The sequence below is a fragment of the Ochotona curzoniae genome, unplaced genomic scaffold (assembly GCF_017591425.1).
Source record: "Ochotona curzoniae isolate NIBS_2020 unplaced genomic scaffold, NIBS_Ocur_1.0 contig_1274, whole genome shotgun sequence".
Classification (NCBI taxonomy): Eukaryota; Metazoa; Chordata; class Mammalia; order Lagomorpha; family Ochotonidae; genus Ochotona; species Ochotona curzoniae.
In genome coordinates, this window is record NW_024465023.1 from 7,799,903 (window position 1) to 7,923,625 (window position 123,723).

General features: G+C 41.5%; 1 protein-coding gene across 1 annotated transcript; it reads left to right on the forward strand.

The window, feature by feature from the left end:
* Positions 1–11,302: 11,302 nt before the first annotated feature.
* On the forward strand, positions 11,303–109,354 carry DGKK (diacylglycerol kinase kappa). Its single transcript, XM_041001563.1, has 29 exons — positions 11,303–11,587; positions 11,660–12,019; positions 55,715–55,825; positions 56,959–57,039; positions 58,669–58,773; positions 73,453–73,588; positions 74,050–74,156; positions 74,473–74,595; positions 76,059–76,161; positions 82,407–82,590; positions 83,283–83,391; positions 84,157–84,296; positions 85,154–85,235; positions 86,945–87,036; positions 87,918–88,017; positions 88,922–89,150; positions 90,918–91,028; positions 91,446–91,545; positions 93,169–93,276; positions 98,417–98,513; positions 99,146–99,253; positions 100,181–100,294; positions 100,624–100,758; positions 102,013–102,173; positions 103,020–103,161; positions 104,139–104,225; positions 107,255–107,365; positions 108,254–108,377; positions 109,234–109,354. The coding sequence occupies exons 1-29, from the start codon at positions 11,303–11,305 to the stop codon at positions 109,311–109,313; spliced, it is 3,825 nt and encodes a 1,274-aa protein (XP_040857497.1). The 3' UTR covers positions 109,314–109,354.
* The last annotated feature ends 14,369 nt before the right edge of the window (positions 109,355–123,723 follow it).

Sequence of the window (123,723 nt, forward strand, 5' to 3'; positions counted from 1 at the left end):
TAGCCAGTGAAACTCTTTGTAATAGGCACTCTAAGACAACCACTAGTATCTCCCAACTCATAATGTTCACAGTTTGTGTATTTCTCTCCATTTTTTTTTTCTTGACAGACTGAAATTGGAGTTTCTCTCCTTTGCACTCAATGAAACAAGAGACTATGTTGAAGAATCCCATGTTACCTTAGACAACTGTGGATGGCCCCAGAACCTGCAGGTGCCCTCAGCAAAATCTCAAAATTCTCAGGCATATTCACAGCACAATAAAATTTGCCAACAAGCAGGGAGCTGGATGGGAAGTGGAGCGGCCAGGATAGAAACCAGCACTCACATGGGATCCCGACACATACAAGTATTTATTGTTAAATATTTGTTTTATGGTTGAGGGGATTACAGAGACAAGTCTCTGAGTAGGATGGGAAGGGATGGGGGAGTAAGGTGAGTGAGAAAAAATACCCCTTCCTCTGGCCACTTGTAACCACTGGTTACAAGGGAGATGGGGTTGGGGGCAGAGGAAGGCGGGTATGTTGCACTGATCCTTGCAGCCAGATCATGTGGGCTGCTCCACTCCTGATTCAGCCCCCTGCTCATGGCCTGGGAAAGCAGTAGAGGATGGCCCAAGTGTTTGGGGCCCTACTGCCAATGTGAAAGACCAGGAAGAAGGTCCTGGCTCCTGACTTTGGCCTGGTCCAGCCCTGGCTGTTGTGATCATTTTAGGGAGTGAACCAGCATGCGGAAGGTCTCTCTGCATGTCTCTCTCTCTCTCCCCCTCTCTCTTGTTTTCAAATAAATAAATCTTAAAAAGAATGCTCAGAGAATAAAAGCTTATTATTCAAATTCCAGCTCCTTAAATTCCTGTTATAGTATGCTTTATAGAGAAAAGGAAAAAAAAATGTATTTGGCTTTTGCTCCAGGTTCCAGGGCCACAGTGTCTAAACCATTGAAATTTCTTGAGTGACAGGAGTATTTTCTTATTCATGGAGAGCCTCTGAGACCATGCCTGAACTTATGCTAATGAGGTGACTCATGGTGGACCACTGCATAGTTTCACGATGGAGTCTGGCCATGTGGCAAAAAAAAAAAAACAACCACGTTCTTAAAGAATTAGAGTTTTGAGCTCAGCTCAATTTCTCAATGGTTAAATCCTCACCTTGCCAGGATCCCATATGGGTACTGCTTCATGTCCCAGCTGCTCCACATCCCATCCAGCTCCCTGCCTGTGACCTGGGAAAGCAGTTGAGGACAGCCCAAGGCCTTGGGACCCTGCACCCACGTGGGAGATCTGGAAGAATCTCCTGGCTCTTGGCTTCAGATGGGCTCAGCTCTGACCTTTGCAGCTGCTTGGGGAATGATCTTTCTCTCTGTCTCTCCTTCTCTCTGTATATCTGCCTTTCCAATAAAAGTAAGTTAATCTTAAAAAAAAAAAAGAATCGGGTTTTGTGAGAGATTATATCAGACTAAATTAATCTTTGGAGAGAGATTGGCATATCAGAGATTGAGTACAATCATAGTCAATGATTCAGTCATCTTTATATAGTGAAAAGTGTGGACACCCAGCCCCAAGTGAGCAAATCTGGCCTGTGAACACAATGATGTGCCAGAGGGGTGATGTATCCTGAGGCTGTGGGGAGAAGACACAAAAGCTTCATGATCGGGACCCTCCCAGACTTTGCCCAATAGGTCTCTTCATTTTGTTAGTACTGTTGTACAACCTTTATAATAAAACTGTGATGTTAAGATAGAACTTTCCTGAAATCTGTGAGTTGAATTATCAAACACGAGGGGTTCATTGAAACTCCTGAATTTGAAACTAAAAGTGGTCAAGAGTGTGGATAGCTCAGGAACTTGTGGCTGGCATCTGAAGTCAGGATACTCTTGTTGAGGACTATGCCCTTACTTCTGGTTAGTGCTGGCAATGCATTGTGGTGTTGTTAAAAGATTGGAAGACAAAGCTGAGGAAATCTCACCAAGGTAGAGCACATAGACCAATCAAGGAATAGATGGAAAACAGAAGATAGAATATAACAAGCTACAGAATCAGTTCCAGAAGTCCAACATAAGACCGATGTAAATTCTAAAGAAGGAAGTCTGAAAAACAGAATAGAAAAAATAAATAAATAATTCAAGAAAACTTCCCCAAATTGTGAATTTTAAGACTGAAATGGGTCACAGAATGCTGAGTACAATGGAGGAAAAACAGACATGTACCAGTCAATACCAATGTTACATTATTATACAGAACAAAGATCCTAATGACTTCCGGAGAGGAAAAGTTACAATGAATGAAGAATTGGAATAGTTTCAGATTTTTCAGAAGTTAGAACACAGAGAGGAAATACCTTCAAAATTATTAGCAATAGCACAGGATGAGAGCAAATCCAGAGAGCAGTTAGACCAGACTATAGAAATTCAAAAGGATGTCTTCCAGAAGGTGAGATTGGTAAAAGATATCACTTATTTGAACATATTTTGAGAAGATTTAATCAACTGCAAAACAGGTTGTAGATTTAAGTATATTCAAAAACAAAGCAAGTGAATAAATAAGACAATTATCAACTCCATTAAAAGCAAGCAGGTGTGTTAGGAAGGAAAAACAATTATAATGTGCTGTATAACTTAGCTGTGAATTGAATTTTCAGAGCGATAAAAATGTAAACATCAAATATTGATTTGATTAAAATGATGCACAACGTGTGCAGAAGGAGTGGTGGAATGGAAAGTCTGTGCTTATGTTTGTGTTTGTGCATATATGAGTGCTGATATTGATAGTGGCCTAAACTCTTCTCTTGTATACAATATTCTCATCTGAAAAACCATGAACTGGCTTTACAAGTATTATTTATGTAAAGGAATTGAAAGTAGTTCCCTCCGGAAAGGAAATGCAGGGACTAAAGGCTGTGACAACTATTTGTGCTTATGAAAATGAATAAAAAGGGAATTTTTAGGACATAAAAATTAATTTCAATACCTCCAATGTCAGGATACACTTGAATAGCAGATTTATGGACTTGTGACTTGTTGAAGGACTATACTATTGTTATAACATAGGGGAAATCAGTGGGGTGGAGGGGAAGTGGGGAAAGTGGAAGGGGAATCTATGAGCCTATGGAACTGTATCATGAAAAACTTAATATAAATAAATAAAATTCAGGTCAGATTATGTTACCAAATTACTTCAAACCCTCAATGAATACTATAGCATCTGCAGCAAAAGTCTAACTCTTTCCTGTGTCTTATGTAGGTCTTTATGATCTGAATCTTGTCTAATCTTCCTTCATCTCATGCTACCCTCCACCTTGATTTGTAAGTGCCAATCATTCTTGCCTGCTTTTTCTTCCACAAACACAGTAAGCTTGTTCCCTTCCCAACATCTTTGTATTTGTTTTTCCCTCTGTCTGAAATCATTTCCCCCAGATCTTTTCTTTTCATAACTCCACCCTTCCTTTCATTGATCTCTCCTGAAAATCATCATCAGGGGGATGATGCCATGGTGTATTGTGTAAGCTTCCAACTGGGATGCCAGCATCACTTCTGGGTGCTAGTTCTAGTCCTGGTTACTCCACTTTCAATCCAGTTCCCTGCTATGGCTTAGGAAAACAGCAGAGAACAGCTCATGTCTTCGGGAGGCTACTGGCTCCTTCCTGACTTCAGACCAGGCCAACTCTGGCTGTTATGCAGCCATTTGAGGAGTGGATCAGCGAGCGAAAGATCAATCTCTCACACACTTTGAGTGTTTATGTAAGTTTCCTTTCAAATAAAAACAGTAACTTTAAAAAAAATGAAAATTGCTTCTTCAGAGATTTCTATGACTATTTAAAGCCAAATAACCTCAAACATTTAGAGAATCCTAAATTGAAGTCCAGTCTACAAGTCAGTGTCATGAAAGACACGGTGCTATGGCTCAGTAGCTAAATCCTCATCTTGCAACTGCCAGGATCCCATATGAGCACTGATTCATATCCCAGCTGTTCCACTTCCCATCCAGCACCCTGCTTGTGGACTGGAAAAGTGGTAGAGGATAGCCCAAAGCCTTGGAACCCTGCAACAGCATGGGAGACCAGAAAGAAGCTGTTGACTCCTGGCTTTAGATAGACTCAGCCGCAGCCATTGCAGATACCTGGGGAGTGAACCAATAGATGGAAGATCTTTCTCTCTGTTTCTCTTCTCTGTAAATTCTTTCAAAAAAAATTAAAAGTCTTTAAAAAAAATGAGTAGAAGATGGCCCAAAGCCTTCTGATGCCACACCATGTAGGAGACCTGGAAAGAAGCTTGTGACTCCTAGCTTCGGATCAGTCAGTCCAGCCTCAGTTGAAAGAACTCTCCTCTCCTCTCTCTCTCTCCTGTAAACCTACATTTCAAATAAAAATAAATATTTTTTGAAAGTTTCAGAAAATTATAAATATAAGAAAGAAACAAAAAAGGATGCTGTGACAGAAAGCGACTTGCAGGGCTATTCTGCTCAGTGTATTTCCTCATTTGACTACTACTATACCAAGGAGTAGGTACTTTGGGATTATTTTAGAATATGACTACTGACAAGAAAACTACTAAATGAAGATCAAGATGTCTTCCATTAACTTTCATTCAGAAAAAAATTAATCAAACAGAAAAGTTGTAAGAATAATATAGTGAGCAGTAATAGAGTCTCCAATATTCACCGATTATTAACATTCTTCCACATTTATTTGATACCTCCCCATAGCTGTTTCTCTCTGTTTCTATCCTCCATTTGAACACAGGCATGATGACTCTCCAGCCCCAGGTGTTTCAGAATGTATCTCATAAAGAGCAAGGATGCTGTAATATACATGCAGTTCAATTTTGGCACTCAGAAAACTTGATACTAACACATTGATATTATCTAATATGCAATGCATACTTTTATTTCTATAATTCTCCAATAATGCTCTGTATAGATTTTTAATACATGTAAGATCAAATCATACATTGCCTTTAGTTGTTTTCTCTCCTTAGCCTCCTTCAACCCAGAAGAGTCCCTCACACTTACTGTCTTTCATTTTTTTTAAAGACTTTTAATTTTTTTTGAAAGCGGCATCTCAGGGAAGTCTTGTATATGTTTAAATTGACTTCCAAGGATAGGTTGTAATATAACTCAGTTAGTTGTCTTGGGTGAATTTGCAGAATGCAAACAAGTGTCTAGCACACATTTAATAATCAACAATTAGTTGTGCAATGAGTGAAGTAATCCCCAAATATCCTGTGCTTCAGTTTTGTTCCTAGGAACATGTTAAGGCCCTTGGTCTTAGTTTGGAAAGGGTCTTATATTATGAAGTTAGGAGGCACTCTGCTTAGTTTTTGAATGTGGAATGTGGTTGACGAGAATAAGCATCACCAGAAGTGGCAGTGACCACAAACTACAAAGGTCACAACTAGAAGATAATGACTTAAAAAAAAAAGGTGAATGATAACAGAAAAGTCCCAGGGATGACTGTTTTACACTTTGACCTCCACCCAAGACAACTAACTGAGTCAGATTCTGCAAAGTTTCACTTTTTCCCCGTCCTTTTTCAATCTATTCTCTATCTCTTAATAGGCTTTCAGGTTCACAACCATGCTAACTCCTGCCTAACTACAAAGACCTTTCTCTCATCCCCTGGTCATCCATCATCAGTTAGAGTTTCAAATTAGGAATTCCATTAGCATGTTGAGTCCACGGAAGCCAAATGACCCATTATGGACTGAATCCAAATGTACAGGCAGGTGGTTAAGCAGGTTGGGCCAATGGCCTTGGCAAAAATCTTGGCAATGCAACTTGAGACTTGAGTTTGCAGCAAAAATCAAGAACCATGATTTCACAAGTGACCTCGAATTCCTCAAAGGGAACATAATAGGTTTGTAAACTCTTCCAAACTCTTCTATCAAGAATCCATTAGTAGAAGTACACTGTCAAAGATAATTTTTTCACCAATTGGTTTTGTATTGTCACCCTTATACTCAAACAAGTTTCATCAGTTTCCAATTACCTAAAAACCAAATTTTCAAATTCTTCAATGTGTCACTCAAAATCTTTCACATTCCAGCTTTTATCCTTTTCATTTACTTTACTCTAACCTTCTCTCTCATCAATCCTTAATACATCAACCAATCTAGCTCATTGTCACCACCAAGTTTTTCTTCTTGTCCCTCTCCTTGCATATAGTGTCTTTGTACTTCCTCCTTGTTGATCTATATCAAGTGCATCATTCAAAACCCACTTCAAGATAGCACCCATCCAGGGCCAGCATCATTCTACATGAGCATCATCCTTTCATGTCCCAACTGCTCCACTGTCAATCTAAGCCCCCTCCAATGTTCCTGTGAAAACAGCAAAAGGTAGCCCCAGTCCTTGGATTCCTGCCACCCACATGGGAGACACAGATGGAATTCCAGGTTCCTGACTTTGCCTTGCCAAGGAGCTGACCAGTGTGACTATTTGGGGACTCATCCAGGATAGAAGATCCGTTCCCCTTCTCTCCCCACCCTGGTATAAATTGGCCTTTCAAATAAAATATAAAGTGTTTACCAAAAAAAAAAAAAAGTCTGTATGGTTTCTTCAAGACGCTATCCCTGATTTCACTGAGAAAAATCACTGATAGTGTGTGCTAGAACGGACTTTAGAGCTAACTGGTCACATTGAACTTTCTGCCTACCCCTGCTTTTCAGATGAGGAAACTTGAAGACCAAACATGTTAAGCGGTTTGCCATGCTGTGAGTTGAGTGGTAGAACCTTAATCTCAGGCCAGCTTTCATGACTTCCTTTGCAAAGTCATGTTCCACTTTGTCCTTGAATCCTAACCACATCGCCCCCACCCCGCCACCCCCACCAAAAGGATAAAGTGTGGCATCCTAATCATAAACTGACATCTGTGTTTAGAATAATTTTCTCCTGCACTTATTTTACTTCAACATCCATGTCCTAATGGTTCTTGTGGAAAGAGTCATTTCTAATATTTCTGCCCCCTTTCCTTGCTTCTTTAGGACACCTAACAGGGATACTTGCAACCCACACTGGCAGTTGATGCATCTTATCTGTGGAGTTCTTTACTCCCCGCCCACAAATATAAAAATAGAACCAGTGAAACAAATGCAGTTGGGTGGAGTGTAGCATATACATATTCAAAAATGCTCTTCTAAGTAGGTAGCTCCTATAGTGAGCTTGGTTGCAGACAGCTAACCATTAGGTGGGAGAGAAAAAGAGGAGGGGAGGGGGAGAAAAAGAGAGAGAGAGAATGAATGAATCTGTAAAATTGCTGGAGTCTTCTCTGCTCCTCTTACAAATGCATGAAAGAAAAGGCCATTAAAGCAGGCTTCCTACTGTGCTACAGAGAGGATTTCACAGCCCCTGTCTGACAACACCCCCAGCCCTGGTACAGTGCTGTGCTCTGCCTCCCTCAGCTGGGAGTTGAATGCCACAAGTTCTAAATGTCTGTTCCACCACTAATTATCTCTGTGACCTAAGACTTGACACTTAATCTCACTGGACTGGTGTGTTCTCTTCTATAAATGGTTAGGGGGGAGGGAGTGTGCAATGGAAGACCAGACTTGCTCACCTCACACATTTGTTGTGAGGCTCAAGTGAGATAATATATGTGAAAGTACTTCAAAAATCCGAAGACATGATATGAATGCAAGATATTAACTTTTAAACTCCCCAATCCCTTATCAAGTAAATCCTAGGAGACCTGAGTGAGTGAAGGCTAATGGGTTTGCATTTTAATCCCATCTAAATTAATTACATCCTCTTCCTTCTTCCTATATGCTGTTCATCACATCTCCCCATTTTGTTTAGCAGATTGTTACATGGGTTGATGCATTGGCTTTGTACCTTACTGAAGTGAGAGATAAGGGGTGGTTTGATGACTGCTGAGACTTTGGAGAGGCACTTCTCAAATTTGTCTAAAATGGAGGACTTTAGGAATTTAATTTATTGGTCAAAGAGGATAGGATTTCCATTCTAGTATCACAGTCTCTCTCTCTCTCTCTGTCTTCCCTTTTTTCTCTCATTCTTTAAAGAAAAGGAACCAAAAAAAGAAAAAAGAAAGAAAGTAGAAAAGACATTTAGTTTTGCTATATGTCTCTACTTTTTTGGAAGTCCCAGTAAGTCAGAAATTAAAAAATCTCCATGATGACTTGAATGTATTTGTGTGTGTGTGGGGGGGTGTCATCAGGGTAAATGCTGGCAAAATGGTAATGCATCTCACTCTCAAAAGATATGAACTCACTGTACTGATGCACCCTTCACCCAGCCCCAGGTAACTTACATAACATATTCTAAAGCCCCAGGCGAAGGACCATGTTTGCCACGTGATATCGAGACTCGTGTCCACTCAAGCCTCTGTGGAGATGCTTACCATTTCTCATAAAACTAGTTGAAGAAATTCTTACGTAGCTCCTGACCTTTTTATCAGCATTGTTCAATTAGAAAAGAGCCTCTTAGGAGATCATTAATCATATGAAATATAAAATGCTGCTAATAGCAATGCAAAATGAAAAAAGAAAAAGACACTCTAACCAGTAACCTGCAATGAATCATCCATTTAACAACATTTTTTGAATACTTACTGTGGTCTCAGCCCTGTGGTTTAAGGTTTTGACGAAAAGACACAAGAATCTATGTAAAGTGTTTTCTGTTAAACCAATAGGTTAAGGGAGAGAGAGAGGTATTAATTAGTTATTGCAAAGTGGTCTTGCTGGAGTAAGCACCAATTGGCCAGTCTCATCAATCTTCCACCACTAGCACCCACCATGAATGAAAGCATGATATTTCAATACTGAACTGAGAAGACAGTGAAAGGGGGAAAAAAAATCTTTTACCGTGGCATAAAGTAACAAAACAGCTTGCAATGTGTTGAGAAATAATTTAAACCTCCCCAAACTAATTATAATTAAGCTCAAGCAGTGTATCTGTAGCAATCCACAAAAGCCACACATAAGCAACTTCAGACTGACCTGGAAGTAAGGGCTTATCTCATAGATTTTGCACATACTGTGATCGAGCATAGAATTACAGACATGAGTTTTGATGTAAATCAATAGTTCCAATTTGTCCCCTGGTGGTGTCCTTTTCGGCAACCCAATGTCTATGCTCAGCTTCCAGCCCTTCTAACTATATGTCAGGGTTTAGTGCAAAGTAAGATTTTAACATGGGATATTGACACCCCACCCCTCTTTTTGGGACAATTTCTCCAAAATGAGAAAGTCTGAGAAGTGAGCTCCAAGTCTGCACTTACTGGTTGATCAGATCTGGCACCTGTATTCCTTAGTCCTGAACTCTTAGGGTTAAAAGCCAATTGGGTGTTTGAGTGTGCAATAGGAGAAAGGAGAAACTGTCTACTGGAGGCTCCAACCTTTTAATACTCCTAAAGCTTTTTTTCCAGGTCAGCAAGGTAAGGCTCACCACCTCTCGGGCTTCCTCATGTCCATTGTGTAAGACTGGTCCCTGTACTAGTTTAGTAGCTGCCACGCCTGTGAACACATTTCAGAAAGGGTGGGCTTGGGTTTCAATGCTACAGCAAGGATCTGTGATTTGTAGATGCCATCAGAGATTCTGATCTTTGGCAGAGGGTAGGAGTGAGATGGTGATACTAGGAGGGAGAAGGTGTTCTATGGTGTTTTTATTTTTGTTGTTGTTTTCTTTTCCTGCTGGGATGTAGGGTAGGAAGAGGGAAATGCCTAGGTCTCTAAAACATCATGGACAGGCCACTGTAAGTTGGCAAAAGGAGAGGAACTAGTAGGGCATAATGGTCTGGGAAGAGAGATGGGGGGTTGGCACTGCAGAAAGCAGGCTGACATACACAACTGCAGCACGGTGTGTGGGAGATAAATTCACTTGTGATCTTTCAAATCAGGCCGGCCAGTGTGCCTCCAGACTGGCCACCTGCGCCTTCCCTCTCCCCAGCAGTGGCTTAGTGGCTTAATGGGTGGGCTCCTCAAATTTGCATTGCAATGGGCACTAAATGAGCTCCTAAAAGTCTTAGTTAGAGCAGACTTTTTTTTTTTCTGTGTGTTTGAAATCTCCCAGTCGCTGTTGAATTTTTTCCCAAAGCATCATATCACAAATTTTGAGGGGGTGGGGGGGTGAGGGGAAAATTGCATGTGGCGGTGATTTTTCGCTAACCCAACCACCCCGTGTCCGACCCCACCCGCCCCCGAAACAACCAGTCCCCCAACAAGTTCAGCAAAAAAGTCCTGCCAATGCCTGGGAAGTAGAGCTAAACTGAAAAAAAGAAGGGGGAAAAAAAAGGCCAGCTTTCCCTGGCCAAGGCGAGCTGGACTGACGCGCAGAGAGCCGCAGTTCCCGGAGCAGCTTCAGCTTGCTGGCGCGCAGTCCAGCTGCCACTGCCCCGGCTCTCTCGCTTTGCTCTCCCGCCACATCTGCAGGCTGCGCAAAGCCGGACTCCGGTAATCTCCAGTCATAAACCTTTGCCCAAGCAGACATCCCAACCCCATACCCAATGGCCAAATCGTCAGATTTGGCTAAGCACAGAAATGAGAAAACAAAACTGAGGGGGTGGGAGCGCATTTTAAAAATTTTAATTCAATCCAAAGGCGATTTCAGCAACCACCCCCTCCCCATGCAGGTTGTTTTCCCAAGGCAGAAAACTGGAGGACTTGACAGTTGAGACCTGCAAAGCGAGGTGGGGGTGGGGGAATAGAAAGAAAGGGGGTGACAAGAATTTGTCCCGAGGTTGGGCTCACCTGCTGCTGAGGTGAGGTGACAGAATAGACACAAGAAGGAGGCTGTTCTGAGTTGTAGCTCATGGCTCGGTATTCAGGAACCTTGCAAAGATCCTCAACTTCGCCTCGGGAATTTTTTGTTAGGTTTATTATTATTATTATTATTATTATTATTAGGCTTTTTGCCCATTCTTGTCACCAAAGGGTTAAACGCAGCCGGGCTCCAATCCCTCCCCCCCTTCTCACCGCTACCCCACCCCCAGCCATTAGTTTCCATTCCCCCTACCCGGTTTGTCTTCCCCCTCCCTCTTCCCCCCACCTCCCCGCGTCGCTAGGAGGTCATCAAGCGCTCTGCCCAGTCCGCTTTCCGCAAGCCCCCTCTGCTTCCCGCCCATTCGGGCTCGTGGCTGCTTACGAAGAGGTGCGCGCTCACCGAGGGGCGTGTTCCAGCGCTCTGAGATGCTGAGCGCCCCCCACTAGTCCTCAGAGCCGAGCGAACCATGGAGCCAGCTGGGGCAAAGTTTGGCAGTCTGCAAGGGGCTGCCAGGCGGCAGTGGGCGGGGCCCCCGAAGGCTTTTTAGCGCTCCCAGCTCAGGGGCTCCAGTTGCCCGGACCCGAGGGGCCGGCGGTCATGCACCGCCCGGCTACCGCGGCCCCGGGCAGTGGCCCGCCGCAGGATGGAGAGCAGCCCGAGGAGTCTCCAGAGCCTCCGCCGCCGTGGCCGCCGCCACCGCCGGCTCCTCCGCCACCCCATGCACCTTCGCCAGAACCTGCCGCAGAGTCCTGTCCAGAGCCTGCTCCAGGACCCTGCCCGGACACGACTCCCCAATCTGCCACCCAGCTGGCCTCAGAGCTGGCCCCAGAACCTGACACCCAGCTGACCCCAGAGCTGGCCCCAGAACTTGCCACCCAGCTGGTCCCAGAGCTGGCCCCAGAATCTGCCACCCATCTGGTCCCAGAGCTGACTCCAGAACCTGTCACCCAGCAGGTCCCAGAGCTGGCCCCAGAATCTGTCACCCAGCCGGCCCCAGACCCCGTCTCCAAGCCGGCATCTGAACTGACCCCAGAACCTGCCATAGAACCTGCCTGGGACCTGGCTTCAGAACAAATCCTAAAGCCAATCCCAGCACTGGCTCCAGAGCGGGTCCCAGAACCTGCCACGCAGGGGGCCCCAGAGTCGACCCCAGCACCTGCCGTGGAGTCAGCCCCAGAGTCCTGTCCGAAGCCGAGTCCAGCACCAACACCAGCACCATGCTCGTTGCAGTGTCCGGTGGCTGTTCCAGAGAGAGGTCCAAGGACCTCGCCATTACCATCGCCCCGGACGCCAGTGTCATGGTCCCGAATAAAGGTAAGGAAAAATCCTCCTAGGGCAGGGAGAAGGAGCAAGGGGAGGCTGGATGGCTCTGGAGCTCACGAGCCTCAGGGTGTTCCTTGCATGCCCTTTGGGTACCACTAGCTGTTGAAGATGCTCAGAAAGATGCGGGAAGAAGATCTGGGGGAGTGGGAAGCGGTTGGGAGGCGGGAAGCAACATGTGGTAAGCGAGAGTTTGGGGCTAGAAACCGGGTAAAGGCAAGGGTGGGAGTCGGGGCAGATTTCCCCCACGAGCAGAAGTGGACAGTGCGGCAAGAGCCAAAATCTTGAAAAAGATGAGGAAGACACCTACGGGAAGCGCAAAAGACTCGGAGAAGTGACTGAGGCTGGCCGGACGGGGGAGGGGGTGTGGAGGAACACATTTGGATGGAACTGAGTGCGGGCGGTGGGACACATTCTTGGTCACTGCCGCAGAGGCCCGAGCCGCGGAGCCGCAGCCTGCTTGGCCCCCTCCTTGCGGCTGGGGAGGGGGCGCCTCAGCTTGGGGCAAAATTGGCGGCGCTCCAGGGAGGTGCCCGGTGCCCTCAACCCTGCTGCCTGGCTCTGGTACCAGCGGTGAGGATGAAGGGATGGGCAACGCCCGCGCGCACTGCAGGGGAAGGGCAAGGTCCGCCCGAGAGGAGGGGGAGAGCTTGTGTGTGTGGAAGCCACCATTCCATTTGTCTGCAGGATTTCCCAGCAGGTAGGTGCAACACAGAGATACTGTGAAGTGCCGCGTCACCAGCGGACAGCGCGCATCCCGCCCCGGGGCTAGTTGGAATAGTACACGAGCCCTAGCTTAGAGAAAAGAAAATAGGAGTCTGGATTTAAGAGCAGCATGTGAATGGGAATCCGGTCTAATAGCCCACAGGGAAACCGCCCAAGACATCGCACTCAGTCGGGGAAAAGGGGTGGCGGGGGGGTGGGTAATGAGTAGAGAATCTTCAGGAACCACGGGGAGGAGGGAGGAAGGTTTTCGGTATTTTCCTTGACACCCCGTTTGCTCTTCAGCTGGAGTGTCTCTCTTTCTTGCTTTCTCTGAGTTCCCCTTGCTTTTCCTTTCCCTTAAACTTTTCCCTAAACCGAACCGTGAAAGTCGTGATAATGCACCCATACACCTGCACATAGCTTCCTCTGCAGGAGCACACACACAGATATTACACCCAGAAGCAAATGACACAGAACACCAAAGACGCCTGCCCACCTACTGCCTGTCAGGGTGCAGGGATATGACTCCGAAACGCTGGCGTTGTGGTCCTCACACTTGTAGCATACAGAACGGGCAGGGTGGGGAGGGGCGGGGGTACCCATAGAGGTTGACAACACCAAATGGCAGGGCTGGTGGCTTCCTGAGCTCTGAATAGGGAGGTTTGAGTTTGCACAACATTTGAAATGGTGAATGACTACTAAAAAAGAAGCTAATAAGTTGCATGGGGTGGGGGAGGAGATGCTACAAGGGGGTGGGGTGGGTACAAGGAGAGAGGCTTCTAAATGAATAAATAGGATAAGGCACCTAGGAATGCAGCTAAACCTTTTTTTTTTTTTTAATCCAACACTGCTCTGAGACCGGTGGATCGTTCCCCTTCATGCAGGTGTCCTTCCCTGCAATAACCTCAAGAAGGAAAGGTTGGTGCCATTAGATGTAGGTGCCCATCCTAGGCACTAGAGTGTGGGTTCCAGTCTTTCTGAAAGAGTTCACATGAAGCCACTAAGAGGGAGATGAGCAGGAATCATCTGACCTGTGGCCATCTTGTGTGAAATTATGGGAACATGGCTGGGAAACTAACACCTGGGGGGCTTAATAACCAGAAAGTCATCTCCTTTGGCCTCTGGAAGGTTGACTGGAGGCAAAGATCCCCACCCCACAGCCAAATTAAACAAACAAACGAACAAAACCTACTAGTTTGATTAGAAAATGTCTGTAGCCAGATACATGAGAATCAAGGTGCCGGAAATCAGCTCACCCTTTTCCACGAAGTGTCCATTCAGACGTACTGGCTAGCTGAGCCACAGACATTTGACAAATGACATTTGCCTTAGGTAGAGCCAGCTAGACACTGTAGAATCCCTTATGTACAGAAAGAGATTAAGACCATTGACCCTTCCTCAAGAAGACCACTGCCCCTCCCTCAAGAAGGCTATGTAAATGAACTCACCCAGTGACTCTAAAGGATTTGGAAAGATGCAAATGCTCTGAAAGCTTGACCATTCTCCACCAGCTACAATGTCACCACTCAGCTGGTCTCTAGTGCAGTTGGGAACATCTGATCTTAAGTGATAAGACCATACTCTCCTGCTTCCCCTAGTCAAAAGCACCTGCAACCTGCTGACTAGCACTGTAACATTCAAGGAAAACTGATTGCCATCTTAGCTGAATGGCATTGTTCTCAAACACTGCCTCCTTGAGGCAGACATGGGGAAAAGCAACTACCTTCCTTCCCCATCACCCCCTCCGCCATCCACACACATGCACACACGTGTGCACACACACAACAAAGAGAACAAAATGCACATGTCATCATACAACAAAATCCTTCATAGCAAGTATGGATCTTACCCGCTAATTCAAAGGATTAAAGAAGCAAAACTGAGTGCCTAACTGTGAGTGCAAGTTTTTCCTGGATAATTTTGCAGTTAAAAAAAAAAAAAAAGAATCAGCATCTCCAACCTGTTGTCTGTTTGCTTTTTGGGTTTTACTAGCATTTCAGAAACCACTGGTTACAATTCTATGTCAAGAATGAGAAAAGGGGTTCATGTTTTCTTTCCAAATAGCCACAAGCAAGGGTAGCACGGTGTGTGAAGCAAACCTATTGCCTTCCTTTCTAAAATGTTTTGATTCCAGGAAATGAGCCACGGTCTCCCATCTAGTAGCAGCAAGCGTAAGTAAAGATGTGTGAATTGGTTCTTTAACAATGCTGTAACTCTCTTGGGGGGCATGGGGTTTACATAAAATGAATCACATTTCTTTCTCTCTCTGTTCTACTCAAAGAGAGGTAGTTTGTGTTTTTTCATTAGGTATTGATCAACTATGAAATTACAATCACAACGTACAAATGATTGATGCAAATCTGGGGAGAAACACAGCTTTATGTCTTTTATTTGAAAGATGGAAGCATTTGGGTATCCCTGCTGATAATTACACAGTAATGGCCATTATCCCTAAGCCATAACAGAACAGCTATTGTACACAAAGCTGATCATCTTTTTCTTACAAAAGAGCAAGCATTTATGCACCTTATGTCTGGTCAGTATTGCCTGAATAACTGTTAACTATTTCTGAGCATCTCAAAAAATGAAAGCTGTCTTTTTTGGTGCCTAACACAATGCATACTTCCTTTCCTGTGTTCAAAGAATACTTGCTAAAGACTGAACTGTATCAATTTCATTTTTTTTTAACAACATAGAGGCTACCACTATGAATGAACAAGCGTGTGCTCTCATTGGTTTCAGAGTGAGAAATAAATGCTTATTTAAGTAGCCTGGAATATATAGTCCTCAAGGAAGTCAATCTTTCCAGTTTCAGAATGGACATTTAGAACCACAATTAAAAAGCAAATTACTAACAAATTTTTTTTTAAATGGCTTGGAAAGTGTCCTTACCTCATGCAGTGCCTGCAGCAGCCATGTAATGATGATGTGGGTTGCTTTCAGAGGTAATAAATTGTTTTCCTAAGTGAGCAGAATATCTGCAGTGACTGTAAGCAGCTCTGGGAATATAGATTCTAACGTTTAACCTGTTGAAGGTCAGAAGGAAATTACTTTCTTTGCTCTTGGGTTCTTTGCCTGCTTCTTGCCAGCTTTTGATGATACTATCTGATTTATTTCGTATAGTCTGAGACCATTTGTTACCGGATGTTCCAGAAAAAATAATGAGGCATTTACTTGGTGATCTTTCCTTTTTGAGCGCATAGTCCTGATGTGTTTATTAAACCCTCTGAGTGGGGCTTTTGAAGAATTTCAGCCCAAAAGGAAAGAATGAGACATGATCCAAAGAGCTTCCAAGGAAAGTGGAAAGAATCCACAGAGGCCAGAAAGCATTCAGGGGGAGTTGCAGTAGGTATTCTAGAATTCCTTGTGCTCATATGGCACTTTATTATAGTGTACACAACACTGTCCCCTGCATTATTAACCCTTTTATTGCCTCAAGGAAGCAGAAGGAGAGGGGAGGGCAAATCCAAAACCTGGCAGCTAATTGTATCTGATATAAGGGTTAACTTATCTATTGTGGACTTTTAAAATATCAGCTTTCTGTGACACACGGGATTCTCATTTGTCTAAGAACAGTCTTTTAGCTGACATTTCATGAGCTCTGATTTTTTTTTTCAAAGCCCTGACTGATGTTCCACTTCTGATGCTCCCAGAGGGGAACAGCATTAGAATAGGAGCCTGAGACAGAAAGAGAAGAAGCAATGGGAGATCCTGAGCCTGAATGGATCACTCACAAAGGCTTTATTTTTTAAGGAAATAAATAGAAATATTACTAAGGATAGGGTGCCCTACCTTCTCAAGGCCACTGACTATAATTCCCTCAGCGGAACAAAAAAAAAAAATAGTTTTAAGGATTACAAAAAAGGAAGAAGGCAGCCATTCCTAAAAGCAAATGTCCCATTCTCACTAAAGCAAATAAACCTTACTCTCAAAATAGAAAACCAAGTTTACAAATTTTTAAGAAAAGGGAACAAGGGAGAGTTGCTGCAGATAATAAAGTATATTCCTCCTCTGAAAATCATTTTAAGGAAAAAAAATCGAAAGGAAAGTATTCCCTATCTTCATCAAATCCCAAAATTTAAGGAATGAAAAAAGAGAAATCATATTAACCAAATGGTATTTCTAACTTTAAACATTTCATGGAATTTATAGACTTCACTCATACTGTATGGCCCAAGCCCAATCCTGAAAATTATGGGAGCAAAAATAAATTATCCAAATAACGCACCAAAGTTCCCTAATCTTGTGAGGATACTTTTAAAAATTCATGGAAAATAGAATAGAATTAAAAGTTAAGGGTTTTTTTTTTTTTCACTCTGATGCAAAATTGAAATCCATGCCCAATTTTTTTTTTCGTATTATACATTTCCATGAACTTTCTGAAAGCCTCCAATGTTGATGGACATATGCATGGATTTTCCAGGAATTTTGCAAGAATCCTTTTATTTTTTAGAATTCTAGAAAATGTCTAGAAGATATAAATTTGTAGAATATGAGTGGCTGCCAGGGCTTGGGGGACTATGAGAACAGAATGATAGATGAAGGGCACAGGTTTCTTTTGGCTATGATAAAGATGTTCTAGGGCCAGTACTAAAAGTTGCACAATGTTAGGTATACACTAAAACCCACAGAACTGTACGTATTAAAGCAATGCATTTTATGGCATATGAATTAAGCTTTAATTTTAAAAACTAAAGAATAAGTGTACTCCAATGTTAACATAACAGACCTACTATTTCCCCCAAAATAAAGCAAAAAAAAATCATAAAAGGAACTTAAAGGAGATCTTCTTAAGGATGTCTCCAAAGTTTCCAATGTAACAAGTTTTGCTTAACAAAATAAACAAAAATGCAATCTTTTTAAACATTTATTTATTTTTATTGGAAAGGCAAATTTACGAAGAAAGACAGAAAGAAAAATCTTCTGTCTGCTGGTTAACTCCCCAGCTGACTGCAACCACCAGAGTTGAGCTGATCTGAAGCCAGGAGCCAGGAGCTTCTTCTGGGTCTCCCGCACAGGAGCAGGGTCCCAAAACTTTGGGTCACCTCGACTGCTTTCCCAGGCCACAATCAGGGAGCTGGATGGGAAGTGGAGCAGCTGGGACATGAAACAGCACCCATATGGGATCCAGGCACATACAAGGTGAGAACTTTAGTCACTAGGCTACCATGCCAGGCCCCAAAATGGTATCTTTTTGGGGAGCAGATACTCTCAAAATTAATAAAGGCAATAAATTTGCTATTCCTTCCTCCTCCACGATACACACATTAAGCTTAAAAAAGAAATATTAAAGGGCAGTATTTTGATCTTATCAAATCTCTTTTTTTATTTTTATTGGAAAGGCAGATTTACAGAGAGACAGACAAAGATCTTCCACTGACTGGTTCACTCCAGAAATGGCAAAAATGGCTGGAGCTGAGCCAATCCTAAACCAGGGGCCAGGAGCAGACTATGGGTCTCCCACACAGCCACCAACCACAAGTTGGGAGCTGCATGGGAAGTGGGGCAACCAGGACACAAACCAGTTCCGATATGGGGTATTTCACCTGCAGGTGAAATATTAGCCAATTCAGCAATTGAGCACCAGCCCTTCAAATATCTTGAGTTTTTAATTCTCATAATGGAGAGAGAGAAAAAGGAAACAAAAGAAATACCTCTTTAGATGACCAAGGCACATGAACCTTATTCTCAAATATAAATGTTAGGACTTTTAAAAATATTAGTAATGGAGAAGTGTATGTGTCATTGAAAACACCCTTTCCACTGACACACACCATACCATTATTAATTAATTTCCTGTCAAATCATAAATAAATAAATATCCTTCTGATGGGAATTGGCTCAATTTTAACAAAGCCCAAAATATTTATTGCTTTTTAAAATTATAGCTTGTTGTTTAATTTACTTGGAAAATAGAGAGAGGAAGGGAAGAGAGAGAAAGAGAAAGATGAGAGAGTGATTTTCTATGTACTGTTTTTTCCCCAATGGTCAAAAACAGCTGCAGCTGGGACTGAGCCAGGCTGGAGCTAGGATCCCAGAATTCCACCTGTGTGGAGCTCCTATGTGGGTGGCAGGAAGCCAAGTACTTGGACTGTGTTCTACCGCCTTTTCGGGCATGTTAGCTGAGATCTGGATCAAGAACTGAGCAAACAGTGATGCCAATGTGGGATGCCTACTTGGTAAGAGGCAACTTAACCTGCTGTGTCAATGCCAAGCCCCCAAAACCTTATTTTTAATATGGGGTTTTTTAAGTTGGGGATAAACAGAAAAGATGAGGAAGGGGACAGAAACAAGGCCAAAAAAAGTCCTCTTAAGGATAAGCGTACTCAGCCATAACAAAGTCACAAATGCCCTATCCCCTTTTTTCTCTGAAAACAAGTAAATGCATTTAGAATTTAGTGAGTGGAAAGAGAAAAACATGAGTTCAATATTCTTGAAGAGATATTTCCTTTTAAAGGAACAAAGATACCAAGATACCCACAAAAAAGTTCTCGAAGTCCCAAAACATTTATCTCAAAAAAAGAAAAACAAGGCCAAAGAAAGGGAGAAGACAGGACTAGGGGCATAGACACGGAGAGCGGGGGGGGGGCGGGCAGAGAATCAGATACTGTGACAGGAGAGAGGAAGAGAAAGGGAGATAGAAAAGGAAGGGAGGAAAATAGAAGAGGAAGGGAGAAGGAAGGGAAGGAAAGAAAAAAGGGAAAACAAGGAGGGAGGCAGCAAGGGGCAGAAGGAAAGAAGAGAGATAGGAGACTGGAGTGGAGGCAAGAACAAGAGAAAAGGAAAGAAAAGAAAGGGAAGGGAGAGAAGGAATAGAAAGGGAGGAAGGGAAGGAGAAGGTGTGACGGAAGGAGAAAAATCAAGGAAGAGGAAAATAAAGGATCATTTATTAAAGGCTAAAATGAAGAAATTCTTTTCAGGGAGCACACCCCAACAGCTCCTGGAAGATAATGCATATGCATTATTCCTGATCAGCCCACCCCACCCCCGCAGCAAGGTAATCCTCCTCCCCAAGATTCTGTTCCTATAGCTTCTATATCCACCCAATCTCAGACACCTTATTTCTTTCCCAAGCTTCACTGTATTTTTTTTCTTTCCTTCTTTATTTGGAAGGAAAAAAAAATTTTTAAGGAGAGATGTCTCCATAATTTCTTCCAAATAAATGATTTCTTTTGAGATACAAAACAAAATCCTGCTAGGGAAAGCTCCCTAGTCCCACTAAAACCAGTAGTCCCTGAGCTTCAATCTCCTAAACCTAGTGTTAAAAAATCCTCTAAGCCTAAACCCCGGAAAAAAGTTTTAAGAAAAATTCTTCCATTGTAAGAGGAGATACCTTCAACTTTTCAAAGGTCATTTATGATTCTTCTTCATATCCAACAGGAGAAAAAACAAAAACAGGGGATTTTTTATTATTGTTTTGTTTGTTTGTTTGTTCGTTTGTTTGTTTTGGAGGAAAGAAAGTCAGATCCTCCCAATCTATTAGTGACCATAATCTCACAACATTGAACTGGCTTGTCTTAAAGAGATTTTTCAAAAGAAAGAACAAAGAAAGGGGAAAAAAAGCCTGCCTTCTAAAGATAAGAACACTCTCCATCTCTTCCCTCTAGAGACTCAAAGTATTGTATAAAGAAAATGTAATATCCCTCCTGGACAGTGCCATTGAACCTGAAACCTAGGACCTAAGGCTGAGGGGTGCTGTAGGTTTCATCCCAGGCCCACTTCCCTCTGACCCAGCCAATTTCTGGTTACCTTTCCCATCCACCTCGCAGGCTGTGCACTTATGAGAGAAAGAAAAAAATAATTAGGAAGGCAAATCTGCTGGAAGAAAAAAAAAGTCATAGAACACCATCCCAAGCCAAATAGAAATGATTTGGACATTAACTGCAGCATTATTTCTAATAGTATAAAAATCAAGAACTGGCAATAAATTAAAACAGCAATACCCTGGCTATTAAGTTTCAATTAGACACAAGTTCCTACCTCGCCTAGTCCATCTTGCAGTGGCTGTTTCAGCATGCGCTGGCTTCAGAGTCTTTTCTAGGGATGATAAAAGACTTGATTTCCACAATTCCGTGAAATTTGCAAGCCACATTTATAGGCAAAGAATACACTCAATTAATGCTTTTCTAAATTTCTAATTCCTTGTTTCTTTGAAAATTAGACTGAGTAGCTGCTCTAATTGGTATGTGCTTAATGTTATCCTTAGCACTGAGGATTTGAACAAAATCATTTGGACATAAGTTTGCTTAACCAAAACTACTAAATCAAACACCCAACTATTAAAACAGATATACGGGTAGTGACTATTTCCTTTAGCAGACACAATGCTGAGGTATTCACTATTAATAGCCAATTTCCTCCGTAAATATCTTTTTATTGACACATGTTTTATTTTTATTATTTATTTTATCTTACTTGATAAACAGAGAAACAGAGATCTTTCATCTGCCAGTTCACACTCTAAATACCCTCAGTAGCTGGACTGGGCCAAGCTGAAGCTAGGAATCAGGAAATCCCAAGTGCTTAAGTCATCATTTGCTACCTTCCCAGGATGCACTTTAACAGGTAGCTGAAATAAGAAGTTGAGCCACTAGTGGAACTAGGCATTCCTATAGAGCTTGCGGGCATCCCAAGCAGCATTTTAATCCCTGAGCCATATGCCCACCCCAGTATATCTCTTGTTAACCATACCTCTTGTCCAATGCAATTCATATTTAAGTACTAGGAAACGCTTAATTTTTTCTTAAAATTTATCTAGTCAAGAGTCCAGCATTGCGGCAGAGCAAATTTAACAGCTGCTTTGCCATACTAATATCCTAAAATAAGCTCCTATTTGGATTTTGGCTGCTCCACTTCCCATCTGGCACCCCTGCTAATGCATGTGGGAAGGCAACAGAAGATGGTCCAAGTGCTTGGGCCCCTGTCAACTTTGTGGGAGACCCAGATGGAGTTCATGGCTCCTGGTTTCAGCCTGGTCCAGCTTTGGCTGCAGGGACTAATTCAGAAGTGATTAAAAAGACTGGAGATCTCTTGCCCCACCCCCTTCCATCTCTATTACTCTATTTTTCAAATGAATCAAAATAAATCTTTCAAAAAAAAGTCAACCTTCTCACCCCCTATTATATTCCCCAAGAGAAAATCTTGATTTATGAGACTGATTGGGTGATTTTAAACCATATGCAAATAACTGACGCTTGTCTCTTAACACAAAGGTAGGTGCAATGCTCACCTGAGTACCTCCTACCTAGAAGGGAAATAAGTGTATGAGAGGACATCACCAGCAATCGTGAGGATAGTTATTCAGTTTGTTCAGCTTTCATTAAGCAAGTGTGGTAGAAAATGGAAAGTCACTAATCTATTCAATCGAACCAAGGTTGAATCAGTAATTTAAAAGGCAAGTGAAATGCATTATTAAAATGAGAATTTTCAGTCTTGTCTGTTGCACTTACATCTTCCAGAGCATTATAGGCATTTACTGCTTAACTGTCTTGATTTAAAAAGCCTGTAAAAGAAATATTGGTCCCCAAGGATGGAAATTCCCATCCCTATTTCCCTCAAGCACAAAACTAGGGGCAGGAGGCTCAGAACTGATACTGTGCGGCTTTGAGATGGACTTGAAGCTTTTTCACCAAGGGATTTGTAGAATTCTTCTGAATCAAGAGGCAGTAGAGCCCAGGAACTGAGTATGGACCTGGTCTTCAGGAGTAGGAGGAAGGTGGAAATATCTTTGCAGAGTGCACTGGGGATTCACAATCCTGGGCACTCATTCATTTCACTTTTTCTGCAATTAATGCCTCTACCTGTTCTCTTTTGGGATTTTGCAGTGTGAGACAAGAAATAAAATGGATCCACTAAGCAAAATTGTTAAGCTTCTTGGCTGTGAGTAAAGAGACTTGAGATTGGGGAAATGTTCATTAACTCTGGGCTCTGTCATTTGAGTCTCCACTATTCTGAAGTTGAGTCGGGGCCTATAGCAGCATCCCCTGAATCCCAACTCTAAGAGTTATCTCTGGATTTCATTTACTAATGAATTATTTCAATATTTTTGACATCAAAATAACTTATCTTTTAATTCCATTTTCCATGAACTTTCTAAAGTTCCCTCAAATTATTTCTTGGCTTATTTAACTCAGTGTGCTTATCCCTTGCAGCACAAAAGAAAATGTGGTATAGTGTTATTAAAACAACTAAGTATAAACAGTAAAGAGGAAGGTAAATGAAACTACAGAACAAGTCTTGATTTCAGAAAATTAGCAAAGTTGGCACCCTCCTCAATAACCTTAATTGATGTTTACTGTGACAATTTCCTCCTTGTCAGGCTTGAGTAAAAAAGCCTAGCTTTTTTGTTGTCCCTTTCTTTTCACTAGCAGCAAGCTACTTACTCTGCTTGCTGAGAGTAATTAAAATAATCATTTTGACATTGCTTTGGTCTCTTCTGCTTTAATTTATTCAACTTGGTGACATCTCCAGAACTTTTTATTTGGGCTTCACATTGAATCAATGCACTCATTTAGTGGCTCTCTTAATGGTTTTTAAAATCATATTGTTTTTCAATAGTGAGTCCTCTTTCTAAAAATTCCCGATAGAAAGTTTACTTTGCCATAAGGTGATTCTTCATTAGCACTCGGTTTTATATGTGTGTGTGTATGTATATATTTATTACTCGAGAATCAAAGCAAGAAGCAAGAGCAAGCAAACAAGGGGGTTCTGTCTCCTGGTTCACTCCACAAACAGCCACAATGACTGGGGCTGCACCTGGTCAAAGGCAGGAGCTAGAAATTTCATCCAGTTCTCCCACATGGTACCAGGGACTCTGACCACCCTCCATTGCCTTCCCATAGGTACAAGCAGGAAACTGGACCAGAAGCAGAGCAGCTGGGATTCTAATTGGCACTCAAATCCTGGATGCAGATAAATCTGCTAACCCACAACAGCTTTCCCTAAAGATTTTAACAGTTCTTCTATCTTGTCTCCTAATAACATAAAGAAAAAAAAAAGACATTTCTAAGCAACTTGAAAAATTGCTTTTTATTTATTTCTTGGTATCTGGTGTATTGAGGCATCATTGTGAACTGTATGCATGCATATATGCTGATTGGTTCATTAAGTACTCAACAGTGAGATAATTGATGTTTTCCTATTTCTTAAATTTTTATTTATATAAAGGGGACATTTTTCATATATATAGCGTTAAAAACCCGCTCTGTGCTACCTCCCTCTCTTACTCTCACCTTACTATTTAAATTATAATGGCATAGTTTCAACTTTATAATCACAAGCTTAACCCCACACTTCATAAAAAAATCAACAAGTAGAAAGTAGAAAAACTACTGCTGCTCAGGAGTATAGACAAATGTTATATAGTGTGATAGATATTTGAAGGATTGCTACATGTGTATTTAAGAGTGTTCTGTTGGTATTTGTAGAAAATAGCTGGATTTTTAAGAGGAAATGGGAATGTATTATTACGTTTTTAAGTTAAATTATAGACTTCTGTCATCCAGAATTCACTAGCAAGTTTTCAAAATGGATATAGGTCAAATATGGAGGATTGCCTGATAAAGAAGCACTCTTCTTTGATCTACAAAGTTTAGGGGAACAATGAAATAAGTTGTTTGAAGTGGGTAGCATGTATCCCCCTGGAACCTAGACAGAAAGTCAGTATTAAACGATGTAGTGCTACTGAAGATATAAGTAGAAGTGAGACTATGCTTAAACTGGACAAGGTAAGACCAGAGCCTGGAGACACAGAGTGAGGTAGTGGTATACGGGGTTATTAAAAGCAACATTTTGATGTGACCAGAAGGTGTAAATTGAAATCTTGTTGAAAATCAAATAGGTGGCACAAGTTCTACTTGGAACTCTGAAGGTGAGTGACAAAACCTAGCATTTCATCTGACTGATGAGTTGCAACCACTACAGGGATTTTGATTAGTATTAGAAATAACTGGTGTGCTAATGAGCTATCACTCTCTTGATACATACTTTTTTTATCACACTGGATAAAAAAGTAAGTAATATATATAATAAAAATATATTTATAGATTATATTTAATTACATATTTATATAGTTATGTAATTTATATAATTATTATATGGTATAAATATTGTCATATAATTTTATATAAATAAATAGAAAATAAAATTAAATGTACTATAAAATATAATATTGTCTTATTTTGGACCCAGTTGATTGCAACCACTGGGATCCCATTTGGGCCTCAGTTGTGTCCCTTCTGTTCTGCTTCCCTTCCAGCTCCCTGCTTGTGGCCTGGGAAAGCAGTCGAGGGCGGCCCAAAGCCTTGGGACTCTGCACTCTCATGGGAGACCCAGAGGAAGCTCCTGGCTCCTGGCTTCAGATTGGTTCTACTCTGGCCATTGTGGTCACTTGAAGAGTGACCCGGAGGATGGAAGATCTTTCCTTCTCTCTGTAAATCTGCCTTCCAATAAAAAAAAAGTAAATCTTTAAAAGCTCATTTTATTTTTACTTGAAAGTCAGAGCGAAAGACAGATATAGAGAAATCTTCCATCCACTGGCTCACTCACCAAATGGCCACTATAGCCTGAGCTGAACCAAAGCCAGAAACAAGGAGCTTTTTCTGGATCTCCCACGTGGGTACAGAGTCCCAAGGCTTTGGGCCATTCTCCACTGCTTTCTCAGGCCACAAGCGGGAGCTGGATGGGAAGTGGAGCAGCTGGGACTAGAACCAGCACCCATAAGGGATGCTGGTGCTATAGGCAGAGGCTTAGCCTACAGTGTCACAGCACCGGCACTGAAGGGGTATATGTGTGTGTGTAAGATTTATTCTTATTGGAAAGACAGACAGAAGAGAGACAGAGAGAAAGATCTCCCAAATGGCCCAAATGGTCACAAGTGCTGGAGTTGAACCCATTAAAGCCAGGAGCTTGGAGCTTTTTCCAGGTCTCTCACTTGGGTCCAGGTTCCCAAGGACTTGGGACATTCTCTACTGCTTTCTCAGAGCACAGGCAGGACATGAACTGACACCCATAAGGGATCCTAATGCTTTGAAGTGGAGAATTAGCCAGTCTAGTCATTGCACCAGCTCCATTTGTCTCTGCTAAAATAATTCTGCAACTAAGTTACTTTTCCAATTATTTCATATAAGCTAATTGGAACTTGTATTTGTATTCCTTATTGATCACATGGTGCTTAGCAAGGAGGCCAGTGATGCAGGAGGACATTAGACAAGGAGAAGAAGCAAATCAGAGTTTATAATACGGCTTGTGATCATTCCAGAGAATCAGCAATATTCTCTTGGAACTATAGCCATTCTTAAGGGTACCTCTCTCCCCTCCTCCCACTTTTGCAAGAGGTGTTTTAAGTGTCTGACAGAGTAGGTTGTTCAATGTCTTTATTTGTAGGGATAATTTTATTACTGATGATTGTATTTCTAACCAAGAACGTCACTTCCAAAATATGAAGGGAACGCTAATACATAACTGTAAGCCACTGTAATCACTTAAAGTAGCAAAATTGTTCCAAGTTTTAGAAATGTGGCATAAGTGTACCATACACATTGCTTTTGTAAAGGACCTCAGTGTATTATAAACCAAACATGAGGCAAATAAAAGCCAATTCTACATGCATTTATTCTGTTGTTTTATTATTTATTTATAATTTACACCCTGCTTGCATCCAGAAAATATAGAAAGAGTCTCATAAAATTAAACTCACATAAAATAGGACAATCACACACAAATAAAAACAGGACAAAACTCATTTAAAGCAATGGTGTATGAAACCTAAAATTTTTTGCTAGTGAAAATAATAAACCCTAATTCCATATTTAATTAGCACATATTTTTATTTGGCTGCATTTGGTGGTTGAAGGACTTCAGGGAACGATTTGAATGACTCGAGCCTCTTCAAGTTGGTTTCTGAGGAAGTTTGAGCTGATTCCTCATTTTCATGCAACACATCTCCCTGTAACAAGCTGTAGCAACCACAAAATTAAGAACCACAGGTTGGCAGGATTGTGGTATAGGTGTTAATTAGCTAACCTAAAGGCTTCAGACTTGGGTTATTTTGGTGTGCCTACATTTTTATAATATTCTAATGGATGTGTCTGAAAGTATATCAGTATGGAACATTCCCACGTACATCTTTACCCCATGGTACCTTGCAGCCAGAGGTTAAAGAGTTTAGGCTGTCACTTCACTGTCATGGTATCTCTTTAGATGGTGTGCCATATGGAGTTACTTGCTTAATCATTCTATAGCTTAGTTTTGTGTCTCTTAAATGATGGTAATAATATGCCACTGACTCAGCTCTGCAGTTTTCTCCAGTAAGCTTTCACTAGTATTCCATCTGGGCAAGATGCACTTCCTGTGGGCTCCCAGAGCACATGAGGCAAACATTCACTTATTTGCCACACACTGAGATCATCGGCTTGTGTATCCCACTAAGTTGTAAAAACAAGGCCTTTAGTACCTAGCATACTGCTGGTCACTAGCATAGTAATGATAGTAGAATAACTCTGGAAGAATATTGCCAGTAAAGTCTGATTTTAAAAACAAGAACTATACAAATGCTCTTATTTCAGTGCCATGTGTACTTGTATCATTATATTTGCTGTCATCATTTTCTATGTTTATGTATGCTGATACATCTTCATATATTCATCCATGGAAAATTGGACTGAGGCCTTCAGGTACATAGCTTGTAGATTAGAAAAAGATGCCACTAGACCCTTCTGAAACTCTCCCTTTTTGATGAGGACTGAGAAGCGACAGTTAAGCGTTGATGTCCCTTTGGCAGTCTATGTTTTGTTCAAAATAGCTTTCTGTTAATTACAGGGAAAACCTAAACTTATTTCACCAATGCCTCTGACAAGATTAATACCCAGGGCTTGAAACCAGCCTGATCAGAAAAGATAAAATGAGGTCTTTACTTAGACAGCAGGAAATCCTAACAGCCATGCTGCTGGCACATAGAAGGAGCAAGTTTTTCCTTAAATGAGGTTTTTTTAAGTGCCCATTCTTTCTAGAATAGCTACAAGGTCGAATCATCACACAAACGAGCACAGGCTATTCAGTAAATGACAATGCTGTGTCTAGAGGGAAAATTTTCACATTGTAGACAGCGTAGTATGTTGTATATTGACTCAGTATATTTCTGGGAGATGGCAGTCAAATTTTGTGCTTTATTACAATTAATATATTATGATAATTTTCTAACAAGTGGAAGCAAAAGTATCATTAGGAAAAGATACTCTTTCCTGATATCCCCAAATATATCTTATGGGCTGAGTTTCATGCTCACTTGTTACATTAAGTAAAATGGCTCCCTTAGCAAGTCCCTGAAACCTATAAATCAAATGCTCAGAACTGATTCCTAGAAATACTTATTCTAGCTCATATCACAATTTTCTCTGAGCAGTTTAAGATATAGATCTGAAACAGGAATTTAAAGGGATTTAGGCATAGGTAGGCATACAAGCATAGGTACACACTAGCATATTCACTCTCAGGAACACACCTAAGTAAATAAACTCCAGCTTCTGAACAAACTTATAGGTAGGTGTGTGCATACACATTAGTACATAGACACTGAGTCAGGCATTGAATGAAGTAATGAAGAGACTTCTGCCTCCAACCTCTTTCCTGGATCTCCTGGTTGACCTATTTTTACTCTCACTGCCACAGGCAATGAGTTCCCTAAAGTTTACGTTCTATTATATGGATCCAATGCAACAAAATTGCGTTAAGTACCTACTAGTGATGAACAGTGCGTGCTGTGTAGATATGGAAGTCATTTAATACTGGAAAGTTGTTTGACAAGATCAGAACTGTCTGAATATTAAGTAGGATTTTGTTGGAAAAGAGACAAGAGAGACATGGGCCATGTAACATGTATACATGGAAGAGATAGAAAGGCGATGCTTTGTCCTATTCACAAGAGGTGGAGAATGTCAAAAGTTTTTGATTAGGGGACACCAAAATTAAGTTTAGATTTAAGAAATTGTTGCCTATATATGGGATGGTTCAGAGAGTCTGGAGAAGGAAACATCAGTCTAGGCAACAGATACTGGGGACCCGACACTAAGGTAGTAGATACAGGAAGATAGTTGTAAGAGATGTTGACAAGATTTGATTTAGAGCTAATTTTTTAAAAGGGTATTTATTTATTTGAAGTCAGATTTACACACACACACACACAGAGCTAGAGAGAGAAAGAGAGAGAGAGAGAGAGAGAGATGTTCCATTTACTGATTTCACTTCCCAATTGGGTGCAATGGCCACAGCTGGGTCAGTCCTAAGCCAGGAGACATAAGCTTCTTCCAGGTATACCGCATGAGAGCCAGGGGCCAAACACTTGAGCTGTTTTCTGCTTCTCTTCCAAGTGCATTAACAGGGAGCTGGACTGGAATTAGAGCAGCCAGGACTCAAATCTGTGCCAATATGGGATGTCAGCATCACAGGCAGCAGCTTTTCGTGCTATGTCACAGCACTGGCCCCTTGTATCTGGTTGTGATGTAGATAATGATGGAGAAAGAACAGAATGTGACTAACCTTTCTAGTGTGAAGTTAAGAAAATTATAGAAAACACAGGGTCAAGAGCAGGTATAGGTAGTGTCTACAGGAAGTTTGAGAGTTTGAGTTTGAGGTGCTGGTGTGGCCAGAGCACAAAACGGTGATGAGAAAGGCCAGACTCAAAGGTGCATGTTTCACAATGAAAGGTAGGCAAGGGGAACAATGTGTGTCCCTCCTATTTTTGAAGACAAAATATGTATACTGGAGACTGGTGCAAAGCAATACAGTGTAAATATTTGATAACAGAAGTATATTACAGAGTGTAATGCTGTGCAATTATAAAGGGGACCAAAAAAGGGTGGAGTAGTTAAGAAAAGGCTTCGTAATGTGGGTGAGATCAATTGAACTTAGATATGCAGAGTGAAGAAACACACACAGAGACCTGGAAGCAGCAACCAATACAGAAGAGCTTTTAGAGAAAGGCAGATTCGCACCTTATTCTGTACCCCAGACAATTACTTAAGGTTCTTAAGTAGGAGAGTAGAATAATGAAAGTATCATAAGATACATGTTGTGACAGTGAAAGGGATACATTAAGGATGAGCAAGATAGGAGGCAGGGATATTGCAAGTGTTGCAGAGAAATCAGTGGATGATCGGCTGAGTCCTTGGGCCCCTGCCTCCGATGTGGGAACCTGGATGCAGCTACTGCTTACTGGCTTCAGCCTATCAAGCCCTGGCCATTGTTGCCATTTTGGGAGTGGACCAGTAGATGGGAGAATCTTTCTCTCTGCCTTTCAAACAAATAGAAAAAAAATAATAAAATTCAGGTGAATACCAAGCATCTTTGAGGCAATGATGATCTAAACTCATTTTCTGAATCCTCTTTGTGCTAGAATCTCCAGTCACTTAAATTATAGCAACATAAGTAAGATCAAGTATACAGAAAGCTATAATTTCTTAAGTAGAAAACGCAAATGGCCAGAAGAGAAATTTTGAGTTTAAGGGATGTAAGAATTGAACAGCAGGATCGGGAAAACTTGGGCTCAGAAGTGACTAAAAGGGCATTTCCTATTTTTTTTTCTTATTTGAGGAGAAAAGCCTAGAGAAAGGGGATAATGAGAAGAGGATTCTTGACATGTAAAGTGGAGCAAAGGAACCAAGATGAGAAAACACATAGTTTGGGGACAGGGACCAGAAGCTTTGAAGTGTTGAGGATCTGGAAAGAAATTCAGAACTAGGACAAGGGGGTATAGAGTGGGCAAGTGAATGGGGGAATAAGAAGGAGAGAATTAGTCACAGAGAATGAGTAAGCATAGGATATGGAGAATTTCCCATACATCACAACTCACCCTTGTCTCAGACTCTGTCAGGTTTTTTTCTTGGTGCCATCTTAACCTCTGGGATTCTTTGATACTGTTTTTGGACTGCCCATCTCTTTGGACCGTCTTTCTCTGATGTAAGAGTGTTAGATCCCAACTGAGTTTCAGAGATGCTCTGGTCTGAGTCCACCTTGTAGTTCACACAGGATCACTTTCTGTGGGAAGTAACATCTGTACTCAAATTTTGATATTCACAAGACTTTTTCAAGTCTTGGTTTTTGCTGTTGTGTAAGACTGCTTGCCATACCTTTTAAAGGTTTTGTTGCATGTGTAAGGAACATGACTTTATATTTGAGATATTGAAATTACAGATTGAGCCTTCAGAGTCCCTTCTCTTTGAGATATAATACAGTCATAGAATGCAGTAGCTTAAACTATCACTGGATTTTTCTATAACATTCTATTTACAGCCTTGCAAAATGTTCCTACATTTCTTATGTCCTGGAAGCTAGAATCCTTTACCCAATTGTGGTCAGCCATATTAATTTCATCCCCATGGTGAAAATGAGAAGGCTAAGGCTCATGGACATCTAATTACTAGAGTCAAGTATCAAAATTTAAGCCCAAGAGGCCAGCATTTTTGTGCAGAGTGTTAAGTTACTGCCTGCAACCCCATTCTCACATATGAGAGCAGCAATTTGAGTCCCAGCTGCTCTGCTTCCAGTGCAGCTCCCTGCTAATGCACCCAGGAAAGCAATGGATCACGGGGCAAGAGCTTGGACTCCTGCTACCCAGATGGGAGGCCTTGATAAAGTTCCAGTTTCCTAGTTTCAGCTGTCCAGCCTCAACTGTGCAACCATTTGGAGAATAAACCAGCAGATCCAGCAGGTGGAAGATTCTCTCTCTCTCTCTCTCTCTCTCTCTCTCTCTCTCTCTCTCTCTCTCTCTCTCCCCCTCCCTTTCTCTTCTCTCTTCCCCTGCCTTAAAAAATTTTTTTTTAAATGCCATCTCCTGACTGCAACAACAAAAAATCCCAAGCCATCTGAGGCTAGTCAGCACAAGTTCTTCAAAGAGCCTCGTTGAGCTAAGAAATTATCTAGATTATCCTAAAACTAAATGGGATAATGAGAGTCACCTACCTTCATTTTAGGGAAAATAATGCCTTCTTAAGATTTATTTTATTTGTATTGGAAAGTCAGTTATACAGAGAGGAGGAGAGATGGAGAGGATGATCTTTCATCTGATGATTCACTCCCCAAGTGGCTACAACAGCCAGAACTATGCCGATCTGAAGCCAGGAGCCAGGAACTTCTTCTGGGTCTCCCATGTAGGTGCAGGGTACCAAGGCTTTGGGCCGTCCTCGACTGCTTTCCCAGGCCACAAGCAGGGAGCTGGATGGGAAGCGGGGCTGCTGGGACACTAACCAATGCCCACATGGGATCCTGGAGTGTGCAAGGTGAGCATTTTATCCACTAGGTTACTGCACTGGGCCTCAATTGCCTTCTTTAGTATTAACTAAATCCATAGATTTTAGGGGAAACATAGTTTTAAAGTGGTTGTAGTGATTTTTTTTTAAAGCTATTGGCCACCTTAAAATGCTTATGATGAATTATCATTTAGATGATTGAGAATTCCTGAGATTAGGGTTCTCTAAAGTTCCTACGCTTCTTTTCTGAGATTGCTGAAATTGCTGTTTTATTTTTATTTGTGTGAGAGAGAGAGAAGGCGAGCGAGAGAGTGTGCTGTGCGAGAAACATAGTAGCCAGGACTCCAGCATCGTGGTAATGAATGTGTTTTCTATCATTGGATATCTTGGAAGAACTTTAAAATTCTAGGCTCAAAAGTATTTTCGAGCCTTACAGATTCTATAAAGACTTTGCATCGCTTCAGAATGAACATGACAGCCACACAAAATGGAAATCGCTCGTTACAAAGTGTGTGGAGACAGGATGAGAGCACGGATTTTTGCCTGCCTACCAGCACTTTTAATAGATGCAGCTCAGGACCGTGCTTCACAGTAAATTGGGTCAGCTCGTGTACTACCTTTTCAAGATTCTATGTTACTAAGGCTGAGGATTCTGAATGGAAGCTTGCCTAAGGCAGAAGTTTGCTGAAGAAGGCTAATTATTTCATTTTTCTCTTCTGAAGCCTGGATTACATGGAATGAAAAAAAAAATGGACACTTTGATATAATAGTTGTATTCTATGCCTTGATGTCTTAGGCTATAAAATGGAGATATCAAGGACTTCTGTCTGTAGGGCTGTCAGAGTGAGGAAACTACGAGTTGCTGTTTAACAGTTGGGCTTCAGAGCCAGACACATTGGACTTGAAATCTCAGCTCTCTCATGACCTACCCTTGTGATCTGGAGCAAAAGCCCTTACCCCACTGAATGACATTTTTCCAGATTTATCATATGAGACTAGTATTTCCCACAATGTAATGTTGTTCTAAGCATCACATGACATATGAAGGGGTAGGTTTGGCATAGTGGTTAAGGTGATGCTTGGGACAGCCATGTCCTATAGAAGAGTGCATTGGTTTGAGTCCCAGCTCTGCTTTACACCCAGAGTCCTGCACATATGTACGGTGGGAGGCAGCCGGGGATGGCTCAAGTACTCGAGTCCCCGCCTCCCATTTGGGAAATCCTGAGTATATTCTGGGCTCCTGACTTTGGACTGGCCAGCTCTGATTGTTGTGGACATTTGAGAAATCAGCCAGAAGATGGAGGATCAATTTTTCCCTTTCTCTCTCTATTATTTAAATAAATGAAAGTAAATTAAAAAATGAATGAGACATCAATTGTCTGATTCAATGCCTTGTATATAACTGGCTCTTTAAAATGAATGTTGGTCCCAGTGCAGTAGCGTAGTGGCTAAAGTCCTTGCCTTACACACACTAGGATCCCTTATTGGCGCCGGTTCTAATCCCGGCGACCCCGTTTCCCATCCAGCTCCCTGCTTGTGGTGTGGGAAAGCAGTCAAAGACAGCCCAAAGCCTTGGGACCCTGCACCTGTGTGGGAGACCCAGAAGAAAAGAAGTTCCTGGCTCCTGGCTTCAGATTGGCATAGCTCTGGCCATTTTCAGCCACCTGGGGAGAGACTCAGCAAACAGAAAATCTTCACGCTCCTCCTCTCTGTATATCTGACTTTCCAATAAAAATAAAATAAATCTTCTAAAAAAATTGAAAATCATGTCACTTCTACAATGTGGAAGACATTACTTCCGTTTCAGAGAAATCCTACATCTGCTGTTGCCTCTGCTTCCCTTTGTAAAGGGCTCAGTGCCCTATGCAGATTTAGCCTAACAGTTAAGATGGGATGACACTCTGTTGGTTCTACCTTCAGACCAGAGATGGTCTCCACAAGAAGCCGTTAAACTTATCTAGACAATAAGATGCTGGACTCTATGCTTGGTATATGCTTGGAATTTAAGAACCCCAACTGAACTTGAACTGTGGCAACGCAGCAAGGTGGGGGAATCCACCATAGGCGGAGGGTTAGGGAAGGGAGAGGGGGATCCCAGTGCCTAAAACTGTGTCACATAACGCAATGTAATAATAATAATAAAAAGATGCTGGTTAGGATTCCAGATTCCCATAGCAGAATGCCTTGGTTTCATATCTGCCTCCTGTCCTGATTGCAGTTTAATAAATAAAAGGAAAAGTTGGAACAGCAAATGTGATTATCATCACATCTTGATAATGTATCTTTGTATCAAAATCATATATCTCCTTCCTTTATTGATGTTTTCCTCTTCTGTTTAAAGAGGCATGCCAAAGGAAAAATTCGCAATTCAATTCAACAAGTACTTTTGAACACTTAGTATGTGTCTCAATGGCTTCTCTTGTAGTAAATTCCCTTTTCTTGCCACAATTCATTGGAAAGGCACATATTCCAGTGATATTAACAACAGTAGGATTGCCTAAACTTTAAGTCAATATTATTTCATTTTTTCTTGACATCTGAGCTACCAATTTCTCTAATTAATAACTATTATAAACACAAACACACACGAGTATGCCAAGTAGTTCAAATAAAACAGAATTTAAAATGTGAGCTTATTTTGGTTCATTTTTCCATAATGCATAGAAAATGTATATTATGAAATACTGTGCATTAATATCAACTTTTTTGCACCAAAATAAACAAGTTTCAACCACATTTTCCACAAACTCTTCGAAAAGATTTCTTCGAAAAGCATAGAGACAGAGAAAGGGAGAGTACGAGAGGGATGGAGGGAAAGAGCTGTTCCATACTCTGACTTACTCCCCAAATAATTACAACAGCCAGGGCTAGGTCAGGATGAAACTAGGAGCCAGGAACTCCAACTGGGTCTCCCATGTAGATCGCAGGGTTCCAAGTACTTATGCCATCCTCCAACTGCCTTCTGAGGTGCTGGATTGCAATAGAGAAGCAGGGAGCTGGATTGCAATAGAGAAGCACTCTCCAGCATGAGGCTTCTTTCTAACTGAACATAGGGAGAAAAGTTGCAGTTGAAGTCATTGGTCTTCTATTTCCTCAGTGTCATCTTCCCCCATCAATATTGAACTGTCATGATCACATTGTTCAAGGCTTGCCGCCACAGCAGACACTTCTTTATGGGTTGAGGCATTTGATCATTCCACCACTTTTGAGTAACTCTTTCATGGCATCTCTTTGAGCAACGGAAAATTGACAGAAATTTTGGAGAAGATGGGACTCCCAGTGGGTAGTATCTTAGATGCTATTAGTTTCCTTCTGGTCACCCCAAAGGGGCACTTGGTTCTTTGTGGGGATTTTGTTTGTTTGTTTGTTTGTTTTTATGTCAACATGCAGTTAAGCATATAATTCTCATACCAGAGCTTTGCCCTTCTACCCGTAACAGCAGCTAAGTGTTGACTTGAACAAAGCAGGGAACTAAACTGACATTGTATAGGAGAAACCAAACTGCGGTAGCAGACTGTTGAGGCTGTGTGCTGACAAGGACCTCTGCCTTACTCTATGTCTTCTGTAGAAGGAAAAACCTCAACTCAAAACACAACTCAGTTCATCCTAATACCCTGACAATCAGTTTGTCAAGGTGAATCCATAAGCACCTCCCCAGCTCTCCACACTTCCCAGATTGCTACAGTTTCTCCAGAGCAGTGAAGACCTTTGTTCCTAGGGAATCCCACCGGAGAAGTTCTAGGTCAGTGAGCAGGGAGGAGCCCTCATCTTGTTTTTGGTTTTGCTTTTAACTTTTTTTGGACATTATACAATTTATGAGATCACAGTACAACATTTCAAGATTTGTAGTTCAATACAGTATGAATGGACCAAATCAGAAAATCAGCCGCCCCACCTCCCCAGCCTTCCTCCCTGCTTGCAGCCTACTGCGTCCTTTCCTCTTGTTCTTCATACGGGATATAGCAATGTGATCTGTAGTCGTCCCACTTCGCTGCATAACACTAGCACTGAGGAAGAAAGCGAAAAAGAGAAAAAAAGTTGGATAAAGGTAACCACAACACAATTACATAGAAGTGATTATACAGTATTCCACAAACATCAGCTTTTGTGAAATGGATCTTGGTTCACTGATGTGTCACATTTGACCGCTACTTATACTAAGTACTGATCTTCTGAATCACCACTATTCATGAATGCTTGTCATCCAACTCATTATGAACTTTGAATAATCATGTAGACTTTACACTCCCTCAAAAGGAGAAGAACAACAACAAACATTTTGAAGACACCACTCCCTATCTTACCTTATCTAAACTAAATATATCTTAACTAAATGTATATATTTAGTTAAGTCCTGTAAGAGCCATTCTCAGGAGGATTAGTGGAGTAATTTGTTTAAAAAGCACTTGCCACCCCAGATGTCCCTAAGCAGGCTGGGCTGAATAGAAACAGAGTCAATTGAAACTACAACTATTTAGGAGAGCTCCCAGAAGATTAAATAGCTCAAGTTCAGATCAGTCATTTGGAGTCTAGGAAAAAGTTTAGGGCCATTGTCTAAAAGATGGGGGTACCAAGGATGAGATGGAAAAAATAGAGAAAGGAGGTTTGGAAAATGGTTAAGAAACACACCCAGGGCCCACCACGATAGCATAGTGGCTAAAGTCCTCACCTTGAATGCGCCTGAATCCCATATGGTCGCTGGTTCTAATCCTGGTGGCCCCACTTCCCATCAATTTTCCTGCTTGTGGCCTGGGAAAGTAGTTGAAGATGGCCCAAAGCATTGGGACCCTGCACCCACATGGGAGACCCGGAACAAGCTCCTGGCTCCTGGCTTCAGATTGGCTCAGTTCCAGCCATTGTGGCCACTTGGGGAGTGAATCATTGGACAGAAGATCTTCCTTTCTGTCTCTTCACCTTTCTGTATATCCACCTTTCCAATAAAAATAAATAAATCTTAAAAGAAAAAAAGACGCACACCCAACCATGAAAAAGTATATCGCCTGGGTCAGATACCTAATTTCTATTCCACATTTCTCTATTGACAAAAACATCTCTTGAATTTGAGTTGTGCAGGTGGCTGGAGATCTATTTGTTTTTCATATAACAATGGGTCAAAAGATCTTTGTTGATGTTTTGGCTTAAGAATCCCAAATAAACTTTGCACCATATTTATCTGGAGCTGGATTGGTGTGAGGGTAGTTTACTCAGTACTTAAGTTATTTTTAGGTCACCTTTAAGTCATCCTTTGAAAGAAAGCAATATTTACATCCGGAATGATTTTGGGTAAAAAAAATATAGAGAGAGACAGGATGGGTTACTGTCTCTGCCTCCCAATTCCTGAAATAATTTCCCACTGGAAATCCAAGTAAGCCATTTAAACTCTCTATCTGCCTTGCACACAAAGGATTATTGGGCATATAGTAAGAATTGGTCAAATATTGCTACAAACCAAGGTAATGTGCCAGAAATTTAGCCCGCTTCCAGGTCCACATTCTTGCTAATGTGCTTCCTTGGGAGCAGCAGATGATGCTCAAGCATTTGGATCCATTCCCCCATGTGGGTGACTTAGGTTGTGTCTGGATTCCTGGCTTTTGCATGGCTGCTGCTGGCATGCAGAGTAAAGCAGCTGCTAAAAGATCTCTCTCTAGTTTTAGCTCTGTCTGCCAGCATCTCTACCAATCAAATACGTAAAAAAAATAGATGAATAAACCATTTTTTTAATCCAGTGAGAAAATATCCACAGAAACAGTTCATTCGAAGGGAATATACGCATGACGAGATATTTAACATCATTATCCAATAGGCAATTGCAAGGTAAAATGATAAGAAGACATCGCTACACATCTATTAGCACCAAAAATGCTGGAGAAGATGTAAAGAAGCTATAACACTTATATACTGCTGATGGAGTTTAAGATAATTCAGTCACTATGGAAAAAATTAATTGGCAGCTTCTTTTAAGGATTAAAAATGGATTTATCGGGCCCGGTGTGATAGTGTAGTGGTTAAAGTCCTCGACTTGAATAAGCCAGGATCTCATATGGGCACTGGTTCTAATTCCGACGGTCCCACTTCCCATCCAGCTCCCTGCTTGTGGCCTGGGAAAGTAGTCGAGGACGGCCCAAAGCCCTTGGACCCTGCACCCACATGGGAGACCGGAAGAGCTCCTGGCTCCTGGCTTCGGATTGGCTCATCTCCAGCCGTTGTGGCTGCTTGAGGAATGAATCATCAGAAGGAAGATCTTCCTCTCTGCCTCTCCTCTCTGTATATCCGCATTTCCAATAAAAATAAATAAATCTTTTTTAAAAATGAATTTATCCCACAACCAAGAAATTACATTTTTGGTATATATTTCAGAGAAATGAGAACTTATTTTAACGCTGAAATTATGCACACAAATATTCCTAGCAACTTTGCCCATTATGAACAAACACTAGAAGCTACCTAAATGCCCTTTATTTGGGTAAATGGTTGAACTAATTATTTTATACACAAGCCGTGGAATACTATTTAGCAGTAAATCATCACTGATAAAAACTGCAAGGAAATTATGCTGAGTGTAAAATGCAAACCTCAAAAGGATGCATATGGATTGATTCCATTTATATAACAGTTGGAAAATAATAAGTTACAGATATGGAGATTAGATTTGTGGTTGCCCCCGGTTAGTGATGCTCGTGCTGATGGAGTTGGCTGGGGACAGTAGGATGAGTAAAAGGGTGGACCGTGACTGTGCAGGGTAACATGGGTAGTCTTGTTTTGATGTAGCCCAGTATCTTGATTATTGTAATGGTTACTCAAAAACACACATATGGGGCCCAGCTTGGTGGCCTAGCGGCTAAACTCCTCACCTTGAATGCACCAGGATCCCATGTGGGCATCGGTTTTAATCCCAGCAGCTCCACTTCCCATCCAGCTCCCTGCTCTGGCCTGGGAAAGCAGTGGAGAACGGCCCAAAGCTCTGGCACCCTGCACCCATGTGGGAGACCAGGAAGAAACTTCTGGCTGCTGGCTTCACATTGGCTCATCTCTGGCCATTGCGGCCACGTGGGGAGTGAAATCTGTTGGCGGAAGGTCTTCCTCTCTGTCTCTCCTCCTCTCTGTATATCTGCCTTTCCAATAAACATAAATAAATCTTAAAAAAAACACACACACACGGTAACATTTCATAGAGCTACACACATACCACATACACACAGTGAATGTGTTTAAATTGTGAAATCTGAATAAGCTCTGTAGATTGAACCAATGATGATCTCCTACATGTGATATTGTACTCTAGTTATTCAAGATGTTAATAGTGGAAGAATTTATAGAAGGGTGCATGAGACCTCCCTGTGCACTTCTTTCCTGAAAATCTATAATTATTTCAAAACTAAAACCCCCAAATAATAGCCACAATGGCTGGAGCTGAGCCTATTTGAAGTCAGAAGCCAGGAGTCTCTTCCAGGTCTCCCTGCAGATATAAGGTGCCAAGGCTTTGGGCCATCCTCTACTGCTTTCCCAAGCAGGAAGCGAGCAGGATGGGCAGTAGAGCAGCTGGGCTATGCACCAGTGCCCACATGGGATCCCTGTGCTTGCAAGGTGAGAATTTAGCCACTGAGCCATTGCGCCAGGCCCATAACATATGTTTAAAAATATATCTAGCGTAAAGATGTCATGAGGGAAATGGGAGGATGTAATCTGAAAAATTTAGAATTACTAGTGGGCAAGATGATTGCTGCGTTGTGCAAGCACTCCACTGACCCCACGTCCTGGTGGTCACCCTTTTGTGGAATCCCTTCCCCTTGAGTGTAAACATAATCAGTACTTTTCTACCCAACAAACTAAATCAAAGGTGCTGGGATGTCTCTTCTGTGATAATGTTACTGTCCAAGGACACTTCAAAAAGTTCATGGAAAATGGCTTTAAATTATAAATTGGTCTTGGTGTCAAAATCTTGAAATCTGTATAGTTTTGTCATAGTACACATTTTCCTTGAACTTTTGAAAATCTCATTTACAGGTGTATAAAACTGCTGCCAGCAGATGAGCTAGACAAAGTCTCATTCAGTGGCCTTTGTAGAAATAAGGATACATGAGGTAAATGGCTATTTGAGAGAAGTCAGTGTAGCTGGTGCTTGGCATGTGTTACACATGGTCTCCAACAAGAACCTGATGACTCAGTCCTATCACCACTAGAAACTGAACTTTTCCAGAAACCTGAGAGAGCTTGGAAACCTTTCCCCAGGTACGTATGCCCTGAAATTTTGTTTTTTCTTGGTAACTGGGTACCTAATGCTAAGCTAAGCCTGGAGTTTTAAAGCCCCTATCATCAAGATGTTTAGCAGGCAGGGCTGTCTGTTTGGGATTTTGCAACAATCAGATCTCAGTTGTGGCATAACTAATCAAAATCCATTTATGTTTGGCTTTTAGAACACGCCTTATGCTTCACTTAAATATGACTATATATGCCTGAGTGACTTGATAGTTTGTTCAGAAAATAGAGTGTATTACATTTTAGTCTCAGGCAAAGAACCCAATTTAAGCAGAATACCCCTCTTAAGACTTGAAAAAATGTACACTTTACGGATTTTTTTAGCTGTTAGTTGCTCTAGGTTGTTTAATATGTGAAGAAATAACCTTGTGACATTTATTTTGAGGCAATTAAGCAGCCTAATTCGAAAACCACTTTTAGAATACAGATCTTGAAAGTAAAATATTATCATTGAGCTTTTTCAACATTCTTTATTGAATTCCATCAGCGAAACCCTGAAAGCATTTTGGCCCAGGAAAATAGCATCATTTTGATCCTTTTTATTTGTATCAATCTAGTCAAGGGTTTACACCTAAGCTAATACGAATCTACACACGTTTGGAAAGAAAAAGCATAGAAGTGACAATAACACAAAATGAATGTGATCTGTAACAGAATTTGACATTCTTAGAAATGGATGTTTTTGAGAAAATATGACACTTTACTACATTTTAAGTCTGGGGACAGGAAAGCACTCTAAGTGCGTCTATTGAGGCGATAAGTTATTAATCTACTTCCTCAACTGCCTTGGTGAGATGTGAAAATGAAAAATCAGGAAGAGTGCATGAAACGCTTTAAGCTTCATGGAAAATGTGTGCTTGAAACTTTTTCCCCCACAGGAAAAGGTTTTACACATTAAACACTGAAGTTCCCTCACTGACAGCTTTACCCTTACCTCTTCTCTCGCTGTCTCGGCTGGACATTCACTTAAGAAGCGTTGTCTCTGTCCACACCTAGTTTCAAGTTATCAGTTAGCTGGTTTTCTGGCTTCCAAGCGTGCTATTTGACTTTGTAGGGAACTGGATTGAAGTGGAACCACTAAGACACAAATCAGAGCCCATATTGTATGCCACTGCCACAGGTGGAAACTTAGCTTACTATGTCGTGGTGCTGGCCCCAGAAAGTATTCACAACTGGGTTATTCCTTTGGGCTTTCAAAAATTGCCTCAGTGTTTTAAGATACACTTTTAAAGAGCATTACATTTGACATTTTTTGCTGTACATTGAAAGACATACAAATGTTTGCATTCGCTGTTAGCCATTGTAATCAGCACTTGTTCTAACACGGGCTTCTCTTCCAGGCTTTAAACAACATTTCTTTTATCGTACCTTCAATCTTCGCATCTATCATTGGGAAGCTTTTCTGATGTTCTTTTGTTGTTGTTTTTGTCTTCTGGGGAGTTCATAAGTCACAGCACTGTGAGTGTCTTTGTAGGGACAGCGGGCACATGTTCTTCTAGAAACTTAAACTTGTTTTCTGTTTATAGTCTGTTTCCTTTCCCAGCGATCCTCGGTCTGCATTTGGGGCAGAGAGAGTCTCTACTTACATAAACTAACTCACAAACTTAAAAGCGCTGTAACTTGTATGGCAAAGACAGGCTGAGCTTGGATTATTAACATGTAAAATGCACCCTAAAATTTGATACACAATACAGATTTCAAACTGAGTCCCCGATATCATGCACACACGCTCACACTTGATAAAGCTTTGTGTTTCAACTTAGGGGTCCAAAGAGTTGATCACTGTATTCACAGAAGCTGAGAAGAAATGTGGAGTGCATTTACACTAGACGCTTCTGTTCATTATCTTAATCTTTACTGAGAGTCAAATGTCATTGTGTGTGTCAGATGTAATGCTGCGGTCTGTAAGTTAAATGACTTGCCCAAGAAAACACCTAATATATTAAAGGGGTTTCAAATTGAGGTTTATCTGAGTCCAAAATCTATGTCACTTTCAGTATACTAAATTGGTTTTTGCTTGAATATATGTGCTTGGGTATATAAGAGCTTCTATGTATTTCCCATAACTGGCTTTTAGGAGCCAGTTCATAGGCAATGGGTTCCCAAATATCCAAGAACATCTTTTCTCATTGTCTTCTCTTGGTATTTTTCTTCATTCAGTTTCACCTTAAAAATATTTATTAGGTACCTACCATGGAGAAGTTGTGACTCTGAGAGCACTGTACCTGCCACGCATAACTCAGCTATGACATATATTTATGATTTACCAAAATAATGTTATGCTAAAGTTTGTCTTGCTCACCTGCTTGGTTTTGAAATAATTTCTGTTCCTGGGCCTATAGGCTAGCTAGGCAGTCTTCAATGTGATAGGAGGAAACATTTTGCTAACAGAGCAAGTGATATTAATAGCTGTAATCTCTTTTATGTCTCGACTTTCCTTGATGAATCAAGTACTAAATGTCCATGTGATTACCCACAGTTCCTAGCTAGGAAAGCGATGTGATTTGTTCACACAGCAGGTGCCAAACTGTGGAATTTAGAGCCCATTAAGTCTGTCTCATGTGCCATATTGTTGCCCATGTTCAAATACTCCTAATGAAAACTCAGAAATGGGATCGTTCCAATCTCGTATGGTCTTGCAAACTATTCATTCTCTTTCTCTCACCTCAAATCAACCCTCATCTTTCTAAGATAGAAAGGCATTGTGTATGGTAAAATGGGTAGGAATGTGTGTAGGCTTTGGAATCAGATATTAAATCAAAGTCATCCTTTGTGATTGTATTTGACCTTGGAGAAGCAGTTTTTGTCTCTTCTGAGCTTCACTGCTTTATCTTCAGTATGAGGGTGAAAATATCCATCTTACAAAAATGTTTTTGAGTATTAGCACTAATGTGCATGGTGTATATGGCAGGCTATTTCAGAAAAAGTGTGGCTATCAGATGCCAGCCTTATGAGAACACGATTTTCATAGTATTTATGGAGAGACAAACGAAATAGCTGTATCTCTATTTCCCTGTGGTTCAATCTTGATGGGTGCATATTGCTACTGGTGAATTGTTTACATACTGAATTTGCTCCTGCTCCTTTCCTTCTTTGTACCTTGCTCTTTTACATTTTTAAAATGTATTGAAAGAGAGGTGTGTTTCATCCATTGGCTTACTCTTCAAATACCCTCAACAGCTGAGACTGGACCAGGCAGAAGTCAAAGAGCTGGGAACTCTGTCTGGATCTCCTACGTGTGTAGTAGGGACGCAAGTACCTCAGCCATCACTGTTGCCCTCCAGGGTGCTTTTATGGAATTTAGATATTCCAAAGTGGCATTTAACCACTGTACTCAATGCCTGCCTCATATGTCCTGTTTCTAAGACTCTCTTTCCAATAAAATGATAGCCCTTTCCTCTTCCCTCAGGACAACTTTTTATTGTTTGTTTGTGTGGGGGGATTCAAGAGTAGGTATCCTTCAGATCCCTTTTGATGATCCTTCTTTTGCCATTTGAGTCATTGCTGCCTTCTTCCTCGCAAGTCCAATCAGGAAGCTGCCCAGGTTGTCGAGGGCCCAGAATCAGAGCTGAGAAAGTGGTGGCTCAGAGGTTCCAGGATTAGTGGAAATTCTGAGCATTTTTAGTAGGAAAAGGAGTATTTCATGTTCTTTACAAGTCTATTCATATTTAATGCTACTCATGTAAGCCCTCCTATGTAACATGCGCATCCTGTTCATATTTCTTTTCTATTTTTCCTCCTTCCCCTTCTCAGCCTCTGATATTAAGTTGTAACACCATTGAACTCTTCCTTCCTCTCTTTTCCTCTGCCTTAGTTTGTACTTTTCTGGCCCCCTTCCCCTTTCGGGAGAGGCCATGAAAAGATGAACAGCAGCAAATCCAGATGGTAACAGTCTTGTTTGAAGCTCTGGCCAATGAGTGTTAGGGTTTGATTAGTGTAGTTAGTAGCCACTTAAGAATCAAGCAGCCTTAATCCTTTATCCAAAGCCTGGCTGGAGATGAGTGGAGGGAGTTGTAATTTTATCAGGTGTCTTCCTGCAGGGAGAAGTAGAAAAGAACTGTAGAACTGGATGGTGTTTCAACAGGAAAAAAAACAAAACAAAATGAAACAAACAAACAGAAAAAAACAATGAAGGTCCAAGGCTGTGAAAAGGGCAGCAGTGGGTCTTAGGATAAAGCAGCTGAGCAAGCTGTGGAAAGTGGTTCCTGGGATAGGGAGGCAAAAGTAAAAGTGGTGTTCTCAGTCTTTTCCAGTAAAAACCTTGTGGGATACTTTTGTTCTCTAGTTGTATGGCCAAGTTATTATTTTCTTTATTACTAGAAGCCATCCAGGTCAGAGACGAATTTTCCTTTGGGTTCAGCATGGTTTTGCCTTCATTAAAGCAAGAGGATATCTGCCAGTGGTGCACTTGGCTATCATACTTCTTTACCAGCAATGATGGCACAGTTCTATCACAGCATGGCAGGGAAGGAGCAATTAGGCTTTGAAATATGGGTGGCTCATTATAAGGAAATCACACACAGAGAAAAAAGTATAAAGATGCATACAAGTAGAGAGTGTAATAGTGGTTACTAGAGGCTGGGAGGGTGGAGAAGTAGGATGGAAAGAGGTTGATTGATGGGTACAATGCTTCCAATTAGAAAGAATAAGTTCTTTCTATAGCACAAAAGGGTGACTGACTACAGTTAACTATAGTGCATTATATATTTCAAAATAGCTAAGAGAGGGTTGTACCACAAAGAATTGATGTTTGAGCTGATAAATATGCTAATTACTTCAAATTGATCATTACGCAATATATATACCTCTCAAAATAGCACATTGGACCCTACAAATTTCCAAAATTATGTGTCAATTCTACACAAGAAAAGTATATAAAGAAATGCAGCTAAACCAAGAGGAAATGTGCAGACACTTGTAGCTCATAGTTTTTGCTACTAGGTAAAATACTGGTCTCTAAGAGGAAGTGATGTGAATCAAAGTGACCCCCATTGTTATATGACCCCCTAGTCATATCATGATTTGATGTTTGGTATTGGGGGTGGGGAAGTCAGTGGAGTCAGAGATCAAGGATCAAATTCAAACTCATTGTGACTTGGGACTTGTCACTTAATCTCTGCAAGCTCAACTTCTCCACCTCCCTCGAAGGACCATTGCTCTGGACATTAGGTGAGATAATACATGCAAAGCAAGGGCAAATAGCAGGCATTTGTCAGCCAGAAACAACTCTATTCCTTTGGAGGGAGGGAGATTGAAGAGAATATAAGAAAAGAAATTGCTGGGGTTTCTAATGAGGACCATCACCAGATTCAGACTAGCAGCCATTGATCTAACAGATGACTCAAATGAAAGAGGCATAGGCTTGGTGGTGGAAGTTTAGGATTAGAAGCAGTAGGGGAAGTGTCCTGGAGGAAAGAAGCACTACAGACTATTAGAAGAACCTTCATCTGTCCTGGGAAGAGGCCGTTGGAAGCAGGCATTCCTCTGTTGTTTTTATAAATCAGTGGCACTAGATAACCTACTTGTGTTCTGGTCTATATACAAAGTTGAAGACCAGAGTCCAAAATACTCCTTTTGGGACTTTGTGAAACCACAGAACTTCTTTTTCTAGGCAACAATAATGGCTGCTGCAACAAAAGAGGTCTCTCCAACTAAGCTCTCACTTTCCCCAGTCCTTTCACTGGATTTCTTGATTCTAAATTTTGTTTCTCCCAGGGTTGAAAAACAAAATCCTTCTTCCCATAGTTAAAATATCTAGTCCTCCTTGTGTTTCCTGCATTTACAGAACACACTTGATCTTCTATAAGGAGCCTACCTGTGAATCATTTATCTGTATAAACTTCCAAAGTTTTTCCCCATCATTTCTTTTTGATACCACTTTGGAGCCAGTCCATCTTATTGATGATCTCCTCTCATCCCATGTCATGCTATTTCCCTGGAGCCTCAGAACTATGCGCATGCTCCAGAGTGCACTCACTGCCACTGTAAATGCAACTCGGTGACCAACATTAGAGAGCACCTTCACGTCCCTCAGGGCCTGAAATGGGATCGTCAGTTGCCTAAGCCTGTTTCTGCCACTGAGTAAGGTACACTCATTATTTTTCATAATTTTTCCAAAGCTTTTCATAATTTCTGATAGGTGGAGTGGGCAAAGGTAGGGTTACCTCAGAAAATTTAAAGGTAGTTTTGCGGCAAGAGCATAAGCTTTGAATGATAAACACCAGAGTTCGTTTTCTGCTGTATTCATTTACTAGTAGCCTCTGCTGACAGTGGAATGGCTTGTTCAAGGCTGCACAACCATCATTCGAAGTTGTGCGCAGGTCTAGTTGTGTGTAGGTCCAGGAGAGCACGTCTCCCTTCCTGGCTGCCGCTAACGGCACATCAACGACTAAGAGCCACATTACCACTTTCTGCACTTTGTCATTGGCGCCTGAATTGCTCACCTCATTCCCATACCACTCCCCAGCAATTAGTGGTCTCCACCGTTCTTCAGAAACTTTGGAGAGCAGGAAAGAAAGGGGAGGTGGTAGAAAGATTTGAGATCAGGTCAAAAGGCTAAGGTTCCACTTACAATGTTCCTTTCATTAGATTCCTTGCTTCTAAGTTGTTGTTTCTGCTGCCCCGCTCCAGCAAGCTCATGGGTGTTTGGGGTTTATGGTCTTAGTAGACTAGATTTAAGGTCACCAATTGTTGATATCCATCTTGTCAGTGAACTCACAAAAGTGCAAAAAGACACCTATGTATAGTTCTCATAGTACTATCTGCAATAAAAATATGTTTTGAAGTCATAATCCGTCAATAGGAGACCCTTTAAAGGAATCATCTCAGATCCATAGTCTAGAATGCTATGCAGCTGTAGAAAGAAATGAGACCCCTCAGTAGGTATCAATGTTGAAGTGTTCCATGATATAGTAAGAGTAAAGAATCAAAGCCAAAACACTGTACATAGTGCTAGGATGCAATGAGGAAAAAAAGATACGAATATATGCGTTTGTTCATGTGTATTTTTTGAATGATATGGCAAGGAGCTGGTTAAAGTTTGGCCTAACAAGAAAAAGCATACTATAGCTCTCAACTTCTTTGAATTCACTAACAAACACAGTAATAGTAGGAGGGGAATTTGCAGCTTCAGTACTTGAAAACCTGGACAGTAGAAAGATCTGGCTTCTCTGTCATAGAAGATGACTTCTCCAGGTCTTAGTGCAGAAGTTCAAAGAAAAACTGGGTCAATTGGCCATGCTAACACTTTTCCTTAAGCATTGATCCTTAGTCAGACACATAGGGAGTATCCTAGCTATGGCACTAGTTCCTACCTCTACCACACACAAGGATCAAGGAACTCACAGAGTGGCAGGCATATGCTCCATGGGTACCCTCATATAATGACACAAGCAAATTGAGGCTCAGAGAGGTTAAGTGGTTGGCCCAAGGTCACACAGCTAGTAAGTGCTGGAGCCAGTCTGTCTGTCTCCCATCCTGTCAAAAGGACCCTGGAAAATGTAGAGCCCTCACTAGGGTGGTGGGTTTGACCCTTCTTAGAGCTTGAAAACACTTCGAGTTTCCAAATCAGCTGTAACCAAATTGAACACTGCGGCACTGAATTCACTTCGGCAGGCCTTTGTCAGCAAACAGCTTTGTTTCATCACCCCACACCTTAAGTGAAGACAATAGATGTTCCAGGCTTGGGGGACTAAAAGAATCAGAAGCAGAAAGCTGAGCCCCCAACTGTGTGCACTGGGGGAGTCCAGTTCCCACCTGGGGCAGGATCATCTCCCAACTGGATATGGCCTTCCTAAAGAGCAGCATGAGAAATTAAAATAGAAGAGCCCTGAGCTAATATCAGGTAGGGAGGGAGGCACATCATGCTGCTTGCATACTCTCTGATTTGGTGAACATTGGAATTTGGCTGTGTAAAAGACGATGACAAATTTCCCAAAGCTGCATGAATCAAGAATCCACCAAGTCCCAGAGAAACAGGCACAGCAGACACTAGAGGCTTCAGGGACTTGGGAGGAACATAAACATCACAACAGCAGGTGTACTTGCCTTTTCCCAGTTAAATGGCAGGTGGAGTATTATGTGTGTGTGTGTCCATATATGTGAAACTGCATTGCATTATAGGCTCTTTGAGATATTTTATGGACTGTATTTTATAAATATGGAACAAAAGAATTGCTGATTCTCTTCATTTACACACGCTGTACAAAGGTGCAGGGTTTTCTGGGAGTAATGGATTTCTGGACTTGCTTATCAAAAAGAATCCAAAACGAAACCATAGGAGGGTTTGCAAAGCTCTAGGGGCTGCCACTGTGTACACAAGCATTCCATGTAAACACTGCGGACAGGATCTGAATGGCGTGTACCTTACAATCATGCCTCCTTATTTTGAATAAAGTCAATTGATCTTTGCAGTGATTGAACTCAAGACAATAGACTCCCTAGCACAATAACGCATTGCCACTACAAAAAAAAAAAAAAAAAAAAAAAGAAAAGAAAACAACAGCAAAAAAAAAAAAAAAAAACACGCACACACAGCCTTGGGAGTAGAAATACATAGCACGGTGCTATTTGAGTTCCAGTGTTGGATAGTTCCAGCTGGCAGGATCTATAGACTAGGAGGCCTGCCTGCAGTGTGTTCTCGTTATAAGAAGCATCAGGCAGTAACAGGGTATTTCAGCATGTACAAGGACTTTACAACCCTTCTGAACTTCACTCCATCTGTAGCATCTCAGATAGTCCCACAGGAAGATTGCAGGTGTCTCTCATTTTAGGTAACAGCCATGAGCCTGTAAAAGTGGTCATGTAGCAAAATTTCCCCTAGGGAGTCCCATTGCCTTTTATATACTTTGAAGATAAATTCTTCGACAACTTATTTGAACCTCAAGAGGGTGTAACATCTTCAAAGTACAAAGCAAGCGTGAAGAGTCTTAGTTCAGAGAGAAATTTTCAAGTTCTTTGATAAACACACACACATATGCAAGTCACTTAAATAATGTAAGTTTAGAGTGAGAAAGTTTAGTTAGAAGATTCCTCTTACTACCTATTTCCGAGGACTGTAAGGAAGAGTCGACAGTGAATGTAAAAGCACTCCATCTGTTGCAAAGTGCTGTATTCATGTGAAGTCTAATTACTCTTCCAGTCGTTCCTGGACAGCCGCTTAAAGAAAACAGAGAACTGCCCTCTCGTCCAACATAAGTTACCAGATGTTTAGGAAAATAAGGATTACCACTTGCCTCTTGGAAAGAAGCTTCTAGAATTGGATTGATTATTCATAACTGCTCACAGAATAGCTTTTATTCCTAGCTCTCTATGGTCTCACTCTACTAAACAAAGTTTGCTTGTGTTGGGCTATGCAGTCACTCTGTCTTGTAAAAAAATAAATGAACAAGGCACTCCTCGTTTCCTTGTCACAAAGAGAGGAAGCGCAAAGTCCACCAGTATTTTGCAATTGCAGGTCCTTGTACAAAGTAGCAGAAAAACACTCAAGCCTCAGATTTGCTTCTTGAAAATGAGAAGTGACATGCAGGCTGATTGTGTTGAGGGGGGTAATGAGATGTTATCTACACAAGATCAGACTGGAAAACACTGTGCAAGCTCTCTTGGGGGACAGACAAGGGCTGTCTCTTAGACGACTCCTTTTACAAGACATGTTTGCTTGTTACTTCCAGTTTTCTGCTTGGCCCTTGTTCAGTTTACTAGCCCCAAGCAAGAAACAGTTATTTTCCATACACATATTTTATTGACTGGAAGTAACCCATTAATAGAGTGATTTTTTTTTCCAGTTTCTGTTTGTTGATACTGACTGCTTGGGGCTGCTCATTGGATTTGCAAATAAACAATGGCTTCTTTAGCAGTAATTGGGTTAGTAGATACGTTTTTCTTTCTTTCTTTCTTTTTTGTGAAGGGGAGCAGAATTTAGAGGGGAAAAGTCGACAGTCTCTTTCTGTGAGATTCAGATTTGATTATTTGTACAAGTTCAGAGTTGGTGATACAGAGCCTGTGTTTACAGTGTAAGAGATCTTACTAGACATTCTAAACTTTCTCCCTGCTATACGGAAGCCACATAACATTTTATCCACTCTCAATGTGCTAATACATGTCACATGTCCAGGCTGCAGCCTTCTTTGTCAGGGCAGAGGTATAATTCCCCAAGTGTGATCTGGTTGCCTTTAGGTCACCTTGGCCTGTATACACTTACATGTGTACACACACACACACACACACACACACACACACACACACACACATTTTTGGCTCTAGTAAGACATTTTTAAAATATTTTTTTAAATTTTTATTTTTATGGAAAGTCATATATACAGAAAGGAGGAGAGACAGAGAGGAAGATCTTCTGTCCACTGCTTCACTCCCCAAGCAGCTACAAAGGCCAGAACTGAGCCAATCCAAAGCCAGGAACGCAGAGCCTCTTCCGGGTCTCCCGCGTCGGTGCAGGGTCCCAAGGCTTTGGGCCGTCCTCCACTGCTTTCCCAGGCCACAGGCAAGGGAGCCTGATGGGAAGCGGGGCCACTGGGATTAGAACCGGCGCCCATATGGGATCCTGGCACATGCAAACCAAGGACTTTAGCCGCTAGGCTACTGCGTCAGGCCCTCAAGTAGATTTTAAATTTTTAATTAGTTGCTAACATTTCAAAATTGCAAAACTTTATATATACACATCAAGTGAGAGAGGAAAAAGAAAACTTAAAATTTCGACTTGCCTTGAAAAATGAAATGAGCTACACACTGCTCAGCACTTGCACATGGCTGCTTAGAGGTCAGTATCAACCTGGCTTATGGCTTCCATTTCTCCACCCTATCTACTAGGTCTTAGCAATTCTCCAGTTAACAATTATCTTTTTATGAGCATTTGATAGACAGCCCTGTGCTTAAAGCATGTACATGAAAAGGAGACCAGTTTAATAACATGGGACAAACAAAAGATCATTTTACAATTTGGTGTGTATAAACAATGACAGGCTGTATGAATAAAAGGCCATGATCTTGGTAGAACTCATACAAGGCAGAAAGTAAACATTTAGGGCAATGAACATGAAGGCCCCAAGGCTTCTTCAAACAATTTGCTGAACTGGCATAATGTTACATTCGAGCACATGTGTTATCAGTTTCTCCTTCTTCACTTCTCCACTTCTGTCTTTGAGACAGGCAATGTACCTGCAGTTTTTTCTAGTTGTCTTATAGGCCTATCAACACATGCAGTCCACAAATAGAAGCTGAGAGAAGATGGATGAAACGTTCCATCCAATGCTCAATGTATGAAGTCCTCCTTTTCTGGACCATGACAAATGTTCGGTTGATGTCCTTGGGTGTCATTCATCAGCAGAATATAGGTGCGGGCCGAAACACACAACACTTCTTAAGTACCAGGAAGGGAATTTAAAGAGTGATGATTTTTTTTTAAAGATTTATTTTTATTATTTTTTCATTGGAAAGGCGGATATACAGAGAGGAGAGACAGAGAGGAAGATCTTCCGTCCAAGTGAGCGCAACGGGCCGATACTATGCCGGTCCGAAGCCAGGAGCCTCTTCCGGATCTCCCACGCGGGTGCAGGTTCCCAAGGCTTTGGGCCGTCCTCGACTGCTTTCCCAGGCCACAGGCAGGGAGCTGGAAGGGAAGCGGGGCTGCCGGGATAGAACCGGCGCCCATATGGGATCCCGGGCGTGCAAGGCGAGGACCTTTAACCACTTGCGCCACCGCGCCGGGCCCGAGTGATGATTTTTTTATTAGGGTCGAAGGAAGGAAGAGGCTAGGAAGAAAAGGCTAAGTTTTGCTTATTTCAGTGACTATTTTGAAGCACCAGAACAAGAAGACCTGGAGTCCTACAGGAAATTGTAGAGGAGCAAATCTGCCTCCTCACTTCTTCATTACTTCTCCACTCAGTCCTCTTAGTGCTGAAGCAAACAGGTGCCCACCCACCTGAGACCCCAGATCCAGTCCTCCAGGGCTCCCAAGTTATTTTGCTCTTAATTTTACAAATTGCCTTTAATGTTCTTATTGTGTCATATATTATGATCTCTGTACTAGCTGATTTTCTGGCTTTTGGTTGGATATTTCATCCTTTCTACCATTAACCAGCAATTTGGCTACCTCTCTGCCAGCTGGAAATCAAGCGTATTAGTGAGTCCCAAGCCCAGTCCGCCAGCAGACCAGGTCAGCATGCCAGTTAGGGCCATAACACCCGTTCCCCTATCCCTGCCTTGGACCCAAACACATTTGGGAACTTGCAGGCCCATTCCGCTCTTCTGGCCCCCAGGGCAAGTCCCCAGACTCCTGGAGGCTGAAGAGAGGTGCCTAGGTGCCCAACAGAAGGAAAACTATATACTAGATTTTTAAAATTTCTTTTCTGAACATTAAGAGAGATTTTATTCTTAACAGGTACAGTTCTATCAAAATAACTAAACTTCCCTCACTCTCCTATCCCACCCTTAATCTCCCCTCCTTCCTTTCATTTTTTCTTAAATATTTGTAGAGGTATATTTTAAGTCTCCTCTATAATCACAGGTTCAATTTAACATTAACCATGATATTCAACCAGCAAACAGTAGCAAGAGCACAGTCCCACAGGAGTGTAAACGAGGACTGGAAACAACACCAGTATGATTAAACAGGATGAAGTTCCTGGATCCTGGCTTCAGCCTGACTGCAGTATGGCCATTGAGATCCTCTAGGAAGTTAATCAGCAGATGAAGACATCTCTTCCCTGTCTCCTTCTCACACCTGTCATTCTGCCGTTTAAGTAAGGCATTTAAAAATCATATTATATCTATTTAATTTCTGTACATTTTCTTATATTCTATATATTAGTTACTACAAATCAGAAAAAAATACAATATTTGTCCTTTTGGGACTAACTTATTTCACTTAGCATAATGGTTTCCAGTTACATCCATTTTGTTGCAAAAGACAGGAATCTTTCCTTTTTACAGATGAGTGATATTCCACTGTATAGTCACAGCACATTTTTCTTTTTCTTTTTTAAGAATTATTTTACTGTCATTGGAAAGTCTGATATACAGAGAGGAGGAGAAACAGAGAGGAAAATCTTCCATCCATCGATTCACTCCCCAAGTGGCTGCAACAGCCGGAGCTGCACTGATTTGAAGCCAGGAGCCAGGAGCTTCATCCGGGTCTCCTAAGCAGATGCAGGGTCCCAAAGCTTTGGTTCATCCTCGATTACTTTCCCAGCCCACAAGCAGGGAGCTGGATAGGAAGCAGGGCTGTTGGGATTAAAACTGGCACCCATATGGAATCTTGGCGCATGCAAGGCGAGAACTTTACATTTTCCTTTATGCACTTATCAGTTGATGAACATCTGGGCTGATTCCATATCTCAACTCCTTCATATGCTGATTTCATTTAAGTAAATTTTTAGGAATGGGCTAGGTTTTAAACATCTTACAGCAGCTGGTTCCCTTACACTTCTTTTTCAGGATTTCCTTGTCTATTCATACTGGTCTGTGTTTCAAAGAATTAACAGATATATTTTTTTAACACTTATAAATTCACAAAAGAATTAAGTGGAAAGTAAAGCATATTCCCTTATACTCTGTCATCTCCCAATTTCCCCTAATATTAACATCATACATTAGTGCTACACATTTGTTACAACTGATGATCCAGTACTGACACATCACTATTAACTTCATATTTTGCTTTGGGCTTCACTCTTTATGTGGTCAATTCTGTGAGATTTGACATGGATTCACCACTACAACATCTTGCAGAATAGCCTTCTCACTTCCCTAAAAACTTCCTGTACTCCAACTACTCATCCCATTCTAACTCCCACTACATCCATTGGCAGGTGGAATTTCACTGGGGTTCCTTGAGTTGGCAGTGGGAGTGGGCTTATTGAATGTGGGCTCTGAATAGCTATGCAGAATAGTTTTCTGGGTTTTTCTATCAGGACAAGCAGCTCTTAGAAGAGGTTGGGAGAATGTAATTCTGTGGATACCTGCCAGTCTGAGCTACAAAGTCTCAGATGGTTAATGGTAGAAAGGATGAAATATCCAACCAAAAGCCAGAAAATCAGCTAGTACAGAGATCATAATATATGACACAATAAGAACATTAAAGGCAATTTGTAAAATTAAGAGAGCAAAATAACTTGGGAGTGGGGCAGAACTAATGGGTAGTTTCAGAAATATGGAATTGGAGTAATCATAATTTTTACTTAAATCCTTTTATAGAAATGTATGTATGTGACCACCTGGGTATCACAAAATTTAGTGTGAACAGATATATAAGAATATATGGCATAGGTGTGAGAAGGTTAGGACACAGAGAAGCAAATGCCATCATTGGGAGTATTTACTATGAGCCAAAGAAAGGAAAGGAATAATACACTGTGAAAACTTAAACAGTTGTTTTCTCAAAGATGACTCATTTTTCATTTCAATATAATTTCTCACTTTCCCTGCAACCTCCTCCCATCCCACAGATCTTATTGTTCTTTTCATTCTGACTCCTGACATCATTCTTGTGCATGTCAGGAATAGGATAATTAATCTTTAAATCTCCTATTAAGTTATCACGATGGCTCAGGTAAAAAGTGATTATTCATGAACTGACTTAACAGTTGACATATAGAGGCACTGTCCACGATGTAATTGGATGGAGGACGAAACAGTATACAGACAAAAGCGGCAAATAATTGTTTAGATTGAAGTCTCACATTCAAATGGCTGTTAGAGTCAGGTTTGCCATGTAAAGACTATTAGGTGTCACTATTAGGTGGAGGTGAGTGATTTTCCAAAATGGAAATTTTACATGTTGGTCTGTATCCTTTAATGTATAATGATGGTGAAAATGGTAAGCAAACTCTATGCTTGATTAGGGTCAGCCAATCACGGCAAGTCATTGGAAAATCTGTGATCAGATTGCAAGACAGAAAAATAAAAGCGTTATCTTTGGGTTATCTTTTTAAATGTGCCTCCTCCCTTCATAAGATCAAATCATGAGTACTATCAAAGGCCAAGGTAAGGACTTTGAGGTTGATACTGAAAGGGTGGAGAAGAAATTGGAAGCTTGTCGGCAGAAAAGGGTCACTCTGAAAGATTTGAGAGGAAGGTCTTGTCTAAAGTCACAACCTAAAGTCTTCCAGGAAAATCTGCCTTTACTGAACTCTGCCGTTCTCCCTACCACTTGTTCTTTCCTTAGAAATGCTCTTCATGTGTTGATGTGTTCATGACCCTCCATTCTACTCCAAACCACACATGGGAACATTCTCCGTGGTTATAGGGCTACTTTTCCTAAGAAATCTGAAGCCTATATAATTTTGATCATGGTATCCAAGCGCATGAAATGTCTTTGCTGCTTTAACAACGTTTTTCTTGCCTGATCTTCAGGCCATTTAGAAGATATGAAGCTGAGATCAGGTCTTCCGGATAGCTCATCTTCCCATGTGACAGAACAAGTAATATGGTTTTGCAACTTGACCTAATTATTCAACACTATACTTCTATCTTTCAGAGAATCCTGAAGGAAGGACCTTTGCTGAAGAATTGTAGCTCCCTTAAGAGATGGAAACTTCGATATTTTCTGATTCAAGGACAAAAACTCTACTTTGCACACCATCCAGCGGTAATTTATTAACTTAATCTTGTCAATTGGGTTAGTGGGTCAGTGTCAGGAAATGTTTGCCTGGGGAGATGGGCCAATAGGTAAAGACGTGTTGGCAAACATTACAGTATAAACTGAAACCTGTTCTTGCGTCGGTGTGTCCTTTTTGACATAAATGAGGCATCTTTCTTCTCTCTTTGTACTTCCCATTGCCCTTCCCTTTCACAGATTCCCTAATCAGTAGATGATTTTATTTTACATTTTACTTTTTTACATTTTATAATTTGCTTTTATTCTACATTTTAAGCAAGTTATGGTTCCAGCAGAAAGTATAGCCTTTAGGGATTGCAAGCTTCCCCAATTACTCAGCCATAGATGTAGCATACTAACCTTGTGCTTGTTATGGGTCTTATTGAATGCCCATGTATCATAGGCCTGCTGGAATTTTATATTCATGGGCACCAAGTGGCAAAACATAGAGTGAACGTGTATGGTGCACAAATTACTTCTGCTCATACACAGGAGTCATTGTCCCACTGCATTTTACTTATAAAATGCAAGCTCAAGGATAAAATTAAGAATTTCAAGATGGCAAGAGCAGGTTAGTAAGGCAAAGCTGGGACCCTTCTGAACATCAAGCCCTGTGTAAGTGTGCAAGATATGTAGTGATAAAAGTGGTTCTGTATGTATCTTTAATCCCGATTCCTTGCTTCTGGGTGGATGGCATCTACTGTGTCCAATGCATAAGGAGACAAAGATCTTAAACTGGATGCAACTAACAACACGATCAAAGTTTACATCACAGGAATAACTATTTGCTCCACTAGGCGCCTATCCCAAATCTATCTTCTGCTGCATTACCCTATCTTTGAATAATTCTACTGACCAACCCAAGCATTCCTACCAACCTATGGAAATGTTTTGGAAAAAGATGTATTTCAGTTTAGTTTCTTATTTGTCACATGGGTTATCAGCAAAAAAAATGCCATCACGTTGTTAGATGAATTGTAGCCTTCAATTTAAATAACTGATTGAATAATAGCTACTGAAAATGCCTTTCTAGGTATTGTGCATGTGGCTCTGCATGTATTTGATTTTTCAAGTCTTTTTGCCTCATTAACCAGATAACTCCTTGCCCCCTTATATCTTTCTAGTTTGCACACTTCGAAACAATTGATCTGTCTCAAGTAACCTTAGCAGAAAGCAGTTGTAGAAACCTTTGCCACAGTTTTTGTGTAAGTAACATATGGAATGACTGAATGGGCATGGGTGGGGGACACCTGAGAGGAAGCATTGCCATACCCAGTTGTTGCCTTTTCAGACTTCAGATTTCCCAGATCTGTTTTAAGTTTAAAATACTATTATTTTTAAAACATTTTCTACTAGCTCACTGATAAGTAGGAAAAAGTGATATGCTTGATATTTTCTGAGGTCAGGGATGTGTGTGATTATTATGAAAATCAGCCCTGCTGATGAAGAGGATTCAAAAGAATATCATAGGGAGGCTTTCAAGACACTGCTGTTATAAAGAGAATCAGTATAGTTGGATGAAATAGATGAGAAGCGAAATCCAAAGCGAAATCTATCCCCATGCTGTGATGACTGATGAGAGAAACTAAAAAATAAATAAAAAGCAAATTATCTAGAATAATATTCAAGTGCTTGGTGCAGCTGAAATGTCATATATGAATTTGGTCATTCCAGAGACTCCAGTTTGGAACATTCTCAGGAATTCTCTGACCTACCACCCATATCTGTCTCAATCTCAGTGATGGAGACTAAAGCTTTTCTTCACACAAGCAGAAGATTGTTCTTGGCAGACTGCTGCATCCATGGTTGGTTCATGTTTCATCCACCTGTAGAAAGAGAGCAGCTGGATCTAAGGAGGAGCTCTTGCTTTCTTTCACTTCTTTTTCATTATATTACACAGATCCAGGGTAAAGCTAAAGGTTCTGTTGACAGGTACCCAAAAACCTGAAGTCTGAGTGAGGAATACTTATTGATTAATTGATTTATATTTCAAAAGAGTTACAGAGGAGAGCCAGGGAGATCTTCCATCTGCTGGCTCATCCCCCAAATGGCTGCAATGACTGGAGCTGAGCTGTTCTGAAGCAAGGAGTCAGGAGCTTCTTCTGTGTCTCTCATATGGCTACAGGGTCCCAATGACTTAAGTCATCCTATTTTGCTTTCCCAAGCCACAAGCAGAGAGCTGGATGGAAAATGGAGCAGCCAGGACATGAACTGGCAATAATATTGGATACTGACACTTCAAGATTAGTGCCCTGGCCCTGGTCCCAAAGGCATGGTCGTGAAAAGGGTACAGTTAGGAGTCCTGCTTGGTGGAATATGGAGTTACATTGTTGCCAGCATCCCATAAGAGCACCAAGTCAAGTTCCAGCTGTTCCATATCCAGCTACCTGCCACTTTGCCTGGGAAAGCTGAAAAGATGGACCCTGCACCCTCTTGGGAGATTCCTAATGGAGTTCCAGGCTTCTAGCTTTAGCCTGGCCCAACCCGAGCTATTGTGGCCATTTGAGGAGTGAACCAGCAAATGGAATATCTGTTCTTAGATCTCTGTCTCTTTCAGAAAAAAAAGGTCAGTGCAAGGTTTGCAGACACTCTATTTTCATTTAAGGCAGGTAACGGACAATATCAAGCATTCACCAGGGAGCTTTATTCACTATGATGTCCCAGAGAGCCTCAAAAACATCAGGGCAGGGCTCCCCCCATTGTGCCTCCCAGTCCATCTTGCCCACACACTGGCATTCAGTGTCTGGTTCTTTAGAGACTTCATAGAATGTGTCGGGGTTCGGGGTGGGGAGTTAAATAGTGAGAGCCAACTAACAGAGTGGCATTTTGCTTAGGTTATCACACCAGAAAGAAACATCACCCTAGCAGCGCCGAGCCGGAAAGACATGGAAGAGTGGATCAATGTCATAAAGACTGTCCAACAAGGAGAAATTCGCAAGGTAAGAAGCTGGTGGAAACTTCTCACAGTTTTTCATAAGAAAGTTATCTTTTAGTCAAGGGAATGATAAAGTGGAAGCAGAATCCATCTGGCACAGAAAGGTAGAGAGCATTAAGACACCTGTTGAGTGTAACATTGATAATTATAATACACTATTTTATTAATATAATTCACTTAGACTTTGCTAAGCATGTAACCTAGATGCCTCTGTATATATCCACTTACTAAGTAGATGTCTTATATGCCTAATAGATTAGACGCTTAAGAGGTATGCTTGAAACTAACACATGTGCCCTTAAGTTAGGAAAGCCGCAGGTAGCAGTCCTGAGTCTGTAAATGACTTCAGTAACAGCTGAGGAAAATGAGGCTCAAAAAGTGAAAGTAATCAGAACAAGGAAAATGTAAGCACTTAGTACTAAAGCCAGGATTCAGACCTAGACTTCATGACTTGGAACCTTATGTCCTTTATATCTATGTCATTTTGGCCTGTTTTCTTTCTTTCTTTATTTTTTTTTTTAAGATTTATTTATTTTATTGGAAAGTCAGATATACAGAGAGAAGGAGAGACAGAGAGAAAGATCTTCCATCTGATGATTCACTCCCCAAGTGAGCGCAACAGCCAGTGCTGCGCCAACCAAAGCCAGGAACCAGGAACCTCTTCTGGGTCTCCCACGCAGGTGCAAGGCCCCAAGGCGTTGGGCCATTTCTCCACTGCTTTCCCAGGGCACAAGTAGGGAGCTGGATGGGAAGTGGAGCTGCTGGGATTAGAACCAGCGCCCATATAGGATCCCGGCGCATTCAAGGCGAAGACTTTAGCTGCTAGGCTACGGCACTGGGCCCCTGTTTTCTGTCTATCAAAAAAAAAAAAAATTGGTGGGAAGAGCAAGGAGCAGTACGCCCCTCCCCAAAGTTTAGCGGGTTCTTTTTCTCCCTGGAAGAACCCACCTCTGGCCACTGCTCTAAGCAACAAATGGATGCCCTGCTGTCATCAAAACTTTGAATTCAAACTTTGAATATATTTATCAATTAGTAGCTCTTTAAGTTGTAAAAAAGGAAGGGATTTGTGTCCATTATTTGCTTAGAACAATGTCTAACGCAAAGTTGGGGCTCAATAAACATTTTCTGAATTTGTAAATGGATCTCAGGGAACTATGAAAGCCAGAGTTTTGAGCAGAGTTTTGCTGTGATGGTTTTGGAGATAAAGAGGATTACGAATTCAGCCTTTAGAAGAACCTGCTGCCTGAAATCATAACCGAGAGTGAAGGATTGTTCCAGGCATTTGGGATATGGCAATTTGGCCAAGATGCAGTTTAGAAATAAAAATAATGTCATTGCAAACTTTGCCTATTCACTCTCCTATAACTTCTCTGCTTTTGACAGTCTCACGACTGTACATTCTGCTACCTGTGATTATAGTGGGGAAACGACAATCTGGCTCCCCTGGGGCCTTTCTGGGTAACATTCAGGTCTCTTTCAGACCTATGACGTATACACTTAGTTGAGGTATCCTTTGCTTAGTGTCTGATGAAGGTTTTTATATGAGCTAGCCCTCAGTATCTTCTTCTTCGTTATTTCCTTTCCTGGTGAAGCACACCCCTTCCAGCATCTCAAATGAGTTCATCATGACACAATGGTAGAAGCAGACACAAAGAGTTCTGAATTCTTTGCTCCTTTCCATCCTCAACCTTACGAACCAATCCATTTGCTTCCCTTTGTTTACTTCTTTTCAAACTAGAGGGCTTCTCATAAATCATAAAAGATAACATATAATATTATTAATTGTAATAATTACTCCAGGAATACAAACCTACTAGAGAAAATCATCAGAGTTGATGTGCCATTCCTTACTTCATTGAATTAAACAACTAGGTATTAGCTACCCAGCACAAAGTTGAAAGGGGAAATAATGATGTGCCTGTTTACTCTCTTGGAATAGTTGAGTCTGAGGTTGTAATCACAATCTTTGTGGAAGCTGCCCTAGGGACCTAAATCTATTAAGAAACACTTTTAGCTGATAGTGAAATGTCTCCCTGCCAGCATCTTAGCAATTCATCATGTTTGAGGCTTAAACAGCCAAATATGCTTTCTCCCACATGCACTTTATCTTGAACAGTCCTTTCTACCCTGTCACCACCAATCCCTGACAAATGGGATGGGGAAAGATTAATTACAGACTTAGTGGTCTATTAAAGTAGTGACAAAATAATTGAATAACCTACTGGGCACTAGTCAGTACATATTAATGAGCCCCACTAGGTGCCCAGTTCTGTGCCATAGAGCTACAAATAAGGTGAAACCTTGGCTCTTGGTCTCTATAGTATTCTAGGTGATTGAGGAGACAAGATATACACAAAAGAAATGATCAAATGACAGTATTCAAGATAAATAGTTTTCAGAGATGCTAAAGGCAACACTTGATTGATTGCCAGATGAATGAAACGGACAATGAAGTGATATGTGAGTTCAGGGGAAGAAGAGAGATAGATATGGACTGGAGTCCTCTGGGAAGTGTTGACAGACAATACTTGAGACTCACCTTGAGAAATTGATAAAATTGTATTGGTAACAGGGGAGGGTACCAGGGAAAGTCCTGAATGAGAGACCTGGTATAGGCATAAGCCAAGAAACAGAAAACAGAATTTGTTGCAATGTAGGGAGTTCAGAAGTATATCTGGAGAGGTAGATTGGGCTTGAATCTGGAGGATTTTTCAATGCCAAGGTAAAGAATGAGGAAGATTTTGCAATATGATCAAAGTCCAATTTAAACAGACTTGGATAGGGAGACCTTTACAAATAAATATAGGATGGATTAGATAATGGCAATTCGGAGGAGAGACTAGAGCATAATTCAAACAAAACAGATTGGGGACTTACCCAGAATCAAGATAGGAATGGGGGACAAATAGTAGACACTGATTGGGTTGGGCAGGGTTTGCAAGTGAGAAATATGTAAGAAAAAGAAGAGAGAGGAGGCACAGACAGGCCTCAGTTGGCGGGGGGGGGGGGAACTAGGGGATTCAGATAAATAAAAAGAAAAATGGTAGTATGTTGCTGGTGGGAAGACTAGATGACAAAATTAGCTCTTTCTAATGAATTGACATGGAACCATTGACTATGAAAAAAGAGGAGGACTGTGAAAGTCATCTAGACTTCAGATTCTATATTCTAGGGCTTCTTGAGATCATAAATCATGTAGTCTTTATTTAAGCCCTTCCAAAGACTTGGGGCTAAGTTTCTTGCAAAGAAAAAGGCCATTCAGTGTTCCAAAAACTCTAAGTCTCAAGAAGTCTTTTCTTGGACTTTGGCCCAGAAGAAAAGCGAACTTTCTAAAATGTACTGTGAACTGCAAGAATGCCATGGGCTGCCTCATGAGCTAGAAAGCTCTCTGTCACTGAAAGTATTATAATAAATGCATTTGGGAGACAGCACTGTAGTATAGCCAGCAAAGCTGCTGCCTGCAACAGCTGCATCCCACAAGGGTGCTGGTTACGTACTTGGCTGCTGCACTTCTGATCTAGCTCCCTTCCAATGAACTTGGGAAAGCAACAGAATATCATAAATAAATGGTTTAGACTACCAACATGTGAATTTGAAAGGGACACAGGCAGTTCATTGTAATTCACCTCTGATGTCCTAAAATTCATGTCTTCACAAAGTACATTTATTCTATCCAAACAACTCCAGAAACCTTAGCTCATTTCATCACTAATCCTAAAGCCCAAAGTACCCACACTAAAGCCCATAGTAGCCCACATACATACGCCATTCAAATCAAATATGAATGAGACATCCTGAAGCAGAATTCTCCAGCTGTGAATCTGTGTAATCAAACAAGTTGTGTATTTCCAAGATGCAAGGGTGGGAGAGGCACAAGCTAGACCATTCTAAAAGGGAGAAGTAGGGAAGAAAGAAAGGATGATGAGTCCTGAGCAAGTCTGAAATATAGCAACACAATCTCCATAAGTTCTTAAGGCTTGAAAATAATCCTGTTTTTCCCCATGCTGTCTTTCAAACACCCTAGGGTGGCAATGTCCCCTACCCCTACTTCCACTGCCCCAACAGGACAGCAGGACACTGCCTATACTGTGGTTCTCCAGTGGGCTCCATCAATGTCATGGTTACCTGCTGGGGCAAAAGTCACATGATGTCTCCATATGACATGCAACTGAATGGCTCCATCTTTGCAACTCTGTTGGACATTGATCTCATCCTTTCAAATAGAGGGAGGTGCAACCCCGCCCCTCATGCCTGTATACCCTGGGCCTACGGTAGAAGTGAGATGTTATCATTTGATCTAACATCTGCCACAAGGTGGCATGATTAAATCAAGCTAATTAACATTTATGTCACCTTGCATACCTGTCACTTTTAATGGTGAGGCTTTTGAAATATATTCTGATATTCTGAAATATGTGATGCATTGTTATCAACTATAATCATCCTGCTGGGCAATATATCTCCAAATGTTTTCCTCTGTATCTGAAACTTTGATCAATGATTGTGCTTTGCCTCTTTTGCCTTGTACTTCCCACTTGTATGAGTTCAACTTAGAGTTCACATACATTTTTTTTTTCTGTGCCTGGATTAATTCACTTAACATGGTGTCCTCCAGATTCACCCTTGACAAGATTTTCCACTTCTTAAAGGCTGCATAATATTGCGCTGTAGGGATATACTACATTTTCTTTACCTAGTTATTTGTTGATGGACACATAGTGCACTTTCATAGCTAAGCTACCATTAACAATACTGTAATGAACCTAGGAGCACAGATATCCCTTTGACATACTGATTTCAGTTCCTGTGAATACATACCCAGGAGTGGAAATACTGGTTTATTTGATAGTTCTAATATTTTGTTTTGCTGAGCCACATAGAGTTTTCCATAATAACTGTGCTAATTTACATTCCTACTAATAATTTTGCTAAGATTTCTCATTTCTGCATCATTTTTAATGCTTGTTATATTTGCCTGTTTTGATAAACATGGTATGTCATTGTGGTTTTCATTTGCATTTCTCTAATTATTACTATATTGGCCAGATTTTTTTATTGTGTCTGCTTTGCTAGTGATTTTGGTAGTGTTAGATGTCTTCATGATGTTTATTTCTAATGTAGAACTCCAAAATTTGTTGTAAGGCTGGGCTCGTGATGATGAAGATTTTTACTTATCTGGGAAATAGCTTATGTTCCCCTCATTTCTAAAAGATAGCTTTGCTGTATATAAAACTCTTGGTTACCTTTTTTTTTCTTTTAAGACTTTAAATATATTATTCTACCATCTTGAATACTGCAGGGTTTCTGCTGAAAAATCTACTGTTAATATAATTGGCTTTTCTTTATATCTAGCATGACACTTTTCTCATAGTCTCTTTAGGATTTTCTCCTTAACTACAACATGTCTTGGAAGGGATCTTTTTTCATGTGAGTCTTCTTGTGGTCCTTTCAGCTTTCTGTGTCTAGATGCCTCTCTTTCAAGGTTTGGAAAGTTTTTAGTTATTATTTTATTTAATAGGTTCTCAATGTTTTTTCCCTTCTCCAGGAATCCCTACAATATGAATATTTTGTCACTTATTTTATCCCATATTTCACATTGACTCTGTTCATTTTTTAAATTTATTTTATGTTTGTCCGACTGGATTATTTCAAATATCTTGTCCTCCAGGAATTCTTTCCTCCACTTGTTCTGTTCTGCTGAAGAAGCTCTCAATTGCGTGTTTTTGCTTCGTTAGTGGAAATTCTCAGGTGAAGCTCCTAAGTTTATGCTCAGTCTATTGAGTTTTATCTTCTTAGTGTATTTCTCATTCATATCACCTGCTCTTTTCCTCATTTCTTTAAACAACATTTTATTGTTTCCTTTGGCTTAATATTTCAAGCTGTATTTCATGAATTTTATAAATTTGTTCCAGATCAGGATCTGTGTATGGAGAACTATTGTATTCTTTTAGAGGTATCATGCTTCCTTGCTTCTCCTTGTTTCCTATGTCGCTACACTGACTTCTGTGCATCTGGTGCAATAGTCCCTTCTTCAGGTAGTAGATTTCATCAGAAAAGAGTTCACAGTTTAGTTGGAGTGCTGGATATCACTTGTTTTATTACTTTAGCTTTGGTTCTACTTGAGCCCAGAAGTGTACCTTCCGAGAGATTTCTTTTGCTTTAATTGGGGTCAGCCATTTCTATAAATGACACAGTTTTCCAGTCCGCAGAAGTACATGGAGGTAAAAGCTGGACTTTGAGGAAGAGTGAATTTCCTAGGATGAGTACCTTAAGTCACTAGAGAGTTGGTTGACAATAACGCAACAGTTTGTAATAAGCACAATGTCATTCTTGGTGCTAAGAGATACCAAACATGCTGTCCCTGTTGTTCTGCTGTTCAGTTGTCCATTTGAAAGGCAAACAGAGAAAGGTAGAAACAGATCCTTCATTCCCTGGTTAGTTGCCTCAAAAGGTGGGAACAGTCAGGTCTGGGTCAGATCAAAACCAGAAGTCAGGAACTCCATGTGGATCTCCCACACAATTCATATGTGCTTGAAAACTTGGGCTGTGTTCCATTGCCTTCCCATTTGAATTAGCAGGAAGCAAGATCACCAGTGGAGTGGCTGGGACATGAGCTGGCATTCATATGGGATGTTGGCATCACAAGCAGAAACTTAGCATGCTGTGCCACTACACCAGTTCTAAAGGCATACAATTTTTTTTTGAAATTTTGTGTTTTCTTGTATAAATAATTCCTTTCTCACTATATAATGATCTTTTTGTTTCTTTTTATAGTTTTTGAAAAAAAGTTCTATCTTGTCTAACTACCTACAATGTTTTTCAGTTTCCATTTGCACAGAGTATCTTTTTTATTCCTTCATTTTCTTTTTTCTTTTATTATTACTTTTATAATTTTATGATACAGTTCCATAGGCCCTGGGATTTCCCTTACCCTACCTCATGTCCCCTCCTCTCCCTCCACCCTCCACTGAATCCCCCTATATTATAACTATAGTATAGTTCTTCATAAACAGTCATATGTCCACCATTGCAGGCATGGACAATGGCAGAGAGTGCAGCATCCTATTCTCAAGATAGTTTAACAGTTTCATTTGGATTCCATCTTTGATCTGGATGTAGAGATACATACTACATTGTATCCTCATATCTCCATATGACAGTCTCCATTACACAGTTGCTATACATCCCCTTGAATGAAAAGCCACAATACAAAATCAACAACAGGAAGAAAATAGAAATTTACAGTGCCACGAAGTTAAATAACATGCTACTGGATATGATAGTCTCCGTTACACAGTTACTATACATCCCCTTAAATGAAGAGCCACATAACAAAATCAACAGCAGGAAGAAAAAAAAGAAATTTACAATGCCATAAAGTTAAATAGCATGCTACTGAATGATTAATGTGTCACTGAAGAAATGAAAAAGAAAATCAAGAACTGCTTGAAGAAAATGATGCTGCTGTATAATCTATAGATCAGTGTAGAGTTTAATGAGAAAAAAAATGTTTTGAAGAAATGAAGCTAAAAACAAAAACATCAAAATCCATGGGATATAGTTTCCACTGATCTTTGTTGGTGAGATGTATCACCTGTGGGCAACAAATAGATGTTTGTTTTTTTTTTTTAAATCCGGTCTACTAATCTATGACATTTGAATGATGAGTTTAAGCCAATTACATTCATGGTTAATATAAATAGGTGGTAATTTGGTCCTGTCACTTAGGAATGGGTTGTTCATTAATTTAGTCTCCTGTTGTTATTTTACTGGGATGTTCTTCCCACTTGCCTTTGGTTTTGGTGGATGTTATTCCTCTTCTCTGTCAAGAGAACATCTTTAAGTATCATCTGTAGGGCAGGTTTGAAAGAGGCATATTCGTTTAACTTTTATTTACTGTGGAAGAATTTTATTTCATTTTCAAAGACAAAGGAAAGCTTTGCTTGGCACATTATCCCAGGCCAACAATTTTTTTCTTTTAGAATCTGGAATATGTCACTCCATTCTCTTCTGGCCTGTAGAGTTTCCTGTGAGAGGTCTCCTGTGAATTTAATTGGCATTCCTCTATGTCAGTTGATTTTTTTCACGTCCACATTTAAGGATCTTTTCCTTATGTTCTATTGAAGAGAGCGTGATGATCATGTGTCTTGGTGAAGATTACTTTTGGTCAATCCTGTTGGGAGTTCTGGTAATTTCCCCTTATTGTTAGAATTCCCTTATTATTTCATTAAATATATGCGTAAACCCAGCTTCTCTTTCTGTACCTTCTGGGACTCCCATGACTGTTATATTTGGCCTTTTAATAGTGTTTCTTACTTCTTGAGTACTTTTTTTTTAGCCTGACCCAGCTCTGCTTCCAGCTTGTTGTTTCCCCATTGTGACAAAAAATATCTCCCAATTCTGAGATTCTTTCTTCTGTATCCTTCATTCTATTATTGAGAGTTTCCACTAAGTTTTCAGTTTGCTCTATTGCATCCTTGGTTCTCAATAATCTGGCTTGATTATGTTTCACTGCTGCTATTTCCTGTGTGACACACTCCTTAAATTTCTTGAACTTCTGTATGTGCTTCTCATTGTTGATAAGAAGCTTTATAATGAGTTTTCTGAATTCTGTATCCCCTATTTTCTCAATATCTTACTCAGTTAAGTCTGAGGTTGACAAAGACTTTTGCTCCTTTGCAGGGCAGTCTTCAGTAACATTCACTGTGGCTCTGTCTCGACTTTTACTCTTGGTCATTTACTTCTGTTATCAGATTCTTCTCCCTAGGGCAGGTTTCTAAGCTGTATCACCCACAAGTCTACCATTTGATTTTACTTATTGCAGTTGGTACCCGGTTCTTTGTTAGCAGTCACTTATGCCACTCCCTCCAGCAAGTTTCAGGTCTGGGCTCTTATCATGGTCTTCTTGCTTACCAGTGTCCACATCCTGTGATCTGTGCTGAGGCTGCACTGTTGTCTGTACAACCTTTCTCCCACTTCCAGTTTGAGCAGTTCCCAAGATTAGGGAGAAATCCAGAAGTCCTAAATAACTAGGTTGTTGGTGCTGATCTTGCCGGAACTTGTTGGACATTAAGATTGAGGGCCACACGGACCTATTTTGACTTGTACGATAGGAAAGTCGGTATTATTTTCCCTGGCTGCTGGTGGAGTTCCGGCTGCTGGTGGAGTTCAGATCTCTGCTCGCTGACTGCTGCTGTGATATCTGATCACTGCAACACCACATCGTTGTCTCCGTTGTCTCTGCTGCTTTCCCGGGTCTTCAGTCTCCAGGTGCCGCTCTGCCTTTGGTCTGTACTCTCCTATCTCCTGGAATGTGCTCTCTCTGCTTCACTTTGGCTAATGTTTCTCCTTGTGTTTAAACGTATCCTTACCCTATTCCGCCATCTTGATTCTCCTCCTCTTTATTCCTTCATCTTCAATCACTCTGTATTTTTATGAGGAAATTGGATCTTATAGGTATTGTTGAATTTAGCTTTTATATTGTCTCAGCCATTCCATGTCTTTTTTATTGGAGAATATCATACACTTACATTTAAAGTAGGTATTAGTAAATAAAGACTTGATACTGTCATTTAATAATTTTTTCTGATTATTTTTTATTTTCTTGATATCTTTCTCTATAGTTTGATGATTTCCTATAAGTTATATGTTTTGAATTCTTTATTTTAATATTTTTTGTAATTCCTATGTATTTTTATTATGTTGAGTACCATGAGGCTTATTTGAAAATCAGAGTGACACAGGAGCTCTTCTGTTTACTGGTTCACTCACCAAGTGGCCACAATGGACAGGGCTGATCCAGGCCCAAGTCAGGGGAGCCCAGAACTCCATCTTCCTTGTGGGTGGGGTGACAGGGACTCAAACTCTTGAGCCTTCTTCCGCTGTATTTCATGATACATTGTGAGAGAGCTGGACTGAAAGTGTAGCGTTTAGCATCTGGATCAGCACTCTGATATGGGAAGCAGTTGTATAAGAAGTAGTCAAATCCAGGAGCTTCTTTCAGGTCTCCTACGTGGATGACAGGGTCTGAAACATTGGAACCATCTTCCACTGCCTTTCCTAGGCCATCAGCAGGGAACTAGATTAAACGTGGAGACTCTGGTACTCAAACTAGCTCACCTACAGAATGTTAAAGCTGAAGGCAGCAGGTTAACTAATTATACCACAAGCCTCCTCTTACCATGTGGTGTTGTGTTATCAGTTATGTAACCCAAGGGAGTATTTCAGCCTGATTTCCAACTTCTGGCTTATTCATCGTGGTATTCTTTTCAGGAGAAAATTGTTAGTTGAATTTTTATTTGAGGGGGCAGGAATTCAGATAACTCCTATTTCTTCATCTTCCTTTTTAATTTTGTTTAATTTCTATTTTTTCATGATACAGTTCCATAGGCTGAGGGGTTACTACTTAGCCATCAAAAGAATGAAATTCTACCATTTGCAACAAAATAGTCCCAACTACAGACCATTATGCTTAATGAAATAAGCCAATCCCCAAAGGACAAATATCGTATGTTCTTTCTGATATAAGGGAATCTTTCTGCAAAATATAAGAACAGTAGATTCAGAGATAAGCATGTATATACACATATTTATCTAGAGGGTTTGTATAGTGGAGACAAGTATTCCATGAAGTGGAGATACATAGTAGTATGCATATCCACTTTTGAATAAAAGATAGATTCCCAATGAAGCTGTTAAATATATCTTGACAATACGATGCCACTATTATCTATCCATATGATGTCAGGGTACACTTAATTAGCAGAATGATGGACTTGTGACTGTATACTATAGTAATAATATCGGGTGAAACAGTGTTGCGGCTGGGGGTATATGGGAAGGGTGGAAGGGAAATACCTTAGCCTTCACATTTCTTGTATCACACTTCTTACACTTTACTCAAAGCCACCAGGGGGAACCAAATGTCCTCAACTGAACATATTACTATCACACACAAGTTCTAGCTTACACAAAACTCTAGAACAAATACAAGTATAATGAAGCCACATTGTCACTTGATGATAAAGATAACCTTTTTCTATTGTCCAACAATGTGTTCCTTTATTCCATTTGAGTTCACATTCAAATGGCCTTTTCTTTCCATATTTTCATCAAGATCTTGTTTGTGATTACTTATGTATTCTCAAAAAAAAAAAAGAAAAACCCAGCAGGTTGTCTCTTTAGCCCTTCTCTTACTATAATGGACTTCAAATTCTATTCATGGCAATCTAGACATTTTTTAGCATGCACCTGAAAAGCTTTCCATCTGTTATCCATTGTCTAGTCACAAAAAAAAACTTCCATAGTTTGAGTTATATTGTACAGCAATACCATCACTTGTTTGTGCCAATTCCTACTTGACTTGGTTTGGAATGTCATTTTTTAACTACAGACTGGGTGGTTTAAGGAGCCAACACTTTTTTTCTCATGTTTGAAGGCTGCTGTAGCCAAGACAAATGCAGTAGCAGATTCATTATCTGGTGAGGCTCCACTTCCTTGTAGTCATTTTCTCCTGTCGTCCTATCCTGCAGGATCTCTTCCATAAAGAGCTCTAATTCCATTTGTGAGGGGTGCATTTTCATGACCTAATCTCTCCTCAAAGTCTCTTCCTCTTACTGCTGTCACATTTAGTGTGAAAATCTCAGCATGTAAATTTTGCAGTGGAGGATTGAATGTGAGCATTTTAATACATTTCAAGTGAAGTATTTGATGGGCGCAATGGACTCTACGTGAATATATTTACCTAAGTATATTGGAGAGGATAAAGACCAAACATAAAGACCAGATGACCACACACTAATGGCTTGAAGTCAAATTGCCTTCCTTTGCATAAAGAGATCAGTGGTTTGTGTCATGGCATGTTTTTTCTTTTAATTTTGTGTAAACAAGTGCAAAGGCCTATATGACAGACTTATTAGTTTCCTAGTGCTAGAGTAACAAATCACCATAAACCTGGTGGCTTAAAACAACAGAAATGTATCGTCATGGTCCTGATGGCTGGAAATTGGAAAGAGTCAGCAGGGATGTGATTGCTCTGAAGGCTTTAGCAGAGAAACACAATTGTTATTTAGTTTTAAGATGCATCACTCTCATTTCTGAGGCTCTCTCAGCAGTCTTACTAGCCTCTGACCCACCTTTCCATACTTTAGAAATATTTTCAGCTAAATACTCAATTTTGTAACACATTCAATTGCTTTCTACCAAACAGTACAACAAAATTTAAAAATGTCTGATATGTTATAAGAAGGATCACTTGCTCCAATTCCTCATTTCTATCCGAGGCCTCACCAGAAACAACTTTACTGTTCATATTTATAGCAACATTCTGCTCAAGCTAAGATAGATTTTTTTTTCCTGTCAGTTGCCTCAAAATCCCTCCAGGCTTTCTACACAAACAATCTCAAAGCCACTCCCATATTTTTAGATTCCTGTTAAAAAAGCACCCAATTTCCATTACCAAAATCTGTGTGAGTTTCCTAAATGTGGCACAAATAACCACATACAAAGTGGGTTTGAAGAAAAATAACTTATTCTTTCATAGTTTTGGAGTCTAGAAATTTAAAATCAAGGTATTGGTAGGCTCATGCTGTCTCTAAGGGCCTTTGGAAGATCCTTCTCTGCCTCTATCTAGATTCTGGTGATTACAAGCAAGCATTGGCATCCCTTGGCTTGCAGATGTACCACACCAGCATCTGTCTCCACTGTCACAGGATATTCTCTGTATCTGTGTGCTCTGTATCTTCACAAGGTATTCTCCCTGTGTGTGGCAGTGTCCAAATTTTCTTCTCCTTGTAAGATGTCCTGTCATCCCATTAGAATCCACTCTTACCTAGTATGATCTCATTTTAACTTGATCATATCTATAATCATCCTATTTCTAATTAAGGTCATATTCATAAGTGCCTGAGGTTTGGTCTTGAACAAAGTTCAACTTGCTACATACTCATTCAGGTTTAGGTATGTCATAATTTCATAACAATAGGATAGAATGTAAACTTGGTCTCTTCAAGTGTAAAACCAAAGCAATGGTCACTGCTACTTGTACTGCGACAGAGATGAACTCTTGTGTATTCCAAGTCAACTTTGACCATGAAATTCAAATTCAGCCCAAACAGAATTCTATATTTCTTCCATTTGTTTTTTTTTTTTTAGTACTTTGTACATTGTAAAAGAGTTCACTTGGCGATGTATACTAATTTCGTGGATTTCAAATATGTCTCTTTCAGCAGATTCCAAGCTCCATGAAGAAAACACTATGACTTACCCATCTCTGCAACTCTAGTGCTTAGTGTGGTGGATGACATCTAGTAGAGTCTTAGAAATTATTGGAGAAGGGAGGGAGATTGAGAGGAAGAAAGATGTTTGCAATGTTACAATATCTTACGGAGTAGTATGTGCTGGAACCTTAGCATGTCAAAGCCAAGAGTACATTATTTTCTGCGGATTCCCTGCCCACTATTCTCATATCCATAAAACTTTCCAGGGACTCTGTACAGCAAACATGGCCATGACACAGTAATCGTAGGCAATGTGAGACATTGACTCAACAAAGTAGCATCTCCTTCCAAAAATGTCCAGGTCAGTTCAGTGACAACTACATAGCATGTAGCCAATATACAAGAAAACAGAAGGAAACAGAGAGTACTATATACATGGTATATACACACTACGTAATAGTATATCATGAGAGGTGAACTCACGTAAACCAATCATACTGAAAGTGCTAGGGAGCCTTCAACCATGTGCTGTCAGGTTATGGCAGAAAGAATATAGAGTTATTTTTAAAACCTTGTCCTGTTTTACATATCCAACTCAGTTAAATGTCAAGAATAAAGATCTATATGTATGCCTGTGTCTAAGAAAGCAGAGAAGAGGAATTAGTGCTAAGTCAGAAAAGTTCTATGAAAGGTACATCCAGAACAAATTTAAGGATTCTCAGCGTCCAGTTGTTCTTTTTTGTTTTCAACCCTGAAACCAGACACCAATGTAACTTGTGACTCTCACAGTCATCAAAAGATAGGCTGTGGTGTAAAAATGCAGCATTTGTAGGCAGATTAATCATAAATGTCAAATGCACTACCATGAAAGATAATACACAGAATGTCACTCCACAGGAGCAGGAACTTTGTCTTATGGCTATACCTCAAATGCCTCGAAATGTGCCAAACACATAGTAATTACTCAGCCAATGCTTGTTTAACGAAGTATTGAATGAATTGAGTTGATTAACCAAAAAACTACCATAGACAATCAGAGTGTGATATTTAGAAAAGACTATTTGAGCAATAAGTCTAAGATGAAACTGCTGTCTGGGTAAAGCAAGCAATGCTGTACTTTTACTTGGCATCAGAATCACGAGGAAAGACAGTATGTATCACCAGGAGACAGGTAAACCCCAATTAGTATGCCTTAGCCTAAAGTCAAAAGCATGATTCCTCCTGCTCTTCCCTGATCAGAGAATTTGTACATCACTAGGTTTCTGATTGCCTACTACTTGAAGAAGGCCAAAGTCAAGACTAATAGAACATATTTTGCCAGGATTAAACCAAGAGAGTCATTGGCCAAGCCATACAAAGAGCATTGTGCAGCAGGCCATTTTAGTGTTGGCAGCAGATTTTAGGGCCTTTCTTAATCTGTCTCTGTGATTAATCCTCCATTGTTTCTTTTCTTTGATTTGTTTCAGATACCTGTAGCAGAAAACAACCCTTTCCTGGTTGGAATGCACTATTGGTATTCCAGCCACAGTTCACGGACCCAGCATTGCAATATTTGCCGAGAGAGCATTCCTGCTTTGTCTCGAGATGCCATTATCTGTGAAGGTACCTTTCTGATTCCTTGTGGCTCAGTGTGTGGAGATGGAGGTGAGCAGGGACAGAAAAAGTTCATGTGGCGTTGGTGTCATGGATTCACTCTAGACCACTCACTCGGGTGTGGGATTAACCCTATTTGAGGTCAGGAAAAAAAGAAACTAGCATAAGGTAAAATTCTAGAATTGAAAATGGATGGTTGGATATGAGATGGTGGGACTGTGTGTGTGTGTGTGTGTGTGTGTGTGTGTGTGTGTGTAATAATGGAAGTTGAAATCACAGAAATCACATTATCACCATCAATATCCATTTAAGTCAGATACTTAACATTTAGCTGTTAATAATAAAACAAAACTGGAAATAAGAAACTGTTCAGAGTGTATCTTGCTTCTCATGGTCAGTGTAGCTTACGGAAGGGAATATCTCCGTTGTAACCACATTCACACCCATCTTTTTTCTTCCTCTACTCATAGTTTGCAAAGTGAAATCTCACAGATTATGTGCTTTGAGAGCAAACAAAGACTGCAAGTGGAACACCTTGTCCGTCACCGACGACCTGCTCCTCCCCGCAGATGAGGTGGTAAGTGACAACCATGACCTCCCATAAGTCCCCCTGTCCTCTGCCCCTTCAGTCAGAACCCACAAGAAGGAAGTCTTGCTCCTATCTCCAGATAGGCGAAATAGGGCTCTCCCCAGGTTCACAATTCAACAAAGCCCAGAAGAAGAAATGTGCCCACTCTCGCTTGTCACTAGCACAGGAGCTGGGAGGGTAGGATCATGCTGAACTTGGGACCTTTACCTAATGTTCACCATGGGGTAGTTTAATTGTTCCAACTGTCCTTTTCTTTCCTTGTATCTCTAACTTCTACCTTTTGGTTCTTTTTATCTTTCAGGAGACCATGCCTCATCAGTGGGTAGAAGGAAACATGCCCGTCAGCTCTGAATGTGCAGTATGCCGTCAGAGCTGTGGTAGCCACCAGAGACTTCAAGATTTCCGCTGTCTCTGGTGTAACTATACGGTAAGACTCATCTCAATTCTTCGGTACTCAGAGAACTTAGTTTCTAGAGAAAGGGTGCATTAGAGTTTGACTGTGTCTACACATAGACCCAGAGCTCACTATTCTGTCCTTCCAGATCTGACTATAGGGGTTATTTCCTAACCAGTGTGGCCTCCTAGAAAATCTGAACATCTGAACTGTCTAATGACAGTATAGACAACTTAAACTTAAAAAAAAAAAAAGAAGTTCTAAGTCTACTCCTAACTCTTCCTCATTCACGTTTTCTTAGGAATTGATAATCTTTGTTAATAATGATAAGTATTATTAATGCATTATTATTATTGCCATTACGTATTGAGTGATTTATATGCTTGGTATCATTTTATCCTTACAACAACCCTAAACCAGCCTACAAGTCCCCATTTTACAGATGATGAATGTAAGGTCTTGCAGCCAGCGATCCAGAGTCTTGACTCTACAAAACTCAACAAAGATCATGCCCCTAATTGTAATAATCCCATGCCTGTAAACCAGTGGCCCTCAACTGGGGATAATTGTCCACCCAGGAAACAAGATTGTCTATGTCTGAAAACACTTCCAATTGTCACAACCTGGGGCCACTGGTACTGGCATCTATGGGAAAGATGCCTAGATTCTGTTAACCCTCTAGAAGGCACAGAATGTCCCCCTTAATAAGTACCCAACTGGCCCAAAATGTTAATAATTTGAGTTTAAAAGACTGTATCAGACCTAATAGCCTTTTATATGCTTCTTTCAAACTTAGTTTCCTAGACAAGAAGAGAATGAAGTAAGAACTTGTTAGAATATGCTGCTACTACTCTGAATCTCTTTAATTACACTTGATTAAACAGATCAGATGTACATCCCCTAAACTTGTGTAATTGTTCAGCATTTGGTGCTTCACGATATCAGAAATCAGGGACATGGTCACTTGTGACAAAAGCAGCAAAGTCAACTCTATCACTTCCCAGCTGTTTGACCTTGGACAAGATCCTTTACATCTTGAACTTTGCTATCCTTATTTGTTTTAAATGGGTCTGTTAGTGTCTCCCCTACTACACATGATTGTGAGGATTGTGGCATAATAACAAATTATTAGCATTCACTGATTTGCAAGTAAGCACTCTATTTTGTAGACCACTAAGATTGGGCCGCCCTAGGACCCGTGTTTTCTCACTGCTTGTATATGATTATCTTCTGAAAGTCACTTCTGGAAGGACTGGAGTTCTGAGCTCACATGCAGAGTGAATGCAGCCTCAAAGTGGAGGGGAGGGGAGGGGATGACCAGATGAGTTAGAGGTATAGAGTTAAATCTCAGAAAAAAAAAAAATTGATTACTAGGAATCCAAATCTCGGACTTGGAGCACCAAATTGATCAATGTTTTTCTTTTCTCTCCCCCAACCCTTTTTTCTCTTGTCTCTCTCCCCCCTCCTTTTTTTTTTTTCTGCTCTTATCGTTTCAGGTGCATGAAGGTTGTCGGAGACGGTTTTCCAAGGAATGTTGCTGCGGAACTCATCGCTCATCCGTTGTTCCGCCCACCGCTCTCAGCGACCCCAAAGGCAATGGTGAGTTGTTAAGCCTTAACCCCAAAATGTACTAGGTGGAAAGGGGGGATACAACGGCTGGGAAAATGCATGCAACTAGATTATTCTCCTTAAACAATAAAACATTTGGAGGTGGGTAGGCATGTGCATGTGTACAAACCCCTTTTTGAGACTTTTGGGACGGTGCATGTTGATCTTGGGTGCATACGTTTGTGGGAAGGGTTTCCATGGTCTCTGTCCTGATTGTTTCCAACTAATTAAAGTTTATTGCAGCATTTTCATCACCTCTAAACACTGGATATGATATGAGTTTGTATATGTCTAGATGTCCAAGGAAAAATTGTGTGAAGGCCCAGGTTACTACTTTCAAAATGAAAACTAACACCAAGATGGTTTACAAATCTGAAACTAACATACATGATCATTGCCCCAACCCTCTTCATTGATGTTCTATGAATTCCTGAATACCCCGAATACCTATGATTTATTGAGACTTTATTTACAAGGTGCTTGAGGGCTACTGAAAGCTCTAAGACATGGAAAAGAAAAAGTCAATGTTACTTGGTGAAGTGAATGATTAATGTTATTGTAATAACTTGGGGACAAATAACAAAGAGGGAGATTTTGGGAGGGAGAAGAGGGGAGGGAGGGGAAGTGAGGGAGAAGGAGGGAGGAAGAGGGAAGATCCTCCATGATTCTAACCTGTAGGGAGGGAAGAGGGGGAGAAGTGGAAGAGGGCAAATTCCTTATGCTTCTAAGTATATATCATGAAAAATAAAAGTTAACATTGCGGATCCAGGATTTTGATATAATACAGCCATTAGCAATTAAGCATATGCTAAGTGCCAAAGGAATGATATAGACAGTGAGAGATCAGAAAATGTTAGTGTTATTAGTTCATAGGAGGTAGACGAAAAGGAGATAGCAATGAAATCAATGCAACAAATGGAAACGTATGGAGTCTTCTATCCAAAGGTCTAATGATGTTATATTAGAGAAAGCAGAAGCAAAAGAAAAGGGACATTTTGTTTAGCTTGCAGGTATGTACAGTTTTTGTGGAAAAGATAAACTATGGAAGTAATATTTGTTATAAGGAAGAAAAACAAGCGTGATCCAGGCAACCATGAATTTTAGTGACCTAGCCTGGTGACCTTGGATAATTCACATTAACTGAGATTTTCACTCCCCAGCTATAAATGGGAATAACACTGTCTATCATGAGGACAAGTGATAAAATGCAAAAAGCCTGTATAGTACCAGAGAACCTCAAAAGTATGTCTCTAGTCTTGGACAACTAAATACCTGGTTTGCTAGTCCATTTTCTTCTTCCCACTACCCGTTAAAAAGAGCAGAATCATAGATAGCTAAAAAGACTTGACCTATTTTAATAGCACGAAGAAACTGAGAAAACTAATATACTTACATTGACATGCCACTATTTCATTAAACCAGGAAAATATACAGCAATAATTAATTTCAGTTTGTGTATAGTTTTACTCTGTGATCAATTTCGCTTGCTAGACATTTCAAGTCTTTCCTGGGATGTTTAATTCATATTTCTATGATAGGTTCAGTTAAACATCTTTGACATGAGGAATGTTCACTGGTTCAGGAGATATTAGTGGATTGATATTTCACTGATTTAAAGGTTGTCTCCATAGAGGCAGGCAGTTGGCACAGCTATTAGGATGCCCTTGGAATGCCCACATTCCATACCAGAGCGCCTGAATTTGGGTTCCCACTTCACTCCTGATTCTGGCTTCCCGCTGATGCGCATTCTAGGTGACAGAAAATGAGGTTCAAGTACTTGGGTCCTTGCCACCCAAGTGAGAAAAATAGATTGGAATTTGTGCTTCAAACTTCAGTTCAGTCCAGTCCCAGCTGTGGTGGGTATTTGGGGGAGTAAACCAGCAGATGAAATGTCTGTCTCTGTCTCTCACCTTTTAAATGAAGTGAAAAACTATCCATTCATACTTCATGTATTCAATCAACAGACTCCATTTTCTGAGCATACTTTGTAATTATCCATTTTCCCTTCCCAGTCTGCTTGGTAAATTCTCATCCTTCAGACTCCATCTCAGAATGAAGCATTGGCTTCTATCTTAAAGGCTCTGTGATGAACTCTTCCTAATTCCCCAAATTTCTTGCTTTGCTGCAAACCAAGAACATGCAACCTAGAGCATGTGAAACACATTATAGTTCACCACATGTATCTCCCATTGCACACTATGAGCTCTTACATGAACTCTTATCCTTACTGCTTGACATAGCCCTGGATACATGTTATGTAGACCATCAAGATTTGTTAAATGAACTCAGTAACACTTTTACTGAATTTCGACTATACACAGATCTGAGTGCTAAGCAGTATAGAGAATAACAGAGTTGACTATGTAACGTGACTGATTCACAGGGAGACAAAATGGAGCAGCGCGGTGAACACAGGCATGCCTCAGCAACACCCTCAAGGCTTGTTCCAACTCATGTTGTGGGCCTCATTCCTAGAGTTTTTGATTGTACGGTCAGGCAGGGCTTGAGAATGTACATTTCTGACAAGTTCCCACATGCTGCTGATGCTAGTAGTTCCAGGAATGTGTACTGTGTGATCCCGGGCAAGTTAATCAAGCTCTCTGTGCCTCATCTGTCATTTGTTTTCTGCCAAAGGGAATGAAAATTGCACTCAGATGTGTTACCAAGGTTTGAATTAATATGTGTAAAAGATTTAGTAGCCTTATGTGGAGTGAAAAGAGTACATTTGAGAGGGGCTTCCGGCTCCCAGGTTTGGGCACTGTGGTTCTCTTAATGCAGCTCAAAGAAGCATGAGATATTTTTGTATGGTTCTTTCAGGCTGCTAACTCATCTGGAGCTTAAGATCAAGGAAATCCCCTAAGCCCTTTTCACACTTGGTGTTGCCAAGCCGAGTCAGTATTGTCCTGTTCGGCTACAATTTATGTCCTCAAGCCTAAAGGCCAAACTTCACATTTATTCCCTGTACATTTCATCTGTTGACATTCACCCATTTGTCTGTCCGAATCACTCTCCAAATCTGATTCTATCATCCAGCAGTTCTTTCTCCACCTTTGAGTAATTAATTCACTGTTCACAAGCCAGCTTTCTAGGTTTTCATGTGAATTGCCAATAAAGACAGGACAGAATACTTCCTTCATTATTAACATCAGCCCATTCAAAAGCAGGTTCAATGGCAGGGCTGTCTGCCTGGTTAGGATCTGTCTGACATCACTGTATTCCAACCCACAACGGCACTCAGTTTTGTCACCTTGTTCACAAAATTATATTGACAAGCCTACCCTGACTCAACTTCAGATGTTCTTTGCCTCTGGAGCAGCAGTGAGGGGACACTAGACGCAGCTGACTCTCCTGTGATTGGCTTGCTGCAGGCATGACTTCCCATTGCCTTCACAGCTGTGACCATAAGAGGCTTACCACTCAAATTCAAGTTGCCTTACTTAGAAAATTTTCTCTTTATCTAATAGTTTCCTTCCTTAACTCTGGATTATTTTATTAATAACTGAGACATACTACTCTCCTATGTATGGAGAAATGAACACCCGGAGAGGTTAAGATGCTTGCTCTTGGTTAGTGGATAAACAGGAGGGCAGTGTGCTACAGCACAAGTTCCATATTCTGTTGTAGTTGTGTGTAACAGAAAGCAGCCCAGACTCGGAGCTGCCAAACAGATTTGAAAAGAATTTCAGCTCCACTTTCGTGCAGACCCAATTAGCATAATGCTTTTCCCCCTAATTCCAAATTGAATTCTTGACTAATTAATATCGTCACATAGCTCAATTTTGAAACAAAAGAAACACATACATGGTCACTAAATAGTGAGAAGTCTTACTTGTTGCTATGCTTTTTCTATTCTTCTCGGTCTCCTAGAGCTTCCCTTTTCTCACTCGCAAGCAGCTGACTGTCCTGATTAGTCTCAGAATACTCCCTTAGGCCCCTCCGCCTCCAGCACACACTCTTCTGAATCCTGTTCTTTCTCCCTTTACAGTGTGTTTTGGGCATCTTCCCCAATTAACAAACAACTTACTCCTCATTCTTTTTAAAATAGGGTTTATTTTTATTGATTTGAAAGGCACAATTATAGAGTTACAGGGAGAAATAGAATCTTCCATTCAGTGATTCATTCTACAAATGGCTGCCGTAGTCAGGGCTAGGCCAGGCTGAAGTCAGGAGGCAGAAACTCCACCCTGGTCTCCCACATGGAAACAGGGTCTCAAGGACTTGGATGATCTTTCTTTTTAATATTTATTTTATTGGAAAGGCAGATTTACAGAGAGAAGGAGATACACAGAGAAAGATATCCCATCTACTTGTTCACTCCCCAAGTGGCCACAATGGCTGGAGCTAAGGTGATCCGAAGCCAGGAGCCTGTTCCAGGTCTCCCACGTGGGTGCAGGGTCCCAAAGCATCCGCGACTGCTTTTCCAGGCTACAAGCAGGGAGCTGGATGGGAAGTAGAGCAGCCAGGACATGAACCAGCACCCATATAGGACCTCAGTGCATGCAAGGCGAGGACTTTAGCCACAAGGCCACCATGCCAGGCCCTTGGGCAATCTTCTGATGGTTTCCCAGGCACAGTAACAGAGAGCTGGATCAGAAGTAGAGCACCCAGACCTTGAACTGTTAGGGGAATATGAGGTGCCAGCATAAAAAAATGACAGATTAATACCCTAAGGTGGTTTAACTTGTTATTCCACAATTCCAGCCCAATTTCTCACTCCTTTTACAGCTACAAGATATCCCATTATTTATATACCATGAATTGTTTAACTAGCCTCTCACTCATGCTTATTTTGATGTTCGTTATTCCTTTGCTATTGCAAATAATGCTGCAATGAACAACCCCACACATGTTGTTTGTACATACACAGGCATGGAAAAATCCCCAAAAGTGGAGTTACTAGGTGAAAATACATGAGCCTTGGCAATTTCCTTAGATGTTGTTAAATTGTCCTCCATGTGGCTTGTGTTACATAGCACCTTAATATATTAATCATGTTATTAGTGTATCAAAACATTGCCTTGTTTTCTTTTTAAAAAACTGTTGAAAGGAATGTTAGTTTGGATAATATATTCAGGGAAAGTGACCACTTCTAAGCTATTCTATGCAAAGGATGCAGCAGACTCCCCTTGTAGCCATGAATCTGACAAGGACTGAAAATTTTGCAGTATAACTGGCTAGTTGAAGGAAGATGCCTTCCAGCCCTACTGGCCAGTGAGTGGGAATTGACCCGTAGAAGAAACTCTTAGATTTATTTTTCTTTCCAGACAAAACAGCCATGATCTCTGTTTAAACAGATTTCCCTTCAGGCTACAACAAATGGGACATCTCAACTGCCCTCCCTCTGACCCCACTTAAGAGTAAGCCATGTGCTTCTGGCCCTGTGCACTTATTTTTTGCCAGGGCATTCCTGGCAAGCCGTGCACTTGGATCTTTGGGGCCTTGCTCTGAGGTCTGGTATCTCTCTCTGTGAAGGACCATTGCTTGTTGCCTGTCTCCTTGCCAACAGGTTCTAAGACTGAGCAAGAGCTGGCAGGCTGTGGCTCTTTAGACTACTTTATTGCCACTTCATCACGGGTAACTTCAGTGCTAGGGGATTAATAAAAGCTTCCCTCCCATTCAGACAATTTCCCCATAGCCTTGTTTTCCCTCGAAGTTGGTGTGATCACACGGATTGCTGTGCCAGGACCTCAGAGAAGTGATGAAAGCTCTTTGCTCCATGCCACATTGATAATGTTCTGGCATTTGCACCTGGCTACATGACAACCTTCCCTCGCCCTCATTCCTGACCTGGTCTCTTCTCATGGTGAGAACCAAGCTATCTCAGACAGAAAAAGACAGACAGTTGCTGTGCTGGTTCTCCCCCCAGAGCTCTTAATCCCCTCTTTCCTCAATTCTCCCAGAGTTTCACTACTCCTCATTTTTGGTACCAAGTTCTTGAGTTTCTTGTATATGGGTCCATCCCCACAGATCAAAACCCAGGACAATGCCTTTGCTAGTCTCTGACATGATGCACAGTGTGCAGTAGTCACTCAGCACAGTAGTCACTGTGGTCATTTGCCTGAAAAATCTACAGACTTCTAAGGCACTTTGATTGATGTTTTGATTTTCCAACTGCTCTTCAATCTCAGGAGACTGGGACTGGGATGTAAAACGTCTTAGTGAAATGCGGTGATATGAAATAATTCACTTGCATCTCAATGGCGTTCTTCCCTTTTTCTTCTTTCTGTGTCTATCAGGTCAGTTAGTAGTATCTCCAGACTACTGGAATCTCGACTGGTCATCTGCCTGTTCATGCCCCCTTCTCATCTTCATTAACTCCAAAAGTGGTGATCATCAAGGGATCGTTTTTCTCAGGAAATTCAAGCAATATCTAAACCCGTCTCAAGTATTTGACCTCTCAAAGGGTGGACCTGAAGCAGGGTAAGTGGGATAAAGGATATAGCTGGCTATGTGGCAGGGATTCCCCTGTGTACACAGAATAGACTAGGATAGGATTCCTGGGATCAGGGCTTGTATCTGCACAGGAAATATCTGTTTTGTCAGAGCAGGGTGTAAATGCGTAACGGAAGAACATTTTGGTTGATTTGTTGGAGAACATTTAACCCTCTTTCAGTGTTCCCTTTAAGCCCAAGTCCTGTTCCCAAATTTGCCTCATCTTTTCTGATTGGAAGAGGTAAAACGATGCCTCCCACCTCAGACAAAAAGACAAATGGATATTGTTTATCTGTCTTTCCTGCCATTCATTTTTCCCCCCTCAGAGCCAAAAGTAATCGTTATTACAAATCTGTTTAATTTGGGCACCATCTGTCTACGCAGAGGGTAGCCTACTGATTACCATGCAAGGTATTCTCCCTGGGCTGTAGCATATGGTTTTGCTTAGGTTACTAGTGGCTTCCAGAGCAAGCTTGGGCACTGAAGAGTGCAAATTGAGGCAAGATCTGATCTCAGGGTAATAACCTGTGGTCATAGGTATGTGCAAAAACAGGTACTAAGGGGAAGAAGGCAGGTAGCCTGTTAGAGAGATGCTGAAGCAGTGCTTGAGTCCAGAATACATTGTAAAAAATTGTAAAATCCTTATTTCATGAAATGACCTCCTTTCTCCTTCCTTCCAGGCTATGCATGTTCAAGAATTTTGCTCGCTTTCGTGTTCTGGTTTGCGGCGGAGATGGCAGCGTGAGCTGGGTCCTATCCTTGATTGATGCCTTTGGATTGCACGAAAGGGTGAGTACCTAGTTGCCACATTTTAGCCACTGCTAGAGATAGTTGATACACATATTTTAACCCCAAGAAGTCCTTATTTTCCCTACTTGTAAAATATGTATTTCCCATAGGCTGTATAGTCAAACTTGAATGGTAGATTCCTACTCTCAGCCTACTCACCTACATCATTTTGTTGTCACTCATATAAAGGAGAAATAAGAGTTGACTTGATTCTCCAGTCTTTAAAGTGAAGAGGTAAGAGGAGGAAACATGTAGATATGAAGTGGCTTTGTGCAACATTCAGCCCCCAATTTCCTTCCTCTGCTAAAGCCGAAGGCTTTATTTCCTGACTCTCAAAAGTGACAAAAACGTCCCTCCTCCTGGGAAGTCCACAGTTCTTCCTCCATGAGTTGCTGTGTCTCCTGAGGCACTCTCCTACCTTGGCCCAGGCTACGTAGACATGTGTAGTTATATTTCTCTTTTATAAACATGGATAAAAAATAATAAGCAAGCAAACAATCATGGCTGTGAATATTGGGATTTTGTAGCAACTTTACCTTTATTGACTTTACTGAGTTTTATAACGCTGAAAATGGGCCCAACTTCTTAGAGTAAAACCCGCTCAACTTCAAGCATCCTCCCATCATGCTTCCTAGAATGTGATGTCTCTTAAAGCCATTGTCTTTAAGACTGCAGTTCTTCCCAAATGTTACCTTCTGGGTTCTTTCATGGGTAGAACCTTGGTAGAACTGTCTGAAATGGATGTGTCTCCTTTTGTTCCTCCAGTGTCAGCTGGCAGTCATCCCACTTGGAACTGGTAATGATCTGGCACGTGTCCTCGGCTGGGGTGCATTCTGGAACAGGAACAAGTCACCTTTGGAAATTCTCAGCAGAGTGGAGCAGGCCAGTGTGAGGATACTAGACAGGTGAGTGGCCAAAAGACCAGGTCCTTGCATCTTTTTCACTCCCACATGAGTTCTTTCCAGTTATATAATATCAGTCAGGAATACTCTAACCTTTCTCAGAGAGCCTTATTTCCCTTCTGGCTCAAAAGTAGAACAGTTGGGGGAAGTTGGAGGGGTTTGCCACTCGGGAAACTAAAGTGTGCCATTTATCTTTCAAATATCATGGAAGCACCTCTTGAAACCTAAGAGATTCTAGACCAAGGGTCCCATAGAGATATTTCATGGATTCTGTGCATCTCTTTCAAATTACATGACCAATTACCTGTGTAAGCATGGCTTCTTGGAAAATAGTCTGTAGTGTCCTAAGTATAGTCTATGCTGTCAACAGTATAGACTAAAGGGAGCGCTCCAACTCAGAATCAATGGCTTAGATCATCTCTGTTCTAAAAAAGAAAGAATATTACCATCCCCTCTCCTGAGATGAGTAATTATCTGTGTTTGGGCATATGTGAGCATTTAATTGATGGCTGCTCATAACAATCTCCTGGAGCAGGATATCACACTCTAAGCTCAACCACAAAGATTTTCATTCAAGTAGTTTTTGCGGCAGAATCATGGTTTATGTGTTTTACAAAAGTATCTCAGATGATCTGAATGATTACTTATGGTTAAGAAGCATTTCTTTCTGAAACCAGGGAGGGCATTTCATAAAATAAAATAGGTCTCTTGTGGTATACCTTGAGAGTAGATGAGTAGAAATAGCTTGGTCATCCTCTGCCACATAACACTTTAGGTCTCTTTTAACCTGTGAAGCATTGATTTCAAGTTGGGGTGAAATGGAACTTTGAGTATCAGTTCGTCTTTTAACTTCATTTCAGATGGAGTGTGATGATCCGCGAAACTCCCAGACAAATTCCGTTGCCAAGAGGACAGGTGGAAATGGACATCCCACGATTTGAGGTAACTGCTGCACAGCTCCACCTCAGGCCAACAGCCTGATTATAGTAAAATAATAGACAAAGCCAAGAGAGAAGTTTTTGTATTGTCCATAGGCTTGATGAAGATGAGATCACTGAGGCCTAGCTATTTACCAAAAATTCTGTTCAACATTGGGGAAATAATCCATTCCGCCACTTGCTATTAATTCACTAAAAATATTTAGGGAGTAACTGTGTCATGTGAGTGCCTACTCTTCTAGAAGCTGTTCTTTTATGTGAGAGGGTAAAGAACAACACAGTCCCTGCTGTCATGGTGCTCATACTCAACCCAGAGATAGAAAAATAAATGTTTTAAATGAAGTAGCATGGGCATTACAATAGAAAGGAGTAGAATCGGAAATATGCACAGCGGTCAGTATATAGATATATGTGTAAAATCTGGGGGGGGGGGGGGAATCAGGGAAAGCTTCTCTGAAGAAGTTTCATTTCAAAGGAGACCTGAAAAAACAGAGATCAGAGAGTTAGCCAGGAGTGCAAGAAAGAGAAGACCTGTTCCAGACAGATTAAAAACACTCATTGTCCAAAGGCAAGGAAACAGCTGCAATATTTATGGAATTGAAGCACATTCATGACTTGACAAAGGTACCAGGAAGGAGGCATGCAGGGAAGATTGACTAAGATGAGGTTGGAGAAATAATCAGGGGTCAAACCAAAAAGGACCTAGTAAGCCATGGTAGTAGGTTTGGATTTTATCCTAAAAGCAATGAGAATAGAAGGGATTTTATATTATGATTATTTCCAAACGTACAACAAAGCTGAAATGGTGTATTCTACCATTAACATTTAGTGCACTTGCTTCCTAATATAGCTATCCATTTTGTAAGCAGTGATACTCTATGGTGTATGGAAAAGCAATTGAAAGTAGGGAGAACAGCTAAGAATTGCTAGTTGTCCAGGCAAGAGATGGTAGTGACTTAAACTGGTGAAGGAGTGACAAGAATGAGGCCCAGTGGACGCATTTGAGACATAGTGAAGAAATAGATTTATCAGGACCTGGTAGATGTTTGAGCATTGGGCTGATAGGGGGAGGAGCAGAAGTTTTAACCAAGAGGACAGACCAAAGAATCAGACTACCTAGAACTGAATTCCACCTCTGTAGCTTATTAATTGCTCTTTCTCTGTACCTTATTTCTTCTCTGAGAAATGGGAATGGCTAATAAATAATCCTTTTGGGTTGTTGTGAGGATTACATGAAAAAAGGACACACAAATTAGAACAGAACCTGGCATGTAGTCATTACTATTAAGTAGGTGCTATTAGTAGTAGTAGTAGTATTTAAGAGGTGGCAGTTAGACTTTGGAAAGATGTAGATTTGAATCCCAGTTCTAGTGTTTAGTGGCTAGATGTTACAAGACTGTTTGGTCAGTGAAAACATGGAGCAAACAGTGTTTCCCTCCATATGACTTCTAATCTCCTCACATGATTATTCATTTAAATATCAGGAAATAGAATGTTTCTCTTTTTTTAAGAATAACTATAGGTCTAAGATTATCTCAAAAATTCTCTGATTCAGGCTCTTCAATGAGTCCTTTGTGATTATTTCCAAAAGAAAATAGTTGAGTTGCTGGTAAAGCAAATAAGAAACCATAGGGCTGTGGGGGATGAGAGTGGACAACATGTTGCGTCACAGTGCAGTGATTCCAGGACTGAATACCCTTTTCAAACCCTCAGGCTGCTGCCGTCCAACACTTAGAATCTGCAACTGCTGAGCTGAACAAAGTGCTGAAAGCCAAATATTCCACAGAAATGATCATTGCAACCAGGTCAGTCTTTCTTGGGGTGTTTTTGTCCCTCAGAGTTTGGGAATCCAAGTCAGATACAGGGTTGATTTTAAGAGCTTGAGGAGTTTAGGGAATGAAATGGTATGTTTAGCATTTCAAATGGAATTTTTCCTAACTAAACTTTCCAAATGGAAAATTTAGAAAAGAAAGATAAGATTGAAATGAGGGTTCCTGCTGCTTCAAAAAATTAAAACTTCAAGCCAGAGTCTTGGAAGGAGGATTACAAAGGGGAAACAGAACAATCCAGACCATTCAAGAGCATAGTGCAGCTCATCACAATATGGGCATTTTGCTTTCTGTCTTTGAAAATGGTGCAAGGCTCTTTGGTGCCTGCCTATAACTTCTTCTCAATACTCATCATTTCTCTCACTTGGAATTCCTGGGTGGAGGCAGAGAGTTTTGTTCAGTGTATGATAACCTCCTGTGAAAACATCCCCCCCCCCCAGCGACCTTTCAATGCCATTAATTTTTGTACTAAGTTTTGCCCCTGAACAGAGCTGACTGACCCAGAGTGAAAATTTGAGTCATGGTGCTATGTAAATTCTGTTTACTGGAAACTAAGGACTAAGAAATGCTAGTTTAACTCTCTTGGATGTTTGAGCTGAGAAGCGATGTGAAACTGCATTAGAGTGGAGATGGAGCAAATTTCACATGTACAGAAAAAAAAACATGAGAGAACGAGAGAGACAGCAGGTGAGGCAAACAGGGGAGAAAAGAACAGGAAGAAAGGAGAGAGAGGAAAGATCAGGAAAGCAAGGCAAAGGAAGAAGATGAAGACTAATAATGTTATAAGAAGGAAAGGCTGTGAGCGTCACTCCTGGTCCATGACATGACATATCATATTATCCATCCTATCTTTGTAGATTCCTGTGCTCAGCAGTTGAAGATTTTGTGACTGATGTTGTAAAGGCCTGGAGTCACATCAAGCAGAATAACACAGCAATAGAGTCTGTGATTTTGAAAGTAAGTTTCCATTTGTCTTGTCCAATGCATTTTGTGGAGCCAGGAGCTCCTTTTCAATAAAGGGAAGTGTCTCTCATTACAAATGGAGGACAAGCTGGGGGACTGGGTAGGATTTCTTGATAGGGTAGGTCCAGTCCCGTCAAAGTTCTATCCTTTCCAAATGAAGAATGGCACCAAGCATGCAGATTCAGTGCATGTATGTTAACATTTGAAAAGCATCTGTCCAGAATAAGACATAAGTGTTCACCATGCATGTGTGCACCCGATTTATACCAGAACATGCTTTGAAATGCGTACATACAAATACACACAAAAATATGCTGATATTCATCCAACAAGAGCTATCGCTTTCCTAGTACTCACTCTGCCAAGGACTGTCCTAAGTGCTTTTACTGTGTTTCTGAATTCCATCCTCACAAGTGCCCTAGAACATGGAGATACAAAAAAGTGACTTACCTCTTCTCACCAACTCTCAAGTGGGACTCAAAAGCATAAACTATATAAAGGCAGATACCAAATACCCTTGAGAAGCAAGCCCACATCCATAGGAGCATACATATGGAAATGCCATTCTAGAAATACTTCTTTCCTCAAGTTCTCCTTGTTAACAAATAATTCTGGAAATCATTGTGACATGAGAAACATTTGGCCATATACATTGATGCATGGGGCTGTTCAGCAACAAATGATGCATGTTGAGTCCCTGTTGATTATTTCATCACATCTACTCACGTCCTTTCCCCAATATACTTCAACTCACTGCATGAGGCTTTCTATGCTAAGTGTCCTACACAGCCACTATCCCTTTCCACCTCCCAACTATACCATCTCTGTTCTTTATTATTCGATCCTCTAAAGCACCAGCCCCTAATGACAGTGTCCCATCTCCTTCCTCCCCATACAGAGCGACCTAATGTATGAGAAGCTGAGTGTCCTGGTTGATGTCCTGGCTGAGGATGTAGCAGCTATCTCTGCTAAGAAAGGAGCTGCAGTACATGCAGATGGTGGCAAATCAGATGGAAAGCCCTGTGTCTCCCAAATGGACCATATAGGCAATTCTAAGTTAGAGTTGGCCACAAGGGCCCATAAACTCCAGAAATCCTTGAAACTCATCATATTCCAGGTTGAACAAGGTAAGATACGTAAGGTTGTGGTGACTGGGGCAGAGGAAAGGAAAAATCCCTAGTGAGGTGTTTACCCGTTTCCCTAACTCTATGTTTGCTATATGACTTTCCCTATTGAAACTCTGCATTCACATTGACTAGATTCTGCATTTAGATTATATTCAAAGTCACTCCTCAGATTCTGCTGACTTGAAAAGTTTCAGTTCTGATAATTTGCCACTTTGGCTCCTCCTATCTCCCAGGGACTGAACTAGTTCTATTCATTTCTTGGAACAAACATTCAAATTTTAAGTGGCGCAGTTCAAAGCTCTGTTAGTTCCCACCACCAGGGGTGGGATTTTTTCCCTCCCAAAAGCCAAGCCTATTGCTATTTTAGAAAGAAAGTAATTTTCATTCCTGTATGTCCTATACAGTGGTAATCAGGCACAAGACTAGAGAGTGGTCCTGGTGGCTCTGGAGCTGATGGACACTGCCCAGAACACATGACAATCTGGAGTCTTCTGACTCAGTATGAAAACTCTTTCAACTCCCCCAACTCCTTCCCTTAACACTTCTGTGATCAATTTCTCCCTCATGGTTTATTTGAAAAAAAAAATCAATAGGCGGTATAAAGCTAAGTGGGGTTTTTTAAATTTATTTATTTACTTTTATTTGAAAGGCAGATTTTACACAGTGAGGAGAGACAGAGAGAGATGGAGGAAGAGAGAGATATCACCCTCCTGCTGGTTCACTCTCCAGATGACCACAACAACTGGAGTTGAGCTGATCCAAAACCAGGAGCTTCCTTCAGGTCTCCCATGTAGATGCAGGGGCCCACGGACTTTACCCATCTTCTTCTGCAGGGAACTGGATCAGGGCTAGAGTATCCCAGACACAAAGCAGCACCCATATGGGATACTGGCCCTTGTAGGTGGAAGATTAAGTCTGTTACACCACCACACCAGCCCTAAGCCAGGTGTGTTCTAACTGAGCTATTTAGAAATGAGCAAAAGTCCCTCGTAATAAGGAATTTCCTTTTGTTGGCCTTCGACTTTCAGCCTTAGTATCCTCTGCCTCCGAATTTCACATGAAATCTCCGTCAATTTTCAAAGAAAGTGTGAGAGGAAATATCCCTCCTGCATTGTGAAAGAATTAAACAGTTAGTTTGCCTCTATTTCTAGAGTTCATTTTCAAGTAGTAGGGATCAGATTAATCTGATGTAACCATAACCCTGTGGTAAACATATGTTATGTTTAAAAATGTGGCCTGCGGCTACAGAACACAGAAAGACCCCCCTTCCCTGGTTAGGGGAGGAAATCAACCCATGGACTTTGGCACAAGCTGAGCACTTGCACTATGCAACATATATGCTGGTGAAATGAAGCATACTAAAGTCCTAGATATGACTGAGACATGTGAATGCAAGAGTAGCTTGATCGTATTGGATCAAGCCTGGACGAAAGTCATATAAGCAGATGGACTGACAGAATGAATGTGGAGGAGTAGAGATTTTCTCACCCTCTCCACCCCTGCCCTGACAACTCTACTCATAACCACGCACACCAGGTGACAGAATGAAGAGTGGCCTGTAAAACAGAAAGTTCATCATAGATATGAAAACACGTGGCTGTTGTAGGGAATCTGACACAACAAACAGCATCACGGGGCAGAAGTGAAGTCAAACATCTACCCACACACTAACTGGTGTTAACTAAACAAAATAGATGTGAATAGAGGTGACTAAATCTCCATTCCACCCTTTCATTATTTCTCCCTGCATTCTGTTCTTTTTCTTAGCTCTGGATGAGGAAAGCAGACAATCCTTATCACTCAAGAATGTTACTTCAACTTCAACTTTCTTCCTGGAAGATGACAGAGAGAGTGTTAGCCAGACAAGCCCACAACACCGTAAGGATCTTTCTCTTCTTAATTTCCCATTCTAGTGTTCATCACTGCTATCTAGTTCCTAAAGCACAAACATGTGCTTTCATGCATTCTCTTGAAGCTATAGTCCTACTCTGCAGCCCTCCTTTCCCCATGCCAGTGCCCAGAATAAATGAACCCATTGGTGACTTTAAAAAGACTGGCTTAATCAAATCCTAGATTTGAAGCTGTTTTCACTACCAGCAAGCGAGCAGTCTAGCATTTTACCACTCTTTCGGTGAAAGTGTCTTATCTTTCCAAGAGAATTTATCTTAGAAATGAAAACCCTGAAAGTTATCTATGGGTATGTTGTTTAGATTGATTCTACCCCCTCGCAAGTTAAATAACGGATAAAGGTATTTTTGTTTGCACCTGACACCAAGGTGGTGTTTCTGTGTCTAGGTTCTCGTCTTCGTGGTGCTTTGTCTTCTATATCTTCTCTCCAAAATGAGGACTTAGACAACCTTAACTTGGAACACTTACATTTTACACCGGAAACTATGTAAGTATTTAACCTTATCATTTCAATAACTTCTTCTATCTGGGAAAGAATACAACCTCAGGGAATTCAGAATCAAATTCTGACTCTATTTCCATGACCTACAAAAGCAGCTTAACCAGTCTGAATCTCAGTTTCCTCACATGTCAGATGCAGACTATTGTAGAACTTACTACATAGGTTTATTGTCCACTATAAAGTGTTCTATGTGTTAGAAGCTAGTAACCGCTTACTAAATGTTACTTGTTAATTCAATAGGCTTATTTTCCTTTTTAACCTTACCAGTAAATGACTTAGATATAAAATAATAAGTGATCATTGGGAGACATGATAATAAACCCGAGAATGTCTGTCTCACTAGACCTATCTCTTCAGAATTATTTCCAGCCATCAAATTCTGTGATGTTCACTCCTTTTGGGCTCTGTTAGTAAGATCAATTTATATATCTGCTAGTAAAACTCCAATTTCTGGACTGCGGTTAAAAAAATCACTTTTTAACAAATAAAAAAGTTATCTATTATTAAAATTGTTAAGCTGTTCTGATTTTCAGTTTCTCAGAAAAAAACACAAGCAACAAATATTTGCAATTTCTTAAATAGTTTACTTCAGGAAAAAATTCTTACTCCTACTTCTTACCTCCCCACTCCCTTTAACTTTCCATTGGCTTGGGTTCATGTATGAAGTCTCATTGATCTACCTAATGAGTTTTGATAGTATATTGGCAAGTGTCAAACAACCAGCTCTGCAGGGTGGGTGTGTGGGGGGGTCTCTGACTTACTCCTCCTACGATGATCCATTCCAAATTATTGATAGAATGCAACTGAATGCAAAGTTGGTGGAGAGCTATGCATAATCATTTTGTACCAGCTGGTAGAACCAACTGTAATTTTGACATACCATTAATTTTGACATTGACATCCTAGATGAATACAGGAGACTCAAAAAGACTGCTTTGCGGTTGTTGTTGTTGTTGTATACATGTCTTCCCTCTTTTATCAGTCTTTACCCCACAAATATGTGATCATTTTGCTCTTTGAGGTAAAATGCCACAAAAGAATTAGCAAAAAAGAGTAGTAGAAAACACAATTCTTATATTCGTCTTTGTGACAGTTGAGAGTTCTTTGTAGAATAAGTCAAGCATTCTATTTCCCTTTATTATACAAAAGAGCTTTAAAATTTCATGAGAAACAGAATTGAAGATAATTAGAATTTTCCATGAAAATCCCTTGTAGAGGAGAGAAGGGAAGAACCCCTATCTTCTAAATCTGCATCATGAAAAATGGGAAATCTACTAATTTTATGTAAATTAAAATAAGAATAAGAAAAGCTAAAAAAATTAAAAAGAACCCTTGTATATGGCTCATTCATATCTGAGGCCTCCAAAGATGACGGCTAAAATCATGCATGTTGCCTTTTTGCTCTGGCTTCCATTCCCACTGAAGCTTCCCACATGCCTGAGCATCGTCTACTACATTTATTAAGTTAGATGTTGACACAGTGGGACATGTGTGCCTCTCAAGAGCATTCTGATTTGTGTCTAGTATATAGGAGATCTAGTTTCAGTGTAATGACAATGGTACTTCTTCCCTGCACCAACATTTGCTATCTTCTTTGGCTAATTTCAGACGCTTCAAAGAAAAATGTGTCATGAACAACTACTTTGGAATTGGACTGGATGCTAAAATTTCTCTGGAATTCAATACCAGAAGAGATGAACACCCAGGACAATACAAGTAAGGAACAAATTACCTGTCTACATGGTATTCACATTTGTAACACACACATGAGTTTGTTGAGTGTATTTACTACCACTGAAACCCTGAAGCAGGTTAATTTTACAAAGAAAAGAATTTTACTTAGCTCATAGTTCTAGAGATTCCAGGAAATGATAGTTGTATTAGCTTGGCTTCAATTGGTCTCATGGCCTCATGGCAGAAAGAGACTGAAGGATCGAGCTTGCTCTTACAACTTGTCCTATATCAGCTACATTAATCCCTTCCCTTTTGAGGGCAGCACCCTCACCAATCTAAAGGCATTCCACTAGACCCCATCTCTTAAACACCTGCATCACCTCCTAACACTCCCACACCAAAGATCAAAGCCTCTAATACCTGAACCCTTGAAGCTCACACTGAAAGAATTATCATACCATAGCAACATATGTATTCCCACATTCCCTACATCTCTGACAAGTAACAAAAGAGATTCTTTAGATGTAAAATGAATTGATATCAAGAAAAGTCAATTGAGACTACTTGTCCTGAATCCTGATCTTGTCTGGCATCCTGAACTTCAGAGATCGCCTCACAGACTAGATCTGTGGATTGCTGTACAAACACAGTTACTTGTGGAACCACTACACAGAACACATCCTGCCTCAGTTCAGGAAACTACTTACATTTGCTCTGTCTGTATGAAATTCCCCAGGCCTTAGTAGTAGCTCCAGATCTGTTTCGCTTGATGATGCAGCAATGCATCTAGCAGCCACTGCTACTAGAAGTTCCTTGTCAGTGCAGATACACTAGCAGATGTCTGACTTGCAGGTAGCTTCTCCCAATCTATTGTGTATCATTTTATTTTCTTAGCTGTGTCTTTTTCAGTGTTTATATTTTATTTTGATTTTCTTGATTAGCCATAATTGCACATCTTTATGAGCTTCACGGTGATATTTCAGCACAGGTATACAATGTATAAAGATCAAAACATGCTTTTGAGCATTCCCTTTCTTTGACATTAAGATTGGCGGTTTGGCACTTCTGTCCACACAGTACAAACCAAATTACTCCAAATTTGTCTCCCCACTATATGTGCAATACTTGCAGCTTTGATCTGTGTTTTGATATCCACTATTCAAAATTCCTCTGTTCCTCTCACCCCTTTTAATCTCCAAAATCACCATTCTGAATTCAGATTGAGCTTTTTTATATTATTTTTAGCTCTCATGTGTGAAGGTGAACATGTAATATGTGTCTTTCTGTGTCTAACATCTTTCACATTACATAACATCCTCCAGTTACACCTATTTTGCTGCAAGTGAGTGAAATAGTATATATATATATATGTATATGTATATGTATATATAATTTTCTTGATCCATTTAGCTGATAATAGATGCCTTGGTTGATTCCATATTTTGACAGTTGTGAACAGTATTGAAATAGATATGATGGATTAAGTTTCTCTTTGATACAATGAGTACATGTCTTTTGGATATATTGCCAATAGCAGCATATGATACTATTGCTGAGTTTTAAAGAAATCTTGATATTTTTGTTCAGTGACTATAATTTCCCATGAATAGTGTATTAGAATTCACTTTTCTCCGAATCTTTGCCAGCAATTCTTGTTTTCTCTCTTCTTGACAATAACCATTCTGACAAAACTGAGATGATATTTCATTAGGGTTTTGATTGGCATTTTCCTGGTGACTAGTACTACTGATCTCTTCCTCATGTTTGCTGGTCATTTACACTTCCACTTTTAAGAACTGTCCAAATCCTTTATCCTTTTCTTAAGTAAAATGATTGTTTTCTTAATGTTGTTGTTGAGTTTTTGGGCTTCTGATATATTTGTATATTAATCCTTTATCATAAAAGTATCTTGTAAATATTTTCCCCCTTCTAGCAGATGCCTCTACACTATATTACATGTTTCCTTTGCAAAACAGAAGCTTCTTAAATTAGTTCAATCCCATTTATTTTGTTTTGTTTTGTTACCTGTGCTGTTGGTGTGTTATTAAAAAACTATTGCTTACACAAATGTCTTCAAGTGTTTCCCCCCTCCTCTTTTTTTTTCAAGGAATTCCATAGTTTCAGGTCTTTCATTTAAGTCTTTGATCGATCTTGAATTGTGTAGGTGATAGACAGGGATCTAATTTCATTCTTATAGAAAGTTTCTTATGTGCAGTTTGTCAGCATTGTTTGTTGAATAGACAATCAGCTTTGTAAAAAAAGCAACTGTTTGTATGCTTGTAAATTCGTTTCTGGATTCTGGATTCTGGATTCTGTCTCATTGAACTCTGTGTCAATTTTTGTGTCACTATCATGCTGTTTTATATACAACAGCTTTTTAGTATGCTTGGAAATCAGATATTGTGCTGCCCTTTCCTGCCCTGCCTTCCCCTCCTCTCTCTTCCTCTTTCCCCTCCTTATCTCACTTCACCTCACATCTCTCCTCTCTTCCTTTTCCATCTTTCCCTTCCTTTCCTTTCCTTTCTTCTCTTGCCATGCCCTGTTTTCCTTCCTTTCTTCTCTCTCTCACTTTTTCCTTTCCTTTTGTTCCCCTCAGGATTGCTTTGACCATTCTAGGTGTTTTGTGGTTCCATACAAATTGTAGGATTTTTAAAAATTCTCTAAATAATGTCATGGGTATTTTGTCAGAAATTACAGTGATATATAGATTAGGTAGCACAGATATTTCAGTTGTGCACATATATAAGCAAAGAATACATTTTCATTTTTACATCCTTGAATATTTCATCAGCATTTTATGATTTTCATTATAGAGTCCTTTTACTTCTTTGGTTAAATTTATTCCTAAGTATTTAAATTTTGTAGCTACTATGAATGGGATATCTTTTTTAATTTCTCTTTGAACTTCACCATTACTGGTGTACAAATTTTTTATTGCTTTATTCAATTTATTTTTAATCTTACTACCTCAATGAATTGGGTTATCAATTCTAACAGGTTTTGGTGAGATGTTTATGTGTTTCCGTGAACAAATCTTTTTATTTGCAAACACGGTTATATTTACTTTCTCCTTTCGAAATTTTGATGCTCTCTATTTCTTTCAGCGCTGTAGTTGCTCTTTTTGTTTTTGAAAAGCTTTTGTTTATTTATTTAAAAGAGTTACAGGACCTAGTGGCTAAAGTCCTTGCCTTGCAACTGCCAGAATCCCATATGGGCTCCAGTTCGTATTCTGCTTGTTCCTCTTCCCATCCAGCTCCTTGCCTGGGAAAGCAGTGGAGGACGGCCCAAAGCCTTGGGACCCTGCTCCCACGTGGGAGACCCAGAAGAAGCTCCTGGCTCCTGGCTTCAGATCATTTTGGCTCTGGCCATTGCAGCCATTTGGGGAATGAATCAATGGATGGAAGATCTTTCTCTGTCTCTCCTTCTCTCTGTAAATATGCCTTTCAAGTAAAAATAAATAATAAATCTTTTTTTAAAGTCAGAATTTACAGGGAGACAGGGAGAAAGAGAACTTCCTTCTGCTGGTTCATTCTAGATGGCCATGAAAGCCAGGGCTGGACCAGGTCAAAGTCACGCGCCTGTCTCATTCTCCCATAGGAGTACAGGGGCAAACAAACACTTGGGCATCTTCTGCTGCTTTTCACAGGCCATTAGCAGGGAGTATAATCAGAAGTGAAGCAGCCAGAACACAAAACCTGCTCCCATGTGAGATACCAACCAAAGGCAGCATCATTATGGTCCCTTTACTGCTCTTGCTAATACTTTCAATATCATAGTGAATAAGAATGGTGAAATTGGACATCCTTGCCTTGTTAAAAAATTGAGGGGAGCTGCTTTCATTTTCTTCCTAATTTTTTGTGGCTGTGAATTAGTCATACACAGCTTTTATAATTTTGAGGTATGTTCCTTATATACTTGATTTGCTGTGAGATTTTATCTTGAAGAGATGGTGAATCTTATAAGTGCTACATCTCTTGATATGATCTAATGTTTTTTTTTAATTTCATTCTGTTGATGTGATTTATACCTATTGATGTGCTCATGTTGAACCATTCTTGCATCTCTGTAATTAAAACCTCTTCATAATGTGCTATCTTTTCAATGCAGTATTGGATTGTATATACTAATGCTTTGCTGAGAATTTTTGCATCTATGTTAATCAAGGATATTGCTCTGTCATTTTGTTTTCATGTTGTCTTTGGTTTGGATATCAGAATAATGAAAACGAGTTTGGAAGAGTTCCATTCTTATCAACATTTGTAATTGTTTTAAAAGTACTGGGGTTATTTCCTCTTTAAATGTTCTATAGAACTCAAGTGTAAGGCTGTCAGGTCCTCAGTTTTCTTTGATAGATATTTTCAATTACTGCAGGACACAGGAGAGACTACTGCTTCCAGTTCCCAGAGGGTATACAAATGTGATGTTGGGGCTTATGCCCTGTTTAGCCAGCATGCTGTGCTAAGACGTGCAGAAAAGAACTTCCTCAGTTCCGATCTTCGGGAGTTTTCACATGGGCTGGCTGTTTCATCTTCCTACTAATGGCTGGGGAAAGTAGCAGAGGATGGTCTAGTTCCTTGGGTCTCTGTCACCTACCTGGGAGACCTGAATGAAGCTCTTGGCTCCTGGCTTTGGAATAGCCCAGCCCCAGTCATTATAGCCATTTGGGGAGTGAGTCATCAGATGGAAGATCTCTCTCTCTCTCTCTCTCTCTCTCTCTCTTTCTTTTTCCCCCACTCTGTTTTTCAAATAAATAAAACAAATCCTTAAAAATATACAGGTCTGATATCTGAAACAGCCCTCTACTTTGCCAGAAATGTCACTGTTGCTAAGAAATTGAAGTCTAAAAGTCATGTTTTAAATGAAATTGACTCCAAGTACCTGAATTCTTGTGCTCCTGAAGTAGCCCTGCTAGGGTAACTGTTGTGTGACAGCTTTTTCTAAGCATTGCTTTCTCAATATAGCCAGGTTCTTCCAAATCTGGACCAATACAACAGCAAGGAGAAGGGGAAGTTTTATTTATTGGCTGGATGTTAAGACATCAAAAGGGCCCAGCATTTCTGCAAGTGTGTAAACGGCATAGCAGTTATACTTAACCCAGCAAGCACAATTATGTAAGGTTGTCTTTGCTGTTTGTCCACATCCATGTATCTTTACATCATTCACCATCTTTGTCTCTCTGCAGTAGCCGCCTGAAGAACAAGATATGGTATGGCCTTCTGGGGAGCAAGGAACTTCTATACCGTTCTTACAGGAATCTGGAAGAACGAGTGCACCTGGAGGTTAGTGGAAGTGCAATAGTCCTTCTGAGTGGTGGAGAAAGAACACCTCAGGCCACTGGGAATCAAGTTTCCCTCTGTCTCAGCTTGAACTCTGTGACCCTCACACAGAGTCATGAGAGGAAGGGTAGAAAGACATATTTCCATCTTATGGATACGATGGATTTCCATGTTATAGGTAAAGAGATTATAGCATTGTGCTAGGCATTTAATCTAATGAATAAAATGACTCTATATCCCATGTCAGAGAGCCAGAGTTTGATATTCAATTCTATCTGGCTCATGAGTCCAGCAAATACAGTTCCTAACTCTGGCTCTGGCTCAACCCCATTCTTTGCAGACATTTGGGGAGTGACTTGGTGTATGGAAAATCAATCTGTGTGTATATGTGTGTGTGTAAAATTAAATGAATTATTAGATTTGATTTAGTTAATTGATCTTCACATGTTTAATTAAATTAAATATTCACTTATTTAGGTGATTTATATCTATAGCTCTTGAGTAAAACATTTAAAATATTTTTTTTTTAAAAAAAAGAAAATGAAGAGAATACAGAGCCCTTCCCCATCTTCACAAATGCGCTTCTTGGTTGGTATCAGAAAAGCCAGGCACTGAGAGCTAATCTTTTCTTTCAGTGTGATGGAAAAGTTATCCCACTGCCGAACCTGCAAGGCATCGTAGTACTCAACATCACCAGCTATGCCGGAGGGATCAACTTCTGGGGAAGTGACACAGCAACCACGGTAAGTAGGGTACAAGGAAGGGAGAAGAGAAAGCCATGGCTCAGAGAAGAGAGATGGACTCATTAGAGTAGAAAGTAGACAGTAGAAGAAGTGATTGGGGGCTGTGGTTTTATTAGCCAGAAATTGTATGATTAATTCTTTTAAGACCTATTTTATTTATGTAAAAGTCAGAGTTACAGAGAAGAGGGAGAAACAGGAACAGAGAAAAATCTTCCACCCATTGATTCACTTCCCAAATGGCCACAATGACAGGAGGTGGGCCAGGCTAAAGCCAGGAGTTTTTTTCTGAGTCTCTCATTCGGTACAGGAGGTCCAATATTTGATACATCTTCCACTGTTTTCCCAGGTTGTTAGCAGGGAACTGGATTGGACGTGGAGCAGCCAGTATTTAAACAAACATCCGTATGGGATGCCAGCATTGCATAGTGGCTTAAGCCACTAGACTACAATCCTGGCTCCTGCTTGATTAGTTGTTTAAGCGATTACCATCCCTTAGAACACAAATCAACTAAAGATCTTGGCTATTTCTTGGGCTTTGCTTTTTCCACTTCTCAGGCCTGACATATCCTTATAAGATTGTCTAGGCCATTTTCTTTTCTCCAAGGAGATCCATCAGTAAAATTCCTGGGAAAACTGGCCATGATCTTTTTCTTGTGAGATCATCTGAGAAGGTCATGAAACCAGTAAGACTGGTCCTGGAGATTTCTGGTGCTGGGTTGGAAAGGGAAGGAAGCAATTGTGATCTCAAAATGGATGATGAGTGGGATCACAGTGCCCTTTTTCCAAACTGGTTTCCTGGATCCATCTTCTCATCCTTCCATGGCCTTGACCAATTTTTACCAGGAGATTTCAAATCACACCTAGTTTTTTAGGGACCAGATATGATTTCGCAAGGGTGAAAAATGTGACACAGCTTTTCCTCCTCAGGAATATGAGGCTCCTGCAATAGATGATGGGAAATTGGAAGTAGTGGCAATCTTTGGTTCTGTGCAGATGGCAATGTCCCGAATCATCAACCTGCATCATCATCGCATCGCCCAGGTAGGCAGGGGCCAGATGGGCACTAGGAAGGGACTGAATCTTCTGGCTGTCTGCCAAGACGTAGAGCAGTCCCAGGAATTAGCAAGAGATGAGAGTTCCAGGATGGAGGGGTCAGGTTATCTGGTGGGCATCAAGGTGCTGACTGAGGCTGGAGACAAAGACGATGGAGGCAAGAGGAGACAAAATTGTTTCTCCTTGGGATAATCCAATAACATCCCTTGCTGGTGCTGCTTCAGACACACTTTCAAGCTGTAACTATGAGATTTTAAGATTGATCTCTGATAATTACCTGATTTAATGCACCCCATTCTACTCCTCTTCTCTTGCAGTGCCATGAGGTGATGATAACCATTGATGGTGAAGAAGGTATCCCAGTGCAGGTGGATGGGGAAGCCTGGATTCAGAGACCAGGCATAATCAAGATCAGATACAAGAATGCTGCCCAAATGCTTACGAGAGATCGGGTAAGAAGGGAAAGGTTTGTCTTGGACTCTTACATGGTCCCATCCACACTGTTCACTTAAGTATGAATACTTCCAGTTTGAACAGAATTCTTTAGAGGTCTGCATGGTTCTTGCATGAAAACATGAGAGTGATCCAGGGTACTAATTATAAATGCACACTCCTAGGACCCATGCCACACCCATTAATGTCCCTAGAACATTCCGTTATACTCTGCCACTTGCAAATGAGTTAGACAAGTAACTCCTGCTTATGGCTTTGGGCAGCCTCATGTGTGCTGCACAGAAAACTAACGGCCTGAGGTGGTCATGGGAGAATTCTCCTTCAATAGCAAATTATGCACTGAAATTGCCTTAAGTTTCCCCAAGCTGGGCTGGGGAATATCTGGTCTTCCAGGCCACATAAGACTCAGGAAATCATTTGCTCTGGCTCTTCCAAGTCAATTACAAGTGGGACTTAAACTTCAGTATACCTATGGCAACCTGATTTTTAAGCTGATCATTTTTTATAGCCTGCCAATGATGTTATACACAAATGGCCCTTGACAGAAACAAAAAGTTCCTCCCTCCTACATAAGGTTTCTTAAAATATAGCATTCACAACTGCCACACACTCAAACTTAGAACTAGAAAGGAAGCATTCTGAAGATTGATTGTATGCTCAGGGCATACAAGCTGTCTTCCCTTCTGACTTGTGAACAGTTCACAGAAGCAGCAGCAAAGTGAAGAGAGAAGTCCACTTTACAAAGTGGCTCCTTCATGCTCAGCACTTTACATGCATCCTCTCATGTAGATCTTCTGACCGACATGTCTATGAAGTGAATGCACTAAAATGACAAGAATTAAGACCAAAATGGTTAAATAGATCAGCACATGGCTAACAAATGCCAGAAGAATGACTCAAAATTAAATTGCCTCTACACAATGTGTAGCAAAAGAAGAAGCAGGAAAGACTGTGTTATTGCTCATGGTACCCTCATAAAGGAGCTTTAGGCTGAGAGGAAGCTATCTGATTTAAGCCTGGTGCCCCAAGACCTGGTAAATTGACATCAAAACTGGAAATGCCTAGACCAAAAGAGACATTGATTAAAGTAATGGATGGATACAGAGGTGTATGGATAAATGGATAAGAGGATGAACTTTACCCATAGTATAGCCACTTTTCCCCAAATTACAACTATCAGACTCATAGAAAATGGGTCACACGACTTCCTAATCATGGCAACCATTAGAATCTGCCATTGTGTTCATTTCCAGGACTTTGAAAATTCAATGAAAATGTGGGAATGCAAGCATACTGAAATTCAAGCTGCCCTGCAACCCCAGATGGACTCAGAGGAATCGCAAGATATCCTCTCTGATGAGGAGCATGCCCAGATACAGCACTTGGCTCAGCTCGCAGAAAATCTCATCAGCAGGTGAGCAGGGTAGCCCAGAGACAGGACTGAACATGTCAGGAATGTCAAGGAGAAGCAGGCAGTTTGTGTGTCTAGTGGCTACCAGGAGGCCTGGCCTCAGAAAGGACTCTTGCTTAAAGTTCTGAGGATTGGGTCCTGAGCAATTTAGGCAGAAAATATTCCTTGTGATCAGCAATCAGCCAGCTTGTACCCTTCCCATATGTCCCAGAGGTGAATTTCTATATCCTCTTGCTGTCCTAGACCAAAACAGAACTTGTGCTATCCACCTCTATTCCAAACTTCCACCCTACCCAAGTTCCCAGCAATTGAAATAGGATGAGACAAAGCTGGCCAAAGGTGAATACTGAAAGAAGAATATAGATTTTCTGTTTCTTAAAAAAAGTTTATTTGAAAGTTAGGATAACAGGATACGAGAGAGAGAGAGAGAGAGAGAGAGAGAGAGAGAGAGAGAGAAGAACCAGGCTGAAGCCAGGAACCTAGAACTCCCTTGAGTTCTCTAATGTTAGTGGCTCCTGCCAAGCACTTGGACCATCGTCTGTTGCTTTCCCTAGTGCATAAGCAAATAGCTGGGTTGGAAGTGGAGCAGGCAGGACTTGAACCAGTGCTCTAGTACGGGATACCAATGTTTCCGTCATCAGGTTAACATGCTGCACTACAACTTTATTCCTAGAAACAGTTTCCAATATCAATGGTTACCTAGAAAAAGGGAATGACAGGAGGAAATAAAGAGTTCAAGTTAGGTATCCAGGGCTTCCCTTTCTCCTCTTATCCCAACCCTCTCCAGAACCCCAAGCTGGAAATCCTTCAGAGCTCCTAACTCACCTGTCTGTCCTTGTTTTATTACAGACTTAATAACCTGATCAAAGTCCACCAGCATGTGTCTGTGCTCATGGATTCTGTGAATGCCAGTGCTAACATCTTGAAAGATGTATGTCATGGTCAAGACAGCAACGATGAGGCAAATGTGGCTTTATGCACTCCCATTGAGGTAAGGAGCAGTGGGCAAGAGGGTCTGGGGAAAAGGAGTTAACACACATAGGGAAGGAGGATGAAATGGAAGAAAGGGGAGCCAGAGGCTGGATGGAGAATCTAGGCAAATGATACAGCAGAAAAAAAATGACAGCAAAATGGAAGGTAGTCATTCCTTGACTCAAAACAGATCCATGGTGGCTCCTGGGGGACTCCCACAGTAGATTTCATCATCCTGAAATCTATCCTTTCTCCCCAACAGATATCCTAGGCTCAGGGCAGAAGTGACCTACATCTAGATAGCTTGGTCTTAACGTAGCCCTTCTTCATCCCAAGTATATACCTACCATCAAAACCCAAGTTCCAAGGGGCCTTGGTTTCCTTCTTGAGGACAAGAGCTCAATGAGGACACTTAATGTTAAATGTGCAATCCCGCACTTTTGCCCATTGCAAGATTTAAATGGTTCTTTTAAAAAGTAACTTCAGTACTAGGCTTAAAGATACACTAGAGTCATGGCCTACTAAGATGTGAATGAATTATTTCAGGCCAGATCTTAGTTTAAGGAGATCTGGAGCTCAGGGACTGGAGTTTTGAGAAGAGAGGTGGCTGGGTCCAACTCCAACTGCCACAATATAGGTGGTTTTAGCCAAGGGGCAATGAGTGGCCTCAAGGTACTCTCTGGTCTGTATATTTCCTATTTTATTATATCCACTGCATCCAATGAGTGATGCCAAAAATCAAATTGTGCCATGCCACTTCATGGGACACATCAGTGCACCTGTACCAGTAATTGACAGCTGGCATCAGTTTTGCCAGGTTGGAGCCCATGCTGTACTAGTTGTCCTATATATTGAATATTACTTTTCGCTTACAATTGTGCCCTATTGTGCTTCTCCCACTTTCCCACGGAGAAGGCAGCTGGATGCTTACTAATCAGCAATTCTTCTGTCTTTGTCCTTTCCCGTCCCTACCCTTCTTTCCCTCTCTTCTCTCAGACTCTAAGCAGAAATGATGCAGTAGATGTTACATTTAGTCTTAAAGGGCTCTGTGATGACACCAAAGCTTTCCTGGATGAAAACTTGGTGAGTTCAAGGGGTGGGAACATGGAAGGGCAGAGTATCCTATCTGAAGTTGGTGACGGTCTGTGCGTGGTTTCAGGGCACTAGAGACATGAGAGCGCTTTTTGATCAAGTATTTACCTTGCGGTCTCTGTTGTGTCACTCTAAATTGTCACTAATTGTCTCACTTCATAGGTTCTTTTAATTCAGAGATGACCATACCCTTGAAAGAAATGTCTCCTTCTCCTTTGTACAATGTCTCCTGGGTCCAGACCACACCAATCAATAGCACAGTGTCTTTATGACGCCCAGTACAACTGCAGCAGAAAGGGATGAGCTCTTTTGAGCTGCTCGTATTTTTTTAAGTTTCTTTCACTATGTGGGAAGGCACTAGGAAACAATGGGAAATGGGGGAACTTGGGGTCCAAGTCTCATATCTATCACTCTTTAGTTGGATTTGTGTCCTAAGGCTGCTATAATGAAGAGCCAAGTACTGGGGGACTTCACACAACAGTTCTGAATGCTAAAAGTCCAAAATGAGGTGTAGACAAGGTTTCCCTGAGAAACACATAGAGGAATCAATTCTTGCTCCTTTTTGGCTTCTGGTAGTTTGCTAATCCTCTTGGGTGCTCCTTGGTTTGTATATGTCGCTCCTGTCTGCCTCCATCTCCATAGCATTCCCTGCATATCCCTATCTTCACACTACCACCTTGTTTCAAGACAACACTCATATTGAATTAAGGTCTACCCTATTTAGCACGACCTCAGTTTAATTATTTATTAATTATGTTGCAATAGCCCTGCTGCTAAATGATGTGCTGGGAATAAAGAACCCCTAGCACTGGGTGTATGAAGTAACTTCACCTAGTTGGGTCTTGATTTCCATATCCAAAGCAATGGGAATTTCAATCCTCACCTCTCCAGACTATTGTAAAATTTTTAAATGAACTATTATACATTAAATATCTAATGCTACCTGGCACGTAGTAAAACAGCCTGGTAGATGGTAACTTTTATTATTGCTAGAAAGAATGGACTGAGGCTCCATTTATTGGGCTATGAGTAACAAGTCTGACACAATGTAAAGCCCATGGGCATGGTTGCTAAGTAAGCTCTGATGAAACAATTGATGATGACCATTCCACTTTGGGGTTGACTGCTCAGACCTCAAAGCAGACACTGTGGTCTGACTTTCATTTAAAGTTTATTTGAAGAGGGGCTTCTGTCTGAGTTGATATTGAAAGAAGTATAGTCACTTCCCCTTTTCATTTGCTCATCTAATTGGCACATTGCACAAGAGGCAGATTAGCTCAGGCAATCAGGCCAGGTTGTCCCAGCGTCTGAACCCCAAGCTAGAGTCTTTTGACCTAAGACAACAACGCCACAAGAACCTTCTATATATAGGCAGAACTCAATGTTCTTGCCAGTTTGGACAGCAGTAAATATGAGAATTTGGCCTCTTGTTACCACTCAGTCTGTCTTAAGGTTTATAAGCTGCAAATATGTCTGTGCCAACCAATAAACTTAAGTATATGCTCCACTTGAGTAAGCTCCTTTTCCATGAGACTTGATGAGGAACCCTCCCCAACCCCGTGCACACACTTGCACACACCCACATGAGACCAGGAGGCAGGCAGTAGCAAAATAAAAATGTCCATGGATCTGCATAAAGCTATTGTAGAAATAGGATAGAGATAAGAGTTCTTTCTTTTATTTATCCCTTAGAAGAGGGAGGATTTTAGCAAGCTCAATGTCAGCAATGGGATGTAGATTTACATTGAGGTGAATATCACTCAATAACTCCCACTTCCCTTGTTTGGCACACATGTGTCTATGCTTCTGGGCCAATCTACATTGTCCCGTCACTTACCATAAAGCAAAGCAGCTTATCTGTCAGCATTGATCTACTTCTTCATCATCTCCCGTCCCAACTTGCCATAACTTCCCATCCATCCCCACAATCATAGCTACTCATTTGTGACAGCTGGTAAGGCTCTAAAAATATGTCTGGAACAGAAGGTGGTCCAGGCACAGCAAAAGCCACCCAAGTATCATATTGAAGCTGGAACTAATGGTGGGGAGAAGGCAGGCCAGCTTACACCAACTGCAAGTATGGACGAGTTCATGACGTCAATGTGAATTTGTTCTCCCAGCTTCCTACCTATCTCATAGTGTTGCTTGACTAGAACTTGGTTTTTCTGAGTTGAATACAGTCTCAGAAAAAATCCGTTATAAGTTTCCCATAAATGTAAAGGATTAATCATGCATGTGCAGGGCTACTAGGGAGCACTTTAGCTTTGCTCCCCAAACATGTGGGACAAGCCATCTGGAATTTGTTTCTTTGTTACTAAGACTGAATTGCAAGGGGCTAAAACTTCACCTGAGCCTCTTTGCTAGGAAGTGAAGATTTGAGCCATTCTCTCTCTCTAGCCGTCTCTCCTTGCTTCATAAAACAGCTTTTAAATTAAAATAATGTTGTAATAAAGATTCTATCAGCATTTAATCACTCCACATGTCCTTTCTGGAACAATGTGTTAAGAGTAAACCTAGAGGTAAACAGATCCAAGTTCTGTCTAGCTATGTGGTCTTGAGCACTGAACTTCTCAAGTCTGTTTTCTGACCTATGAAATGAGAACACTATGTATTGGAAGGTATTGCAAAATTATTGGGAAGATGGAATGAAATTACATGTGCTTGCTACCTGGCACAATTAGTGTGATATCTCCAGGGACTTGAAATTGAAGAGTACCACCCTTGTGCTAGACCCTAAACTATAGGGATAAATTCAGTGTTAACTGATACTAGTCAAAAGACCCCTCCATTTGCCTGTAAGTATAGCCAGGCCCATGGCGAGATCCACCATCTGTTCATTCTCTGAATCTGCCTATTGAGAAGGAAGAGAGCTGCCTACAAGCCGGCAGGGATACAAGCAGGCACCCTAAGGTCTCTTGCCACCACAGGGCCTAATGGTGTGGGGGAGGAAAATAATCTGTGAAAGCAAGATACCAAGCATTAATAAGCATGAACACTCACTGTTTTTCTGCTTGTACCAGCTGAGAGATGCTGAAGGTGAAGCCACACTGCAAACCGCCCTGGATGCCATGAATGAACAATTTGTAAAGCTTTCTGAGATTGACTGGATGGGTCCAATTCTTGCTCCAGAGGTACCAAACCCCGGGAAATGGGAAACAAAAGGGAAGAGCAATGCTTCCCTGATGTCTGCTAGTTCAATCACCAAATGCCTGTCACACCTAGGGCAGACTAGGCTAAAGCCAAGAACTCCATCTAGATCTCTCACATGGCTGGCAGAAACCCAAGTACTTCTGCCTTTCAGGCACACTAGCAGGAAACTAGATTGAAAGTGGAGATGGGGTGGGGTGTCATTGTGGCACAGTAGGCTAACCTGCTACAGGTATCCCACCCATATGGTTCAAGCTCTGGTTGCTCTGCTTCCAATCTGGGTCCCTGCTAAAGCACCTGGGAATGAAGCAAAAGATGGCGCAAACACTTGGTTTCTTGCCACTCATATGGAAAACCTGGATGGAATTCTAGGCTCCTGGCTTCAGTCTGGTCTAGCCCTGACTATTGTATCCATTTGGCGAATGAAACAATGAATAGAAATCTGTGTATGTGTCTCCATGTTTTTTGTTAACTCTTTCCTTCAACTGAATAAAATCTTAACAAAAAGAAAGCAGATGTGGGGTTTAATCCCAGCTACTCTGGTATGGTGCAGGTGTCCTAATCAGCAGTTTAACCCCTTATATTCTGATGTCTATCCCTCCATCTTTTTTTTAAAATGTGATTGTTAATAGTCAATTTCACAAGGTTGTTTTGAAGCTTCTGTGAGAACATCTATTGTGAGGGCCTCTAGCCCTCCCAGCTTTCCATGAACATGTGACCAGTGAGTAGAGGTATTTCTCATAACTGGATGGAGAGGTTTGCCTGCTTTCTGCAGCCCCTTCCCTTGTCCATGAACTTGCCAGGCGTCTAGAAGGTGTTTATGAACGTTAGGTAACTAGCATTATGACCTTCCTCTTGCTCTGATTTCCCAGGACAAAACTTCAGATACTGACAGTAGAAGTCTGAAGCTGAAAATTAAGTTCCCAAAATTTGGGAAGAAGAAGGTAGAAGAGGATGACAAGCCTAAGTCAGGCCGAGGAATCCAGGGATTTTTTGGTGAGTTTCCCCCATGTCCAAAGTAATCATGAAGACTTCCTTAACAGCCTAGGTACCTTTCAAGGACATTCAGCTCCCAGTAAAAAATGCTTGTGGGCATGAAGGTCATGGAAGTGAAAGCCAACTAACTACTTGCTAATGCCAAGCAATCTAAATAAATAAATAAATAAGTTAGAAAGTGATATGAACACTAGGTTGTGAGGGAGGGACCTAAAAATGAATGTTCCTATGTGATCCTAATGATATATACACCTGAAAACACAAACACTGCCTAGCTCATTCCTGCAAGTCAAGGAGAAGGTCCATAGCCTATCTAAACACGTTTCCCCATGTGTTATGTCCCTGGAAATGTAAAATGTCTCTATGTTGTTTAAATTTGGGTCCCATTCCTTCTTTTTCAGAATTGCTCCTAAGCATTATTTTTATATGTCAGTTTGTCTCAAAAGAAGATTCTCATGGAGTCATCTCTAGTACCAATTATGATGTCCATAGTCCATCCTAAATTTGGGGTCAAGACAACCTCAAAGCTTGAGAGAGAAAGCAAAATGGGACATGGGAAAAGAGGGATGGAGGGTAGCAGGAGTTTTTATTTTTTTAAGAACTAAGAGTTTGCATAGATGTCAAGAGAGAATCTCTTGAACCAAGAGACATACTTTCTCATTTACGTGCTATCTGGTTGGAGTCCCTGATAGTCTGCCAACTGGGAGATTTGGAGATTGTTGGTATAATGGGAACCAGCCAGTCTTCTCTAACAGAGCCTTTGCTATCTTTAGAGTTCACATATTCAGCCATCTAGCAACATCCCAACCTTATTATTAACCCAATTATCTCTATATTTGTTTCTTTTCCTCTGAAGGGAGTTTGTGGCATCGTAGAAGTCGTCAAGATCAGGCACCTGATGATGATCCTCCAGCACCATCAACCTCTCAATTCTAGCCCTTGAAAACTGGAGGGAGAACTCACATAAAAATTCTACTCTAAAACTCTTGAAACCTCAAGACAGCCTCCACTGCATTGTTTCACAACAAACATGAGCACCACCAAGGAAGACCCTCCAATTACACCAACACATTTTTCCTGGACTTAATCAGGTCTCCTTAGAGGTTTACATGTCCTCATTGGCCAAAGATTCTTGTTTTGAGTTGTCTTATTCAGTTCTCCTTCTCTTTGTAACATAATGAGCAACTGTAGTGTTTATTAAGATAAGTACTTTATGAATGGCCTGGGATCTACAAGGAAGTCAACAGAATCCACCTCTTCAGGGAATTTGGGAATGGTTTTCTCTGACTTACAGGACAACTGTTGATGTTGTGAAATGAATGAATGCAAGAAAGATGCCCAAGGAGAGAAAGAAACGGGGAAGGACAGCCAGGCTTGGCTGTGCTTCCCCCGCGATCCCTGCCAATTGCAATTCACTGCTTCAGGAGATCTCTGCTAGCTGGCTCAGTAAGTTGAGTACTAGATCCTGGGAGCTGAGGGCTTGCTGCTTGCCTGTTACAGTGACCATTTGAAATCCTTGCATGTAGATGTGGTAACCCTCCCTCTCTGCAAACCCTTTCTGTTTTTCCATGTGTGAGTGCAACATTTTTGTACATGTCCAGGTGGTGCTCTGGTGGCTGGGTGGGTCCATTGGTTGGAGCTCAACCCTCATAGCAACCATTCAAGCCCCCTCCTACTGCCTTAATCCTAGCCTGCATGACTTCATGGAGTGTTTGCCTGCATTCTTGCTGGGTTTTTAAGTCAATGTTTTGCCGCTGTGCTGCAGTACAGATTATGTATAGAGACATAAAGATGTAAATATAGAGAGATATTTTTAAGAACTGAAAATACAACTCAACCTCTAAGTGACCCTGTAATTTATTATGCTAACCCAGGAGTGCCCTCCCAACCCCCACTACTCTACACACACACACACACATACACCTCTGTCAACTGCCCTAGTTCTTGGCGGAACTTTTAATCTTTTGGTGCATTTTTAGCATCTCAGAAGTGGCTGAGCTCTATCTTTAGCCCAGTCTATTCTGGACCCCCCTTAAAATTCTGAGCCAGGCACAGAATTGGGAACAAAAATGCCAACACCCCTGAGAAGGGGCTAAGCTGGCCCCTGCCTTTTTCCTTCAGTTTGTCCAGGATTCAGCATCAGCAACTACCCTGACCTGTGCTATCCCTTTCCCTAATAAAGATAACATTATGGAGCAACCAACTTTTGAACTCTATGAATTAGCTACAGACTGCCTAACAATCAAGTCACAGCCTAGGCCATTCCCCACAAGTTCTATCTTGGCCTGCATTTTCGTGACAGGCTGTTAGGACAGTCCCCCAATCACCTTCAGATGCCCTGTCTTGACTTTTCCCTTCAGTGTAGAGGGGCATTCTGTATGATCAAAAGAGAACATGAATCTGGAGAAATCAAGACTAAAAGTGCCCCCTTCCCTACTATTTTGTTTTGTTTTCAGATTCTTCATAAATAGAAACAGGTCTAAACTGCTCCAAATTTTAATTTGCGTTTTTAATGCCTACTCCCAGTCAGGCAAATCTAATCAAACACCTATGCCTAGAGAGTTTCTTTCTAGTCTGCCTTGCATCCCTACGCTACATTCAATATACACTTTTGGGTAACCTCCGCCCCCCCCCCACACACACTTTTATTAAGAGAAAGCCAAAAACCTAACCTCTCCCCCACTTTTGAACTCAGTGTGCTCAATTTCCTGACTCAGTTCAATGGCTGCTTCATCAAGGTGCACAATCCAGACACCAAGCAGTGGTTCTTAACTCTGGAACTACACCAGCCTAATCCACTTAAACCAGCCTCCTGTGTTCCACCTCTGCAGGGGTGAGGAGAAAACTTACTTACAAGGGGATAGTCCCCCAGTGTCTGATAGTTCTGCCAAATAAGCAAAAAAGTCTTAGCACTATAGAGAAAACAGTGGAGAAAGATGACAGAAGGCATTTGCAAAGTGTTTAAGCTCCAGAACCTGTTAACTTATTGTGTCTGAGTAGGGAGTGTGCTGTTGCTGTGTCTTTGGCTTTCTCTCTCTTTCCAAGAGGAAGTATTTAGATCTTATCAGCAAGGTCTCCATCACAGCTCTTTTTGGCTCCTCCATGGCAACACACATTAACACCTGTGCCTCATAGGGTGGGAACCAAGTTGCATTTTTCTCAGAAGAATAAAGCTTTTCCAAAAAAAGGAAAATTTCCAGATGAGAAAATTTAAAGAAACAAGGAAGTCCTGGAAAAAGATAGCCTTATCTTGGCACTATCTAAGTGGGGCTATGTCTTGTAATTATTTTTATCATTGATGGTAGTAAACTGTAACAGGATACCATGTTTTGTGCATGCTTTGCTGAAGTTCTATAGATCTTCATAGGTTGTAATGTTGTTATTGCTCTGTTGTACCATGTGAATTCCCTTCCACCTACCCTATCTTCCCACCCTGAATTGGAACAATAGTGAATGGAACCATAAGATTTGGGGTTCAAGTCCAACGTGGAGCAGAATTGACAGATGACAGGCCCAGGGGAAGAAGGTGTAGCTTATTAAATCACTCGGTTACCTTCAAAATGGCTTACTTACCAGTTGTATACTGAGAAAGAAGTCAGCCCCCTGAGCATCTGTTCTTGTTCATAATTACTGAGAAAGAAAGCAAGAAGTGATTCCTGTTTTAAGGAAATCACTTGCCTTAGTCCCTGTGAGCATAAGTCCCTTGCAGGACTCCATGCTAACTTACCTGCAGAGATGCAATTGCTATAGTGGTGGGACCGAAACCAAATACCCATCTTAACTGTGTTCAAATAAACCATTCATAGCCAAAGCTCTATGGCTTGGTTGCAATTTTGGTAAGAGTTTCCCAAGAATTAAGAGAGTGGGCAAATCCCAGAAAGAAGAAGGAAAAAGCCAGCTAGATTTGAGGTGGCAATAAGTCCACTGGTGTCAATGCTACTAAGAAATTAGCCCCCTTGCCCACAAGACCCTGTGCTGTGTCAAACCGAGCAGGGGAAGAGGAAGGAAGAAAATGGCAATTGAATAGAGAATAACCATAAGGAAGATTTGTGATCAAAATCCATCATCTTCCCTGAGGACATAAATAGAAAAAAAGATGATGTATTTTACAGGAGGCAGAAACTAGTACCAAAGCAACCAAGCCAGTTCACACCATTTCATCCTTAAGGGACCTTGACTGGCTGTGTGGCTTCCATAATTGCATTTGGCCGTTCGATGGCTAATCTGTAATCCTTTGTTGTTTTGTGTTCTGTGGTTTTTGTTTCCTCTGAGGCCACTGCAAAGAAACAGCAGGGCTAGGGGCTGGTGAAAGGAGGAAGTGGGGTAATCAAGGGTTAACAGGAAAAAAAAAAAAAGAAAGAAAAGGTCTAAGATGTGTGCCTATTCCTCGTACCCCGCAAAATGGAACACCAGTCCTCAACGTTAATAGAGTTTTGCTTCTTAAAGTATTTTAATAAATGGATAAATGTAATTAACATTAGTGTGGCATTTTATCTCAGTATATGTAGGGTGGAGGGAGATTTGGATGATGGTGGAAACGGGAAGCATAGGCTTGGGTTGTCATCTAGGCGCTAACCAAGACACGTGCGGGTAGGGACACTGCCACAGCCCAAGGATATCCACCAAGGTTGAGCATCATCCCAATGGTGCTGCCACAAAGAATTCTTACAGCTAGCTACAATTCCCAACAAACCTATGGAGGACTATCTGCCACTATAACTGTTTTAGAAGCTAAGTCTCTGCAGGATACAGAACTCAGTGAAATCACTGTGTTGTTGGGACAATGAAGTGGGATGGCAAAGTACAGCACAACCTGCTGAATAGACATGTGAGGTACCTTGAAAACATTGGACAATACAATCCATTTCTCTAACGCACACATCACATATTCTTCTCCCCTCTACGGGGGTTTGAGGAAGAGTTCAGTTCTGATGCAAAATTAGGTAGATCTGACAACAAGAATGTTAAATTTTGGTATTATAAACAGTAGCCAAAGAAGCCAGATATTAGCTTCATGGAATAGGTTGGCAACTGAGGCTGTGCCACACTGGGATTCCACAGCATACCATACCTGGCCCTTCTAAATCCTTGACTTTCCAATGCAAAAAAAAGAAAAAAAAAAAAAAGGCATCTTCCTTAAAGACAAAATACTTATGACTGAGTTTCCCGAAAGAAAATACATTGTTACTTTACAATTTAAGTAAAGAAATAGCTCCATATGGGCCTGGCACGATAGTGTAGTGGTTAAAGTCCTCACCTTGCAAAGGCCGGGATCCCATATGGCACTGGTTCTAATCCCGGCAGCTTCACTTCCCATCCAGCTCCCTGCTTATGGCCTGGGAAAGCAGTCGAGGACGGCTCAAAGCTTTGGGACCCTGCACCCGTGTGGGAGACCCAGAGGAGCTCCTGGCTTTGGATTGGCTCAGCTCCAGCTGTTATGGCCACTTGGGGAGTGAATCATCGGACGGAAGATCTTCCTCTCTGTCTCTCCTTCTCTCTGTATATCCACCTTTCCAATAACAATAAATCTTTAAAAAAAGAAGAAGAAGAAAGGAAAAAAAAAAAAAAGAAATAGCCCCATAGCTGAGAAGCTACATTCAGGCTGGGCCCTCCTCGTGTTCCCCACTAACAAGTGTCTGCTCCATCCTATAGCCTATGGCAAAAACATCCAAATTCAGTTAGAAAATCAACCGTTAAAATTATTATACAAGAATCTTGTCCCCTAGCTGGGGGCCTGCTTAATGCCAAATTTGTGTTAGCTATACATGTGTGCCAGCATAGTTGCCTATTCTGCTCTTAAGAAACAAAAAAAAGATATGTGGGGAAAGCATGGAACACCTGGCCTGAACATGCCACTCCAGCACCCAGGAGGAGGGGCTACAGACTACCCAAAGAAGAGACACTGCAGACGTGTTGGACTTTAGGCCATCAAGGACATGTTTGACAGGCAGAGTGACTTCTAGGGTCACTCACACTCACAAATAGGCAAGAGAGCTATGACAGGGTGGTTTAGAAGGGATAAATCTGAGAATATACTTAGGTTAGGTCAAGGCACCTGCCAATGTAGGAGACCTGGGCTAGGTGAAGTAACATGGCCCACCACCCACCAGCACATGCAAAAGCTGGGGCTGGGTGCATTGCCTGGCTGGGCTAGACCACAACATATGTCCACGAATGTCAGAGCAGGGTTGGACCACCCTCAAGCTGTGCCACAGCATGCACCAGAATGTGAGAGAAGACATCTGGGTCAGATTATGTAGGAAACGTGAGGACTCGCCTCTATGGGAGTGCAGCATCCACCAGTTTGTCCAAGAGCTGGGAGTGATTCGGGACTGGACCATGCTGAAGCACGGAACTCAGCACTCATGAGAGTGGGGGCTGGGAGGAGGCTGGGCTAGGGCAGTACCTATGGGCACAAAGGCCAGAACTGAGGGCAGACCAGCCCAAGCAGTGCCAGGTACCTGCCAGCAGGTAAAGAGGCCTGGTAAAGAAACTTGGGGATTCCCCTCCTACACCATAAATCCCACTAGGGAGCACAAGACCTAGGGCTGGGGGTGTGCCTGGCCAGGCAATACTGCAGCACTCTTCAGCATTACTGTGGGGCAGGTCTGGAGTGGGGGCACACCTGACTAGGCTAGGCTAGGTTGCAATATGCACCAGTGAGAATTGAGACAATGGTTGGAACATGCCACGCTGGTTCAAAACACCCGCCAGCATGTGCAAGATCCAGGGTGGGAACAGGCCTGGTAGGGGAATACAGGGGACTCCCTTGCTAGTCTGAAGCTCCTACTCATGAGTGCAAGAGCTGAGGTTATGGGTAGACTAGGCTGGGTAAAGCTACAGCACCACAGCATGCTTGTAAGTTGGATCTGGGGGCAGGCCAAATCGGGTTATGCTCCAGCATCCACTAGTACTCACAAGAGGCAAGATCTTTCTGTCCTTCTCTTTGCAGATCTGCCATTTAAATAATTTTAAAAATCGGACAAAAAGAACACTGCAGTTCAGCTGGGGGGCTGGGGCAAAAGGAGCCCTTTGCAGTGTGGCAGCTATAGGAGGTGCCCGAGCCAAGCCGGATCCCAATGCTTGGGACTCGGACCATGGTCACTGCTGCCACGCAGTCCTAGGCTTCGGGTGGCCAATGTATCCATTGTGCACCAGGCTCTGCCTGCTGGCCACCTGGCAGTGAGCTCTGGGGTTTTTAGGATATGTAATTGCTGCCTAGGGACATCCATGGATAAGGCCAATGTGAGTGTAGGTGAGGGATGAATCCTGTGTGACTTCCAGCAACAGGGTCACGGAACTTGCTGGCACACACTTGCTGGGTGGGATTCCCACTGGTGAGTGCCGGGGCTGGAGTTGGGGCTGCGTTCTGGTCTGGATATGGCTGCAGCATCCCTTGTGAACTGGGGCTAGACTCCAGCCTCATCTGCTGCTCGTGAGAACTAGGGTAGATCTTCAGGACGGACTAGGCTAGGTCTCTGCCCCTACTGAGCCATGTGTGAGCAGTGTCTGGGTATGGGTGAGCCTTAGCTGGGCTGAAACATCCAACAGGAAGAACCAGAATGTGTTGAAGGCCAGTCAGGAAAGGCCACTGTTAGCCAGGACAGGAGTAGGGCTGGCCCATGGACTCACCAGTATGCGCAGGATCTGGCAATGGGAGAGGCTATGATGGAGGAGCTTGGGAAACTCCTCTGTTGGGACACAGTCCCTGCAGGTGAGCACAGGAATGACCAGACCAGACCAGACCAGGGAAAGATACCCAGTGGCATACATTTGGCATAGGTTGGGGCAGAACAGGCTGAACCAGTTCATATAAGCCGCTGGCGAATCTGAGCACCAGAACAGAGTGTGGGTCGGGCCAAGTTCAGTCGCAACACATACCAGTGCACATTACAGCTGGGATTGGGTGCCTGCTGGGCTGGACTAAGCTGTAACCCCCACCAGTGGCAGCTGGAATTGGGGGGTGGGCCGGGCCGGGCCAGGCTATAGCACCCACTGGCAAAAGTCGAGGCGAGGCAGATCATGCTAGACTGGGCCTCAGCACCCAACCAGCACACTTGAGAACCAAGGGAGAAGGGGCAAAGCCAGTAGGGGGAATGTGGAGAGCTCTCCTGATGGACCACCACTCCCACTGGAGAGTGTGAGCTGGGATGGGGCAGACCAGACTGGGCAGGGCTGCAACACCTGTGGGCCTCATGTGAGCTAGATCAGGGAAAAGCCAGGCTGGGCTGACTGTTCCAACTGGTGCAAACATAAATCAGAGAGGGTGAGGGTTGGTTGGGTTTTGCCGCAGCATCAGCTGGCAGAGGCTGGCACTGGGGGCTAATTATGTCAAATTAAACTGCAGAACCACCTGGAGAGTGCATGATCTCGGAGTGGGAGTGGCCCAGAAGGGAAATAGTAGGCACCTCACTCTTGGGTTACCACTCCCACTGAAGAGCATGAAAACCAGGACTGGGACAGGGGTGGCTAGACAGAAAGGCACCCACCAGCATATGTGTGGTCTGGATAGTAGGGCCAGTTAGGTTGAACTAGGCTTCAATGTCCATTGACATGTATAAGAGCTGAATGGGTTGTGGGACAGACTGGACAAGTCTGTGGTACATACTGACAAGCATGGGAACCAAGATAGGGGGCGGCAGGCCTGGTGGGGGTTATTGGGAGTTGCCTCAACTAGGCTGCGGCTCCCACTGGTTTGCATGAAGACTGAGTGTGAAGTGAACAAGATCTGGCTGGACTGCAACACCCTTTGGTTCATGTGGAAGACAGGTCTGGCAACAGAACTGACCCAGCAATTGCACCCACCAGCATATGCATAAGCCAATTGGGGCAACAAACTGTGCCGAACCCCGTACTGGCAAGCACACACAAGAATCAGGTCTGGAATCACCTCAGACGAAGTTTCTTTGGGGATCCCTACAACTGAACTGCTGATCTCAGACCACCAACCATGAAGAGACTATGTCAGCCAGTGGATTCTGAAGAGATTTCATCGTGCTTGCAGTGGCGAGATTGGCAGCAATTCAGAACTGTTGAACTATCAAAACTGCTTGAGCAGGACCCTCGGAGCATGCCCCATGTCGGGGACCTGGGGTGGGAGGGTGGGTGGGGCTTCTCCCACATTCCTGTAGCCCTTGACACTTTGTGCCCTAATCAACTATGCAAAGATTACCAAAATTTAAAAAAAAATAACATCGCAGGTTATTTAACCTTTTGTAAAATGCTTCTTTAAAAAAACTCTTTATTTCATTATTTGTTTGAAAGTCAGAGTTACAGTGAGAGGGAGACATAGAGATCTTTAATCCTCTGACTCACTCCCCAGATGGCCACAACAGCCAGTACTGGGCCACACCAGAAAGAAGCCATCCAGCTTCATCCAGGTCTCCCACATGAGTGGTAGAGGCCCAGGCATTTGGGTCATCTTCCACTGCTTTCCTAGGTGCACTAGCAGGGAGATGGAAGTGAGGTGGAGCAGCCAAGACTGGAATCGGCACCAACGTGGAATGCTGGGATTGGTAGGTGGCAGCTTTACCAACTATGCCACAGCACAGGCCCCTAAAACAGGCTTCTTTAACCAGCAAAATGCCTTTTAGTTTTTTAAACTGTCATGTGAATTAGGTTTATTCCTTTTGCTAATGGTTTTCTATTGCATGGGTCCATCAGTTTGTTTATCCCACTGAAGGATCTTTAGGTCATTTCCGGTTTTCTGACCTGTGGATTATGTAGAAGGTTGTTATTTCATTTCTGAGTTTTCAGAGCTTTTACTATTTTTTTTCCTGTTGCTGATTCCCAGTTTGTCCACTACGGTCAAAAGATACATTCTAAGTGCCACGGTTGTCATGCAACAGGGCTAAGCCGTGGCCTGCATCACCAGCATCCCAAGAGTATGCCAGTTCATTTCAGCTGCTCCAATTATCATCAAGCTCTACTAACACGTCTGAAAAGGCAGCAGCGGATGATCCAGCTGTTTGCACCCTGCCGCCCAATTGGGAGATGAGGATGAAGTTCCAGGACTCTGGCTTGGACCTGGCCCAGTCTCATTTGTGACCGCTTAGGCAGTGATCACTGGAAGGAAGTTCTGCTCTGTCTCACTCAGCTCCATCTTTCAAAGGAATAAAGTAAACCATTTTTTTAAAGATCACATTTTATATGATTTCAATTCTTTTCAGTTGATTAAGGTTTGCTTATGACCTAGAATAACATTTGTCTTAATGAATGTTCCATGGGAACTTGAGGTTTATTTTGCTATTGTTTTATAAGGTGTTGTATAAATGTCAGTTGGATTCAAATGTTCATCAATATCCTTTCCGGTTTCCTGCCTGCCACCTTCTACGCCAGTTACTGAAAGCGTAAGTATAATTGTGCCCATTTCTTGAAGCAATGTCACTGTTATATTTTGAAACTTTTGAGGAGCAAACACATGTAGCATTTTATGCCTTCTTAGTGAATTGAAGCTTTCATCAACACTAATGTACCTCTTTACTCTTGGCAGTTGCTTTTCTGCAAGATCAACTTTGATGTTAAAATAGCCACCTCAACTTTCTTTTGATTCGTTTTTGAATCAATGCTAAAATAACCACCCCGGCTCCCCTTTGATTTGGTTTTGAATCAGTGCTATTTTTAGCCTTTGCCTTTCCCTGACCCCCTAAAAGGGCAGCACAGTCCTTCTTCCTTTTCTAAAGTATTGAAAAGTCTTCAAGGACATTTTTATCCTTGACACAGACAAGGCATGCTGAGCGAACATATTAACCTCATTAATTCATATATATATTTATTATATATTATTATGATTAGATCATATATATTATAATATATTCTAATATATTATATGTTATTGTAATAATTATTATATATTTGTTATATATTATATATATTATATATTTGACAGGTAGAGAAAAAGAGACAGAGGGACACAGAGAGAGAGAATCTTCTATCTGCTTTTTGGCTCCCCTAATAGCCCTAGTGACTGGTGCTGGACCAGGCTCAAGTCAGGAGCAAAGAGCTTATTCTGGGTCTCCTGGGTAGGTGCAGGGGCTCAAGTACCTGGGCCATCTTTACAGCTGCCTTTCCAAGCTATAAGCAATGAGCTGCATTGGAAATGGAGCAGCTGGGACTCTAAGTAACACTCATGTGAGATGCTGGCACTGCAACTGGCAGCACAACCGACTATGCCATAATGCTGAGCTGTCTTTTACCTTTATCATCATATTTGAAGTGCTATTCTTTTTTTAAATTTCATTTTTAATATGGTTTACATAGCTGAGAGAGATGCATGTGAACTGGCAGCAGGTTAGGCCAAGTTGGTCTATAGCACCCGTTGGCATATGTTAGCTGGTTCCAGGGGTGGGTCTGGCAGGGTAAGTCCATAGCACACACTGGCACAAATGAGAGCCAGAACAGCATGCAGGACGGACCAGCTTAGACTGCAACACCTGCCAGTTCACATGAGGGCTAATGGTAGGCCAGAGTGGGCTGGGCTGCTGAACACACTGATAAGAGCTTGGACTGGGGGTGAGCTGGGCTAAGCCAGGATGTAGCAGCATCTGTTGTCAAATACTGAGGCTGAGGGCAGGCCACAAGAACCAAGCCTCGGGGCGTGGACCAGGCTGGACAAAGCAACAGCATCTCTCAGCACACCTGAGGGCTGGATCTTGGAGCAAGTCATGCTGAGCTAAGCCGCAGCACCCATGGGTGAACACAAGAGCCAGAAGGGCTGGAACTAGGGACAGACCAGGTTAGGCCAGTTTACAGCACCCACTGGCAAATGCCAAAGTGAAGCGAGCCATGTCAGACTGACCCACAGCAAACACCAGCACATTTGAGATCCAGGACAGGGGAAAAGAAGGGGTGCGAGCCTGGTAGGGGAGCTGCAATGGGCTTCCCAGCTTGGCTACTGCTCCCACTGAGGAGCATGATAACTGAGACCAGGGCAGAACAGGTCAGGCAGGGCTACAACACAACTGGGTTAGGGGGAAGTCAGGCTGGGCTAGCGAACTGTATCCACTGGTAAATGCCTGAGTCAGAGTAATTGCAGGCTGGTTGGGCTTTGTCATAGCATCAGCTGGTCAACTGCTGGGACTGGGGCAAATCCTGTCAGACTAGACCATCGAACAACCTGAAAGGTGCAAGACCCGGGACGGGGAGTGGGCCCAATAGGGAAACAGCATTCTTCTGATGGGCTGCAACTCCCACAGATGAGCATGAGAACCAGGGCTGGGAGCGGGCCTGGCTAACAGGCAGTGGCACCCACTGGCATGAGTGCGGCCCGCATAGTGGGGTCAATTGGGAGGTTGAGCTAGGCTCCAATGCCATTGACATGTATGAGAACTGAAGGGGATATGGGACAGACTGGACCAATCTGCTGCACATACCAGCATGCATAGGAACCAGGGCTGGGGGGAGTGTCTCATGGGGGCTTTTGAGGGTCTCTCCAACTAAGCTGCAGCTCTCACTGGTATGTGTGAGGGCCAAGTTTGTGGTGGGAAGGGTTAGGCTGAGTTGCAGCATCCATTGGTTTGCATATGAAATGGGGCTGCTGACAGAACTGACCAGGTGACTGTAACCACCAGTGTGTGTAAGCTGATGTGGGTGATGGACTGAGCCAGACCCTGAACTGGCTGGCACACACGAGTCAGATCCTGGATCACCTCTGATGAGGTTCCTTTGGGGATCCCCACAACTGAACTGTTGCACTCAAGAGTTCCAACCACGGTGAAAATCACCGGATTTTTGATCTGACCACAAGGTGCATCTGTCAGAACAGAGCATCATCAGTGGCTTAGGTAGAGCAGTGGACAGCTGCCCAGATGCACATGGAGTATGACCGTTCATCAGGGCCTGCAGAGCACATCCAGGACCATAGCAGAGGAAGGAGTGCAGAATATACTGACCAATTCTGCCAGCTAAGTGTTGACAACAAATATCTAGGGGAATGGAGACTCTAAGGTGGACTATGTCAGCCAATGGACCTTGGAAGAATTTCCTCATCCTTGGATCGGCAAAATTAACAGCATTTCAGAACAATCAAAACCACTTGAGCAGAACATTTGGAGCATCAGGGACCCTTAGATGAAATCTGGTGTCCCCCAGATACAGGAAGAAGAAAAAGAAAAATTGGAAATAATGGTCTCATCCACTTTCCCCTAATCCTTGACCCTTCCCACCCTAATCAACTATGTAAACATCATCAAAAAGTAAATTAACAACAACAAAGAGTCAACTCTGAAGTCACCCCAGGTGAGATTTCTTGGAGGACTCCCCAACTGAATCACTTTGAATTCTAATGGGTTAAATTTAATCCAGGGAGGGTACAGCGCAGTAGCTCAGTGGCTAAAGTCCTCGCCTTGCAAGCAACAGGATCCCATATGGGCTCCCAGCTGTCCTGCTTCCCATCCCACTCCCTCCTTGTGGCCTGGGAAAGTACTTGAGGACAGCCCAAAGCCTTGGGACCTTGCACTGGCATGGGAAATCTGGAAGAGGCTCCAGGCTCCTGGCTTTGGATCGGCGCAGCTCCAGCTTTTGTGGCTGCTTAGGGAGTGAATCATCAGACGTAAGATCTTCCTCTCTGTCTCTCCTCTCTGTACATCTGACTTTGCAATAAAAAATAAATAAATCTTTTAAAAAATTTAACCTGGGGAATCTCAGAGGGAAAATAAATGGCATAAATTCACCATCATTTGTTATGTCTTCAAAATCTGGAGATTATATCCATCTGCATGGCTATTTCACCAATCCAAAGCCAGGAGCCAGGAGCCTCCTCCAGGTCTCCCACGCGGGTGCAGGGTCCCAAGGCTTTGGGCCGTCCTCGACTGCCTTCCCAGGCCACAAGCAGGGAGCTGGATGGGAAGTGGAGCAGCCGAGATTAGAACTGGCGCCCATATGGGATCCCAGCATGTGCAAGGCGAGGACTTTAGCCATTAGGCTACTGCACCGGGCCCAAGAGCAAATTATTTTGTGGAGTCTTACACAGCCCACAGTACAGACATTCTCCACCCCAATGAAAGACAGTTAAGAATTCAGAAATAAACTTTCAGATTTACAATTGATTTCCAACAAAGCTGCTATAAAAAGAACAAAAAACTTGAGGTGGTGACAGTGACAAGTCAGAGTTCACATATACATCTATTTGTTTTACATTCTGTTTGAAGGTTGCCTACTGGGAAGTGAAGACAATGTTGCAGTATGCATCTCTACCCCTGAATGAAAGGAGAACTCCTACTGAGACTGTTTAATATACCTTAACATTTTGACAGTAGATTTTCCACCATTTCTCATAACTACAATACCATGATACACTTTATAGCAGACCGTTAAACATGTAAATGTTACTAAAGGACTACACTATTGAAATCGTATGGAGAACATGGTGGAAGGGGAAATCGGAGAGAAGGAGGAAAGGCAGGAGGGAAATCCCTAAACCTATAAAACTGCATCGTGGGAAATGAGAGGGAAAAAAAAAAAAGAAAGCTAAGTGTCTGATACGAGCACCAGTCCCTGTCCCATATGCTCCACTCACCATCCGGTCTCCTCCTAATGGACCCAAGAAAGAATGGAAGAAGTCTCAAGTGCTTGGGGCCCTACCACCCATATAGGAAACCTGGCTTCAGTCTGGCCCAGCTCACTTACTCTTTCTCTCTCTCTCTCTCCATCACTTTGCCTTTCAAATAAATCAATGAATCTTTAAAAAAAAATTAAGGGTGAGAAATAGTTTTTGAAATCACTAAATAGTTCTGGAACAACTGACTCTCAACATGTAAAATAATGAAGCTGAAATCCTACCTCACACCACACACCAAAATTAACTCAAAATATATTTAAAGTCTAAGAGCTAGAAATACAACAATATTGGTAGGAAATATATAGATATATCTTCATGACCTTGAATTAGGTTGGTCTCTTAGTTAATGGCACCATAAGTAAAAACACCAAAAAGAAAAATTTGGACTTCATCAAAATTATAAACTTACATTTCAAGTAACAGCATGAAGAAAGTGAAAAGTTAATGCATACAATAATGTATTTTAAAATCATCTGTCATCCAGATTTTATCTATATCTTATTAGTATACAATAGAGAAAAATAATCCAATTTAAAATCATAATCTTTATGATCTCTTACAAAACATGGCAAACATATTTAATAATAATTTATCTTTCAAAACTGCTGAGTTTTAATGTTCTGAAAAAAGGAAATAAGCTGATGATGTGATAGTAATGCTAAATATTGTGAGCCCCATACCATGGCTCAATTGGCTAATCCACCACTTGCAAATGTTGGCATCCCATACAGGCAGAGGTTCGAGTCTCACCTGCTCCACTTCCCATCCAGCTCTCGGTTTATGTTCTAG

What these genes read in the sequence shown, in the direction of transcription:
- DGKK (XM_041001563.1), top strand. Translation starts at nt 11,303, where the DNA reads ATGCACCGCCCGGCTACCGCGGCCCCGGGCAGTGGCCCGCCGCAGGAT. An exon ending in TCCTCCCCGCAGATGAGGTG is followed by an intron (nt 74,157 to 74,472) that starts GTAAGTGACAAC and finishes ATCTTTCAGGAG; the next exon opens with ACCATGCCTCATCAGTGGGT. An exon ending in GTCCAATTCTTGCTCCAGAG is followed by an intron (nt 107,366 to 108,253) that starts GTACCAAACCCC and finishes CTGATTTCCCAG; the next exon opens with GACAAAACTTCAGATACTGA.